The sequence below is a fragment of the Ranitomeya imitator genome, chromosome 9 (assembly GCF_032444005.1).
Source record: "Ranitomeya imitator isolate aRanImi1 chromosome 9, aRanImi1.pri, whole genome shotgun sequence".
Lineage (NCBI taxonomy): Eukaryota > Metazoa > Chordata > Amphibia > Anura > Dendrobatidae > Ranitomeya > Ranitomeya imitator.
In genome coordinates this window covers 40,333,915-40,478,093 of record NC_091290.1, presented here as the reverse complement: position 1 = coordinate 40,478,093, position 144,179 = coordinate 40,333,915, and the positions used below count along the sequence as shown (strand labels likewise).

The 144,179-nt window shown below is 43.4% G+C and overlaps 1 protein-coding gene across 1 annotated transcript; it reads left to right on the top strand.

The window, feature by feature from the left end:
- Positions 1 to 62,764: 62,764 nt before the first annotated feature.
- LOC138648741 (solute carrier family 22 member 6-A-like) lies at positions 62,765 to 121,643 on the top strand. The gene is made up of 11 exons (XM_069738591.1): positions 62,765 to 63,033; positions 69,897 to 70,712; positions 76,548 to 76,651; positions 78,597 to 78,751; positions 86,725 to 86,893; positions 91,606 to 91,729; positions 106,445 to 106,560; positions 107,705 to 107,919; positions 108,004 to 108,112; positions 120,535 to 120,738; positions 121,230 to 121,643. Exons 2-11 carry the CDS (start codon positions 70,335 to 70,337, stop codon positions 121,306 to 121,308), a joined length of 1,653 nt encoding a protein of 550 aa, XP_069594692.1. The 5' UTR covers positions 62,765 to 63,033; positions 69,897 to 70,334; the 3' UTR covers positions 121,309 to 121,643.
- Positions 121,644 to 144,179: the final 22,536 nt, after the last annotated feature.

The window sequence follows — 144,179 nt, the reverse complement described above, 5'->3', positions numbered from 1 at the left end:
GTTGGGTAAAGCCATTTATTGTCAAACGACTGTGTTTTCTCTTTCTAAATGATAATGACAACCCAAAACATCCAAATGACCCTGATCAAAAGTTTACATACCCTGGTGACTTTGGCCTGATAACATGCACAGAAGTTGACACAAATGGGTTTGAATGGCTACTAAAGGTAACTTCGTCACCTGTGTCCAATCTGTTGGATCTGTTGAAGTGCTCACCTAGTATGAAACAGCTGTCATCCTCTTTGTATTCACATACCCTCCCTGCACCGCATGATCTCATGTGAATAAACCGCTCTGATTGTTCAAATACCGGTGAGTGCGCTTTCAGTCTCTTCTTATTTATCTTATTTATATATATAAATGTATATATGTATATACACACATACAGGTCCTTCTCAAAAAATTAGCATATAGTGTTAAATTTCATTATTTACCATAATGTAATGATTACAATTAAACTTTCATATATTATAGATTCATTATCCACCAACTGAAATTTGTCAGGTCTTTTATTGTTTTAATACTGATGATTTTGGCATACAACTCCTGATAACCCAAAAAACCTGTCTCAATAAATTAGCATATTTCACCCATCCAATCAAATAAAAGTGTTTTTTAATAACAAACAAAAAAACCAACAAATAATAATGTTCAGTTATGCACTCAATACTTGGTCGGGAATCCTTTTGCAGAAATGACTGCTTCAATGCGGCGTGGCATGGAGGCAATCAGCCTGTGACACTGCTGAGATGTTATGGAGGCCCAGGATGCTTCAATAGCGGCCTTAAGCTCATCCAGAGTGTTGGGTCTTGCGTCTCTCAACTTTCTCTTCACAATATCCCACAGATTCTCTATGGGGTTCAGGTCAGGAGAGTTGGCAGGCCAATTGAGCACAGTAATACCATGGTCAGTAAACCATTTACCAGTGGTTTTGGCACTGTGAGCAGGTGCCAGGTCGTGCTGAAAAATGAAATCTTCATCTCCATAAAGCATTTCAGCCGATGGAAGCATGAAGTGCTCCAAAATCTCCTGATAGCTAGCTGCATTGACCCTGCCCTTGATGAAACACAGTGGACCAACACCAGCAGCTGACATGGCACCCCACACCATCACTGACTGTGGGTACTTGACACTGGACTTCAGGCATTTTGGCATTTCCTTCTCCCCAGTCTTCCTCCAGACTCTGGCACCTTGATTTCCGAATGACATGCAAAATTTGCTTTCATCAGATAAAAGTACTTGGGACCACTTAGCAACAGTCCAGTGCTGCTTCTCTGTAGCCCAGGTCAGGCGCCTCTGCCGCTGTTTATGGTTCAAAAGTGGCTTTACCTGGGGAATGCGGCACCTGTAGCCCATTTCCTGCACACGCCTGTGCACGGTGGCTCTGGATGTTTCCACACCAGACTCAGTCCACTGCTTCCTCAGGTTCCCCAAGGTCTGGAATCGGTCCTTCTCCACAATCTTCCTCAGGGTCCGGTCTCCTCTTCTCGTTGTACAGCGTTTTCTGCCACATTGTTTCCTTCCAACAGACTTACCATTGAGGTGCCTTGATACAGCACTCTGGGAACAGCCTATTTGTTGAGAAATTTCTTTCTGGGTCTTACCCTCTTGCTTGAGGGTGTCAATGATGGCCTTCTTGACATCTGTCAGGTCGCTAGTCTTACCCATGATGGGGGTTTTGAGTAATGAACCAGGCAGGGAGTTTATAAAAGCCTCAGGTATCTTTTGCATGTGTTTAGAGTTAATTAGTTGATTCAGAAGATTAGGGTAATAGGTCGTTTAGAGAACCTTTTCTTGATATGCTAATTTATTGAGACAGGTTTTTTGGGTTATCAGGAGTTGTATGCCAAAATCATCAGTATTAAAACAATAAAAGACCTGACAAATTTCAGTTGGTGGATAATGAATCTATAATATATGAAAGTTTAATTGTAATCATTACATTATGGTAAATAATGAAATTTAACACTATATGCTAATTTTTTGAGAAGGACCTGTATAAAACAACCAAAATGCAAGCAGGGAAGCGGAGGAGTAGCGAGGCAAGAGATGAGCTAGTCAGGCAGCAGAGTTGAGGACGGACTAATGAGATTTGAGAGTGTTAACAGGTTGGCCACAGAAGAGGATGTTACAGTAAGAGAGATGATGAGGGCATGCGCAAGCATTTTAGTAGAGTAAGGGTGGAGGAAAGGACAGATTCTGTAAATATTTTTGAGCTGGAGGCGACAGGCAGTGGCGACAGCTTAGATGTGCGGTTTGAAGAACAGGGGGGGCGGAGTCAAGGGTTACTCCGAGGCAACGTATTTCCAGTACAGGGGAAAGCACAATGTCATTTCTTGTGATAGATAATTTGGGTAAGGAAGATACGTGAGATGCAGTAAAGATAATGAGTTCAGATTTGTCCACATTGAGCTTGAGCAAGCGAGAAGAGAAGAAGAAGAATATGGCTGATAGACACCAGAGAGGTGAAGTCTGGGCCAGAGAGGTAGATCTGAGTGTTATTAGCGTATAGGTGGTGATAGAAGCCATGGGACTTTATGAGTTGTCTCAGGTTAAGTGTATAGATTGAGAAGAGTAGGGGTCTTAGCACAGAGCCTTGAGGGACTCAAACAGAGAGAGGGCAAAATGAGGAGGTAGTGTGGGAGTGGGAGAAGCTAAATGTGCGGTTGGTAAGGTATGAGGAGATCCAGGATAGGGCGAGGTCTTTGACACTAATGGAAGAGAGGATCTGTAGTAGGAGGCAGTGGTCAACTGTGTCAAAAGCAGAGGACAGGTTTCGAAGGAAGATTATAGAGAATTGTCTGTTGGCTTTGGCTGTAAGTAAGTCATAGTCATTTTGGTCAGGACAGTTTCAGTGGAATGGTGGGGGAGAAAGCCAGAATGCACATTGTTAAAGAGCGAATTAGATGAGAAGTGGGAGGGAAGTTCAGCGTGAACATGCTGCTCAAGGAGTTTGGAAGCAGCGATATGGGGCGATAGCTGGACATAGGGGTTGAGTTAAGAGATGGCTTTTTGGGGATACGCGGGATTGTGGCATATTTGAAAGCAGAAGGGAAGTTACCAGAAGTTAGTGATCGGTTGAAGAGATGGGTTAGGGATGGGATAAGTGTGGTTGTGAGGTTGGAGAGAAGATGGGATGGGATGGGGCCAAGTGCACAAGTGATGAGGTAAGATTTGGAGAGGACTCGTAAGCTCTCCTAAAGTAATGTTGGAGAGGGAAGTTATGGGGTTAGGGCATTGGTCTGGTATACAGAGGGATTGTGGGTAATAGCAACTTGGGAAATAAAAATTAACTTTTAATAGCATCTTTTAAAATGTAACATATAACATATATAACCAAGTGTAAAGTGCTCATGTGGCAATGGAATCTACTATATAATTGTCTAGGTCACTTCCGTCTGTCTGTCTGTCCCGGATATTCATTGGTTGCGGCCTCTGTCTGTCACGGAAATCCAACTCGCTGACTAGTCGCGGCAAAACAGCCACGACCAATCAGCGACGGGCACAAAATGGCCGCTCCTTCATCCCCGCTGTCAGTGCCCGCTCCATTATCCCCTCCAGTCAGCCCTCACACAGGGATCGTGGCAGCGCTAACGGACCGCGTTATGCCGCAGTGTAACGCACTCCATTAACGCTGCTATTAACCCTGTGTGACCAAATTTTTACTATTGATGCTGCCTATGCAGCATCAATAGTAAAAAGATCTAATGTTAAAAATAATAAAAAAATAAAAAATCATTATATGCTCACATTCCGCCGCCTTTCCCGCTCCTCGCGACGCCCCGGTGACCGCTCCATGCAAGCGGCAGGTTCCGGTGGCAAGGATGGTATGCGAAAAGGACCTGCCATGATGTCACGGTCATGTGACCGCGACGTCATCACAGGTCCTGCGCCCATACCAACCCTGGGACTGGAAGCTGCCACGTGCACCGCACACAGGGCCAGGACTTCAACGGGCTTTTGGAGGGTAAGTATATGGTTAGTTTTTATTTTAAGTCTGTATACTACGTGGCTCTGTGCTGTATACTCCGTCGCTGTGCAATATACTACGTGGCTGGGCAATATACTACGTGGCTGGGCAATATACTACATGACTGGGCAATATACTATGTGGCTGGGCAATATACTATGTGGCTGGGCAATATACTATGTGGCTGGGCAATATACTACGTGGCTGGACAATATACTACGTGACTGGGCAATATACTACGTGGCTGGGCAATATACTACGTGACTGGGCAATATACTACGTGACTGGGCAATATACTACGTGGCTAGACAATATACTACGTGACTGGGCAATATACTACGTGGCTGGACAATATACTACGTGACTGGGCAATATACTCCATGACTGGGCAATATACTACATGGCTGGGCAATATACTACGTGGCTGGGCAATATACTATGTGGCTGGGCAATATACTACGTGGCTGGGCAATATACTACGTGACTGGGCAATATTCTACGTTACTGGCCAATGTACTACGTGGGCTGTGCAATATACTACGTGACTGGGCAATATGCTACGTGGACATGCATATTTTAGAATACCCGATGCATTAGTTTCGGGCCACCATCTAGTTATCAATAGTTAAGAAGCAGATTGACAGTGTCATTCACTATAATGACCAAAGTAGTAGTCTCCTGCAATAAGAAGCCTTTATGGATAAGGCACAGTCATACCAAACAGACCAGCCAATTTACCCTTTAGGTCGGTGAAAAGTCAACTGGACAGCGGATCCAGAGACGAGAGGCATCAGATTGGCAGACTTGAAGACCAGAAGTTATATATACAGATATACCATACCACACCAGAGATACGTATGTGGACGATATATAACAGGCTCTGGATTAATCCTACTTCACAATATTAAAGTGTGGGTAGACCACCATAGATCAAACATGTCATACCTGTTATACATGTATGGAGCATAAGAGCTATATCGTATGCAGGATATATAACGAGTTCTGAAATAATCCCACATCCCAATATACAAGTGTGACTAAACCACAATAGCCCTCTATGCCTAGGGATTATTTTATTCAACCGTGTTCATCCCTGCATATATGACACTACCAGATAAAGTGAATGCACGGCAGCATAAAACTGGCTACTTATCATGATATGATAGCAGCAATAGCATAGGAAAATGGTATAATATCAACTTTTAAATATCAAGAACCCCTATGAGAAATCAGGCATTGGCATATTGAATTACAGGTGCCTCATTGTCTTAACCCACAAGGGAATAATCACACTCACCATTCACTATCAGGTCGCATTACCAAGCATACTGGACCCATAAGGCGTGTGATTAGCAAATGTCCCAAAGCGGTTTTACTTTCAATAAATGATTTTGCACATATGAGAAACAAGAACAATCTCACAGCTCGTAGCAGGTTGAGTCTTCAACTGTAAAATTCCTGTCTGGTGTAATGATCCACATGTCCCACAATGGTCTCTCCTATGTTAGTATCTCCCGACACGTTTCCTCAATTAAGATTCATCAGGGGAGTGAAAGGGCATATGTCCGATGCCTGAATGAGCTGCTGCTGCTATGCAGAGATGTTGTGGTGGTCGAACAATGAAGACTTGCCTTGTTTGGCCGATCTTATTTTTGAAGTGTATAGCAAAGTCCTCAGCAGAGATGAGGAAGGTCGGAGGGAGCAGTGGAGGGAGGAGGAGATAGTTAAAAGTTTTGAATAACTGTTTGAGGCTGTAGGATAAATAAGATACAAGGGTTGTGAAGCAAACCTGCTTAACAGAGGTGAGTGCTGATTTGAAAGCGAGTGTTACTTGTTTGAATGCAGGGAAATCATCTTTTGAATGCGTTTTCTTCCAATGCCTTTCCGCAACCCTGGACACTTGCCGAAGCTTTTTAGTGACGTTATTGTGCCAGGGTTGTCTATTGATTTGTCACACTATGCCATGCCTGAGAGGGGCGGCCGCGTAAATAGCTGATACAATAGTGACATTGTAGAAGAGTGGTAATATCTGTGTCATGGAGTGAACATATGGATGCTAGTGGTAGAATAGAGCCAGAGAGTGTGTGAGTGTCTAGATGTGCAAAGTTTATGCCAGGTTGCCCTAGTTACTGAACATGGGTGACAGCAGGACAAGGATGAGGATGTGAGTAGATGATAGTCAGATAGGGGGAGAGTCGAGGTTGTGAGGTTAGATAGGGAGCAGAATCAGGTGAAGACAAAGTCTAATTTATGTCCGTCTGTGTGGGTGGCTAAGGAGGACCACTGGGTAAGTCCAAAAGATGAAGTAAGGGCCAGGAATTTGGAGGCTGCTGACTGGCAGGTGTCAGTGGGGTTGTTAAAGTCACCCATGAAGCTAGTGAGGATATCAGCAGAGAGAAAGTGAAGAAGCCAGGTCGGGAATTGGTCAATAAAGGCAGTGGCTGGGCCTGGAGCTCGGTATATGATGGCCACTTGGAGGATGGAGGGAGAGTAGATGCGAAAAGAATGGACTTCAAAAGAAGGGAGGATAAGGAAATTGAGGTGGCATTGGGTTGAAGTTGGTAGAAAGGAGATATATGTTGCCAGTAGAGAGGAGAAGCAGAGAGAGGGAGAGCAGGCGGGAGAAGGAGAGTGGAAAGCTTGTTTTATGTTTTAGTAGGAGAGATCTGAGGTAGAGGTGCAGGTCTGCAGATGAGCTCAGATGGGGAGATAAGAGGGAAGGAGAGATGATTATTTTGTTAGAGGATGCTGGGGTTCTTACTCTATTATTATACAATTTTAATTGCACAATAAAAATACCAGGTGAGAAAAGAAGGGAGGAGCCGCAGGTAAGACAATTAGCAAAAAAGAATAAATTAACAAACAGGAGTGAAGACAGAGCTTTGCTAATTACATAGCAGGGAAGCAGCAGTCATATCACAGAAAGGAGACATGTGTGGATATATATCAATAGTTGAGGGGAATATTCATCAATACAGGAAATAGCATACCAGTGAGTGAGAAATGGATGGTCAGTTCAGAAATGGTGGTGTCGTGTCATTGAAGAATGTATACCATTGTCATACTCTGGTAAATTTCTGCTGTGATGTATCTCCTTTATGCTCAATATCACCCAAATGTTCACCGACACGACGTATAAATTCTCGCTTACTTTTCCAATATATTAAAGGCCACAGATACATGTGGGTTTGTATATGATCCCCTTCGTTCAGCAATTAATTAAATCTCTAATCTCAAATTCCTTGTGTAACATTACTGCAGAAGGTCTTTCCTGTTGTTACAAATGGACAAGCAACGCACTTACCGCACCTATGGCAGCTCTTGAGGTTTGAGCATAGCTATGTCTTAGAGTGTGGTGCGGAAAAAGAGATTCGAACCAGCCTGTCCTTCAAAGATCTATACTTTCTGTAAGTAAAACGAGGGATCAAGTTCAAATGTTCCCTGTTGTAATCGTCCATTTGTAGAACAGGCCAGTTCTTAACCAATATGGACCCAATCTCATGTGCCCCATTGTATATGTTGTGATATTTCGGAAAAGATTTCCAATCTCAGTTTTTAGAATAGGTGAAAGAACTTCAGCCCTACTTCTAGATTTTGCCTTTTTATAGGCTTCCTTTAACATCTTATCAAAATAGCCTCCTTGGAGGAACCTTTCCCTTAGTTCACTTGCCTGTTCCAGGGTGGATGAACAGTGAAATAAATCACTTGTTAAAAAGGAAAAAAGAAATGTATATCAAATGGAAAGTGGGGCATAGCTAAAGAATAATGTAATGCTGTTTACAGGGAATGCATGGCAAGCGCTAGAAGAGCTAAAGCCTGTAATGAAGTAAGGCTTGCAAGGGAGACCGAAAGCAGTAAAAAAGGCTGTTGGGGGTATGTCAAAAGCAAAAAAAAGTCAAAGATGCTATAGGATTTTTACAGGGTGAAAAGGGTGACTTGGTAAAAAATGATTCTGAGAAGGCCGAACTTTTAAATTCCTTTTAAATTCCTATTTTGCATCTATGAAAGCAATTGTAACATCAACTGAACTTCATGGTGCCATCAAAGGAATAAAAGAATACACACTATCCATAAACAGAGAGATGGTGAGTGAACACTTAGCTAATTTAAATGAATTTAAATCTCCTGGTCCAGATTAATTACATCCTAGGATACTGAAAGAGCTAGCAGAGGAAATTGCAGAGCCACTAGCCAGAATATTTGAAAAACCTAAAAAAAGGATAATTCCTGGAAGATTGGAGGAGGGCAAAAACAGCATGTATATATGTACTTGGATAAAAGTACAGTAATTAACTAGAGCCAGCATGGGTTTATAGCAAACAAATCATGCCAGACTAATCTAATTTCCTTGTATGAAGGAATCAGTGACTGGGTGGATCAGGGAAATGCGGTAGATATAGTATACTAGATGGTGGCCCGATTCTAACGCATCGGGTATTCTAGAATATGCATGTCCACGTAGTATATTGCCCAGCCATGTAGTATATTGCCCAGCCACCTAGTATATTGCCCAGTCACGTAGTATATTGCCCAGTCACGTAGTATATTGCCCAGCCACGTAGTATATTGCCCAGCCACATAGTATATTACCTAGTCACGTAGTATATTGCCCAGTCATGTAGTATATTCCCCAGCCACGTAGTATATTGCCAAGTCACGTATATTGCCCAGTCAAGTAGTATATTGCCCAGCCACGTAGTATATTGCCCAGCCACGTAGTATATTGCCCAGCCACATAGTATATTGTCCAGCCACATAGTATATTGCCCAACCACATAGTATATTGCCCAGCCACGTAGTATATTGCACAGCAACGGAGTATACAGCACAGAGCCATGTAGTGTATTGCCCAGCCACATAGTTTATTGCACAGCGACGGAGTATACAGCACAGAGCCATGTAGTATATTTCCCAGTCACGTGGTATATTGCCCAGTCACGTAGTATATTGCCCAGTCACGTAGTATATTGCCCAGCCATGTAGTATATTGCCCAGCCACGTAGTATATTGCACAGTGACAGAGTATACAGCACAGAGCCAAGTAGTATACAGACGTAAAATAAAAGATAAACATATACTCACCTTCCATTGAAGTCATTTCGCCTGCGTGCGGTGCACGCGGCAGCTTCTGGTCCCAGGGTTGGTATGGGCGCAGGACCTGTGATGACGTTGCGGTCACATGACCGTGACGTCATGGCAGGTCCTTGTTTCATATCATCCTTGCCACCGGAACCTGCCGCTTGCATGGAGCAGTTACCGGAGCGTCGCGAGGAGCGGGAAAGGTGCCGGAATGTGCGTATATGATGATTTTTAATTTTTTAAATTATTTTTAACATTAGATCTTTTTACTATTGAGGCTGCATAGGCAGCATCAATAGTAAAAAAGTTGGTCAACCAGGGTTAATAGCTGCGTTAATGGAGTGCGTTACACCGTGGCATAACGCGGTCCATTAGCGCTGCCATTAACCCTGTGTGAGCGCTGACTGGAGGGGAGCACGGAGCGGGCACTGACTGCAGGAAGGAAGGAGCGGCCATGTTGCCTCCGGACTGCACCCGTCGCTGATTGGTCGTGGCAATGGTCGTGGGCATTTTGCCACGACGAATCAGCGACTTGGATTCCTTGACAGACAGAGGCCGTGACCAATGAATATCTGGGACAGACAGAAAGACGGAAGTGACCCTTAGACAATTATATAGTAGATATCGACTTCAGCAAAGCACTTGATAAAGTATCTCATACTATTATTATTGATGAAATGAATGGGATTGCCAAGATGGTTTCATAACTGCCTCAGAAGTCATACTCAAACAGTGGTAATAAATGGTTGCACATCCAATTGGAAAAGTGTTTCAAGTGGGGTACCACATGGCTCTGTCCTGGCCCCAGTGTTGTTCAACATTTTTATAAATGATCTAGATAAGGGAACGGAATGTAAACTAATAAAATTTGCAAAAGATGCAAAGCTAGGAGGCGTAGCTAGAGAAGACAGAGAAAGGATTCAGAAGGATCTAGATAAGCTTGAACAATGGACAACGACTAATAGAATGGTATTCATCAGGAAGAAATTCAAGATTCTACATCTGGGCAAGAAAAACGAAAATTAAAACTATAGAATGGGAGTTACAGAACTAAGCAACAGCACATCTTAAAAAGACTTGAGCATACTTATAGATCACAGACTGCACATGCGTCAACAGTGTGATGCAGCAGCAAAAAAGTCAAACAGTTGTAGGATGTATTAAAAGAAGGGTAGAGTCTAGATCATGTGAAGTAATTATCCCCCTCTACTCCTCCTTGGTCAGGCCTCATCTGAAATACTGTGTCCAGTTCTGGACGCAATATTTTAAAAAAGACATTGAAGAACTGGAGCAAGTTCAGAGAAAAGCTACCAGTATGATAAGTGGACTGTAAAGTATGTCCTACGAGGAACAGTTAAAGGATTTTGAAATATTTAGCTTGAATAAAAGATGGCTAAGAGGAGACTTAATAGCTGTCTACAAATATCTGAAGGGATGTCACAGTGTAGAGGGATCATCATTATTCTCATTTGCACAAGGCAACACGAGAAACAATGGAATGAAGCTGAAAGGAAGAAGATACAGATTAAATATTAGAAAAAAAACTTTTTTACAGTGAGGGTGATCAATGAGTGGAACAGGCTGCCACGAGAGGTGGCGAGTTCTCCTTCAATGGAAGGCTTTAAACAGAGGCTGGACAGATATCTGTCTGAGATGGTTTAGTGAATCCTGCATTGAGCAGGGGGTTGGTACACGATGACGCTGGAGGTCCCTTCCAACTCTAAAGGTACCTTCACACATAACGATATTGTTAACGATATCGTTGCTATTTGTGACGTAGCAACGATATCGTTAACGATATCGTTATGTGTGACAGCGACCAACGATCAGGCCCCTGCTGGGAGATCGTTGGTCGCTGAATAAAGTCCAGAACTTTATTTCGTCGCTGGACTCCCTGGAGACATCGCTGGATCGGCGTGTGTGACACCGATCCAGCGATGTCTTCACTGGTAACCAGGGTAAACATCGGGTAACTAAGCGCAGGGCCGCGCTTAGTAACCCGATGTTTACCCTGGTTACCATGCTAAAAGTAAAAAAAAACAAACACTAGATACTTACCTACCGCTGTCTGTCCTCCAGCGCTGTGCTCTGCTTCTCTGCTCTCCTCCTGTACTGTCTGTGAGCCGGAAAGCAGAGCGGTGACGTCACCGCTCTGCTTTCCGGCTCACAGCCAGTACAGGAGGAGAGCAGAGAAGCAGAGCACAGCGCTGGAGGACAGACAGCGGTAGGTAAGTATCTAGTGTTTGTTTTTTTTTACTTTTAGCATGGTAACCAGGGTAAACATCGGGTTACTAAGCGCGGCCCTGCGCTTAGTTACCCGATGTTTACCCTGGTTACCGGCATCGTTGGTCGCTGGAGAGCGGTCTGTGTGACAGCTCTCCAGCGACCAAACAGCGACGCTGCAGCGATCCGGATCGTTGTCGGTATCGCTGCAGCGTCGCTTAGTGTGAAGGGGCCTTAACATTCTAGGATTCTATGATCAAGCAAAATCAAAGGCTAATTATCTATTGCAAAACATCAACCCTGCATTCTGTCAGAATGGTGTGGCAGAGAACAAGCTTAAATCCTTCATTTAAATACTGGGTCAGGAATACCACATAACCTAATCTCACCTGCTCATAATTCATAATTCAGTCCTTCATGTAAACCTGACATATTGTACTGTGCCAATTAGGTATGTCATAAAAATATTCCTCGGATAAAGTAAATTTGAAGATAAAAGACACACATTAGAACAAATGTTTTATGATGTTTGTGTTAGTCAGTCCCTAATATAGTAAATTTAAAGACACAGGTCAAACATTAAACTATTTAATCTGAATAGTTCAAAAATGGACTAAATGAAATAGTACATGATGCAAGACTCTTTACTAGATGAAATTCCTGAAATGGGTGTTGTCATTCCCGATACATATACCATCAAAAGAATATTTACACTCTCATAAACAAATGAATCATATGCCTTATTTAAAGGTATTTTTGATCCTAAATAGAGAAAGTGAAGTAAAGTAACTGGAATGGGCACCCATTACATGTACCCATCTAGTTAAGCAGCAACCACAGATCCACCAATCACTATATGCCAATAAATAATAAAATTGACCCCTGACGTAGGATAGTGATCCGAAACGCGCGTCGGGGTGCGCCTTATCGGGACCTGACTGACCCCACTTTCACAGGTATATCTAAATATTCCGTACATCCCTGTTATGAATAGGTAATTCAGAACCACAATGGACCTTGAAGTTCAGAGCACACAAAGTGAACTGACAATAACCAAAAAACATAAGACGAGCTCTGAGACGTGGGAACTCTGCTGACCGCAATCCCTAATCCTATCACACCACACTAGAGGTAGCCGTGGATTGCGCGTAACGCTCCCTATGCAACTCGGCACAGCCTGAGAAACTAACTAGCCCTGAATATAGAAAAATAAGCCTACCTTGCCTCAGAGAAATTCCCCAAAGGAAAAGGCAGCCCCCCACATATAATGACTGTGAGTTAAGATGAAAATACAAACACAGAGATGAAATAGATTTAGCAAAGTGAGGCCCGACTTACTGAATAGACCGAGGATAGGAAAGATATCTTTGCGGTCAACACAAAAACCTACAAACAACCACGCAGAGGGGCAAAAAGACCCTCCGCACCGACTAACGGTACGGAGGTGCACCCTCTGCGTCTCAGAGCTTCCAGCAAGCAAGAAAAACCAAAATAGCAAGCTGTACAGAAAACATAGCAAAACAAAAGTAACACAAGCAGAACTTAGCTTATGCTGGGCAGAACGGCCACAGGAACGATCCAGGAGGAAGCAAGACCAATACTAGAACAGTGACTGGAGGCCAGGATCAAAGCACTAGGTGGAGTTAAATAGAGCAGCACCTAACGACTTAACCTCATCACCTGAGGAAGGAAACTCAGAAGCCACAGTACCACTAACATCCACCAACGGAAGCCCATAGACAGAATCAGCCGAAGTACCACTTGTGACCACAGGAGGGAGCTCGACCACAGAATTCACAACACATCCCCCCTGCATTGTGCCATATTGGCTAGACTGGTATCTGGTCCCCACTTTGGTGATTTTCTTATAGGCGGTTTTTGCACACTGTGGTCCAGTTTAACACTATTCATAACAGCTGTACCCGCTGGTTATTATAGTTCCCACGGTTTTTATACATTTCTGCACATTGCACTTTTTTTAGGCTTGATACACTTGAGGTATATTATATTGGCCATATTTTCTTTTTATATAAAGTTTCCCTTTTTGCACTTTTTATTGTAGTTTTGCACACATAGTTGCCATCTATGCTATATTTTGCACATATCATACCAAGGTGTATATTTTTGGGCATATGCAATTTTTGTGCTATATAATTCCAGTTATTCATATATATTTTTTGGGGGGGTTGTATGAGCCTGCCATTTATATATAATTTTTTAGGGTCAGCCTGGACCATTGTTCATATTGGTTTTATTTATTAAATATATTGTCCTGTTGTGCGCACATTTGTTAATATTTTATTATTTCTATTTAATATTTGCCAACTATGTACAATATAGGCATTTTAATATCTTATCCCTGCTTGGTAGATTTTCTTGGACTATCCTATATTGGCTGTGGTTGCTTTTTCCATGTGCCCATCTAGGTAGAAGAGACAATTTACGGAATTGGCCAGATATTATGCAGGTCCTAAACAGAAGATATGTGACATGATGCAGAATAGGGTTGAGTGACCTTGACCTTTTTAGAGTCGAGCCGTGTTTCGCGAAACCCGACTATCTTAGAAGTCGAGTCGAGTGGAATCGGCCGATTATCGCGAAAAGTCGGGTATCGCCCGAAACACGAAACCCAATGCAAGTCAATGGGGGAGCATAGTCGGCAGTGAGTGGAGGCCAGGAAAACACCTACACTGCCCATTTTAATGGCAAAAACATCCATTCTTGTTAAAGAAGCTTGTCAATCGTAATTTACCTTATAATAATTGGAAGGCATTTGAAATTGGGGGTCATTTGGCTAAAGTTGTGGGGGGTAGGGCTGGTTCAAGTAATTAGTGGGCCCAGTAAATCTGGACCACGTCACGGCAGTGGAGCAGGGAGAGGTAAGTATTTCAACTTTGCAAGTGCTGTGATCCTGAGCAAGCAGGGGGGGCCCACTCGTTGGCATTGGCACTGGCACAGGGCCCCTCAAAGTACAGCGGTGTGTTTGCAAGGCGGGGGCGCCTCCCACCGGCAGCAACACTTTTGCGTACTATGAGAGGCCCTGTGCCAGTGACGTCACCAACTAGTATTCCTCCCCCCACCTGATGAAGGAACCTGCACTTTCATCTGCACCTTCCTCTTTGTCCCCGTGTAAGGTGGTATGGTATGCGTGAAGAGGAACCTGACTTTCAGCAGGGTCACAATCTTGCTGTGTAGCGTGCACGGGGAATTTTGCGTTATGGGTCAATGTACCAGCAGACTCATCTATCACTGGCTGGGCAATGGGCAGGATGAGGAGGAAACACAGATATAAGCCCAAAGAATAAAGTGGGCTAAATGCAGTTCAAAATTGGTAACACAGGACTAACCAGGGGGCATTGCAGTGGAGGACAACTGGAATGAGAGGCTGACACAGAGAGTAGGCCCAAATCAGTAAGTAGTCGACATGCAGTTCAAAATTGGCAACCGTAGTAAACAGGCGGCCCAGCTTTGTTCAGTTGAGGAGAACAGCAAGGAGTGGCAGACACCGATAGTAGGCCCCAACCCAACTAGTAGGCCAAATGCAGTCTAACATTAACAACTACTTAACAAGAGCCTGAAAATGGAATTTCAGGACAGGAAACCAGGAGAACAGCAAGGAGTGGCAGACACCGATAGTAGGCCCCAAACCAACTAGTACGCCAAATGCAGTTGTTCCATTTAACTACAATTTAATGAGAGCCTGAAGATAGAAGTTCAGGAAAGGCAACCTGGAGAACACCTTGGAGTGTAACACACCATCTCTCTACACCCCATACCCAATTTGTAGGCCTAATGCAGTGTAGTTTTCTACAACTACTAAACGAGAGTCGGAAGACCGAAGCAATGTGGACGAAACCTGGGGAACACCTTGGAGTGGAACACACCATCTCTCTACACCCCATACCCAATTTGTAGGCCTAATGCAGTGTAGTTTTCTACAACTACTAAACGAGAGCATGAAGATCGAAGCAATGGCGATGAAACCTGGGGAACACCTTGGAGTGGAACACACCATCTCTCTACACCCCATACCCAATTTGTAGGCCTAATGCAGCGTAGTTTCCAACAACTACTAAACGAGAGCATGAAGATTGAAGCTCAGGAAAGGCAACCTGGAGAACACCTTGGAGTGGAACACACCATCTCTCTACACCCCATACCCAATTTGTAGGCCTAATGCAGCGTAGTTTCCAACAACTACTAAACGAGAGCATGAAGATTGAAGCTCAGGAAAGGCAACCTGGAGAACACCTTGGAGTGGAACACACCATCTCTCTACACCCCATACCCAATTTGTAGGCCTAATGCAGCGTAGTTTCCAACAACTACTAAACGAGAGCATGAAGATTGAAGCAATGGAGAGGAAACCTGGGGAACACCTTGGAGTGTAACACACCATCTCTCTACACCCCATACCCAATTTGTAGGCCTAATGCAGCGTAGTTTCCAACAACTACTAAACGAGAGCATGAAGATTGAAGCAATGGAGAGGAAACCTGGGGAACACCTTGGAGTGTAACACACCATCTCTCTACACCCCATACCCAATTTGTAGGCCTAATGCAGCGTAGTTTCCAACAACTACTAAACGAGAGCATCAAGATTGAAACAATGGAGAGGAAACCTGGGGAACACCTTGGAGTGTAACACACCATCTCTCTACACCCCATACCCAATTTGTAGGCCTAATGCAGCGTAGTTTCCAACAACTACTAAACGAGAGCATGAAGATTGAAGCAATGGAGAGGAAACCTGGGGAACACCTTGGGGAGGCAGACACCGTTAGTAGGCCCTACCAAAGTTGTACACCCAATGCAGTTTTAAAATTCCTAGAGGCTGAAAACAAGACTATTGACGCTCAGCTTTTTTCAAAGGAACACAGCTGAATTGAGTGGCGCAGACAGACACAGGTAGTAGGACTCAAACCAAAAATGTGGCTCACTGCAGCAGAAAAAAGTTACAGGGGTACACAAGCTGCAGTGCTCTGGGTAGTGGAGGACAATTTCAATAGTGAACCGCAGACAGACTTTGTACGCCTACTATTAAAAAAAGGATGCTCTATGCAATTATAAATAGGTTCCAGGGGTACACGGGCAGCAGTGGTGTGGTCAGTGGAGGCCTAGTGGAAGGAGTGACCGCAGACAGGCATCGAAGGCCTAAAATAATAACACATGGCTGTAGGCAATTTTAAATTGGTTCCAGGGGAACACGGGCAGCAGTGGCCTGGTCAGTGTAGTAGTAGTAGAAAGAACGGACCGCAGACAGGCATCGAAGGCCTAAAATAAAAAAATTGGGCTGGCTGTAGGCAATTTTAAATTGGTTCCAGGGGTACACGGGCAGCAGTGGTGTGGTCAGTGGAGGCCTAGTGGAAGGAGTGACCGCAGACAGGCATCGAAGGCCTAAAATAATAACACATGGCTGTAGGCAATTTTAAATTGGTTCCAGGGGAACACGGGCAGCAGTGGCCTGGTCAGTGTAGTAGTAGTAGAAAGAACGGACCGCAGACAGGCATCGAAGGCCTAAAATAAAAAAATTGGGCTGGCTGTAGGCAATTTTAAATTGGTTCCAGGGGTACACGGGCAGCAGTGGTGTGGTCAGTGGAGGCCTAGTGGAAGGAGTGACCGCAGACAGGCATCGAAGGCCTAAAATAATAACACATGGCTGTAGGCTATTTTAAATTGGTTCCAGGGGAACACGGGCAGCAGTGGCCTGGTCAGTGTAGTAGTAGTAGAAAGAACGGACCGCAGACAGGCATCGAAGGCCTAAAATAAAAAAATTGGGCTGGCTGTAGGCAATTTTAAATTGGTTCCAGGGGTACACGGGCAGCAGTGGTGTGGTCAGTGGAGGCATATTGTAAGGAGTGACCGCAGACAGGCATCGAAGGCCTAAAATAATAACACATGGCTGTAGGCAATTTTAAATTGGTTCCAGGGGTACACGGGCAGCAGTGGTGTGGTCAGTGGAGGCATAGTGGAAGGAGTGACCGCAGACAGGCTTCGAAGGCCTAAAATAACAAAAATGTCAATACAATGGTATTGTCAGTGGCAGGCATTGAAGGATGTCAGCGCATAGACTAAACATTGGTGGAGCTGTGAGATAATTTTGCAAGTGGTAGAGCACTGTTTGAGCTGGGGGGGGGGAACTGTCTTGTGGCCGGCGGTACAGGCCCAGGGCCCCTCATATTACAACGGTGTGTCTGACGTTGGGTGCGCACCACCACCGCCAGAGACACTTTATTGTACTAGGAGGGACCCAGTGGCAGTGCCGTCGACCAAAAGCGGGCACACCCACCTCTTCAGACAAACAGCACTCTCACGGGTGCTGGCGCCAAGTGTCGATACCACGGCCCCGTGTGGGGAGTTTGGCCATTTAGTGAGGTGTAAACATGTCGTATGCTGGACAATCAGGTGCAGAAAATTACGAGATTGGAAAAGGCATTCAGAATAGTCCACAGGCAAGACCTTTTCATAGGAAAGCTAGGTGTCAGCCGGGCAAGGTGGGGCAAAAGATTTCGAAATCCAGTTGTGGTTCATATTAATGAAGGTTAGATCATCTACATTTTGGGTAGCCAGACAAGTCCTTTTTTCTGTTAGTATTGAACCTGCAGCACTGAATACTCTTTCTGATAGGACACTAGCTGCCGGGCAAGCAAGCTCCTGCAATGCATATTCTGCCAATTCTGGCCAGGTGTCTAATTTTGATGCCCAGTAATCAAATGGGAATGACGGTTGAGGGAGAACATCGATAAGGGATGAAAAATAGTTTGTAACCATACTGGACAAATGTTGTCTCCTGTCACTTTGAATTGATGCTGCAGTACCTGTCCTGTCTGCGGTCATAGCAAAATCACTCCACAACCTGGTCAGAAAACCCCTCTGGCCAACGCCACTTCTGATTTCTGCCCCTCTAACTCCTCTGGTCTGCTGGCCCCTGCAGCTCGTGTGAGAACGATCACGGGCGCTGTGTGCAGGGAATGCCAGAAGCAAACGGTCAACAAGAGTTGATTGTTTGGTTGCTAATATTAGTTCCAAGTTCTCATGTGGCATTATATTTTGCAATTTGCCTTTATAGCGAGGATCAAGGAGGCAGGCCAACCAGTAATCGTCATCGTTCATCATTTTAGTTATGCGTGTGTCCCTTTTGAGGATACGTAAGGCATAATCCGCCATGTGGGCCAAAGTTCCAGTTCTCAAATCTGCGGTTGTGCTTGGTTGAGGGGCAGTTTCAGGCAAATCCACGTCACTTGTGTCCCTCCAAAAACCAGAACCCGGCCTTGCCGCGCCACCAATTTCCAGTGGCCCTGGAAAAGCTTCCTCATTAAAAATATAATCATCCCCATCATCCTCCTCGTCCTCCTCCTCCTCTTCGCCCGCTAACTCGTCCTGTACACTGCCCTGGCCAGACAATGGCTGACTGTCATCAAGGCTTTCCTCTTCCTCAGCTGCAGACGCCTGATCCTGTATGTGCGTCAAACTTTGCATCAGCAGACGCATTAGGGGGATGCTCATGCTTATTATGGCGTTGTCTGCACTAACCAGCCGTGTGCATTCCTCAAAACACTGAAGGACTTGACACATGTCTTGAATCTTCGACCACTGCACACCTGACAGCTCCATGTCTGCCATCCTACTGCCTGCCCGTGTATGTGTATCCTCCCACAAAAACATAACAGCCCGCCTCTGTTCGCACAGTCTCTGAAGCATGTGCAGTGTTGAGTTCCACCTTGTTGCAACGTCTATGATTAGGCGATGCTGGGGAAGGTTCAAAGAACGCTGATAGGTCTGCATACGGCTGGAGTGTACGGGCGAACGGCGGATATGTGAGCAAAGTCCACGCACTTTGAGGAGCAGGTCGGATAACCCCGGATAACTTTTCAGGAAGCACTGCACCACCAGGTTTAAGGTGTGAGCCAGGCAAGGAATGTGTTTCAGTTGGGAAAGGGAGATGGCAGCCATGAAATTCCTTCCGTTATCACTCACTACCTTGCCTGCCTCAAGATCTACAGTGCCCAGCCACGACTGCGTTTCTTTCTGCAAGAACTCGGACAGAACGTCCGCGGTGTGTCTGTTGTCGCCCAAACACTTCATAGCCAATACAGCCTGCTGACGTTTGCCAGTAGCTGCCCCATAATGGGAGACCTGGTGTGCAACAGTGGCAGCTGCGGATGGAGTGGTTGTGCGACTGCGGTCTGTGGACGAGCTCTCGCTTCTGCAGGAGGACGAAGAGGAGGAGGAGGGGGTGCGAACGGCTACAGCCAACTGTTTCCTAGACCGTGGGCTAGGTAGAACTGTCCCAAACTTGCTGTCCCCTGTGGACCCTGCATCCACAACATTCACCCAGTGTGCCGTGATGGACACGTAACGTCCCTGGCCATGCCTACTGGTCCATGCATCTGTTGTCAGGTGCACCTTTGTGCTCACAGATTGCCTGAGTGCATGGATGATGCGCTCTTTAACATGCTGGTGGAGGGCTGGGATGGCTTTTCTGGAAAAAAGTGTCGACTGGGTAGCTCGTAGCGTGGTACAGCGTAGTCCATCAGGGCTTTGAAAGCTTCGCTTTCAACTAACCGGTAGGGCATCATCTCTAACGAGATTAGTCTAGCTATGTGGGCGTTCAAACCCTGTGTACGCGGATGCGAGGCTAAGTACTTCCTTTTTCTAACCATAGTCTCATGTAGGGTGAGCTGGACTGGAGAGCTGGAGATCGTGGAACTAGCGGGGGTGCCAGTGGACATGGCAGACTGAGAGACGGTGGGAGATGGTATTGTTGCCGCCGGTGCCCTAGATGCAGTGTTTCCTACTACGAAACTGGTGATTCCCTGACCCTGACTGCTTTGGCCTGGCAAAGAAACCTGCACAGATACTGCAGGTGGTGCGGAAAATGGTGGCCCTACACTGCCGGAAGGGATGTTGCGTTGCTGACTAGCTTCATTGGCCGAGGGTGCTACAACCTTAAGGGACGTTTGGTAGTTAGTCCAGGCTTGCAAATGCATGGTGGTTAAATGTCTATGCATGCAACTTGTATTGAGACTTTTCAGATTCTGTCCTCTGCTTAAGGTAGTTGAACATTTTTGACAGATGACTTTGCGCTGATCAATTGGATGTTGTTTAAAAAAATGCCAGACTGCACTCTTTCTAGCATCGGATACCTTTTCAGGCATTGCAGACTGCGCTTTAACCGGATGGCCACGCTGTCCTCCAACAGGTTTTGGCTTTGCCACGCGTTTTGGGCAAGATACGGGCCCGGCAGATGGAACCTGTTGCGATGTTGATGCCTGCTGCGGTCGCTCCTCCTCCGCTTCAGAACTGCTGCCGCCTGCACCCTGTTCCCCCAATGGCTGCCAATCGGGGTCAAGAACTGGGTCATCTATTACCTCTTCTTGTAGCTCGTGTGCAACTTCGTCTGTGTCACCGTGTCGGTCGGTGGTATAGCGTTCGTGATGGGGCAACATAGTCTCATCAGGGTCTGATTCTTGATCATTACCCTGCGAGGGCAATGTTGTGGTCTGAGTCAAAGGACCAGCATAGTAGTCTGGCTGTGGCTGTGCATCAGTGCACTCCATGTCAGATTCAACTTGTAATGGGCATGGACTGTTAACTGCTTCACTTTCTAAGCCAGGGACGGTATGTGTAAAGAGCTCCATGGAGTAACCCGTTGTGTCGCCTGCTGCATTCTTCTCTGTTGTTGTTTTTGCTGAAGAGGACAAGGAAGTGACTTGTCCCTGATCGTGAACATCCACTAACGACGCGCTGCTTTGACATTTACCAGTTTCACGAGAGGAGGCAAAAGAGCTAGAGGCTGAGTCAGCAAGAGAAGCCAAAACTTGCTCTTGCTGCTCCGGCTTTAAAGCGGTTTTCCTACTCCCAGAAAAGGGAGCGTTCGAGGCCTTGTGTAGCCAGACGACGAACCTGGCTCCACAGCTCCAGACTTAGGTGCAATATTTTTTTTCCCACAACCAGCTGATGCTCCACCACTACCACTACCCTCATTACCAGCTGACAATGAACGCCCCCGGCCACGACCTCTTCCACCAGACTTCCTCATTGTTTTAAAAACGTAACCAAACTAACGGTATTTGTTGCTGTCACACAACTTACACGGTGAGCTATAACTTCAGTATGATTTAGCTACCCCTTTACAGGTGAGTGAGACCACAACGAAAATCAGGCACAATGTTACACACTCTGTTGTTGGTGGCAACAAATGAGAGAGATGCCACACACGCAGGACTGTCACTGAAGCACAAATGTAAATATTAATCTCCCACTGATTTGATTTTTTTTTTTTTTCAGGGAGACTTTAGGAAAAAAAAAATAGAATAAAATGATTTTTTCAGGAAGAATTTAGAAACCAAATAAAATAAAATGATTTTTTCAGGGAGAATTTAGAAAACAAATAAAACAAAAAAAGGCTTTCTATGGCCCACTGAGTGAGAGATGACGCACACAGGAGTCAGGAGTGGCACACAAGCCCAGAGGCCAATATTTATCTCCCACTGATTGATGTAGTGATTTTTTCAGGTAGATTTTGGAACCCAAATCAAGCTAAAAAAATAATAGGCTTTCTATGGCCCACAATTGGAGAGAGAGAGAGAGATGGCACACCCAGGAGTCAAGACTGGCACACAAGCAGAAAGGGCAATATTAATCTCCCACTGATTTGATTTTTTTTTTTTTCCAGGGAGACTTTAGAAAAAAAAAATAATAAAAAAAAATGATTTTTTCAGGAAGAATTTAGAAACCAAATAAAATAAAATGATTTTTTCAGGGAGAATTTAGAAAACAAATAAAAGAAAAAATAGGCTTTCTATGGCCCACTGAGTGAGAGATGACGCACACAGGAGTCAGGAGTGGCACACAAGCCCAGAGGCCAATATTGTTCTCCCAATGATTGATGTAGTGATTTTTTCAGGTAGATTTTGGAACCCAAATCAAGCTAAAAAAAAAAATAGGCTTTCTATGGCCCACAATTGGAGAGAGAGAGAGAGAGAGAGAGAGAGAGAGAGATGGCACACCCAGGAGTCAAGACTGGCACACAAGCAGAAAGGGCAATATTAATCTCCCACTGATTTGATTTTTTTTTTTTTCCAGGGAGACTTTAGAAAAAAAAAATTATAAAAAAAAATGATTTTTTCAGGAAGAATTTAGAAACCAAATAAAATAAAATGATTTTTTCAGGGAGAATTTATAAAACAAATAAAACAAAAAATAGGCTTTCTATGGCCCACTGAGTGAGAGATGACGCACACAGGAGTCAGGAGTGGCACACAAGCCCAGAGGCCAATATTTATCTCCCACTGATTGATTTATTGATTTTTTCAGGTAGAATTTAGAACCCAAATCAACCAAAAAAATAAATAGGCTTTCTATGGCCCACTATTTGTGAGAGAGATGGCACGCTCAGGACTGGCACACAAGCCCAGAGGCCAATATTAATCTCCCACTTTTTTTTTTTCAGGGAAAATTTATAAACCCAATAAAAAAAATAATAAATAGGCTTTCTATGGCCCACTATCTGAGAGAGAGAGATGGCACGCTTAGGACTGGCACACAAGCCCAAAGGCCAATATTAATCTCCCTTTTTTTTTCAGGGAGAATTTATAAAACAAATAAAACAAAAAATAGGCTTTCTATGGCCCACTGAGTGAGAGATGACGCACACAGGAGTCAGGAGTGGCACACAAGCCCAGAGGCCAATATTTATCTCCCACTGATTGATTTATTGATTTTTTCAGGTAGAATTTAGAACCCAAATCAACCAAAAAAATAAATAGGCTTTCTATGGCCCACTATTTGTGAGAGAGATGGCACGCTCAGGACTGGCACACAAGCCCAGAGGCCAATATTAATCTCCCACTTTTTTTTTTTTTTCAGGGAAAATTTATAAACCCAATAAAAAAAATAATAAATAGGCTTTCTATGGCCCACTATCTGAGAGAGAGAGATGGCACGCTTAGGACTGGCACACAAGCCCAAAGGCCAATATTAATCTCCCTTTTTTTTTTCAGGGAGAATTTATAAAACAAATAAAACAAAAAATAGGCTTTCTATGGCCCACTGAGTGAGAGATGACGCACACAGGAGTCAGGAGTGGCACACAAGCCCAGAGGCCAATATTTATCTCCCACTGATTGATTTATTGATTTTTTCAGGTAGAATTTAGAACCCAAATCAACCAAAAAAATAAATAGGCTTTCTATGGCCCACTATTTGTGAGAGAGATGGCACGCTCAGGACTGGCACACAAGCCCAGAGGCCAATATTAATCTCCCACTTTTTTTTTTTTGTTCCAGGGAAAATTTATGAACCCAATAAAAAAAATAATAAATAGGCTTTCTATCGCCCACTATCTGAGAGAGAGAGATGGCACGCTTAGGACTGGCACACAAGCCCAAAGGCCAATATTAATCTCCCACTGATTGATTTATTGATTTTTTCAGGTAGAATTTAGAACCCAAATAAAGCAACAAAAAAAAAATAGGCTTTCTATGGCCCACTGAGTGAGTGATGATGCACACAGGAGTCAGGAGTGGCACACAAGCCCTGAGGCCAATATTTTTCTCCCACTGATTGATGTAGTGATTTTTTCAGGTAGATTTTAGAACCCAAATCAAGCAAAAAAAAAAAAGGCTTTCTATGGCCCACTGACTGAGAGATGGCACACACAGGAGTCAAGAGTGGCACACAAGCCCTGAGGCCAATATTTTTCTCCCACTGATTGACGTAGTGATTTTTTCAGGTAGATTTTATAACCCAAATCAAGCAAAAAAATAAATAGGCTTTCTATGGCCCACTGAGTGAGAGATGGCACACACAGGGATGGCACTCTAGCAGAAATGTCAATCTTAATCTCCCACAAAAAAAAAAAAAAAAAAACAGGGAGTGTCCAACAATTACTATCTCCCTGCAGTAATCTCAGCCAGGTATGGCAGGCAGCAATAAGGAGTGGACTGATGCACAAATTAAATAAAAAGTGTGGACAAACAAAAAAGATAGCTGTGCAGAAAGGAAGGAACAAGAGGATTTGTGCTTTGAAAAAAGCAGTTGGTTTGCACAGCGGCGTACACACAGCAATGCAGCTATCAGGGAGCCTTCTAGGGCAGCCCAATGAGCTACAGCGCTGAGGGAAAAAAAAAAAGTAGCTTCCACTGTCCCTGCACACCGAAGGTGGTGTTGGGCAGTGGAAATCGCTACAGCACAAGCGGTTTGGTGGTTAATGGACCCTGCCTAACGCTATCCCTGCTTCTGACGAAGCGGCAGCAACCTCTCCCTAAGCTCAGATCAGCAGCAGTAACATGGCGGTCGGCGGGAACGCCCCTTTATAGCCCCTGTGACGCCGCAGACAGCAAGCCAATCACTGCAATGCCCTTCTCTAAGATGGTGGGGACCAGGACCTATGTCATCACGCTGCCCACACTCTGCGTTTACCTTCATTGGCTGAGAAATGGCGCTTTTCGCGTCATTGAAACGCGACTTTGGCGCGAAAGTCGCGTACAGCATGGCCGACCCCGCACAGGGGTCGGATCGGGTTTCATGAAACCCGACTTTGCCAAAAGTCGGCGACTTTTGAAAATGAACGACCCGTTTCGCTCAACCCTAATGCAGAATGATATATATATATATATATATATATATATACTAGATGATGGCCCGATTCTAACGCATCGGGTATTCTAGAATATGCATGTCCACGTAGTATATTGCCCAGCCACGTAGTATATTGCCCAGTCACTTAGTATATTGCCCAGTCAGGTAGTGTATTGCCCAGTCACGTAGTATATTGCCCAGCCACGTAGTATATTGCCCAGCCACATAGTATATTGCCCAGTCACTTAGTATATTGCCCAGTCAGGTAGTGTATTGCCCAGTCACGTAGTATAATGCCCAGCCACGTAGTATATTGCCCAGCCACATAGTATATTGCACAGCCCACGTAGTATATTGCCCAGCTACGTAGTATATTGCCCAACCACATAGTATATTGCCCAGTCACGTAGTATATTGCCTAGTCACGTAGTATATTGCCCAGCCACGTAGTATATTGCCCAGCCACGTAGTATATTGCCCAGCCACATAGTATATTGCCCAGTCACATAGTATATTGGCCAGCTACGTAGTATATTGCACAGTGACGTAGTATATTGCCCAGTGATGAAGTATATTGCCCAGTCACGTAGTATATTGCCCAGTCACGTAGTATATTGCCCAGTGACGTTAATAAATTGCCCAGTGATGTAGTATATTGCCCAGCCACGTAGTGAATTGCACAGAGCCACGTAGTATATTGCACAGCGACGTAGTATATTGCCCAGTAACGTAGTATATTGCCCAATCACGTCGTATGTTGCACAGAGCCACGTAGTATATTGCACAGCGACGTAGTATATTGCCCAGTCACGTAGTATATTGCCCAGTCACGTAGTATATTGCCCAACCACGTAGTATATTGCCCAGTCACATAGTATATTGCCCAGTGACGTTAATATATTGCTTAGTGACGTAGTATACTGCCCAGTGACGTAGTATACAGCACAGAGCCTTGTAGTATATTGCCCAGCCACGTAGTATATTGGCCAGTCACTGTACACTTAAAAACTAGCACTTTAAGAAGCATCACCAGAGACCAAAGGTCAGACTTCTTACTCTATTATTATACAATTTTAATTGCACAATAAAAATACCAGGTGAGAGAAGAAGGGAGGAGCCGCAGGTAAGACAATTAGCAAAAAAGAATAAATTAGCAAACAGGAGTGAAAACAGAGCTTTGCTAATTACATAGCAGGGAAGCAGCAGTCATGTCACAGAAAGGAGACATGTGTGGATATATATCAATAGTTGAGGGGAATATTCGTCAATACAGGAAATAGCATACCAGTGAGTGAGAAATGGATGGTCAGTTCAGAAATGGTGGTGTCGTGTCATTGAAGAATGTATACCATTGTCATACTCTGGTAAATTTCTGCTGTGATGTATCTCCTTTATGCTCAATATCACCCAAATGTTCACCGACACGACGTATAAATTCTCGCTTACTTTTCCAATATATTCAAGGCCACAGATTCATGTGGGCTTGTATACGATCCCCTTCGTTCAGCAATTAATTAAATCTCTAATCGCAAATTCCTTGTGTAACATTACTGCAGAAGGTCTTTCCTGTTGTTACAAATGGACAAGCAACGCACTTACCGCACCTATGGCAGCTCTTGAGGTTTGAGCATAGCTATGTCTTAGAGCGTGGTGCGGAAAAAGAGATTCGAACCAGCCTGTCCTTCAAAGATCTATACTTTCTGTAAGTAAAACGAGGGATCAAGTTCAAATGTTCCCTGTTGTAATCATCCATTTTTAGAACAGGCCAGTTCTTAACTAATATGGACCCAATCTCATGTACCCCATTGTATATGTTGTGATATTTCAGAAAAGATTTCCAATCTCAGTTTTTAGAATAGGTGACAAAACTTCTGCCCTACTTCTAGATTTTGCCTTTTTATAGGCTTCCTTTAACATCTTATCAAAATAGCCTCCTTGGAGGAACCCTTCCCTTAGTTCACTTGCCTGTTCCTCAAAGACCTGATCATCAGTACAGTTACGTCAAACACGTAGGTACTGGCCTTTTGGAATACCTCTCCTCAGAGGATTGGGATGATTACATCTCCATCTCAGGAGGGAATTATTGGCCTTTGGTTTCCTATAGATTGATGTCGCTAGTTATCCTACCATGGTATATGAATTCCTTACATATTTGAATCAAAGACCTATATCATTCTTATTCAGATCTGTTCACAAATTGATCCAACTCATCAAATGTACACTTCCAAAAGATATCATCTGTTGTGAGTTCTGTTTTTGGGCTCCCTCTGGTGGTTACTGATGGTACTGGGTGACTTGTCTTTCCTGGGTCTCTGGGTTCCACCTGTTCCATCAGGATATGGGAGTTTCCTATTTAACCTGGCTTTGCTGGCATTTCCTCGCCGGTTATCAATGTATCCAGTGTGTCTTGTTAACTCTGCTCCCTGCTCCTAGAACCTTCTGGTCAAGCTAAGTTTGGATTTTCCTGTTTTGGTGTTTTGCTTTATTTGGTTTTTAGTCCAGCCTGCAGATATGTGATTCTTGCTGCTGGTTGCTCTAGTGGGCTGAAATTGCTCCTCATGTACCATGAGTTGGCACATGAGTTCAAGTAATTTCAGGATGGTTTTTTGAAGGGTTTTTCGCTGACCGTGCAGTTCATTTTTTGTATCCTCTGCTATCTAGCTTTAGCGGGCCTCATTTTGCTGAAACTGTTTTCATACTGCGTATGTGCTTTCCTCTCATTTCACCGTCATTATATGTGGGGGGCTGCTATTTCTGTGGGGGATTTCTCTGGAGGCAAGAGAGGTCTGTGTTTCTTCTAATAGGGGAAGTTAGATCTTCGGCTGCAGCGAGACGTCTAGGATCATCGTAGGCACGTTCCCCGGCTACTTTTATTTGTGTGTTAGGTTCAGGGTCGCGGTCAGCTCAGGTTCCATCGCCCTAGAGCTTGTTTGTATCTGTGCTTGTCCTTTAGTGATCCCCTGCCATTGGGATCATGACAGTATAACCGGCCCACAAAGTGTTAATTGTATTGGCTGAAGTAGGAGGATAAGTAGTCTGAGGAAGTTTTTTTTTTTTTTTTCTTTCTCTTTCCCTCAGAGTTTGCTGCTTAGCCTTATTGCAGCCTGGCTACTTCCTCCTCCTCTTAATCTTTGAATGGCTCTGATCCCAGCTGTTTATCATGGACGTCCAGAGTTTGGCTTCCAGCCTGAATAATCTTGCCACTAAGGTTCAAAATATACAGGATTTTGTTGTACATGCTCCTATGTCTGAACCTAGAATTCCTGTCCCAGAGTTTTTTTCTGGAGATAGATCTCGTTTTCTGAATTTTAGGAACAATTGCAAGTTGTTTCTTTCTTTGAAATCTCGCTCCTCTGGAGACCCTGCTCAGCAAGTCAAGATAATTATATCTTTCCTGCGGGGTGACCCTCAGGATTGGGCATTTGCATTGGCACCAGGGGACCCTGCGTTGCTTAATGCGGATGCGTTTTTTCTGGCATTGGGTTTGCTCTATGAGGAACCTAACCAAGAGATTCAGGCTGAAAAAGCTTTGTTGGCCCTCTCTCAGGGGCAAGATGAAGCAGAAATTTATTGTCAAAAATTTCGGAAGTGGTCGGTGTTTACTCAGTGGAATGAGTGCGCTCTGGCTGCAAAGTTCAGAGATGGCCTTTCTGAGGCCATTAAAGATGTTATGGTGGGGTTCCCTGCGCCTGCTGGTCTGAATGAGTCTATGACTATGGCTGTTCAGATTGATCGGCGTTTACGGGAGCGTAAACCTGTGCATCATTTGGCGGTGTCGTCTGAACCGTCACCTGAGATAATGCAATGTGATAGAATTCAGTCCAGAAGTGAACGGCAAGAGTATAGGCGGAAAAAAGGGTTGTGCTTTTATTGTGGTGATTCAGCTCATGTTATATCAGCATGCTCTAAACGCACAAAAAAGGTTGATAAGTCTGTTGCCATTAGTACTTTACAGTCTAAGTTCATTCTGTCTGTGACTCTGATTTGTTCATTATCATCCATTTCCGTCAATGCCTATGTGGATTCAGGCGCTGCCCTGAGTCTTATGGATTGGTCATTTGCCAATCGCTGTGGGTTTAGTCTGGAGCCTCTGGAAGTCCCTATTCCTTTGAAGGGAATTGACTCTACACCTTTGGCTATGAATAAACCTCAGTACTGGACACAAGTGACCATGTGTATGACTCCCGTTCATCAGGAGGTGATTCGCTTCCTGGTACTGTATAATTTGCATGATGTCTTAGTGCTTGGTCTGCCATGGTTACAAACTCATAATCCAGTCCTTGACTGGAAATCAATGTCTGTGTTAAGCTGGGGTTGTCAGGGGGTTCATGATGATGCACCTCCGATTTCTATCGCTTCATCTACTCCTTCTGAGATTCCTGTGTTTTTGTCTGACTATCGGGATGTTTTTGAGGAGCCTAAGCTCAGTTCGCTTCCTCCTCACAGGGATTGCGATTGTGCTATAAATTTAATTCCAGGCAGTAAATTTCCTAAAGGTCGTTTGTTCAATCTGTCAGTGCCAGAGCATACTGCTATGCGGGATTATGTTAAGGAGTCCTTGGAAAAGGGACATATCCGTCCATCTTTGTCCCCTTTGAGAGCAGGTTTTTTTTTCGTGGCCAAAAAAGATGGTTCCTTGAGGCCTTGTATAGATTATCGTCTTTTGAATAAGATTACCGTAAAATATCAGTATCCTTTGCCATTGTTGACTGATTTGTTTGCTCGCATTAAGGGGGCTAAATGGTTCACTAAGATTGATCTTCGGGGTGCGTATAATCTTATACGAATAAAGCAAGGTGATGAGTGGAAAACCGCATTTAATACGCCTGAGGGCCATTTTGAGTATTTGGTAATGCCTTTCGGACTTTCTAATGCTCCTTCAGTCTTCCAGTCCTTTATGCACGATATTTTCCGTGAATATCTGGATAAATTTATGATTGTGTATTTGGATGATATTTTGGTTTTTTCTGATGACTGGGAGTCTCATGTTCAGCAGGTCAGGAAGGTGTTTCAGGTCCTGCGGGCCAATTCCTTGTTTGTAAAAGGCTCAAAGTGTCTCTTTGGAGTCCAGAAGATTTCTTTCTTGGGGTATATTTTTTCCCCTTCTACTATTGAGATGGATCCCGTCAAGGTTCAGGCTATTTGTGACTGGACGCAGCCTACATCTCTTAAGAGCCTACAGAAGTTCTTGGGCTTTGCTAATTTCTATCGTCGTTTTATAACTAATTTTTCTAGTGTTGTTAAGCCTTTGACGGATTTGACTAAGAAGGGTGCTGATGTTGCTAATTGGTCTCCTGCGGCTGTGGAGGCCTTTCAGGAACTTAAGCGCCGGTTTTCTTCTGCTCCTGTGTTGCGTCAGCCAGATGTTTCGCTCCCTTTTCAGGTTGAGGTTGATGCTTCCGAGATTGGAGCGGGGGCGGTTTTGTCACAGAGAAGCTCCGATGGCTCAGTGATGAAGCCATGCGCGTTTTTTTCTAGAAAGTTTTCGCCGGCTGAGCGGAATTATGATGTTGGTAATCGGGAACTTTTGGCCATGAAGTGGGCATTTGAGGAGTGGCGTCATTGGCTAGAGGGTGCTAGACATCGTGTGGTGGTCTTGACTGATCACAAAAATTTGATTTACCTTGAGTCTGCCAGGCGTCTGAATCCTAGACAGGCTCGTTGGTCACTGTTTTTCTCTCGTTTCAATTTTGTGGTTTCATACCTGCCAGGTTCAAAGAATGTGAAGGCGGATGCTCTTTCTAGGAGTTTTGTGCCTGACTCCCTTGGATATTCTGAGCCCTCTGGTATCCTTAGGGATGGGGTGATTTTGTCTGCTGTCTCCCCAGACTTGCGACGTGCTTTGCAGGAGTTTCAGACGGGTAAACCTGATCGTTGTCCGCCTGAGAGACTGTTTGTTCCGGATAATTGGACCAGTAGAGTCATCTCCGAGGTCCATTCTTCTGCGTTGGCAGGTCATCCTGGAATATTTGGTACTAGAGACTTGGTGGCCAGGTCTTTTTGGTGGCCTTCCTTGTCGAGGGATGTGCGTTCTTTTGTGCAGTCTTGTGAGGTTTGTGCTCGGGCTAAGCCTTGCTGTTCTCGGGCCAGTGGATTGTTGTCACCTTTGCCTATCCCGAAGAGGCCTTGGACGCACATTTCCATGGACTTTATTTCGGATCTCCCTGTCTCTCAAAAAATGTCCGTCATCTGGGTTGTGTGTGATCGCTTTTCTAAAATGGTTCATCTGGTACCCTTGCCTAAGTTGCCTTCCTCCTCTGAGTTGGTCCCTCTGTTTTTTCAGAATGTGGTTCGTTTGCATGGGATTCCTGAGAACATCGTTTCTGACAGGGGATCCCAGTTTGTGTCTAGATTTTGGCGGACGTTCTGTGCTAAGATGGGCATTGATTTGTCCTTTTCGTCTGCATTCCATCCTCAGACGAATGGCCAGACTGAACGAACTAATCAGACCTTGGAAACTTATTTAAGGTGTTTTGTTTCTGCTGATCAGGATGACTGGGTTACCTTTTTGCCGCTGGCCGAGTTTGCCCTTAATAATCGGGCTAGTTCTGCTACCTTGGTTTCTCCTTTCTTTTGTAATTCGGGGTTTCATCCTCGTTTTTCCTCTGGTCAGGTGGAACCTTCTGATTGTCCTGGAGTGGACATGGTGGTGGATAGGTTGCATCGGATTTGGAGTCATGTGGTGGACAATTTGAAGTTGTCCCAGGAGAAGGCTCAGCAGTTTGCTAATCGCCGTCGCCGCGTGGGTCCTCGACTTCTTGTTGGTGACTTGGTGTGGTTGTCTTCTCATTTTGTTCCTATGAAGGTCTCTTCTCCTAAGTTCAAGCCTCGGTTCATCGGTCCCTATAGGATCTTGGAAATTCTTAACCCTGTGTCGTTTCGTTTGGATCTCCCGGCATCGTTTGCTATTCATAATGTGTTCCATCGGTCGTTGTTGTGGAAGTATGAGGTACCTGTTGTTCCTTCGCTTGAGCCTCCTGCTCCAGTGCTGGTGGAGGGAGAATTGGAGTATGTTGTGGAGAAGATCTTGGATTCTCGTGTTTCCAGACGGAAACTCCAGTATTTGGTCAAGTGGAAGGGTTATGGTCAGGAGGATAATTTTTGGGTGGTTGCCTCGGATGTTCATGCTGATGATTTGGTTCGCGCTTTTCATAGGGCTCATCCTGGTCGCCCTGGTGGTTCTCGTGAGGGTTCGGTGACCCCTCCTCAAGGGGGGGGTACTGTTGTGAGTTCTGTTTTTGGGCTCCCTCTGGTGGTTACTGATGGTACTGGGTGACTTGTCTTTCCTGGGTCTCTGGGTTCCACCTGTTCCATCAGGATATGGGAGTTTCCTATTTAACCTGGCTTTGCTGGCATTTCCTCGCCGGTTATCAATGTATCCAGTGTGTCTTGTTACCTCTGCTCCCTGCTCCTAGAACCTTCTGGTCAAGCTAAGTTTGGATTTTCCTGTTTTGGTGTTTTGCTTTATTTGGTTTTTAGTCCAGCCTGCAGATATGTGATTCTTGCTGCTGGTTGCTCTAGTGGGCTGAAATTGCTCCTCATGTACCATGAGTTGGCACATGAGTTCAAGTAATTTCAGGATGGTTTTTTGAAGGGTTTTTCGCTGACCGTGCAGTTCATTTTTTGTATCCTCTGCTATCTAGCTTTAGCGGGCCTCATTTTGCTGAAACTGTTTTCATACTGCGTATGTGCTTTCCTCTCATTTCACCGTCATTATATGTGGGGGGCTGCTATTTCTGTGGGGGATTTCTCTGGAGGCAAGAGAGGTCTGTGTTTCTTCTAATAGGGGAAGTTAGATCTTCGGCTGGAGCGAGACGTCTAGGATCATCGTAGGCACGTTCCCCGGCTACTTTTATTTGTGTGTTAGGTTCAGGGTCGCGGTCAGCTCAGGTTCCATCGCCCTAGAGCTTGTTTGTATCTGTGCTTGTCCTTTAGTGATCCCCTGCCATTGGGATCATGACAATCATCTATGTAACGACGCCACATATCGATCTTATCCGCATACAGTTTGTTGCTTTCTGTAAGCACAACTGTTTCCTCTCACCAGCCCAGGAGCAAATTAGCATAGTTGGGCCCAAATGATCTTGAAGAAGGAGAGTAGGTGGATAGTTTCTTTAAACACAGTCTTCTCGTTTGGTCTTAACGAACAATTGCATTTTGGTTGTTATATATATATATATATATATATATATATATATATATATATATATATATATACAGTATATATATCACTCTGCATCATATCACATGTTTTCTGTTTAGGACCTTTGTGAGATCTGACCAATTCCGTAAATTGTCTCTCACACCTGGATGGGCACATGTAATGGGTGACCATTGCAGTTACTTTACTTCACTCTCTCTCTGTTTATGATCAAAAATACCTTTAAATAAGATGTATGATTAATTTGCGTATAATAGTTTAAATATTTTTTTGATGGTATATTTATCCTGGATGACAATATTTATTTCAGGCTTTTCATCTGTTAAAGAGTCTTGCATCAGGTACTACGGTATTTTACTAGCCCATTTTTACACTATTCCAATGGCATAGTTTAATGTTTGACCTGTGTCTTTAAATTTGCCATATTAGTGACTGACTAACACAAATATCATAAAATAGTATTTTTAATGTGTAACTTTTATCTTCAAATTTGCTTTACCCGACAAATATTTTTAGGACATACCTAACTGGCACAGTACAATAGGTCAGGTTTACATGGAGGAATGTCTTCATACTGGCTGCTTCTCCTCGAATGGGAGTGCAGTGGTTGTACAAACATTCCGGTAAGATGGGATGAACTATGTGACTGCTGTCATGTGACACGTCACTTGGCCGATCACACGGCCCTTAGGAAAGGTCCTAGAAGGGAGAATGTTTTACTTTGCGTCTTACACCATGAATGAAATTCGCGTGTAAGGTTTTGCGAGGTGGAAGTCATGGGCGAGGGGCTGCTGTGTTCTCACACCCTGGCACCCTACAAATTAACAGTGTCCGAATTTGCCTGTGCTGCGCGTATGGTGCGTAACACTCACGTTTTTTGTCCCAGGTCTTTGCTTTCTCCGGTTCTTCATCTTTAGGAACTGCCACACACACATTAAGGGACATTAAATTCATTTTATAATAAAGAAGCTTACTTAACAGCCCATTTTCATCATATTCAAATGCACAGTATTGGGCACAAACTTTTCCATTTTCAAAGTCCACAGTACGTTCTGATGTCCGCTATCCCCTTCCTGTCTGGCATCTCTGACTCCTGGGATACTCCTTCGGGCTCTGCACTTCCACGATTCCCATCCCAACTCTCTTATGTGATTCCCCGTATGACTTCCTCTCCTAAGAAGATATTGAGGCACACTTCTCAGTGCCACAGTTGGACCGTAGGCCCTAGATGTTCCAGGAATATCCACTCTTAGTTTATGGCTGACGTTCTTTTGCTGCTGAACAGCTTATGCTCCTCCTGTCCTCAGACCTCCCAACTACTGCTCTCTCTCCATCTAATTTCTTACTCTATCTGCACTAACCAGGAAGTGTTCCCCTTCTTAACGGACCCTGCCCCTCCCACATTAGGGCTGTTCCTTAACACATTAACTGTTTCTATCCTAAACCTGTTTACTTTCAGAACTTTTTGTGCCCCCCACTGCACTATACCCAGACCTATCTTATAGCTAAATCTTAACCTATATCCTATGTACTAATCTTATCCTTTCCCTATATCTAATACATTTATCAGAGAACATTGAGTCATCCATATACTAAAGCAATACATTATCACTGCACCTTGGTGCCTATGAGGTTCTATGCAATATAAAACACTTTTTCTTATACACAGGTTATAACCGTTTTTCTAATCAAATCTAATCTAGTCAGCCTCTTAAACGCGGTCGCATGGCAACACTATGCTGCTAATTACGTGATTATGTGATGACAGGCCAGGGGGCGTGTATTATTGTGAACGAGGTATGTGTGCCAACAGGATCTGCAGGATTATGAACAGTTGAGATCAGGTCATATGGTATTACTGACCCGGTATTTAAATGAAGGATTTGAGTTTGTTCCCTGCCACACCATTCTGACAGAATGCAGAGTTGATACTGGGGGTAGATGGTAGAGTTGATACTGGGCAGTGGACAGTTAGCCTTTGGTTTTGTATGATGCGTGAAAATGACCTCCCCTGAAGAAGTATTACAGGAGAAACACGTTGGCAGGGCTGCTTAAGGGTAAGGCCAGCTGAGGGCAAGCTCTGGACTGTCCTTGAAAGGACGGGAGTCATGGGGCACATAGGGTAACCGGTATTACCTATAGGGCATACTACGGCTAATGCTCCTGATTCTGATTATTCCAGTTCTGAGGAGAATTCGCTCCATGGTTTATCAGATGAAGTATTTTCCACTTATCCTGTGGAGAACTAACATCAGGTGAGAGCTTTCCATATTTTCTGTCATCCGATTTCAGGAGACATCGATGATTTCTCAATGTCTTATATGCTCCATTTTGACCACATATATCATACATTCTCATATATAGGCACATGTATATTTTTTCAAGTCTGGATCTCTCTCGGACAGATTGTCCACCACTTTGGCTGTCTGATCATTTATATATATACATAGGAAAACAAAGGAGTTTTCAATTTAAGGTTATACTACCCTAGTTGGTTTTTAAACATGTTTTATTAACCCCTTCACGCCGCAGCCCATTTTCATTTTTGCGCCTCTGTTTTTTGCTTCCCTCCTTCCCAGAGCCATAACTTTTTTATTTTTCCGTCAATATGGCCATGTGAGGGCTTGTTTTTGAAGGACGAGTTGTACTTTTGAACGACACTTTTGAACAACACCATATAGGGTAAAGGAAAACGGGAAACAAATTCCAAGTGCAGTGAAATTGCAAAAAAAAAGTGCTATTCCACAATTGTTTTTTTTTTTTGCCATGTTCACTAAATGCTAAAGCTGACCTGCCATTATGATTCTCTGGGTCATTGCGAATTTGTAGATACCATACATGTTAAGATTCTTTTTTATTTAAGTGGTGAAAAAAATCCAAAGTTTGTTAAAAAAAAATAAAATAAATTGCGTCATCTTCTGAGACCCGTAGCGCCTCCATGTTTCGCGATTTGGGACTGGGTGAGGGCTTATTTTTTGCATGCTGATCTGATGTTTTTATTGATACTATACTGGTGTAGATACGACAGATTTACCAATTGGATTAATTCTTTTGATATATTGATGTATTGGGTGATTCTGAACGTGGAGATACAAAATATGTGTATTTTAAATTTATTTTCAATTGTTTGTTTCAGAGAATGACAGCGGCTTTTAACATGTTAACAGCCGCAGGTGGATCGCGATTACACCTACGGCTGTTAGGGGCACATGTCAGCTGTTCAAATCAGCTGACATGCTGGAAAAGATATGGGCTCAACGCTGGAGCCCACATAGAAGGTGGAGACCCGACATGCGCCATACATGTACGGTGCATGTCAAGAAGGGGTTAAAAGTTACATTTTATTATGCTCGTCTTTCTGCATTATATCCATGTAATCATAACAATCCATACAATAAATTAAACACATTATTTATGGTGCTTCATAAATGGTATGAGTATTGTGTAAATACTTGAGGGTAAGGGTGAAGTTAGAGGTGCATCAATTGCATGTTCTTTGTGTCTGTTGAGCAATGAGACAACAAATATCAACTGAGAGATTGGGCACAAGTCCAGATCTTGACAACTGCAGAGACACGTGCCAGTGGGCTGTGGAAGACTGCATCCTGAAGAAAGGTGGAGTCCCTCTTGGTGCCAAGTGACACAGATAATAAGTCCTTAGGCTGGGTTCACATTGCGTTAACAGCAGCCCGTTCAACACATACGTTAACGGGCTGCTGTTAACACAAGTGCCGGTATGGCAGCGCGCTAGCATAGATAGAGCATCTGCTAGCTCTATCTGCACTAGCGGTGACGGACCCGGAAACGCTGCAGCCCGCGTCTTGGGGTCCGTCACTCAATGACGGCACATCGCTAGCGCACGCCCTTTGTGGGTGTGCGCTAGCGATGCGTCCGACATTGGATTTAATGGCGGCGTTAATGGACTGCGTTACACCGCGTTATGCTGCGGTGTACCGTAGTCCGTCTAACGGACGGGTTCAACGCAATGTGAACTCAGTCTTATTCACATCGCAAAATGTCCCATCCAGTTTCGATCCTAATATGCATCATCGGTAAAATGGACTGCATACCTCTGGCCCTATTATATTTAAAGACTGTGTTCAGATGAATGATTTGGGGCAATAGAGAAGAGCATTAAAAGATATGGAAAAACATTTCCAACATGCACACAATACTGATGAAAAAACTGATCTAATAAGGACATACAATCATGGCCAAAAGTATTGACACCCCTGCAATTCTGTCAGATAATACTCCGTTTCTTCCTGAAAATGATTGCAAACACAAATTATTTGGTATTATTATCTTCATTTAATTTGTCTTAAATGAAAAAACACAAAAGAGAATGAAGCAAAAAGCAAAACATTGATCATTTCACACAAAACTCAAAAAGGGGCTAGACAAAAGTATTAGCACCCTCAGCCTAATACTTGGTTGCACAACCTTTAGCCAAAATAACTGCGACCAACCGCTTCCGGTAACCATTAATGAGTTTCTTACAATGCTCTGCTGGAATTTTAGACCATTCTTCTTTGGCAAACTGCTCCAGGTACCTGATATTTGAAGGGTGCCTTCTCCAAACTGCCATTTTTAGATCTCTCCACAGGTGATCTATGGGATTCAGGTCTGGACTCATTGCTGGCCACCTTAGAAGTCTCCAGTGCTTTCTCTCAAACCATTTTCTAGTGCTTTTTGAAGTGTGTTTTGGGTCATTGTCCTGATGGAAGACCCATGACCTCTGAGGGAGACCCAGCTTTCTCACACTGGGCCCTACATTATGCTGCAAAATGTGTTGGTAGTCTTCAGACTTCATAATGCCATGCACACGGTCAAGCAGTCCAGTGCCAGAGGCAGCAAAGCAACCCCAAAATATCAGGGAACATCCTCCATGTTTGACTGTAGGGGCCGTGTTCTTTTCTTTGAATGCCTCTTTTTTTCCTCCTGTAAACTCTATGTTGATGCCTTTGCCCAAAAAGCTCTACTTTTGTCTCATCTGACCAGAGAACATTCTTCCAAAACGTTTTAGGCTTTTTCAGGTAAGTTTTGGCAAACTCCAGCCTGGCTTTTTTATGTCTCGGGGTAAGAAGTGGGGTCTTCCTGGGTCTCCTACCATACAGTCCCTTTTCATTCAGACGCCAACGGATAGTACGGGTTGACACTGTTGTACCCTCGGACTGCAGGGCAGCTTGAACTTGTTTGGATGTTAGTCGAGGTTCTTTATCCAACATTCGCACAATCTTGCGTTGAAATCTCTTGTCAATTTTTCTTTTCCGTCCACCTATAGGGAGGTTAGCCACAGTGCCATGGGCTTTAAACTTCTTGATGACACTGCGCACGGTAGACACAGGAACATTCAGGTCTTTGGAGATGGACATGTAGCCTTGAGATTGCTCATGCTTACTCACAATTTGGTTTCTCAAGTCCTCAGACAGTTCTTTGGTCTTCTTTCTTTTCTCCATGCTCAATGTGGTACACACAAGACAGAGGACAGAGGTTGAGTCAACTTTAATCCATGTTAACTGGCTGCAAGTGTGATTTAGTTATTGCCAACACCTGTTAGGTGCCACAGGTAAGTTACAGGTGCTGTTAATTACACAAATTAGAGAAGCATCACATGATTTTTCGAATAGTGCCAATACTTTTGTCCACCCCCTTTTTTATGTTTGGTGTGGAATTATATCCAATTTGGCTTTAGGACAATTCTGTTTGTGTTTTTTAATTTAAGACAAATTAAATGAAGATAATAATACCAAATAATTTGTGTTTGCCATCATTTTCAGGAAGAAAATGAGTATTATCTCTCCGAATTGCAAGGGTGTCAATACTTTTGGCCATGATTGTATATACAAGACATAGAGGGTACACATTCTTATAAACTTTCCTTTACAACTTGAAGCATTTTCCACACAGTATCCTTCCTCGGTAGTATACTCCAGGCCTCTTTATGTCTCCCTAGTTTGCCACAACCCAGCTTTAAAGCTACAGTCCTAATCATCTAGTGTCTCCCACTTGTTCTACGGTTCTGAATCCTCTTTCCACATCTGGCACTCTGGAACTCCCACTCGGGACCCTTAACTAGTCTGACATGCTCATTCCTGTTTAGACCCATTAACTTCCAGTGTTATCACCTCTGGGTCTCATGGCTAGTCGGCCTCTTTTAGGATCAGTCTCGAATGCTGCACTGTACACTTTGGACCTTTACGCCCATTCACTTTGCCCTTCAGACCCTATCTTTCTTTCTCGCAAGATACAGTAATTTTCACTAACAATAGCCCCTCCCACTGTGGACTAGCCCCAACTAATAACTCTAACTGTTCCTAGAGTCAAACTATGCGTTTTTACACAATTCCTATTACATTACTGAGTTTATTGGAGACACATCTGTGGATGTATTTTAATGTCCTCCTGAAACACACTGCTTCTTTGTGTAGCATCATGGGAAAGTCTCAAGAAATCAGCCAAGATATCAGGAAGAGAATTGTGGACTTGCATAAGTCTGGCTCATCCTTGGGTACAATTTCAAGATACCTGAAGGTGCCTTGTTCATCTGAACAAGCAATTATATGCAAGTACAAACAAGATGGGAATGTCCAGCCATCCTACCGCTCAGGAAGGAGACGGGTTCTGTGTCCCAGAGATGAACGTGCTTTGGCCCGACATGTGCATATCAACCCAAGGACAAAAGCAAAAGACCTTGTGAAGATGATGGCGGAAGCTGGTAAGATTGTGTCAATATCCACAGTGAAATGAGTACTGTATCAACATGGGCTGTAAGGCCACTCTGCGAGGAAGAAGCCATTACTCCAAAAGAAACATAAAAAAGCCAGATTAATGTTTGCAAATGCACACAGGAACAAATATCTTAATTTTTGGAGACGTCCTGTGGTCTGATGAAACTAAAATTGAAATTTTGGGGCATAATGACTAGAGATGAGCGAACATTGTCTACTCCCTCCTTATTTGTCAAGCTATAGCGCTTACCAAAGAAGCTGCTTCAGGAACCCAGGTACCTGGAGAGCTCCCAATAATCAGCTGTTCCGAGCCGCAGCTGCATGTGTCGCGGCTGTGTGACAGTCACAACACACAGGTACTCCATGCATGTGTTGTAACTGTCACACAGCCGTGACACATGCAGCTGTGGCTCGGAACAGCTGATTATCGGGAGCGCTCCAGGTATCTGGGTTCCCGATGCAGCTTCTTCGGTAAGCGCTATAGCTTGCCGAATAAGGAGGGAGCCAAGGATGTTCGCTCATCTCTAATAATGATCATCATTACATTTAGAGGAAAAAGGGAGAAGCTTGGCTGAATAAGAACACCATCCCAACTGTGAAACACGGGGGTGGCAGCATCATGTTGTGGGGTTGTTTTGCTGCAGGAGGGACTGGTGCACTTCACAAAACAGATGGCATCATGAGAAAAGAAGATTATGTGGCAATTCTGAAGCAACATCTCAAGACATCAGCCAGGAAGTTAAAGCTTGGGTGGAAATGGGTCTTCCAAATGGACAATGATCCAAAGCATACTGCCAAAATGGTAACAAACTGGCTTAAGGATAACAAAGTCAATGTTTTGGAGTGGCTATCACAAAGCCCTGATCTCAATCCTATTGAAAATGTATGGGCAAAGTTGAAAAGTCAGGTGCAAGCAAGGTGCCCTACAAACCTAAATCAGTTACACCAGTTTTGTTCAGTAGGAATGGGCCCAAATTCTTACCAACTATTGCGAGAAGCTTGTGGAAGGATATCCCAAATGTTTGACCCAAGTCATTCAGTTTAAGGGCAATGGTACCAAACACTAATGAAATGTATGTAAACTTTTGCAGTAAGTAATAAAAATGCCTTGGAACATTCTCTCCCTCTCATTTTTCTGGCATTTGCCAAATAATAATTATGATAATCCTTATTGACCTAAAGCGGGAAAGTTTTATTCTGATTTCTTGTCAGATATTGAGAAAAATATACTAATGTGTCTTTTTATATAGCATTCCCTTTCCGACTCTGTGTCCCCCTTTCGTGTATTGACTCACTGGTTTTGACTTGGCTTGGACCCTGACCTGTTGTTTGGTCTATTGTCTTTGGCATAACTGCTCCTGACTGGTACTGACCCATTTGACTTGTTATTGACTCTGTGTTTACTTATTCCTTTTGAACTGCGCTACAGTTTTATATCGACCCGGCTTGTTTTTACTATTCTGCTGCCATCTTGTGGTGGTCTCACCGCTGCATTGCAGGCCTGGTTTTTCTGCAGTCTTCCCTCCACTCTATTGTGACCTAGTGGAGCTGCAATTACCTGCATTGCAGAGGCGCAATCCATTTTTGTATCTTTCAAATACTTTGCATAGTAAGCTAGTCATCAAAAAGATGTTTAACAAGTAGAATTGTTATGAAAGGCAATTCAGTATCACAATGGACATGGAGGTCAGAGCACATACAGTGATCTGACAATAACCCAAAATAATAGAATGAGCTCTGAGACGTGGGAACTCTGCAGACCGCAATCCCTAATCCTCTCCAAACAACACTAGAGGCAGCCGTGGATTGCGCCTAATTCTGCCTATGCAACTCGGCACAGCCTGAGAAACTAACTAGCCTGAAGATAGAAAATAAGCTTACCTTGCCTCAGAGAAATACCCCAAAGGAAAAGGCAGCCCCCCACATATAATGACTGTGAGTTAAGATGAAAAGACAAACGTAGGGATGAAATAGATTCAGCAAAGTGAGGCCCGACTTTCTTAACAGAGCGAGGATAGGAAAGATAACTTTGCGGTCTACACAAAACCCTAAAGAAAACCACGCAAAGGGGGCAAAAAGACCCTCCGTACCGAACTAACGGCACGGAGGTACACCCTTTGCGTCCCAGAGCTTCCAGCAAAACAATAAGACAAGCTGGACAGAAAAAATAGCAAACAAATAGCAAAGAAGAACTTAGCTATGCAGAGCAGCAGGCCACAGGAATGATCCAGGGAAAAACAAGTCCAACACTGGAACATTGACAGGAAGCCAGGATCAAAGCATTAGGTGGAGTTAAGTAGAGAAGCACCTAACGACCTCACCAGATCACCTGAGGGAGGAAACTCAGAAGCCGCAGTACCACTTTCCTCCACAAACGGAAGCTCCCAGAGAGAATCAGCCGAAGTACCACTAGTGACCACAGGAGGGAGCTCTGCCACAGAATTCACAACATAGAATCCTGTGTTCTATTGTATCTTTCACAACTACATTGTTCTTCTGCTCAGATATAACTACAATGGTTGAAGTCCATGAGTGGTCCTTGATGGACTGCAGCGGTCAAGTGACATTATTTATGTCATGATACGGGTAGAGGAGACAACAAAGGTCAGAGCAGAGGAGCGGGCTGCACTGGTCTGGGAGGTAATACATTTCATTTGATTTATGCTGCATACCAGGGCTATTAATAAGGAATTCTCAAGTAGTGAACTTCTCCTTATCTTTCTCCACAGAGAAGCTACTAGCTTGATTACAGAGTCTTACATGAATGATGATTATTGGTTCTGACATGAGGCAAAGAACTTGATAGTTTGAGCATTCCCACAAGAGAATGTAAACTAAGGTAGTAGAATAATGGGAGATACAATGGTGAGCTGACATTTACGACACTTTGCTGATAGTTGCAGTTGGAAATCTGTTGGACAGTCTCTATCCCACACACTCACAATGTTTGTCCAAGCTCACTGCAAGTAGATAAGTACCATTCCTCCAAAAATAATAGCAGTTTTCACTGACTAATCCAATGGGAATTAGGAGTATAAAACATAACTTGTAGTAGTGATATTAAGATAAACAATTACCATAATAAGATATAATTAAGTCTAAATTGAAACACTCAAATGTGCCAGACCAATCACTATAATTAAAGTGGCGTGCCTGTTGGGATATTGTTTATCTTAATATCATTATTAAAAGTTATGTCTTATACTCATTACTCCAATTGGATTAGTCAGTGAAAACCCTCCTTTCAGTCACCTCTTCTAGAAGCACTCTCCTGCAGCTATTAGGCAAGTTCTTCACTTTTGCGGGCAGTCCACTCACTCAGTTACCATGTAACAGTTTGCAGAGTGGAAGTTCTTACGGTGCTGCTGGCCCCAAATGCTGCCCTTTGACCCAGACATGTCACCAGTGGAAGTTCTTATGGTGCTGCTGACCCAAAATGCTGCCCTTTGACCCAGGCATGTCACCAGTGGAAGTTTTTACGGTGCTGCTGACCCCAAATGCTGCCCTTTGACCCAGGCATGTCACCAGTGGAAGTTCTTATGGTGCTGCAGTGCTGACCAAATGCTGCCCTTTGACCCAGGCATGTCACCAGTGGAAGTTCTTATGGTGCTGCTGACCCAAAATGCTGCCCTTTGACCCAGGCATGTCACCAGTGGAAGTTCTTACGGTGCTGCAGTGCTAACCAAATGCTGCCCTTTGACCAAGGCATGTCATCAGCTTCTCAACGCACACTAAAGTACACAGTATCAAACCTTTATTCCTATTGATCAGCACCTTAGACTTCATCACCATTACCCAGTAACACCCTTCATTAGAAATGTCTTGACTCTGTGGTATCTACATTAAATCACTAGCTATGATATCACTACTCACATGAATCATGCCTCATCTCACGGGGTATGGATTCAAAAGACAGCATAGACTTCATAGCCTACGCTTCTATTGAAGCCTTCTTCTCAGCTGTGTGTGTGATCAGGCAAGAGCTGTGCCTCCTGAGCTGCTGTGCTCCTGTAAGGAGCCTTCTCAATTGCCTTCTCCCCCTTAGTAACGAGCACATGTGTTACGTGTGGCTTCCTAATGTTTTACGAATGTAATGTGTTGTATATGTTCTTTTAATGTTTTACACTGTAATGTGAATGCCTTTGTACATGTTTAGCTTAGAGATAGCGAGCTAAGGGTTAAACAGTTGAGAGGAGTTAAAAAGGGGTCGATGCAAAGCCTCTAAACTTAGGAAGAGGACTTCCTGCTCCGAGAGCAGAGCCCGGACAGGTTTACCCAGGGCAGGACATGCACCATAGCAAGGTGAGAGGATTCATCGGTCGGGGGAATAGAAGCTGCCCTAGTTTGACGGGCAGTGCGGATGGTTACCATTGTAAAAGTTAAAAAAAAAACCCAGTACATACTCACATTCCGATGTCTGTCACGTCCCCCGCCGTCAGCTTCCCTGCACTGACTGTCACCGTCGGCCGTAAAGCAGAGCACAGCGTTGAAGTCACCGCTGTGCTCTGCTTTACGGCCTGCTCTGACACAGTCAGTGCGGGAAGCTGACGGCGGGGGACGTGACAGACATCGGAATGTGAGTATGTACTGTTTTTTTTTTTTTTTACTTTTACAATTGTAACCAGGGTAAATATCGGGTTACTAAGCGCATCCCTGTGATTAGTAACCCGATGTTTACCCTGGTTACCCGGGGACTTCGGCATCGTTGAAGACAGTTTCAACGATGCCGAAGTCTTTCCCCTGATCGTTGGTCGCTGGAGAGAGCTGTCTGTGTGACAACTCCCCAGCGACCACACAACGACTTACCAACGATCACGGCCAGGTCGTATCGCTGGTCGTGATCGTTGGTAAGTCGTTTAGTGTTACGGTACCTTTATGCTCTCATCTAAGAAAAGTTCATTATGATGGAATGAGGAGGAAATAAGTTGCAACATCACCCATTGTAAACCTAAACCACCTCATGACAACTTCCAGATTGTATCACAGGGTCTGCAGCAATACTGTCTGATAAAGTGGTCCTGGGCCTGATCGTTGGTCGCTGTCACACATAACGATTTCGTTAACGATATCGTTGCTACGTCACAAAAAGCAACGATATTGTTAAAGAAATCGTTATGAGTGACGGTACCTTTACTGAAGGAAAGTGAATAGGTGAATGGGTGGAGTACAATAATAGCTACAGTTAGGTCCATATATATTTGGACAGAGACAACATTTTTCTAATTTTGGTTATAAACATTACCACAATGAATTTTAAACAAAACAATTCAGATGCAGTTGAAGTTCAGACTTTCAGCTTTCATTTGAGGGTATCCACATTAAAATTGGATGAAGGGTTTAGGAGTTTCAGCTCCTTAACATATGCCACCCTGTTTTTAAAGGGACCAAAAGTAATTGGACTGATTCAATCATTTTAAATAAAACGTTCATTTTTAGTACTTGGTTGAAAACCCTTTGTTGGCAATGACTGCCTGAAGTCTTGGACTCATGGACATCACCAGACGCTGTGTTTCTTCCTTTTTGATGCTCGGCCAGGCCTTCACTGCGGTGGTTTTCAGTTGCTTTTTGCTTGTGGGCCTTTCTGTCTGAAGTTTAGTCTTTAACAAATGAGATGCATGTTCAATTGGGTTGAGATCAGGTAAATGACTTGGCCATTCAAGAATATTCCACTTCTTTGCTTTAACAAACTCCTGGGTTGCTTTGGCTTTATGTTTTGGGTCATTGTCCATCTGTAGTATGAAACGACGACCAATCAGTTTGGCTGCATTTGGCTGGATCTGAGCACACAGTATGGCGGCTCTGAATACCTCAGAATTCATTTGGCTGCTTCTGTCCTGTGTCACATCATCAATAAACACTAGTGACCCAGTGCCACTGGCAGCCATGCATGCCCAAGCCATCACACTGCCTCCGCCGTGTTTTACAGATGATGTGGTATGCTTTGGATCATGAGCTGTACCACGCCTTCGCCATACTTTTCTCTTTCCATCATTCTGGTAAAGGTTGATCTTGGTTTAATCTGTCCAAAGAATGTTCTTCCAGAATTGTGCTGGCTTTTTTAGATGTCTTTTAGCAAAGTCCAGTCTAGCCTTTTTCTTCTTGATGCTTATGAGTGGCTGCACCGTGCAGTGAACCCTCTGTATTTACTTTCATGCAGTCTTCTCTTTATGGTAGATTTGGATATTGATACGCCGACCTCCTGGAGAGTGTTGGTCACTTGGTTGGCTGTTGTGAAGGGGTTTCTCTTCACCATGGAGATTATTCTGTGATCATCCACCACTGTTGTCTTCCGTGGGCGCCCAGGTCTTTTTGCATTGACGAGTTCACCAGTGCTTTCTTTCTTTCTCCGGATGTACCAAACTGTAGATTTTGCCACTCCTAATATTGTAGCAATTTCTCGGATGGATTTTTTCTGTTTTCGCAGCTTAAGGATAGCTTGTTTCACCTGCATGGAGTGCTCCTTTGACCGCATGTTTACTTCACAGCAAAACCTTCCAAATGCAAGCACCACACTTCAAATTAACTCCAGGCCTTTTATCTGCTTAATTGAGAATGACATAATGAAGGGATTGCCCACACCTGTCTATGACATTGCCTTGGAGTCAATTGTCCAATTACTTTTGGTCCCTTTAAAAACAGGGTGGCACATGTTAAGGAGCTGAAACTCCTAAACCCTTCATCCAATTTTAATGTGGATACCCTCAATTGAAAGCTGAAAGTCTGAACTTCAACTGCATCTGAATTGTTTTGTCTAGAATTCATTGTGGTAATGTCTATAACCAAAATTAGAAAAATGTTGTCTCTGTCCAAATATATATGGACCTAACTGTAAGTCAGGAAAAAATGCGGATGTGTGGTGGGTCAGAGGAAGCATTGAAATGACAGCAGCAAAGACTCTCACCAATCAAAAATATGCATTTCTCCCCACAAAACAAAAACCTTTAGCATAACATTTGCAAGTTGGTTTTTGGAGTGGTATTTAGTTACATTATTTTTAATCTCTTTGTAACACTGAAAATGTGTCCCTGACATGAACTGTCCATCCATCCTCCTAATTGCTCCTACGTTTCCGTCTGTCAGTATCGCAGTAGTAATTGTCTTTATTTTCTGCATTTTTTTGTACTTTCAGTAGTTTATTTCCCCGTTGTTCTTCAAAGGGTTATTCCTATCTATATAAGTTATCCCCTATTCATTGGATAGGTGATAACTTGCTTCTCATTGTGAGTCTGATCACCTGGATTCCCAACAATCCTAAGAACGGGGCTCTGAAATGCCTCATCTGAATGGAGTGGTGGGCAGACATGAACAAAAACGCTCCATTTATTGTCTATGGTACTGCTTTAGATAGCTGAGTAGCACTTTTTCTGGCCATCTCATAAAGAATAAGTGGAGATGTAGGGCATAAATATGGCCATTGCTACATTCCGATGGGGTATTTCCAAGCCTTGTTTTTGAAATTGTTGGGTGTCATAGACCTAAAGGTAAAATGGGACAAATCTATAAAGACATCTCTTGAGAGGGGACATGTGTTGTGAATTCTGCTTTTGGGTTCCCTCCGGTGGCTTTAGGTGGTAATGCAATTGTCCCTGGCCTGCAGTTCTGGACAGGTGTATCTGCTGATTGCAAATCTGACTGGGGTATTTAGGTTTGCAGGACTCATTAGTCCTTGCCAGTTGTCAATGTTTCTTGTGAAGTGTTGGATCACTTTCTGGCTCTCCTGCTTAGCTGCCAATTCAGCAAAAGATAAGTGTCTGGTTTTTGTTTCTGTGGCACACATGCGGTGTGCTTGTATTCTGTGCTATTCATTTGTTTTTCTCTTGTCCAGCTTAGACTGTGTCAGTGTTTTCTCAGTCTTGTTGGATTCTCTGGAGTTGCAGATATACACTCCACATCTTTAGTTAGATGGTGGAGTTTTTGTATTTTCTGCTGTGGATTTTTTGAAAGGATTTTTAATACTGACCGCTTAGTATCCTGTCCTATTCTTTCCTATTTAGCTAGTGTTGCCTCATTTGCTAAATCCTGTTTCCTGCCTGCGTGTGTCTTTTCCTCTACTACTCACAGTCATTATTTGCGGGGGGCTGCCTATTCTTTGGGGTTCTGCTCTGAGGCAAGATAGTATTCCTATTTCCATCTATAGGGGTATTTAGTCCTCCGGCTGTGTCGAGGTGTCTAGGTTTTGTTAGGCACACCCCACGGCTACTTCTAGTTGCGATGTTAAGATCAGGGTTTGCGGTCTGTATAGTTACCACCTACTCCAGGGAAAGTTTTCATGCTGCTCCAAGGTCACCTGATCATAACAGACATGTTACTATCATATTGAGGATTGAAGCATGGCTTTATCATAATTGTAAAGGTAAAAAGAGCTAGCACTCTATAAACTCCACACGATCCTTGTTCAGCTATGACTCCCTGCTGAGAACAGGTAATTGAAGTGGGTTATCTGATGGAGAGCAAACACAAAGTCTATACCAAAGGCTGGAAGGCTACACTTGTATTGCCTCTGAAGATAACTATTCATGGGTACAAAGGAATTACAGTCAGCACTCTGGTAGTGAAACAGAGTTATGAATATTGGTTTTTTTTGTGACTGGCGTTGCTCTAATAATAATAATAATAATAATATTAATTGTTATTTCTATAGCACCAATATATTCAGCAGCACTTTAAAATTTAGAGGGGACTTTTACAGACAGCAAAGACATTAAAGAATAAAAAAAAAAAAAGAAACACCTATAAAATTAATATCAGGGGATATTGACACCAAAAAGACCTTGGGTATCAAGGTTAGAAAAATAGACAAACTTTATTCAAATGAGCACAGATAAAATCAAGGAATATTAAAAACAGTAAAACACCGCAGATGAACAAAGGTGGGTGTACCTGGAAACCAACATCAGTATGCATATATCTCACGGTATAATAGGTGAAGATATCACCAGATTTTGCCAATCACACATGGTTCTAAGGCAATGTTGGTGCATATATAAATATATAAAATGTTGCATAAATCTAAAAGGGTTATATGAAAGAAACCAACTGGTTATAATGACAAAATAATCTCAGTGGAATATTGCAGCATATGTCTTCAAGGCGATATATGGATAATCTACGTAAAGTAACAGAATAATCTGAGTACATGTTGTCTTGTATGTGTATAATTATCTAATGGACCCATATTAGCATAACTATTGTATAGACCACGTGGTCACTAATAAACATATGCAAACAAAGGAGTGCAATGAATATACACAACAATGGATATAAGATACAGAGACTCAGGTAGTCTCATTGCCTTAGAACCATGAGTGATTGTCAGAATCTGGTGATATCTTCACCTATTATACCTTGAGATATAAGCAGACTGATGTCAGGTTCCAGGTACACCCACCTTTGTTCATCTTGTCTATTTTTCTAACCTTGATTTCTAAGGTCTTTTTGGTGTCAACATTTCAGAATAACACATAACTCAGTTACCAAAAGGAGCGAGGGCCCTGCTTGCAAGCTTACAATCTATGAGATGATTATCTATAGTTATGAGAGACATATTTTTCACATCATGACGAAGTGATGAACCTAATGTATTTACTTACATCAGTCTCAAATTAATATCAGCCAGATGGACAAAGTTGAATATGCCATGTCTCCTATCAATAGAAAGCTAAAATCATGATGGGAAATATAGCATTAATATCTCCCACCTGGGACCTCCAGGGGGGCAGGCATCCTTAAAATTGGGGAATCCCAGAATTTTTTGGATCCTGTGTTGCATCCCATTCACCAGCCCCATCTGAGGTCACCAATGGGAGGTGCGTGGGAGTGGCTCTTATCTGATAAAAGCAGATTTTGAATCATTGTCATTGTTCAGTGCTGGAAGACACAGCTTGTTGAAGGATTGTCCTATTTTCCTAATCGGAGAACTTCCATCCATTAAAGATTTCTACCATTCTTTTGACCACAGGTTTAGTACTTTTCTTTGTTATCCCATGTTATTTAAAGGGAACCTGTCACCCCGAAATTCGCGGGTGAGGTAAGCCCACCGGCATCAGGGGCTTATCTACAGCATTCTGTAATGCTGTAGATAAGCCCCCGATGTTACCTGAAAGAGGAGAAAAAGACGTTATATTATACTTACCCAGGGGCGGTCCCGCTGCTGGTCAGGTCAAACGGGCGTCTCCGGTCCGCTGCGGCGCCTCCCATCTTCATTACAAGACGTCCTCTTCTGATCTTCAGCCACGGCTCCGGTGCAGGCGTACTTTGCTCTGCCCTGTTGAGGGCAGAGGATAGTACTGCAGTGCGCAGGAAAGGTCAGAGGCCCGTCGCCTGCGCACTGCAGTACTTTGTCTGCCCTCAACAGGGCAGAGCAAAGTACGCCTGCGCCGGAGCCGTGGCTGAAGATCAGAAGAGGACATGTTGTAATGAAGATAGGAGGCGCCGCAGCGGACCAGAGACGCCCATCTGACCTGACCAGCAGCGGGACCGTCCCTGGGTGAGTATAATCTAAAGTCTTTTTCTCCTCTTTCAGGTAACATCGGGGGCTTATCTACAGCATTACAGAATGCTGCAGATAAGCCCCTGATGCCGGTGGGCTTACCTCACCCGCGAATTTCGGGGTGACAGGTTCCCTTTAATGTAATTGTATATACTATATTGTTTTGTCCCCTTTTGTAACATCTTTTGTATATTTTCATAAACATTGCCTACTTTTCGGATTAAATATATAAAATGAAATACCTTCGTTCCTCTTCGTCTATAAACTGCATTCCTGAAGCCTCATAAGGCCATACGTTACTCGTAATGGGTGTCCAATTGGCCTGTAGAAATGATTGTTGGTGGCAGCTATTTTTTCATGGGTTATTGCGGAGCTTGTTGGTGACCATACTGGAGCATATATACAGTATATGTATTCCATGCATTGAAATTAGATTTGTATATACTATACGTTCACTTTGAAGTGCCCCATAACTTGCCTAATAGCAAGAGGAGCAGTGGCTTCATCCATCAATCCTCAGTCAATTGCTTAATTGTCCTGACGACTGGAGTCAGCGGAGTGCTGGTTCATGACAAAATTGGTGGCAGCGTACAGATCTCTACGAAATCCCCTGATATTGGGTATCCCAGCGATCGGACACGTAACCGCTGCCGGACAGAGACAGAAGCAGATCCCTGTGCAAGAACAGTATATGGGCCCTTTGCAGTGCAATAGATTATCAAAAGCCCAAGTCTACCTGGTCTGGAGGTAGAGTTGGGCCTCCGTCATCTCATGGGACCCTGTGTGGTCGGACAGGCTGCATCAATATTGTGACCGCCCCTGCCCGTGACAATCAGCAAATTATCACCTGTCCAACAGATTGGTGATATCTACAGTGTATACAGTATATACAGTATTTAGCAGCCAACGCTCTCTGACTGGAGTCTCTGTTTTTTCCGCTTTTCTCAGTCAAGAATTTTAATTAGTTTTCATGCTGTTTAAGACCTGCTGGTAAATCCACCTGAGCGAATGTAGCAGAAAAATTAATGTGGCTGTAGCTTTTGGCTGTGTTTCATATGAATGTATAATATTTTGGGTTATGATAGATATTGTATATCTGTTTACAATTCAACATCAAACATAACACCATGAATATCCCAATATATGTTAATATCCAAATAAACTTTACACAAAGCAGTCCAAATCAGTTTAACTCTAGCATTGCAATCTACCTCCTACTGCAATTTACTAAGCGACTAGTTGGTTATTCTTAATTAAAGGAATTGTCCACTGCTTGAACAAACCCTTCTTAAACAGGGCTCCACTGAAAATAAAAATAGTTTAATCACCTCCTAGACTGGTGCTGGTCCAGCAATATTGGTATTTGTGTGATATTGTTAAGTCACATGAGCACTGCAGCCAATCGATCGGGCTAATGACATCAGACACTGTGGCAAGGGCTAACGCTTAATGCCTTGAAGCTATCACATTACATGGTCTAGCGCCTCCATTCTGGGTAGATGTTCACAGTGACTTTAGAAGATGAGGGCAGGACAGACAGCACCAATTTAGGATTTTATAGCCTAAGGATAGGAGTTCAGAGCGCACAAATGGATAGAAAAAAGGCTTAAATCTGCAGTACTGAAGTACATTGAAAATGGGAGAGTAAATGACATGAAGTGTTTGGGACTGTGGGCGTTAGCCAAGTCCCTAGATTTAGGGGCGCTCTTGTCTGTCTCTGTCCCCCAGATTACTCCTGAAGGTGGAGATGCAGGGTTCACGTGCCTTGCTATGCTCCTATATCAACGCTTATCTGTCCTCTCCCCTAACCAGGGAGGTGGGAAGCCAAAGTGTATAGGATAACACTGACTAGACAAACAAGGGAAGACAGAAAGGGATAAATGAAAATAACAATCATACAAAACTCAGACAACAGATTGGGACACAGGGGAATTAAAGGAAGGAAAAACCAAATAGGAGAGTAATGATGAGGATGTGAACACAAACAAAACTCCAAACAACAATCTCCTGAAGAAATCTCCAAATACTAACTCCAATAATGATGTTATTATTCAACTCCAACTCCAAACCAGGCAAGAAAAACTAACACTTGCAATTCCTAATTGCCACATAACAACAAAAAAAACAGATGGGAGTGTCCAAAACTGAACAGCTGAGATAACCCAGGTAGGAAAGCTCCAGGAGCTTCAAATGAACAGATTAGCCTTGCACTGCCAGCAAGGAATAAACATGTAGCGTTTAATAATATGAAGAAAAAAAGAGGAGAAAAAAACAACAACCAAGAAAGTCCCAGTGCAAATGAAGGTGATTACAAATAATACTTTATTAAAACCAAGTAATGACGGGTGACAGAACAATGATGGAAAAATATTTAGAATTGAGAGTCCTCAGTGGTTGATACCTTTTAATGGCTAACTGAAAAGATGGTAACAAATTGTTAATCAATTGGTAATCAATTTGTTACCATCTTTTCAGTTAGCCATTAAAAGGTATCAACCACTGAGGACTCTCAATTCTAAATATTTTTCTATCCACTGGCTAACACGGTACCAAGATATATTTCTTTCCTAGAACAATGATGAAAATTATTTGTAAAAATGCATATAATAATAATAATCTTTATTTTTATATAGCGCTAACATATTCCGCAGCGCTTTACATTTTGCACACATTATCATCACTGTCCCCGATGGAGCTCACAATCTAGAATCCCTATCAGTATGTCTTTGGAATGTGGGAGGAAACCGGAGTGCCCGGAGGAAACCCACGCAAACACAGAGAGAACATACAAACTCTTTGCAGATGTTGTCCCAGGTGGGATTCGAACCCAGGACCTGGGTTCGCTGCAAGGCTGCAGTGCTAACCACTACGCCACCGTGCTGCCCTATACCACAGCAGGCACCCACACTCAGGATAGTGAAGTTGTCCTGGAGTCCTGGAAGGAGAGCCAATATAGCTAGCATAGTAAAAACTCGATCATCATAGAAATAAGCGCAATCAAGTGCATAGCCAGAAAATAACAATTCTATAGCAAAAAAGATATCAAGTGCAAATGTGATAAGTGATGGTATAGATCAAATATATAATAGACAATTTAAGGAAGGTCCATATGCTGTAAGTACAGGGGTAGCAGAAGAAGTATATGTGAGACAGTATTCATATTGTGCTGTGGACCTATTTAGGTGAATCACCTAGCGGTGTAAGCCATGAGATAGTCAAATGGTAAAGATAATGGACTTACACTAACATACGAGTGGCGTCCACCCCGACGCACGTTTCGGCTTACGCCTTTGTCAGATGTGTTCATCTCTTTGCACAATGATAACAATTATCAACAATCTAAATATAGACAATATTTTTTGAGGTGTGATATTTATATGATGTTGAGATCTATACTGTCCTGCAGTCCAGAAAATTATCTACTATAACAATACGTAGTATATAATCACAGCTCACATTCAAAACCTGCACTGGAGAATAAAGATATGAGACCGGCCGGACACGGTGGTGAACTGTCCACTGAGGCAGTGTGAGGATCCATTTTTGGATACGTGGCAGCTCTGGTTCCACTTTGATTTAAATGGAGCTTTTTTCCTTTCAGGACCAGAAGGGGGTTAATGTCAGTTTCCCTTGCTGGTGTAGGGATGAGAGCCAAGCTAACAGTCTCTCCTACGTATCTGGGCCAGAAACGGTCGGGGCTGTCACCATTGTTTCAGGGAGAAGAGATTGTGGACCGGAGCAGTTCAGGGCACCTGACTGATGGGGGCAGGTTCGACATAAATAGCAGTTTGAGCGGGAAGACGGGACACTTGGCCGGGAACGAGCTTGTGAGTAGTGAGATGGTTAACTCCCTCTCCACGAACCTATGCCCGCCAGCTGCGCCTATAGCCCCAGCTAGTCAGACTGCCGACACATCCTACCCTCAGCCCAGAGAGACTTCTGCACCGGGTAGTGACCAGGATAGAGTACGGACCTTGGCTCTGCTCACCACCACGGAGACACAACTTAGTCCCATCCTTACGGTGTCTGCTGAGGACCGGCCCGTGTCTGTGGCTGTGTCCGCTGGACTGTGTGCTTCTACTGCGGCCTTGCTTACTGAACTTTCTGCTTCTTCTTCTGTGCCGCCGACCATCACCTCTACTCCACCATGTGCACGGATCAGGGATCATATGCTGAAGAACCCAGAGGATTCATCTTCGCAAGGATGCATCGCTCATCATCGGGACCGGATCGGAGACATCTCGCGCCACCTGCGTCGCCGCCACCGAGGGATCTTCCAGCCACCTTCCTTCAGCGCACAGAAACTGATAAGTTAATCCGTTATATTCTATTGCATTTGACTTTTCCATCCTTCAATCACCTCCTTACCCCCCTGCTTGTACCATTACTGTTCCTCTATATAAAGAACCTGTAAACCCTTGCTCTGCCCCCTGTGTGTCACTGCATCCTAAGCACCTGCTAGCATCCTTTACTGGAACCCTACTGCAACTGCAGAGTGGCTAGGTCAGCTGATGTAGGTGGTGACTGCTCCCACGATCCTTTAAAGGGACACTGTCACCTGAATTTGGAGGGAACAATCTTCAGCCATGGAGGCAGGGATTTGGGGTTTTTGATTCACCTTTTCCTTACCCGCTGGCTGCATGCTGGCTGCAATATTGGATTAAAGTTCATACTCTGTCCTCCATAGTACACGCCTGCGTAAGGCAATCTTACCTTGTGCAGGCATGTACTATGGAGGACAGAGAATGAACTTCAATCCAATATTGCAGCCAGCATGCAGCCAGCGGGTAAGGAAAGGGTGAATCAAACACCCAAAAACCCCGCCTCCATGGCTGAAGATTGTTCCCTCCAAATTCAGGTGACAGTGTCCCTTTAAATAGTCACCTGATGCATCAGCTGACTGTCTGTGATAGAGCATTCTATATTGAACAAGCTCGGAGGAAGGAGCTCTTTGGCTGCTGTGGTGTTTGAGCTGGTTTCGTGGTCTGGGTGCCTTTCTTCTGCTGTGCAGTGCTTTGTAGCAGAGAAGACTATTAAGCTAAGTTTGGTAATTTTGTCGTCTGTTTCGTGTTTGTCACTGTCCCCTGTGTCGTTCCATCTGCAGTGATGAGGCTAGTGCCCTTGCTGGCCAGTGCACTAGCCAGGGCAGTGGTAGGTGACAGCGAGGGATGAGGTTCCTGACGGCGATGGGGGAAAGGACCCACTTAGGGAGTGCAGGGTCAGTCTCAGGTTTGAGCAGGAGGTGTCCACCCCTCATTTCCCTATCAGTAGGGCCTTCTTCTCCCTATTTCCATCCCATTGTGTGTGCGTCATGCCGTCCGCTGAGCTACCCCCTGTGGGGTCGCTATATATCGTGACAGGTGGCCGCAGGGCACAGCGCATTGTATTTGACATCATGCATACTGTATTCATTTGCAGGACTGGATTGCTTGACATAAATATGACAAAAATAGTAAACTGGGAAGGAATACCCATTTAATCATTGGATGCTGCACAGGTAACACCATCATTAGCCACAGCGCTTCCATCACTAGCTCTTACCTGTCTTTGGAGCATGGGTGAAGGCCCAGTCAAGCACAGGGAAAACATACAAACTCCTTACCAATGTCATCCATGGTGGGATTTAAACCATGGACTACCTTGCTGCAAAACACCAGTGCTTTTCACTGAGCCACCATGCTGGTCAGAAGACCGTCTTTGGCAAAATCATTGATATGACGTGCAGCACCAATGGAAAGATCAGGAAAAACTAGAGCAGGTCCATTTGCAATTTCTGTACAACTGAGGGGTAGAATTACTCAGACCCCAGTCAGAATTGAACTAAGGACCAAAGCATCAAAGGTAATCAAGCTAAACACTGAGCCACCGTGCTGCATGAGAATTACCTGATGGCTAGGTCATCAATATGTCTATCAGTGCCCACCGACAGGTCATGAAAAACTAGAGTGTGTCCATTTGCAATTTCTAAAGCACAACTGAGAAGTAGAATGACTCCAAAATTAGTCAGAATTGAACTAAGGTCCCAAGCGTTGAAAGGTAATTGAGCTATCCACTGAGCCACCATAATATTACCTGATGGCTAGATCATCAATATGCCTATCAGTATCTACCAACAGGTCATGAAAAGGAAGATTAGGTTTCTTTTGAGGTCTCTGATTTCATTTTCTAAGATGTGTCTGAGAGGAGAAATCTCATTGACCTCAGTCAGAGTCAAACTAAGGACCCAAGTGCAGGAAGGCAATAGAGGTAACCACTGAGCCACTGTGCTGCCCGAGAGTTTATTGCTGGCCAGATCATCAATAGGACTCTCAACGTTTATGGGAAGGTGAGAAAAACTAGAGAAGGTACCATTCCAATCATTAACTACAATTTCTAAAATACACCTGAGAAGAGAATCTCATTGTCCTTAGTCACAGTTGAACCCAGGGCACCAACATTGGACAGCAGCAGTTCCAGCCACTGCGCCAATCTGTTCATTGATTTCAATTTCTAAAGTGAGGTGGAAATTTGCGTCCCTGTTTTTATATGCGTTTTTACAAATAACTTTTATCATTGTTCTGTCACCCCTGTCATTACCTGGTTTCAACAAAGCATTATTTAAAATCATCATCATTTGCACTTGGGCTTTCTTGGTCATTTTCTTTCTCCGCTTTTTTTCTTCATAAATTTCCACCAACTGTCCCCTTTAGCCTAAATGCTGTCTGGTCTGTTGAATTATATTATTTACAATATAAGATACCTATATTACCACTTATTTACACTCATCAATAGAGCCTTTGCTTTCCCTTGTTTTACGCTGTTGTTTTATAATATGGTGAAGTAATTCTAATCAGTGCAGGAGTTTGTGAAACCAGATGCCATGATCTTCTGGCCCTTCTCTGTTGCGGTATCCCTGTGACAGGTAGTCTGAGTCTGTGTATGGCTACGTTCACATTTGTGTTGTTGTGTGTTGCGTCGGCGACGCAACGCACTACGCTTGAAAACCGCATGCAAAAACGCATTGTTTTTTGACGCATGCGTCCATTTTTGGCCGATTTTGGACGCAAAAAAAATGCAACTTGCTGCGTCCTCTGCGCCCTGACGCTTGCGCCAAAAAAGATGCATGCGTCACAAAATGCAAGACAACGCATGTCCATGCGCCCCCATGTTAAATATAGGGGCGCATGACGCATGCGTCGCCGCGGTTGCGCCCGACGCACCGCAAATGTGAACGCAGCCTATGCTAATCCAAATGTTCACATGATAGGGAGGTGTTGGACCTGCACAGTCAGTGTGACTGCGAGTTGATTGATCTGTGATGTACTGTAGTAATAGCACCTTACTATCAGAATTGTTTTAATCTTCACAAATAGCACATCCTATTGCAGGGCTGATTCTTCCATGATGTGAGTTGAGAATCCCGGCTATTTCTCCAACTTTACTGTCACACAGAGTTTTATAGCTTTACCTTACCGCTGGTGGGAAGCGTATATTTCTTGAGGGTGCACAAATATGAAACTGCCCCCAAAATAGGGCTAATTTTTTGCATGGCTTGCTGATAACAAGCACACAAGTCTTCACTTTGAAAACAAGCTTGTTTCTCCTCCCTAAGGGAAGGGATAATTTTTTGGCCACGTGATAAAAAGCTTTTGTAATTGCCGAATCATTTTGAGAATAGCAAACCTGCTGCCAATCCTTAAAAAAAAAGAATAATTTTTTTCACTCCTAGCTGAGAAACTATTAATTCTTCACTTTTAAAAGAGCACATCTCTTTTTGTCTCCTAAATAAAGGGACAATTTTTTAATGGTTTCACTTAGCACAGAAAAAAACTTTTGATACTTCCAAAACGGGGATCATTTTGGCACGGTACCTGCTGACCCCATGTAAAAAAGCCACAAATTGCTCAGTGTTCACTGCCTGTGTATAAGAACCAGTAAGACAGGCATCTGCCCCAATAAGGGATTATTTTTGGATAATTTTTACAACGCAAGTCACCTAAAACCTCTGATACTGCAGCATGTTATTAAACAGGCTGTTGGTTACTGCCAGCTTCCATCTTTATTCCCCTAGCCAGATAGGTTAAGGACATTTGGACATTAATAAGGCTGAGTTTGTATTACAGAGCTCAAAAAGGGTTCACTACAGTCCTAGGAAACTTTAGACTGTTATATGCCTATTTTGCAGTATTGAGATTCCCAGTGAATTTATTCGCCGCAAGTCTAATTTTTGGTGAAAATTCTGCGCAGCTGACGAATTTTAATTTAAAAAAAATCTGCTCATTTCTAGTCATTAGGTACGAATGTATCTGTAAAGGATGTAGCACTGTAGGACAGGCTCTGTTGACAATAATGTTTCTGTCAGTCGATTTGTCTTTCAAAATTTTTTGATGACACAAATAGGGTACGGTAATATTTATTTCTATTCTTACCTTTAAAAATATCAGAAACCCCAACAAAAACCTGACAAATACATCCACATTCACTACTTTGAAAATACCAAATAAAAGTGCTTAATCATGATTAGTTAACTGTGTTGATGGCTTGGATACAAGAATCACACTTTACTGGAGGTGAATGAGTTATTGACACTAATTGCACTTGCCCATATGTTAAACTTTAATAACTTTATGTCGTCTTAAGCTTGACCTCAAAAGGGCGGTGTGCACAGGGCATGAAAAGTATATCCACACACATAGTTAATGAAATATTGAAAATGCCAGTCATGCCAACAAGCTATATCAGGAAGCCATGACCCTTAGCCGAGTATTCGCCATAGATCTCTTTATCAAGTCTAGACACTTTTGATACATCTGTATATGATGCTTTATCATCTGTAAAATGACATTTCTTGCTGGATGCCATTATACCAACATAGCAACTGTTTCTAGTACTCACAGCAGGGCACAACTTTTTCTTAAGGTCCCCCTCTTCCAGTGGAACATATGATTTCCGGACTTCTAAGCTTTTCTCTCCTTCCTGTAGGGGTCCCCAATTGTTTGTTATACCCTGCCACCTTTGTAACTAGCTTATTTCTGTGCTGAGCCTAGTAGTTCTGCAACCGAAGAGCCTGTTTTTCTTCTGTCACCTCCTCTCCAGCATACAACCTACTCCACACTGGTTCCTCCTATAGGGCTGCCCACCCCACTCCTAGGGACAGCCTTGAGGTTACCCTTCCATTGGTTCCCCTATAGAGCCACCCACCACCACGCCTGGGGACGGCCTTGAGGTTACACTCCACTGGTTGGCTCTTTTGGGCCACCCACCCCCACTCAGGGGAGGGCCTTGAGGTTACCCCTCCACTGACTCCCCCTATAGAGCCACCCACCGCCACTCCTGGGAATGGTCTTGAGGTTACCCCTCCACTGGCTCCTGCTATAGAGCCACCCACCCCCTCTCCTGGGGACGGCCTTGAGGTTACCCCTCCAGGAACCAGACACACCCACCGGCCATAAGGATAAAATACACTCTTTATATAACATATGCAAACACTGTAATCACGCAACATTAACTCTTGGTAACTTGCCTCGACGTCTTATTGAGGCGGACAAGGCTCTTGTCCACCCTCTCAGAATTACACAGCGGATCTGTTACAATCTCATGCTTTACATGTGTATTTTGGCACAAAAGTGCTGCTTTCCTTTGCAGAGGCTGAAATTAACTGTGTAATCCACAGAGAAAAATGACTTGTTGTGGATTTTGAATTGTTAACATTTTGTGTCAATTTCCACCCCAAAAATGTCAACATGGCTGTTAATGCAATATGGGTTGTAATGCAAGAATCTGCACAGAAAATCTGCATTTACCTTAAACTTTTGTTAACAAGTTATGCCTGAGGATGGAGTAGAATCTACTCCGAAATGCGTTAAACTGATTAAACTGGGGATTCTTTATGGTTCCTGTCTGGAATCTCCTTTGTCAGAAGCAGCTCCCCAGATTCGCCGTACTCTATTCTCTGTCACTTGCTATGTCCTCCATCGTTTCGGTGTGAGCACGGCTACCAGAGCAGCAGCCATATTGGAATCCATCTCACTTTTCCATAGAGTTGTGCCTCACACAACCTGCCCAGATGAGCGACCAACCCTTGGACTTATTTCCACCTGCATGTAGCGATGTTACACAGGGAACGCCTTTTCAAATCCCCAGATCATCATCGTTTGGGACAATTTAAAAGAGTTTTCCACAAAGTTTGTTTTTTTAGTCTCTAGACTTACTGAGGTCAATAATAGTAAACTCAGCTTTACTCACCAACCAAAAAGTGAGGCTTCTTGACTGCTGCTCCCGGTCCTTGTCAGCAGTCAATCGCTAGTCCCAGAGGTTATACCAAGGTAAAGTAAATCGGCCTATTGTGTCCAGTTATATAAATGGACTCTACTGTAAAGGTGACCAAAATGTTGCAGACTTCGGACTTTGTTTCAGTGTTATACTTCATCACTTTGTCTGGGGTTCTGTCTGAATCATATTTGTCGGGGAACGAAGCCTAATTTTCTGCTAATAACCTAAGAATAATATCCTCTATAATCCAATCCCCTACTCTCATCTCTAAGACTTCTTCTGTGCTGCAGCTGATTTCTGGAATGCGCTATCCCAAACAATCCAGTTAATTTCCAGTATCCACAGTTTCAAGCGTGCCCTAAAAACACATTTCTTTAGACTGGCCTATCACCTCTCTAATCTAACTACTGTATATACTCATGTATAAGCCTAGTTGATGGGGAGCCATGCAGACAAGGACAGAGATGGGGAGCCATGCAAACAAGGACAAGGATGGAGAGCCATGCAGACAAGGACAGAGATGGGGAGCCATGCAGACAAGGACAGAGATGGGGAGCCATGCAAACAAGGACAAGGATGGAGAGCCATGCAGACAAGGACAGAGATGGGGAGCGATGCAGACAAGGATGGACAGGGATGGAGAGCGATGCATACAAGAACAGAGATGGGGAGCCATGCAGACAAGGACGAGGATGAGGAACCATGCATACCAGGACAGAGATGGGGAGCCATGCAGACAAGGACAGAGATGGGGAGCCATGCAGACAAGGACAAGGATGGAGAGCCATGCAGACAAGGACAGAGATGGGGAGCCATGCAGACAAGGACAAGAATGGAGAGCCATGCAGACAAGGACAGAGATGGGGAGCCATGCATACAAGGACAGGGATGGAGAGCCATGCAGACAAGAACAGGGTTGGGGAGCCATGCATACCAGGATAGGGATGAGGGGACAATGCATACCCGGCTTATACTCAAGTCAATAAGTTTTCCCAATTCTCAGTGGCAAAATTAGGTGCCTCGGCTTATACTCGGGTTGACTTATACACAAGTATATACATAAACTATCCCTTGTTATTTCTCGTATGCACTAAATCACACTTTGTATCTGTACCACTGGCAGACACAGGCGGAATAGGTCAACTGTGCAAGAACACTATATGAGCCCTTTGCAGTCCAATAGCTCATCATAATGCACAAGTTAACTTACTTTGGAGGTAGAAATGGGCCTTCTTTCCTCTTGGGCCCCCTATGGCTGCACACGTTGCATCAATTATATGTCGCCTCTGATCTGTACTTGTACAGACACTGGCTGCTGCATTATTTGAACACCCCTATTTATTATTTTGATGACTGGACCCGACCCTTACTTTTACCTTTTGTGTCACCCCCACTTCCTCATAGACTGTAAGCTTGTGAGCAGGGCCCTCACTACTCTTGTTGAACTATATATTACTCTATAATATCTTATCTTATTTGTACAAGTCTCCCAGGAATTGTACAGTGCTGCAGAATATGTTGGTGCTATAGAAATAAAAAATTATTATTATCCACAGTTCTCCTGTGTTCTCTTTAAGAGCCGCTGCCATACTCCTCTGGCAGCTGCTTATCACGCCGAGAACAAAAGGATTGTCAGCCCAAAATCTGACATGTCACTTCCTTATCTTCCCCACATCACCTATCGGCAAGAGTCGGAAGGCCATCATTCCTAAATTTTCAAATTAAATGTTTGCCCATTTTAAACCTTTTCAAGGCTTAGGCGTGAAAGGGACATGGCTCAAGATGTGTCCATGTACCAATATTTGGCCTAGAACGTAAGCCATCCAAGAAATTATACAAAAATGTCTAAAGAATCACCAAACATATCACCGCACTACATTGTGATAAATTATTATTACATTATTCTAAATGTACTCGATATATTAGATAGGATTGGTAACTCTGCCCCAATGTCTGATCTTTGGGGCAGATACAGTACAGGCAGAAGAGGGCTCCTGTGCAGGGACAATATTTGGGACCTTTACGCCAATAGCTCACCATAATGCACAATTCCACCTGCTTTGGTGGCGGTAGTGACCCTTGTGTGGATGCGCCAATGATAGGTCTACCCCTGTCTGAGCTCTCACAATAATGGCTACCTAATACAGAACTTTCAGAAATATTGACCTCTGAGCATAGAGAACAGCGGATGGTTCTGGCAGCTGTGACACTCTGTACCCCATGCACTTTGCCCAGTTGGCAGTACATTCCCCACATTTTAAGCTTCCTCTCATTAATCCCCCACTGATCGCTGTGATACTTTAACTCTGCTGGACTCTGACTCTATATAATCAGGACCTTGAGACAGAAATACCTGCGTCGCCTGCGACTTGCAAGAGAAGCTTTGCGAGTTCTCAGCAGAGCAGATTGGGCTGTAGAATAAATGTTCACAAATTCTTCAATTGATCTGGATTCAGTACGTCTCGGAGTAACCCATAGGGACCTGTTACCTTCCGTGGACCCTCGTAGATGATTTTCGAAGGACAACTGATCGAACATTACAAGTAAGATTTTTACTTATCAACTTCAAATAAAGTTATTTTGTTTTGTTTTACTATCATTTAACTTTCGAGTAATTTATTATGTTAGTATGTATTATCATTCAGTTACTGTTGCTATGTTATACATTTCTTTGTCATTTTTTATTTCTGCTCTCACCTTTTTAGTCTGCTGGATACAGGATATGAGAAATGTCTACCGCAGCTCAGTTTATTGACACAGCTAAATATAATGATTAACTTATGAACACGTCAATCAAATGTTCATACGAATAATTATGCCGATAATCTACAATGTTGATCTCCACCATTAAACACCATGTAGCTGTTCGATCCGGCATTTTATGCTCATTAACCCATTATCTACCAATGTCCTTTTCTTGGGACGCCTAATCTTTAGCTTCTAGCAACTAAGATTTTATAATTTTTATAATTGGGTCCAATTTTTTGTGTTGTGTTTGTAAAATGAATGTTTTCAAAATAGGAAATCATGTCATTGCCATTTTTAAATGAATATTGGGACGCCCTTTTCTGAAACATCCGTACTTGTAAAAATTTTAGTTTGGCAAGTAATGGGTTAAGACCGTAAAAATTGGACGAGCGCTGTCAATCTCTTTGACGGATAGTCCTTGTCCCCATGTTACCCACATGGTTCCTCGAATTGAGTTGGTCCGAGGAAAAAAAATCACAGCATGACCAAGTTGCATCCAATTATCGAATAGCTCTCAGCCATTCATGTCTATCTGTCCATAGAGAGAATCGGACTGCACTTGGATGACATCCAGGTTCTGTCCGATTTCCATAGACTGACAGAATGGGGAAGATGAAGATTTTTTTTTCTTCCCTACTTTTGAGAAAATCGGATCACACTCTGATCTGAGATTTGCATAAAGGACCGATGTTCTTAGAAAAACAGTTATGTGACCCTAGCCTTAGTAGTATCTCCTCACAGTGGTCACTGCTATATTTTTCTGATACACAGCTCCAAATTTTCTATTAAATAATAATATTTTTGATGCCTGCAGCGAATCAGCCGATTGTATAGTTGCACGCGATATCTTTTACAAGCAGCTGAAAATGTCATCTTTGCCTCTTTTTGGTCGTTTCCTAACCTCTTCGTTAGCAGAGTTTTTCTTGACATTTTTCCATCCTTTTTGGGTTGTCTTTTGTACTAGTGTTTTGCAGTCATTTTTTTCTCCATTCCAAAATAAAAAAAAACACTGGGAAAATGCTGAAAATAAATATCCGGGAGTCTTTTGAGCCTTCTCGTTGACTTATATGGTAAGTATAGTGTCTTCAGAACGGAAAATGCCGAAAGAACGGTCGGGTCGATTTATTTGACCCCTTGGTGTCTTTGGAAACCTGAAGACAATCAAGAGACTGAACATATGAATAGCAAGTCGTTTTCATATAGAAATGCAAATGCTCATTAATTTGAGTGGTTCTTGAGGTGGGTTTTGAGCGGAACCCTCCTGAAAAAGATGTCGTGTCCACATACCCTAAGGCAGTGTTCCCCAACTCCGGTCCTCAAGAGCCACCAACAAGTCATGTTTTCAGGATTTCCTTAGTATTGCACAGGTGATTGAATGCTTGCCTGTCCAGGTGATGCAATTATCACCTTTGCAATACTAAGGAAACCCTGAAAACATGACCTGTTGGTGGCTCTTGAGGACCAGAGTTGGCGAACACTGCCCTAAGGGATTAATCCCTTCTCATCCATTCATGGGTATACTGGTGGTGGGATTACAGAAAAAGCCAAGTGACCTGTGCAAAGCTGATTTAGTAGCTCCAATCTACTGCTCTAGATATCGGTAAAGAACAGTCCACCGGACCACCTATGGCCAGTATAGGCAGAAAGCTCCTACACTTCCAGCAATAATTGTATCATTCCCTGAATGTCTATGAAGGGGATCTCTAAATCTTTATCAGAAAAATAGGAAAGTAATTAATTAGCTGTGGATTTTGTTTCTACTTGATAAAAAAATGATATTAGTCCACATTAATCAGATCTGATCATTATAACAGTCTAATAACTCCTGTTATAAATTATATTATTATTATAGTTGGTAAATAAGCCTACATTGCTATAATTGGAGCTTTTAGGCTACATTCACACTTCCGCGTGACTCGTACGTGTGCTGTCGGTTTTTCTCTCGGACAGCGCACTGACCCATAGGGTGTCATTGATGGACACATTGATTCAAAAGGGCAAGTTTGATCAGCAACTATGATCAAAAATGGACGTGTTTGTTTTTTTGGGGAGTTTTTTTATGGCGCTAGGTCCTCAAAAAACATGGAGATATGAACTATTACATGTAAGTGTTCTATTCGTGAAAACACGTAAAAGGTGTCTGAATGATGCCTTACTCGAAAGAAATGGAGATCGGATCTTAGTGGCAACACTTATTTTGGAAAGCAAATGGCATTTTTTCAATAATAATTTTTGTACTGATTTTCATCACTGATAGAATTTTTTGCTACTTTGGAGCCATATGTATGTAAATGAGTTAATCGCATCATGTCAGATTTGTTAATATTCTATACTAAATGTGTCCTCAGAGAATAGTTTTGCAATCCCCAAATTGAAAATAAGTAATAGGAACCTACAATGAAGATAGGAGAGTCATGATGATAAGTTATTAATCCAATAAAATACTATGCGTATAATATAAGAAGAGAGAGAGAAAAAGACCCATTTAATGGTTTAAGGACCTGACCAAACCGCTGGTGGCAGTGAAACGCGCGTCGAGGCTTTGAGATTACAGTCTCTTTGATGTCATCATGGCTAACGGTATCTCTTTCCCACTGATTGTCCAACTAGGGATACTTACCTAAATATTGTTATACTTGTTTTCGGGAAATATATCACCTTGTGTATTTACTGATACTTGTTTGACATTTTGTTTGCTTTTACATTTATAGTATTTTATTGGATGCGCATTACATTAATAAATTCTAGCATTTATATATGATACTTTGAATCATCATGACTCCCCTATAATAATAATAATTTTATTTATATAGCGCCAACATATTCCGCAGCGCTTTACAAATATCTTCATTGTAGGTTCTTGTTAATCATCTGATTTAAGGTGTCAGATTAAATTACTCTGTTTGGAGATTATATCACCGAGTTTGGGATTTACTAGTAGGAAAGAAATAGCTGGGATTTAAACAATCGAAGCACTTTTTGCATGGATCAATATTGTCCCAAACAGTTGTTTGTATGAACTTTCAATTCCTGATAATTTTGCCGAGATCAAATGACAAACATTATTTGTTGTTGGTAGTATCTTCTATGCAAACATCCAAATATTGTCTGTCGCTAATACCTGCCCTTTTGTAAAGAGGATATGTGCCACCTACAATAATAGATAAAATACGGTGCGAATGAAAGCAAATACACAGGGAAGAAAAGAACGCAATGCACATGGGACGAGCTAAAATGAGGAGTTAAAATGATAGCAGCAAACAAAATTATAATATCAAAAAATGAGCAATAATGAAAATATACAGTGGGGCAAAAAAGTATTTAGTCAGTCAGCAATAGTGCAAGTTCCACCACTTAAAACGATGAGAGGCGTCTGTAATTTACATCATAGGTAGACCTCAACTATGGGAGACAAACTGAGAAAAAAAAATCCAGAAAATCACATTGTCTGTTTTTTTAACATTTTTTTTGCATATTATGGTGGAAAATAAGTATTTGGTCAGAAACAAACAATCAAGATTTCTGGCTCTCACAGACCAGTAACTTCTTCTTTAAGAGTCTCCTCTTTCCTCCACTCATTACCTGTAGTAATGGCACCTGTTTAAACTTGTTATCAGTATAAAAAGACACCTGTGCACACCCTCAAACAGTCTGACTCCAAACTCCACTATGGTGAAGACCAAAGAGCTGTCAAAGGACACCAGAAACAAAATTGTAGCCTTGCACCAGGCTGGGAAGACTGAATCTGCAATAGCCAACCAGCTTGGAGTGAAGAAATCAACAGTGGGAGCAATAATTAGAAAATGGAAGACATACAAGACCACTGATAATCTCCCTCGATCTGGGGCTCCACGCAAAATCCCACCCCGTGGGGTCAGAATGATCACAAGAACGGTGAGCAAAAATCCCAGAACCATGCGGGGGGACCTAGTGAATGAACTGCAGAGAGCTGGGACCAATGTAACAAGGCCTACCATAAGTAACACACTACGCCACCATGGACTCAGATCCTGCAGTGCCAGACGTGTCCCACTGCTTAAGCCAGTACATGTCCGGGCCCGTCTGAAGTTTGCTAGAGAGCATTTGGATGATCCAGAGGAGTTTTGGGAGAATGTCCTATGGTCTGATGAAACCAAACTGGAACTGTTTGGTAGAAACACAATTTGTCGTGTTTGGAGGAAAAAGAATACTGAGTTGCATCCATCAAACACCATTCCTACTGTAAAGCATGGTGGTGGAAACATCATGCTTTGGGGCTGTTTCTCTGCAAAGGGGCCAGGACGACTGATCCGGGTACATGAAAGAATGAATGGGGCCATGTATCATGCGATTTTGAGTGCAAACCTCCTTCCATCAGCAAGGGCATTGAAGATGAAACGTGGCTGGGTCTTTCAACAAGACAATGATCCAAAGCACACCGCCAGGGCAACGAAGGAGTGGCTTCGTAAGAAGCATTTCAAGGTCCTGGAGTGGCCTAGCCAGTCTCCAGATCTCAACCCTATAGAAAACCTTTGGAGGGAGTTGAAAGTCCGTGTTGCCAAGCGAAAAGCCAAAAACATCACTGCTCTAGAGGAGATCTGCATGGAGGAATGGGCCAACATACCAACAACAGTGTGTGGCAACCTTGTGAAGACTTACAGAAAACGTTTGACCTCTGTCATTGCCAACAAAGGATATATTACAAAGTATTGAGATGAAATTTTGTTTCTGACCAAATACTTATTTTCCACCATAATATGCAAATAAAATGTTAAAAAAACAGACAATGTGATTTTCTGGATTTTTTTTTCTCAGTTTGTCTCCCATAGTTGAGGTCTACCTATGATGTAAATTACAGACGCCTCTCATCTTTTTAAGTGGTGGAACTTGCACTATTGCTGACTGACTAAATACTTTTTTGCCCCACTGTATATGTGCTGTGCTGCAACTATATAAAAAAAAAATCAATGATTGGTGAAAATTCATATAGACCCCCCATAGAACAGGTACAGTAAGTAACAAAAAGATTCAGTGAAAAGATATTTATAAAGTGCCTGTGCATATACTAACACTGTAATCCAATACAGGAAAGATATAACTTGGTACCGTGTTAGCCAGTAGATAGAAAATGATTTAGACAGGAGAGTCCTCAGTGGTTGATACCTTTTAATGGCTAACTGAAAAGATGGTAACAAATTGCAAGCTTTCCAGACTACACAGGTCCCTTCATCAGGCAAAGACTAAAGCAAATTCCGAAGAATCACATATTTATATACAACACAGCATATGCTGTGCTGTGTGTTGTATATAAGTATGTGATTCTTCAGAATTTGTATTAGTCTTTGCCTGATGAAGGGACCTGTGTAGTCTCGAAAGCTTGCAATTTGTTACCATCTTTTCAGATAGCTATTAAAAGGTATCAACCACTGAGGACTCTCCCGTCTAGATAATTTTGTAATCCAATAGTGACCACATGGTATATGTCAAACAATATATAACACTTAACTAGTATGAAGTATTAACATGCTGTCACAATATCACATTGTATAATACCAGATGGAAGATGACCAAAAAAGGGGGGGTCAAGGACTGTCCCGAGGATGCGTCCACCCCGATGCGCATTTCGGCGTTTTCCTTCATCCCCTTAATTATGCCAGATACACTGTTCATTTGTTCAGTAATTCAAGGAACATGAGCCATTGTTTCATGCGAGACTGCCCATTGACCCTTGTTGTAGGTTATTTTGTGGAAAGCCTGCTGCACAACATGGAGTACAAATACGCAGTCTAATTGAACAATCGAACAATGAGGAATTACCTACCTCCAACTCCCCCAATAATGTGGGACAATGTCCTGAAATGAGAGCTGTGGGACTTCCCCTGTCACTGATTTGATTCTACAGGATGTCACCCCAGGAACCACGATGCCAGCTGGTGGAATACAGATCTGCTCCACTGCCCATCACTGAGCCCATGAAATTGTTTGGAGAACCCAGGTTGGGACAATCAAGTCACCTGGCCACATACCTTGTTGTGCTAGGTCACCTTCCTAAGCTTGCTGCTACCTCTTCTCTGTAGGTGCCCTCCAAAAACAGTGTGCTACTATTTGAGGTAGTTGGATCTGAATGCCCCAAAGTCACGGAGGTTCTAATTCCCAGCAAACCATCTTGTATTCTTGCTGGGAATGTACTATATGTTGCTGACGGTTGGTGACCCAATAAAGTCTTACTGGAGTGTGGTACCCTCACCCTGTGTTGTCTGAGTAGTGTTCTACCCACGGGGAAGGAGTATAGGCGTTCAATGGGTTGAGCCCTGGCCCGTGTGGTCTTCCTAAAGACAGCCAGGTCATTGGTGAGAGCACGTACTGACCATCTTGTCTCCACAATGATAGCTTAACATTGCTGAAGTCGTTAACTGATATCACATTGCATTACACTTTTTGTGCCATGATATCCTAGTGCTGTGTTTTCTGAGTCAAGGTAACTTTTTCTAGAACTGTACATATTTCATGCTGTTAATAAACCTGTTTTCCTATTTATATAAAAAAAAAGTAAAATATGAAAAAGTAGAATCACAAAATCTCATTATAATAAGAAAAATAGAGAATTATTTTAATTTGAAGAAGAATATTGTTGCATCCCTAAAAGCTTTGAAGTTAACAAAGACGTTTGCTTTTCTAGGAATCATAAAAGGTGAATCCGAAGTGATCTCTAAAAAGTGGTGTAAAAACAAAACTGTGGCTATTTCCATTATAACACCTTCATCAAGAAAAATCTAAGAGAAACACAAGGATTATTAATGAGCCAGCAGTAATTATCTAAGGTTTTCTCAAGAGTTTTCAATACTGAAAGACTAAAGAACATAATTCCGAGCGAGAACAGAGGATTGTATTCTAATCCTGTTTAAGAATGGCTTTGGAAATGTTGGCATGAGTTGTTCGCAAAACCAAATGCAGAACACAGAGATTTCTGGTGGAATTGTTTTATGTTACGTTGTGGAAAAGTTATTATTATATTTGAATTTCTAAAGCAAAACGACTTATCTACTTTAAGAAAACAATCTGCTTCCATATTTGGCTCGTGAACCTGCGTTAGAAAGGTCAACTTGAGTTATCCATCATGGGGTTTGCTGATCTGTTGGAGAAAATTGGAGGAATGGGACGTTTCCAGTTCACACAAATGACTTTGCTCTGTATTCCCATATTATTGATGGCAAGTCATAACCTTCTACAGAATTTCACTGCTGCAATCCCAGACCACTGGTGCAAAATAAATGATACAGGGATACTTAACAGTAGCAAAGATGGCTGGGAGAGCTTGTTCAGCCCGGTGGATGAAGTAGGAAGGCCAGCGCCATGTCTGGAATTTGTTGAAATACAGTGGAGACCGGTGGGATCAAATATAACATTCCATAATACAACAGATGCAGAAACAAAATCTTGTACAAAGGGATGGGAATATGATAGAGAAGAATTCACGTCAACCATTATTACCGAGGTAAGGCTGAGCTCCGAATACAACAGTGTCCAACTATTGGAAATAGTAATGTAGCGTGGACAATGTTCACAGAGCTACATACATTGCCATCGTGGACAAGGCTTCACCTTTAACTACAGTCACAGGCTAAACTTGGATAACCTAGAAGAATGGTTTCAGTGTACACTTGTAGGCACAGACTCTTGATGGTTGCAGTATTCGCCAAGATGGCAATATGCTTAATAGTTAGTCTTTCCACTTTGGCTTAATAAGATGCTTGCTAGTATCAGTGTTATTTTTTTCATCCTGCCTTTCAAAAACAAAGTCATATGTACCCTAAGGATAAGTGGTGGTTTATGGTTTGGGGTCGGTGGGGATTTGACTGCTGTGACCCCAACTGATCCCAAGAATGGGGCTTTGAAATGCCTCACTGGAATGGAGCGCCATAACTGATCCCAAGAGTGGGGCTTTGAAATGCCTCACTGGAATGGAGCCCCATAACTGATCCCAAGAATGGGGCTTTGAAATGCCTCACTGGAATGGAGCCCCATAACTGATCCCAAGAGTGGGGCTTTGAAATGCCTCACTGGAATGGAGCCCCATAACTGATCCCAAGAGAGGGGCTTTGAAATTCCTCATTGGAATTGAGCCCCATTTTGGGGATTGGTGAGGTTCCCAACAGTCAACCCCCCACTGATCCACTAGTATCCAGTGTATAGGTGATAATAGAAAGGCCACGTTCACACTGTCAGTGTTTGATCAGCACTGAGAGCCTTACTGCTGGGAGGAAATTAGCTTTATCCCCCTCCTCTAACAAGGTTCTGCTTTAAGTCATAGGGTTGGCATCGGTACTGATTCAGTCTAGAGTCTGGTTCACTATAGAGAGTGGTGGCTGTAACCATATCCTCTTGGCAGTGTGGCTCTCGGTGCTGGCGCACATGAATAGACGCAGGGATAGTCAATCTTCCACAACCTTCATGCGTTAAGGGGTGCTATGCACATAAATCCCTTTTCTGGCTGTTAAAGGGTCAAGAAGGGGAACAAGATAGTTTATACAGGATTTCACTTCATGGTTGAGCCTTAGTTTCCGTATCTTATCTACAAGAAGTCTGAAACAGTCATGAGAATATTGAAATAACTTAACTTTGTAACATAAGATCATATTTATGGAATGCACCCGATGCACTTGTAAGTACCTTCCTGCCTTTCTGATAATATAAATCATATAAAGGAAAGCACCAACAAAAACCAAAGTACTAAAAAGTCAAAAACTTTATTGAGGTACCAATAAAACATGGTATAAAAATGTAAAAAATTACAGGGAAATGACAGTGGTAAACCAATTGATGGAACCACGGTAAACAGACAGGTAAAGAGAACCACAGACCAAATAAGTAATTGTAACCATAAAAGACTGCTCAAAAGTGCAAGTGCATTGTGCTAAAAGGTATGCCAGTGTATGTAGTATATATGAAAAATATATCCAAAGGTAAATCTACACCGGAAGCACAGAAAAGATCCCTAGAGGCTGACCGCCACAATAGGAGAAAAAGGTAAAGAGCAAATACTGTGAAAGGTAAAATACATATATGCCTGTGGGATTACCTGAAAGACCATGGTGCCACCCACCTCAACGTGTGTTTCTTCCGGATGGAGGCACTACACCGAAACGCGCGTTGGGGTGGGTGGCACCATGGTCTTTCAGGTAATCCCACAGGCATATATGTATTTTATACATATTTTTCATGTCTTTATACCATGTTTTATTGTTATCTCAATAAAGTTTTTCACTTTTTAGTACTTTGGTTTTAGTTGGTGCCTTTCTTTATATGATTTTCATTATCTTTGCACTTAACCTTTCTTATACGTCAATGCATCCCTATATGCTAATCTTTTGATTTACGGTGCATTTTGTGGGTGTCGGCTTGATATATAGGTTATCTTACTGATAATATAGTAGTTTTGCAAAGTATGGAAAAATTGCCTTAAGGGAAGCTACCATCAGAAACTGACCTATTGTTTAAAACAGATTTGGGTTACATCTACGGTATGTTTTAAAAAATGTTGGCAATGGGTTTTTTATATCAAGAATCAAGATCTTTATTAGGAAAAAACAAGAATTAGTAATCTTGCAATTTTCAAACTGGCCTCTTGAGACTTTTTTAGATGCATATTTCGCGTCCTTTCAGGAAGAGTTTTCAGCAGGCTCCTTATCATCAGAGGCAGGATTATAATCACAGGTTACTCCTCTGTACACAGCTGATAACACAGGATCCACAAATCACAATAGGTGTGACAAAGATGTAAGTAGAGAAAATGGGGCGCTCACCACCAGATGTTAAAGTAAGCTTTATTTATTTGCGGTTTCAAACAGAGGTTAATGAGCCACACTGTCTCCAAAATCTTATTTTAAGGCACGGTGGTGAGTGCCTCATTATCTCCTTTCATCACTTTTAGATTATTTCCTGGTGAACACCATCAAGACGGATAATCAGCTTGGTTTCATCATTGCTGTTTTGTTGCACATAGTGTGAATGGAAGCAGTGCCGATCCCTGTTTTTCTATAACACCTGACAAGGACCTTAGCACATGCTTATTAGATGCATCAATACAAAAGTTAGGGTCAGAGCCTGTTCATGTACATATGGATCTCCTTAAAAAAACCAGGAAGATAGTCTAAAATAGTCCCAGTGGTGAGTGTGGAAAAAAAATGCAAGATTTCTATTTTTAGCCTCCCTTCCAAGATAATCTGTCAGTAGGTTTTTGCTTTGTGATCTGAAGACAGAATGAGGTAGGGATTAAAACATAGATGTCAGAGATGCCTCTCTTATCAAGCTCCATCCTGTTGTTTAAAATGCAATGATTGTTTTAGCATCAGGTGCTTATCATTGATTGGACGCAGAAGCGCATGCTTCCTGGTCTGACTCCACCCCTTCCTGTGATAAGTAGCTCACTGTCTATTGCTATGTACAGTGAGGGCCTGATGTGGGCGGGGTTAGCTTCCTCAGCTCTGCTGCATTGTTAAATCTGAAAACTCTGATTGTGTCAGAATGGCTGCACCCAGTAAACTAAGTGATACATGGTTGGATTTAGGATCTATGTCTACATCATGCGGCTCTCAGACAAGGTAGCAAAAACATAGTGACAGATTCCCTTTAAAATGATTTGTCCAGCAGGTAAAATAAAAAAAGGCTTAAAATGGGTCATAAAAATACCCATCTCAGCAATATTCTACTATTCCTTTTTTATGCTGTCTGTCTCTAATTTTTATTGTAGCTATGTAGTTCTGACTCAAATCCATGTGACCACTGTGGTCAATCACTAGAACATATGACCTCTGCACAGTGATTGGCTGCAGAGGTCACATTTTTTAAATTTAGACATCACTGTTGCAGTGGGTGTTATAGATCAGCAGGAACCAGGCAGCTCTGGATCAGGAGCAATGGCGTGACGGTGAAATGAGTATGGCTTTAAAAAAAAAAAAAGCATTTCTGAGCCTTTTATAAACATTTTTATTATCTGGACAACCTAAGTAATCCCACAGGGTAATAGTTGCTTATGGCATCTTGTAGGTTGGAAGTCTCTTTTTCTGTTAGCACTCTCTCAGTGTTAAATGGTTAAAGGTAATCTGTCAGCCAGTATTCCCTATGGAATCCCGAGAGCAGCGTGATGTAGGGGAAGAGACCCTGATTCTGTGGATGTATAACTTAATGAGCTGCTTGGTGTAATTTTTATAAAATCTCTGTTTTCTCTGCTGTAGCTGTAGCAGTGCTCAAATGCTGAACCCTGCATAACCCCGCCCACAGCCCTAATTGGCAACTACCTGTTTACAGTATACATTGACAGCAAGCTGCCAATAAGTGGTGAGGGGCGGGGTTACACAGCTTAGCTCAACTACTTGGTTTGTGAAACCTAATCTTCTAGTGATAATCTCCTGCTGATAAAACACTGATTGTATTGAAACTGCAGCAAGCTGCTGATCAAGTGACATATCCCTGGAATCAGGGTCTTTGGCCGAACATTATACTGCTCTAAGATTAAATAATAAAATCCAACTGACAGATTCCCTTTAAGTTCACTGGTGTTTCCATACGGTGACACACTGCATCTTACTATATCTTTATTTGTTCAACTTTTACATCATACTAGATGGTGGCCCGATTCTAACGCATCGGGTATTCTAGAATACGTAGTATATTGCACAGCCACGTAGTATATTGCCCAGCGACGTGGTATACAGCACAGAGCCACGTAGTATATTGCCCAGTCACGTAGTATATTGCACAGCCGATGTAGTATATTGCCCAGTCACGAAGTATATTGCCCAGTCATGTAGTATATTGCCCAGCCACGTAGTATATTGCCCAGTCACATAGTATATTGCCCAGCCACGTAGTATATTGCCCAGCCACGTAGTATATTGCCCAGTCACGTAGTATATTGCCCAGTCACGTAGTATATTGCCCAGCCACGTAGTATATTGGCCAGCCACATGGTATATCGCCCAGTCACGTAGTATATTGCCCAGTCATGTAGTATATTGCCCAGTCACGTAGTATATTGCCCAGTGACGTAGTATATTGCCCAGTCACATAGTATATTGTCCAGTCACATAGTATATTGCCCAGTCATGTAGTATATTGCCCAGTCACATAGTATATTGCCCAGTCATGTAGTATATTGCCCAGTCACGTAGTATATTGCCCAGTCACATATTATATTGCCCAGTCATGTAGTATATTGCCCAGTCACGTAGTATATTGCCCAGTCACATAGTATATTGCCCAGTCACGTAGTATATTGCCCAGCCACGTAGTATATTGCCCAGCCACGTAGTATATTGCCCAGTTACATAGTATATTGCCCAACTACGTAGTATATTGCCCAGCCACGTAGGATATTGCCCAGCCACGTAGTATATTGCCCAGCCACGTAGTATATTGCCTAGTGACGTAGTATATTGCCCAGCCACGTAGTATATTGCTCAGTTACATAGTATATTGCCCAACTACGTAGTATATTGCCCAGCCACGTAGGATATTGCCCAGCCACGTAGTATATTGCCCAGTTACGTAGTATCTTGCCCAGTTACGTAGCATATTGCCCAGTGACGTACAGCACAAAGCCACGTTGTATATTGCCCAGTGATGTAGTATACAGCACAGAGCCACATAGCATATTACCCAGCTATGTAGTATATTGCCCAGCACGTATGTCACAGGTTAAAAAATAAAAAATAAACATATTCTCACCTTCCGATCCGAGGACCCCTTGTAGTTCTGTTGCCTGTTCGCCAGTTTCCGGTCCCAGGGTGTGATGACATTGCGGTCACATGACCGTGACATCATGGAAGGTCCTTGTCGCATACCATCTTTAGCACCGGAGGAGTGAGGAGCGGGAAAGGCGGCGGCAGGTGTGAGTTAACCGCGGCATAACGCGGTCCGTTACCGCTAGCATTAACCCTGTGTGAGCGGTGACTGCGGGGAGTATGGAGCGGGCGCTGAGTGCAGGGGAGTAGGGAGGGACTAATCAGACTGTGGCCGTCGCTGATTGGTCGCGGCAACCATGACAGGCAGCTGGCGAGACCAATCAGCGACTTGGATTCCATGACAGACAGAGGCCGCAACCAATGAATATCCGTGACAGACAGAAGGACAGACAGAAAGACGGAAGTGACCCTTAGACAATTATATAGTAGATTCTGGTGACAGATTCAATTTACACTAATTTCATGTGAATATTGTCTGGTAGAAGCAGACCATACTGAAACTATGTTGATTTTTTTAACAAATATATTGTACAAAATTTCTATTGAAAAATGATATGCCATTAATAAATAGGTAATTATTATTTTAGTGGGACTTAGTATGTGAATATAAAAAAAGAAGACAGCTGGCCCAGTCCCTGTACATGGCTGGTGTTCTGGTGGGAGCCATCATCTTTGGAGGACTTTCAGACAGGTGAGAAATGCTACTGTCTAGCTGAACACATTGTACGGGACCCTTCATGTAGAGGTTTGCCTCTTGTCCCTAAGCACCCTGTTATGGTACCCTGAGTGTGTGTGTGTGTGCGATCTGGGGGGGTTGCTGCTTACCCTTACTCAGGCCCCAAGTGGTTTGATGGTATGGGGGACCTTGAAAATACAAAATGAATCAGTGAGACCAGGATCCATTTTAAAAAGATGAAAACTTGTTTTCTGAAATTCTTCAAACAGAATTTCAGCAATTGAAAGCAGGCATGATACTTCATGTATGTTTCTTCTGCATCATGCAGAGGCTCCTTCTTTGTGAGAATTAAATATGGCATTTCTATACTATGGCTACGATACGAGAGTAACAGAATACTTCTCAAGCTTCCTAGCTATGCTCTTTCTGACTTAATCCTCCACTTAAGCCCCCCTCGTGTTCCTTCATAGTCGGAGTAGGACTTCTCTAAAGCTCCAGAAGCCTTTCTGTAGCCCTCTTCTTCTAGAAGCCTAAGGGAGTTCTGAATACCTCAGCTCTGTTTACCAGCCACGGCTGGTACTCATTGATGGTGAAAGGAACCTTCTTGATACTTCTCCAATCTCTGAACTCAGTTGCTGTAGAATACTTCGGCCTGGAACTTGCTATCTCTTCTAAACTTCTGTCGTTGAGCACACTCCCACACTTGTGGCCTTCTCCTACTAATCAATAACGCTTCTTATCTCTTCAATAGCTATTCATCAACGCCTAAGGCTGCTTTCACACATCAGGTTTTTTGTTTCAGGCACAATCCATCAGTTTTTGAAAAAAACGGATCCGTTTTTTTGCCATAGACTTGTATTAGCGTCAGATTGTGCCTGAAGGACATGCGTTTCATCCGTTTTGTGCCGGATCCGTCCCTTCAGGCTTTTTTGCCGGACACAAAAAAACGTTCACTGCAACGTTTTTTCTGTGCGGCGAAAAAGCCTGAAGGGACGTTTCCGGCAATAAACACACAGAAATGATGTGTGAATGAACGTTTCCGGCGACCGAATCCGTTTTTTTACACATTGAGCATGCCCAGAAGCTTTGTTTTTGATTCTGGCATAGGAAAATCTCTCTCTCTCGCTCTCTCTCTCATCCATGCACAGTAAAGAGAGCCGGATCCAGCTAAAAAAACGGATCCGATGCATCAGTTTTTCACAATTTACGCCGGATCCGTTTTTTTGCAAATTTGCCGGATTTAGCGTGAAACAAAAAACCTGATGTGTGAAAGCAGCCTTACATACAGGAACTAAGTTCCGACATGCCCACTCAACTCCTCCCAACCTGGGCTGGCGCTACAGTTACAGTCCAGACGATAGCCGACAATTACATTTTCTTAAACTAAATGCTTTAGTGATCCAGTAATATGAGGGCACCAAAAATAGTTGAACGCAACAGCACAAAACTTAAAAAGGCAGAAAAGAGATATCCACTGCGCTCCCAGGCAACATGTTTCAGACCTACATGGTCCTTTGTCAAGCTTGCAGGTCTGAAACATGTTACCTGGGAGCGCAGTGGATATTTCTTTTCTGCCTTTTTAACATTTGTGCTGTTGTGTTAAACTATTTTTTTGTGCCTTTTATACTGCTGGATCAATAAAGTAATTATTTTAAGAAGATGACTATCATTAGGACTTTTGCTAATATTGGAGTATTTTGGACTTGTGAGCTGATTGCTCTTTTTTTCGCATTGGCACTATAGTTAACCCTGTCAATGCTAAATAAACTGTTGCAGACCACAGTATATAGAAAATCATACAGGTCAATGCATTGCAATGAATATACATGTTTTTCAAAAAATTTTCAGGAGGGGTGCCGACACTTATTTCCCCTTCTTTACATTTTTACCATTTATAGGTTATTATATTGTCCTGTTCCACAACTACCATATAATCATACAAAATCCTAATTGTTCCTAGGTATGGACGAAGAGCATTGTTGATCTGGTCTTACTTTCAAATGGCCGTCAGTGGACTCTGCACTGCATTTTCTCCAAATTACCTCTCTTACTGTGTGTTCCGGTTCCTCGGAGGAATGGCTCTTTCTGGAATAGGACTGAACACTACGGCGTTAAGTATGTAAAAAATGGCTAATAGTTTAAGTTGTGGAATAAAATAATTGTGATACTGCATACTTACTAAATAGAAATCTAAGAATGAGAACCGGGTTGTATAAGAAATGTAAAAAGAAATGTACTAATTATGATTGAGACAAGCTTTCGCAAAGGCTTAAAATGCACCACCATCATAGTTTTCTTTAGAGGGAATATATCACTTATATTATTTTTTTCATACCTACAAAGACAATAGGAATATAACGGCTAGATAAAAAAAATAGCAAATCTTTATTGATAGAAAAATATGATAAAAACAAATAAAATTAGGCTGTCAGGCAGAAGCTAAATCACAAGGTGAGCCCCAAAGTGTCAAATTGTCATCAAGCTCAAAAATAGCAAATATTAAGGATAAATCCGCAAAAGAAAACTAGAAATAATGCTTGCAAATGAATAGCAAACACTATAGTAGGAAAATGCCAAGAGGTTGACTACAAGAACAATAGCACACAGTTTCAGCAAATGGGCAAAGTGCCCAAATTAAATGTACTTATATCCAAGTGTATCAGGGTGAAGTTCCAAGTGGATACCAGAAAATGTGCCTATGGTATAAGAGAGGAATACCTATAAGAAGAGAAAGTTGTGAAAAATGCAACAATCCAAGAAAAGGACAAAGTATAGCAAAAAGGGCAACACCTGTGTGGAAAATTGCCAGAAAGACACCCCGACGCGCGTTTCGTGTACAGCCACTTCCAGGGGGTCCACAGTACCCAGGAAGGTGCCAATCCAGGGTTTGGGTGGGGTTATACAGAGCTCAGCATTCTGGTCGCAGCTACATCTATGGGATTTTATCAAAACTGCACCAAGCTGCCCAGCAAGTGATACATCACTGGAATAAGGTTATCTTGCTCTAAATTATGCTGCTCTCATATTACATAGCAAAAAAACTGCTGACAGATTCCCTCCGTGATCAATAGAAACTGCTTTAGTAACAGGTAACAGACCCCATCAGTATCACCATGCCTCTGGAAAAAAAATAAAAAATGTAATGCAAGTCCCATGCAGTCAGATTTCGTCATTTCCCTGAAGCAGTGTCTTGTAGACTAGCGCTGAAAATCTACAGTGTCAAGTAACCATTTCCGAGAATTCAGACTCTTGATGCACACAGATATCTAAAATAATAGAAAATGATCCATTTAATCACTTTACTGCATCTGGCACCATCTGGCACCAAACAGAAATCAAATAAAGGCCTTTACTGATTGAGGAGACTGCAAAGGCTTAGTGTTAAATATATGTCTATTTTCTCTTTCCTACATAATAGCTTTAACTATAACTTTGTCAAATAACAGGAAAAAAAACACAACAGATAAAAATATTTGGCTGTTATCTTACTGTTCTTCAATAGATCCACCAGAATTAGTTTTTAAATGGCACTTTCTATGATCTCTGAATCATTGCAACAGAATACACAGATAGTTAGCAAGTCACATTTCTGTCACTTGCTAATTACCATGAGTTATCAGAGTGTTCAGCTTCATGTCAGCCAATGCTTTGGCTCTTTCTGCCTTGTTTTTTTTCTGTTAACGACACCCATGCATTTTATAGTACGCAGCTATTCTTCACGTTTGGTCTTCATTGAACCAATGGCTCAATGATAATAGTGCAGTGATGACTATATAATTAATAAAAAAATGTGCAAGTGAAAAATTCGCCCCTTTTTATTCTGCAATCAAGCATACTGAATTAAAAATAGTTCTTACTATCAGGCAATTTATAGGTAGGTTTTTTTTAAATAATATTGTTGAATTTGAAGTGGCAAGAGGCAAAAGAGCCTATAATATTATATAATCAGGGCTGCCACTAGAAATTTTGGGGCCCCATACTGGCAAAATTTTCGGGGCCCCCTTGAAACTCCGCCCAGGCTCCACCCCAGCCCCAACTCCAGGCTCCACCCCACAAACTGTCCACAGTCCCACCGCTCTGTCTTGGAAAATCTCCACTTCTCACCTATCACACATTAACAGTTCCCATCACCAGATCACACATATAGCCGGCAGCTTTTGTTTTGGCCAAAAGATTTTTTAAGCCGCCACCATAACATGGTAGACACTTTTGGCCGGGCCCTACTCTACTGTAACCTACTAAATATTTGTTAAAATATGCAATACAATTTAGGTATATTTTTATTTATTTTTCAATTTTTAAAATGACCTATAATACTACATACAAGGAACAAATACCACAGCACTATGACCAGATGACATATTACCACCACAGTGATCGAATAATATAAAATACAAGGAACAAATACCGCTACACCATGACCAGACCGCATATTACCACCAATGACTGAATACTACAATACTGATCAGTAATAAAAAAAAAAAAAAACACAATACTATCACCATCAGTGCCATTATGCACAGGAGATCTGTAATTAGTAAGCAGTGTCTGTGTGCAGGTAATACAGTGATCACCGGTGACATTACACACAGGAGTTCTGTATATAATGTATAGGTAATACAGTGATCACTGGTGACATTGTACACAGGACCTCTGTATATAGTATACAGTGTATAGTGTCAGTGTATAGGTAACACTGACTCACCAGTGATGTCTCTAGGTGAAGTCCTTCATCTTTCATCCAGCACAGACCGCCATCACTTCATCCAGCCAGGACTCGTCTCTGCAGGAAATAAAACAGTTATCTCGAGTTCCGCTTGTAGAACACATTACTTAATTTTCCCAACTTCTAGATTACACCACATGAAGAAGGCAACATAGTATCACTCTACACAGTAACAGGACCGCCCCCCCATTTAAAACAGTATACTCAAAAAATAAAATAAATACATCACTGCAATAATAATATCCCTTAATTAGCCCCTATGGTAATATTCGCCATCCTAGCCCCCGTGTGTCTCATTCCAGGCTCCAGCCATATGTTCTCCCATCCTGCCCTCATGAGTATCCATTCTGCCCCATATGATCTCCCCATCCTGCCCCATCTGTCTCCAATCTTGCCCCATCTGTCTCCATTCTGCCCCATCTGTTTCCAATCCTGCCCCATCTGTGTCCAGCACTCTGCCCCATCTGTGTCCAGCACTCTGCCCCATCTCTGTCCAGCACTCTGCCCCATCTGTGTCCAATCCTGCCCCATCTGTGTCCAGCACTCTGCCCCATCTGTGTCCAATCTTGCCCCATCTGTGTCCAGCACTCTGCCCCATCTGTGTCCAATCCTGCCCCATCTGTGTCCAGCACTCTGCCCCATCTGTGTCCAGCACTCTGCCCCATCTGTGTCCAGCACTCTGCCCCATTTGTGTCCAATCCTGCCCCATCTGTGTCCAGCACTCTGCCCCATCTGTGTCCAATCCTGCCCCATCTGTGTCCAGCACTCTGCCCCATCTGTTTCCAATCCTGCCTCATCTCTGTCCAGCACTCTGCCCCATCTCTGTCCAGCACTCTGCCCCATCTCTGTCCAGCACTCTGCCCCATCTCTGTCCAGCACTCTGCCCCATCTCTGTCCAGCACTCTGCCCCATCTCTGTCCAGCACTCTGCCCCATCTGTGTCCAATCCTGCCCCATCTGTGTCCAGCATCTCTGCCCCATCTGTGTCCAGCACTCTGCCCCATCAGTGCCCAGCACTCTGCCCCATCAGTGTCCAGCACTCTGCCCCATCAGTGTCCAGCACTCTGCCCCATCAGTGTCCAGCACTCTGCCCCATCAGTGTCCAGCACTCTGCCCCATCTGTGTCCAGCACTCTGCCCCATCTGTGTCCAGCACTCTGCCCCATCTGTGTCCAGCACTCTGCCCCATCTCTGTCCAATCCTGCCCCATCTCTGTCCAGCACTCTGCCCCATCTCTGTCCAGCACTCTGCCCCATCTGTGTCCAATCCTCCCCATATCTGTCCAGCACTCTGCCCCATCTGTGTCCAGCACTCTGCCCCATCTGTGTCCAGCACTCTGCCCCATCTGTGTCCAATCCTGCCCCATCTCTGTCCAGCACTCTGCCCCATCTCTGTCCAGCACTCTGCCCCATCTCTGTCCAGCACTCTGCCCCATCTCTGTCCAGCACTCTGCCCCATCAGTGTCCAGCACTCTGCCCCATCAGTGTCCAGCACTCTGCCCCATCAGTGTCCAGCACTCTGCCCCATCAGTGTCCAGCACTCTGCCCCATCTGTGTCCAGCACTCTGCCCCATCTGTGTCCAGCACTCTGCCCCATCTGTGTCCAGCACTCTGCCCCATCTGTGTCCAATCCTGCCCCATCTCTGTCCAGCACTCTGCCCCATCTCTGTCCAGCACTCTGCCCCATCTGTGTCCAATCCTGCCCCATATCTGTCCAGCACTCTGCCCCATCTGTGTCCAGCACTCTGCCCCATCTGTGTCCAGCACTCTGCCCCATCTGTGTCCAATCCTGCCCCATCTCTGTCCAGCACTCTGCCCCATCTCTGTCCAGCACTCTGCCCCATCTCTGTCCAGCACTCTGCCCCATCTTTGTCCAGCACTCTGCCCCATCTCTGTCCAGCACTCTGCCCCATCTCTGTCCAGCACTCTGCCCCATCTCTGTCCAGCACTCTGCCCCATCTCTGTCCAGCACTCTGCCCCCATCTCTGTCCATCACTCTGCCCCATCTCTGTCCAGCACTCTGCCCCATCTCTGTCCAGCACTCTGCCCCATCTCTGTCCAGCACTCTGCCCCATCTCTGTCCAGCACTCTGCCCCATCTCTGTCCAGCACTCTTCCCCATCTCTGTCCAGCACTCTGCCCCCATCTCTGTCCAGCACTCTGCCCCATCTCTGTCCAGCACTCTGCCCCATCTCTGTCCAGCACTCTGCCCCATCTCTGTCCAACACTCTGCCCCATCTCTGTCCAGCACTCTGCCCCATCTCTGTCCAGCACTCTGCCCCCTCTGTGTCCAGCTTTACTGCCCAATCTCTGTCCAGCACTCTGCCCCCTCTCTGTCCAGCACTCTGCCCCCTCTCTGTCCAGCACTCTGCCCCATCTCTGTCCAGCACTCTGCCCCCTCTCTGTCCAGCACTCTGCCCCATCTCTGTCCAGCACTCTGCCCCCTCTGTGTCCAGCTTTACTGCCCCATCTCTGTCCAGCACTCTGCCCCATCTCTGTCCAACACTCTGCCCCATCTCTGTCCAGCACTCTGCCCCATCTCTGTCCAGCACTCTGCCCCCTCTGTGTCCAGCTTTACTGCCCAATCTCTGTCCAGCACTCTGCCCCCTCTCTGTCCAGCACTCTGCCCCCTCTCTGTCCAGCACTCTGCCCCATCTCTGTCCAGCACTCTGCCCCCTCTCTGTCCAGCACTCTGCCCCATCTCTGTCCAGCACTCTGCCCCCTATGTGTCCAGCTTTACTGCCCCATCTCTGTCCAGCACTCTGCCCCATCTCTGTCCAGCACTCTGCCCTCTCTCTGTCCAGCACTCTGCCCCATCTCTGTCCAGCACTCTGCCCCCTCTCTGTCCAGCACTCTGCGCCATCTCTGTCCAGCACTCTGCCCCCTCTGTGTCCAGCTTTACTGCCCCATCTCTGTCCAGCACTCTGCCCCATCTCTGTCCAGCACTCTGCCCTCTCTCTGTCCAGCACTCTGCCCCATCTCTGTCCAGCACTCTGCCCCCTCTCTGTCCAGCACTCTGCGCCATCTCTGTCCAGCACTCTGCCCCCTCTGTGTCCAGCTTTACTGCTCCATCTCTGTCCAGCACTCTGCCCCATCTCTGTCCAGCACTCTGCCCCTCTCTGTCCAGCACTCTGCCCCATCTCTGTCCAGCACTCTGCCCCCTCTGTGTCCAGCTTTACTGCCCCATCTCTGTCCAGCACTCTGCCCCATCTCTGTCCGGCACTCTGCCCCCTCTCTTTCCAGCACTCTGCCCCATCTCTGTCCAGCACTCTGCCCCCTCTGTGTCCAGCTTTACTGCCCTGGGACCCCCGTTCTCAATAAAAAAAAAAAAGAAAGAAGTTCTGCTTACCTGCCGGCGCGCTCCTGCTCTCTCCACGCAGCTGCAGCTTGCACTCGCCGGCGACTGACAATGACGTCAAATGCCGGCGACCTGCACGCTGCAGCTGGCGGCTGTTAACTATTGACGTGCAGGCGCGGGCCCGCACGTCAATAGCGTTAAACAGCTGTAGTGCCGGCCGCCGCTAAGGGCCAGGTTCAGCCTGCGGCTGCCGGTAGGGGCCCGTTGAGCAGGTAAGAGGGGGCCCGATGCGGGCCCCCTCTGCTCACCGGGCCCCATACGCCAGTCACGGCTGTAATGCCCTAATGGCGGCCCTGTATACAATAGGATATCAAAGTTACTTCATAATAAAAACTATATTTGTAAGTATGGACCACTAGGAGAAATGCATTGAAACTGTAGATTCTCCTCTAAAAAAAACTGGACCCTGGGGGCTTTGGCATCTGATACTGCAGATGCTTTTGTATCTTAATTAACTTTTAGCTTTTTGCAATAACTTGTCTTTGCAACGATTCAAGTTTAAAACTGTGATATTGAAGGCAGAAAATCTATCAGTGAGCCACAACCTGCACTTCGGGGAATGAGAGAATTTATTCTGTTGTATGTATTGTACATGCATGTCCATATTTTATTTTATGTGGTTAATGTGAGTACACATGTCTAAGTGTTTGTACGTGTGTTGTATGAAAGCTGGAGGTAAGGTCCTAGATGGCAGATATGTGTCACCGAGGTGGTTGGCCTCAGTGATGTAAGTCTTGGGAGAAAGTGCACAAGTAACAATAGGTTACTGAGATGGTTTTATTTTTTGTTGGATTTTGGGTCCTGGATTTAGAAGCGACCAAAGGAGTCTGGGTGGGAAAGGTTGTTCCCATACTCAAGTCAGGGTCTCATAGGTCTAATAACTATCAGCTGTGTTATCTCAGAAGAATGTTGTTGTGTTGGACCTGGAGAAAGACAGTTCATGTCAGTCTGTGTTTATCACCTGCCTTTGGCCACATACTTTAAAAGCTACCTTGGGCAGACTTGGCACAAGCCACTCCAACTTGCAGATTCCAGAAAAACCCTGATACCTTTTAATCCTTGTACAGGGATCTTTTTTTACAACAGGACCCAGTGGAATGCTACCATGGATGGGCTATCATCCAGAGGCAGAAATGGTCACCAAGCAGGGTCAGAGCCGAGAGGTCACATCAAGAACAAAATCAGGATCTGTAAGAATAGTCAGAAACATAAGCCAAGGTCAAAACAGGAAAATACTAAAAACAAACAGGAGCAGAAGACACCCACCTAACCAGGAAAACACAAAGCTATATCTTGCAGCTTCCAGCAGCAAGCTGGATGCTTTAGTAGGGTGTGGTGCTCTCCAATTGCCTGGAGCAGGGAGCTGATAACTTCAGCTGTACAGCACACACACACTCACACTGTCAGACTGGACAGCACTGTAGATCCCAGCCCCTCTATTCTTAGTGGTTGGACAAAGCCTTCTGTCTAGAGCTTCCGGTTCTTCTGACATCTCCTCTATCAAGACCGCCCCGCAGAGTGAATATGGTGGCACCCGGTGATGGAAGCAGAAATCGCAGCAGCAGGTTCTGGTGGAGATGTTACACTGTGCTAGAGCCTGAGAAGTGCTTGTAATACCAAACTGGTTAAATCGTTTTGATTTACTTTGCCTTATCCAGAGAAAGGACTGTTTTGTTATTCATTTGTGCTGAAGAAAGGACTGTTTTCTTTTTGGAGCTGTAAAGTTTATGAATGATAATAAACTTTATTTTGTTTTGATATAAAATTCCTGTTCATGAGCGTATCCAAGCACCTACCAGAGAGCTGAAGCCCCTACAGTTTATGTATGTGTATGCATAATGGGGGAGCATCCCAGACACGCGTTCTGTACAGGGGCCCTTCATTGTCAGTGTCCGCTCCTGGATGAGTCAACATTTATAATGCAGATGTACATATATGGATTTATGTGCTCATTTCATTCATTAATGTTATTTATGGGGTTTTTTTTTGCAATATTTTATCTCAACAGTTGTAGAATGGGTTCCAACCAAAGTACGCACCATTGCCGGCACCTTGGCAGGATATTCGTACACAGTCGGGCAGCTCATCTTGGCAGGTCTAGCTTATGGTATACGAGACTGGCGATGGCTACAACTCAGTGTCTCTCTTCCGTTTTTTGTTTTCTTTCTCTATTCCTGGTGAGTGGTATGAAATTATAAGGATATTTACATACTGTCTGGCAAAATATATTTTGAAAATGAAAGTCTTCATTCATAAATAGCCCAAATTTAGATGCATGATTGGGAATGACAAGTTCTTTTTTTTTTCTATCACGCCACTAGATATTAGGTGTCATATTATGAAAGTGTTTTTCCTAAAAGCGACACACATTGGGCCCTATTCATCATTTGCATTTTTTTCTCACTTTTTATTTGTGACTTGTGTTTTTTGCTCATTTTTTGTTGCCAAATTCACCAAAAAAGGCGCAGGTGATTCATGAATTTTACACAAAGCCCAAAATTGTGTTTCTGTCTTTATCTTGTTTTGCAATTCACTAGCAGGACAATGTACAGATTTCGTAAAATGTCAAGAAAAAATGCACCAAAACAACTGGCGTACATAAAATCACTCTGGGGGTGAGTGGGTGGGGGGCCTTTTGTAGACTTGCCCCAACTTTTGTGAATTTTTTTAAAAAAAAGTTGCATTTCATGAATCTATCTAAATTATATGGAAAAGCCATATTGATGTAAAAATCGGAGAAATAACTAAACCGCAAAAGGAAACTTGAAAAAAGGCGCAGATTGTTTAATTAATTTATCGCAATCAAAAAGTCACTTATTGAGAAGAATTCACCCCATTGGGGATTGGTGGGTCTCCTGTGGTCAGTCCCCCGCAGATCACAAATTTGTGACTTATCCTGTGAATAGGTAAAGAGTTCTAAAGTAAGGAATAACCGTTTATTATTAAAAGTTTAAATATCCAAATTACAAATTGTAAATGATTTCAGTATAAGAAATCTTGATCAAAGAGTTGCACTGAAATTACAACCTAGGGTCACACCACTACCTGTAGTGAAAATGTAAGAGCAAATCCATGGTTAACCACTTTAAAGAATATTTTCATTGGGGTTTTCCCATCTCAGACATTAATGTCTGATATTGGAATATCTGTCCCTAGGCACAGGCCACCTGTGGTCAGGACTACCAACACAGCCGAGTGGGCTACTCAACACTGATTCACTTTTATGGGGTCAGGGAAATATTATAGCCAGGGGCTATATAGTCCCACTTGGCTATTTACATAATCCTAACTTCTGGGGGTTACTGAATAGAGACATTTGTTCCCATGTCAGGGAGTAAATGTCTAATTTAGGGTCACACTACATTAAGCTTTTTGGCCTCCATTAGTCTTGCAGGAAGTCCTGGACACATATCCAAAGTAAAATTACGGTAGTTTATTTTTGACAACAGTCAGCCAATACAATAAGTCATGTGTCAGGTAATGAAATTCAACAGCCTCTTATATTAAGATCCAACTTCGGGTTCTGCTCTAGAACACTAATTAGGAAGGGTCGGAAGAATTGTTAATAGTGAATGGTTTAGTGTCAGTCAATGTGTTATGTTGGACTCCGTGAGCAGCCACACATTATAAGCATTGAAACTGCAGAGTGGAGTCCCTGAGAAGTTATCATGAGACTGTGGGTGATGAATGAGAAATAGAAAGGAGCTGGAGAGATGTAATACAGTAAGCCGTATGAGCTGTCAGCAGGGAAAGACATACTGTCACAGTTTGTGAGTCATGCATGGGTCAGTGTTGGTCTACAATGGGTCACTATTAGCAATTGATGGGTCAATAGCCATGTCCACTGCTGGGTGAGTGTTGGCCATCAATGGGTCAGTGTTGGCCATTGCATAGTCAGTGTTGACAATTGATGGGTTTTTATATTCCATTGATGGGTTTTTATTTGATATTGATTAGTCAATGTTAGCCATCGATGGGTCATAATTAGGGTTGAGCGACCTTGACTTTTTCAGGGTCGAGCCGGGTTTCGCGAAACCCGACTATCGCAAAAGTCGAGTCGAGTGAAATCGGCCGATTATGGCGAAAAGTCGAGGATCGACCGAAACACGAAACCCAATGCAAAGGCAATGGGATTTTTTTTTTTTTTTTTTTTTTCTTTTTTTTTTTTTTTTTTTTTCTCTCTCTCTCTCTCTCTCTCTCTCTCTCTCTCTCTCTCTCTCTCTCTCTCTCTCTCTCTCTCTCTCTCTCTCTCTCTCTCTCTCTCTCTCTCTCTCTCTCTCTCTCTCTCTCTCTCCCCCTCTCTCTCTCTCTCTCTCTCTCTCTCCCCCTCTCCCCCTCTCCCCTCCGTCCGTCCCTGAACTGAAAAGCTGGTGTTACACAGTGCAAATCGCTACATCGCACAAGCGACAACATGGCGATAGGCGTCCACGCCCCTAAGTCCTATGTCATCACTCTGCCCACGCCCCTTCATTGGCTGAAAAAAATGGCGCCAAGCGCGTCATACGAAACGCGACTTTGGTGCGAAAGTCGCGTACCGCATGGCCGACCCCACACAGGGATCGGGTCGGGTTTCATGAAACCCGACTGTGCCAAAAGTCGGCGACTTTTGAAAATGAACGATCCGTTTCGCTCAACCCTACTGGCCACTAATGAGTCATTATTAGCCATTAATGCATCAGTGTTGGTCATTGATGGGTCATAATTAGTCAATGATGGGTAAGTGATGGCCATTGATTGTTTTTTATTATATACGTAAGAATTGGCCATTGATGGATCATTGTTAGCCTTTGATGAGCCAGTGCTGGGTCAAGGTTGGCCTTTGTTGGCTCAAGGTTGGCCATTGCTGAAGAAGTGTTGGCCATTGATGGGTCATTATTAGCCATTGATTGGTCAGTACTAGCCATTAAAAGGTCAGTGTTAGCCATTGATGGGCAATTATTAGCCATTGATGGGTCAGTGTTGGCCATTGATGGGTCAGTATTGGCCATTGATTGGTTAATGGGTCACTAGTCATTGATAGGTCACTGTTGGTCACAGGTGGGTCATATTAGCCATTGATTTGGTCAGTGTCGACCATTAATGTGCCGGTGTTGGCCATTAATGGGTCAGTGTTGTCTATTAGTGGGTAAGAATTGGCCATTGTTGGGTCAGTGTTGGCCATTGGTTGGTAACAGTTGGTTGCGTAGATACCTGCCCATAGACAGAGAAAAAATAGTAGTGTGAGTATACTGTTGAAGTTGCTACACTCTTAGCCAAAAAAAAAAACTACAGTCATACCTAAATACATTTTTAAACATGCTAGGGATAAACAAATTAATGAGTAAATTGTTTTTCTAGAGAGGTTTACCTTTAATATTATGAAAGCGTTGGTTTAGATGAATACAGCACCATGACCTACTGACGTTCTTACACAAAACAATTCTAGCAGAAATGTAAAAAACAAAAAGCAAATCATTTTAAGTAAAAAAAAAGATATATCCGGCAATAGGCTGTTATCCCAGATTTACGCAAACACATCACTTTATAGAAGCTTTATGCCGCCTAAGAGAAAGAACACACGCAAATGAGGCCTTCTCTACAAAGAGCCCGGCTGTATTCTGCTCCGCTTGCTCTTTGCACATCAAAGACAAGAGTTTTAAATAATTGTACGTTGTTTCTCTTCGGGCAAAATGACTACCTTGATGTGAAATGTTATCACCTCAAACGTTAAATGTGTTTTATCACCATAATACAGATAGCACAAAAAGAAATACCGGATGCAAAAAGACATAAATGTCACTGTCTATTTGATGATTAGACAGCAAATATAGTCCAGTGCAATCTCACATAATAAGAGCATTTAATGGCTTATCCATGTTTTGCTGGATGCGGGCTAAGTTCATTATTACTAATTCTGAATTCTAACATTAACCTTTGTGGTACTCCAGCAGTTCTGCGTGCATCGTTAGCACAGGGGTATTATGAAGCCCCCCTCCCCCGGCACTGATGCAAAATCTCACAACTTCTTTTACTATTTATATTACTTCTGTTCTCTTAGGTTCTGGAATGGGGTGAAAAACGCTATCAGTGGGCACTTGGTTAAAATAATAGAAAAAAACTGCTACTTCCTCTCCCCATATCCATTGCTGCTGCTTAGCCACTGCTCCAGTGATTGTATACAGGCTGCAGTAGTGACATCATGACTACCGAGCCCGTCAACGCTGCAGCCAATCACTGAGCACAGAGGCTCTGATGATCTAGACAGCATCACCGTTGAGCTCATGATTGGCTGCAGTGGTCACATGCTCTGTAGTTGTGAAATGATTGCTGCAGTCTGTAAATATTCCCAGGACCAGCCGTGGAAAGCCAGCGATGAACCCAGATAAGGAAAGAAACAGCTCTGGCCGAAGGGTTGAAAAGATTATCCCTGGAAAACCACTTTAGAGAGAGCCTTTCACTGGACTTTTTTAATTTCAACTGATTACCTTTTTCAGATTTTTATTTTGTCTTCTGTGCCCTTCTGTTCCAACGTTATGCCCCCAGATAATGATGGTGCAATCCGCTATACGGTTCCGCAGATACAAGCTTTTTAATTTAGTAACAGTTTTACAGATCTTTACTAGGGGGTGTGGCTCACAGGATCCTCAGGGGCGTGTCTTCAGACTTCTCTGCTTAATTACCCTGTTAACAATACCCACTTGGTAAAAACTATAAAAATTCCCATAGTGTTTGTGCAACCTTATATAGTTGTAATTCCACCATTTAAGGGCTTTTTCGTTTCTTTAATCCAATGTGGACCATTATCAAATCCGAGGCCAAAGCAAAAGCCTGACAGTTATCACTAGAAAACAATTTAGAGACAATCACCAGCTTTAATAATGGACACCATGATTCATCTTCTCGTTTATAGGTGGTTCCCAGAATCAGCCCGATGGCTTCTTCTCTCCGGTAGATCATCTAGGGCTGTAAAAGAGATAAAAAGAGTAGCCAAGTACAATGGAAAGCCGGAAGAGGCTGAGAAGATAACACTGGAGGTATGTTCTACAATATTGTACATAAGTCCATAAAGTGTAATTGCTGATGCAAACCTATTAATCAAATTAGTTGCATGGCTCTCTGGTAATTAAACACTAATAAAAATGATCCCTCTGTTATAGGAAACCATTGTGCCAGTGTTGAGAAATCAAGCAACATGTAAATTAGCCTGAGAGACCATTGGGTCTTCTTTATTACTCCATGCAAGGTACCACCTTCCTCTCCTTGATTGACAGCTCCATTCTCTACTACTTCAAGCATTTTAATAACAATCAAGGAAAGAAAAGTGACGGTGGGTAGGGAGTAATGAAGAGGACTGATGATCTTGAAGTGCATTGTGACACCCCATTGCACTTCCAGACTGATTTTTTTTTTAAATGTTCAATTCTCACCATTGAAAAACTGGTTTAATACTATACAGCTATCACTTGTATTGTTGTCCAGTGACCCATACAGCTATACAACAGGTTTTATTAAATACATTTGATGCAGATAAAATTTGTGCTGAAGTTGTAGGAATCCGCCGAACCCGGAAAATTCAAACAACTCACTTTGTGTGAATCATCTAAAAATGCCACCACAATTTTACAGATTGCAGAAGATTGTATAAGCCAGAGAAGGCATGTTTGACATCAGCAGTGGCCAGCAGAGCTTCTCCATAAAGCTTTGAAGCTATAACATCACATGGCATAGCACAGCCAATCAGTAGCGACTATAGTAGTCTGTAAAAAAGCTGAGGCAGGAAATGCATGGGGGTAATCTTAATAGTGAGAGGCTCACAGCTTGGACATAGAGTTAGGAAGAGAAAGCCTAACAACACTGAACAAATTCTATAGAAGTGAAAAACAGTTACCATCCATGTACCCATAGTTATTAATTGGGCACCCCTGGCCAAAAATACTGCTATTGTGAACAGTTAAGCAAGTTGAAGATGAAATGATCTCTAAAAGGTCTAAAATTAAAGATGACATATTTCCTTTGTATTTTACGCAATAAATAAAATACAAACGAAATGTGTCATCTTTAATTTTAGACCTTTTAGAGATCATTTCATCTTCAACTTCCTTAACTGTTCACAATAGCAGTAAACTTTTGCATTTTCCCATTTTCCTTTTTTGTAATTTTTAAAATGTAAAAGATGAATATAATATATATATTTCAAAAATTACAAAAAAGGAAAATGGGAAGATGCAAAAGTTTGGGCACCTTTAGAGAGTTGTGTGCTCGAATAACTTTAACCAAGGTTTCAGACCTTAATTAGCATGTTAGGGTTATGGCTTGTTCGCTATCATCGTTAGGAAAGGCCATGTGATGCAAATTTCCCAGCTTTATAAAAAACAGCCTCCTCTAACCTTGTGCCAAAAAAACAGCAGCCATGGGTTCCTCTAAGCAGCTGCCTAGCACTCTGAAAATGAAAATGATGGAGGCCCACAAAGGCTATAAGAAGATAGCAAAGCATTTTCAAGTTATACTTTCCTAAAGGTACCTTCACACATAACGATATTGTTAACGATATCGTTGCTATTTGTGACGTAGCAACGATATCGTTAATGAAATCGTTATGTGTGACAGCGACCAACGATCAGGCCCCTGCTGTGCCATCGTTGGTCGCTGAATAAAGTCCAGAACTTTATTTCGTCGCTGGACTCCCTGGAGACATCGCTGGATCGGCGTGTGTGACACCGATCCAGCGATGTCTTCACTGGTAACCAGGGTAAACATCGGGTAACTAAGCGCAGGGCCGCGCTTAGTAACCCGATGTTTACCCTGGTTACCATGCTAAAAGTAAAAAAAAACAAACACTAGATACTTACCTAACGCTGTCTGTCCTCCAGCGCTGCGCTCTGCTTCTCTGCACTCCTCCTGTACTGGCTGTGAGCCGGAAAGCAGAGCGGTGACATCACCGCTCTGCTTTCCGGCTCCCAGCCAGTACAGGAGGAGAGCAGAGAAGCAGAGCGCAGCGCTGGAGGACAGACAGCGTTAGGTAAGTATCTAGTGTTTGTTTTTTTTTACTTTTAGCATGGTAACCAGGGTAAACATCGGGTTACTAAGCGCGGCCCTGCGCTTAGTTACCCGATGTTTACCCTGGTTACCGGCATCGTTGGTCGCTGGAGAGCTGTCTGTGTGACAGCTCTCCAGCGACCAAACAGCGACGCTGCAGCGATCCGAATCGTTGTCGGTATCGCTGCAGTGTCGCTTAATGTGAAGGGGCCATTAGTTTGAAATGTAATTAAGAAATGGCAGATAACAGGAACAGTGGAGGTCAAGATAAGGTCTGGAAGAAAAGCAAAATGTATGTGAGTGCTGCTCAAAGGATTGCTAGAGAAGCAAATCAGAACCCCCGCTTGACTTCAAAAGACGTACAGAAAAAATATAGTAGATTCTGGAGTTGTGGTACATTGTTCTTCTGTTCAGATGCACAAATATGGCCTTCATGGAACAGTCATCAGAAGAAAACCTCTCCTGCGTTCTCACCATTAAAATTCATCGTCAGAAGTATGCAAAAGAACATCTAAACAAACCTGATGCATTTTGGAAACAATCCTGTGGACTGATGTGGTTAAAATAGAACTCTTTGGATCAAAGGTATGTGTGGAGAAAATAGGGGACAGAATTTCAGGAAAAGAACATCTTGCCAACCATTAAGCATGGGGGTGGATCAATCCTGTTGTGTTGCAGCCAATGGCATAGGGAACATTTCACTGGTAGAGTGAAAAATGGATTTGATGAAATGTCAACAAATAGAATGAATAATAATAATCTTTATTTATATAGTGTCATCATATTTCACAGAGCTTTACAGTTTAACAGTTCATACACAAGTCATAAGTAACAACGGTAACAATAATACAATAATTAAAGCAAAATAAGACTACCCTGCCAGTGAGAGTTTACAATCTACAATGAGGTGGTGATGTGAGACAAAGTACAGGGACTTATTTACAACCAGATGGTGGCCCGATTCTAACGCATCAGGTATTCTAGAATATGCATGTCCACGTAGTATATTGCCCAGCCACGTAGTATATTGCCCAGCCACGTAGTATATTGCGCAGCCACGTAGTATATTGCCCAGTGACGTAGTATATTGGCCAGCCACGTAGTATATTGCCCAGTTTCGTAGTATATTGCCCAGCCATGTAGTATATTGCCCAGCCACATAGTATGTTGCGCAGCCATGTAGTATATCGCCCAGCTACGAAGTATATTGCCCAGCCACGTAGTATATTGCCCAGCTACGTAGTATATTGCCCAGCCACGTAGTATATTGCGCAGCCATGTAGTATATTGCCCAGTGATGTAGTATATTGGCCAGCCACGTAGTATACTTCCCAGCCACGTAGTATATTGCTCAGTGACGTAGCATATTGCACAGTGATGTAGTATACAGCACAGAACCACGTACTATATTGCCCAGCCACATAGTATATTGCCCAGCTACGTAGTATATTGCCCAGCAACGTAGTATATTGCCCAACTGCGTAGTATATTGCCCAGCTACGTAGTATATTGCCAAGCTACGTAGTATATTGCCCAGCCACGTAGTATATTGCGCAGCCACGTAGTATATTGCCCAGTGACGTAGTATATTGGCCAGCCACGTAGTATACTGCTCAGCCACATAGTATATTGCTCAGTGACGTAGTATATTGCACAGCGATGTAGTATACAGTACAGAGCCACATAGTATAATGCCCAGCCACGTAGAATATTGCCCAGTGACGTAGTATATTGCCCAGCCACGTAGTATATTGCCCAGCTACGTAGTAAATTGCCCAGCCACGTAGTATATTGTGCAGCCACGTAGTATATTGCCCAGTGACGTAGTATATTGGCCAGCCACGTAGTATACTGCCCAGCCACTTAGTATATTGCCCAGTGACGTAGTATATTGCCCAGCCACGTAGTATATTGCCCAGCCACGTAGTATATTGCCCAGTGACGTAGTATATTGCCCAGCCACGTAGTATATTGCCCAGTGACGTAGTATATTGCCCAGCCGGCGCGACCAATCAGCGACATTGGCGCAGGATTTAAATCACGAAGCACGATTGGTCGTGCCGGCTGGGCGTGACCAATCAGGGAAGTGGGATTTAAATCCCCAACCGGCGCGACCAATCAGCGACTTTGGCGCGGGATTTAAATCCCGCTTCCCTGATTGGCCACGCCCAGCCGGCGCGACCAATCAGCGACATTGGCGCGGGATTTAAATCACGAAGCGCGATTGGTCGCGCCGGCTGGGCGCGACCAATCAGGGAAGCGGGATTTAAATCCCGCGCCAATGTCGCTGATTATTTGCGCCGGCTGGGAGTGACCAATCAGGGACGCGGGATTTAAATCCCACGGCAATGTCGCTGATTGGTCGCGCCGGCTCGGCGTGACCAATCAGGGAAGCAGATTTAAATCCCACGGCAATGTCGCTGATTGGTCGCGCCGGCTCGGCGTGACCAATCAGGGAAGCAGATTTAAATCCCGCGCCAATGTCGCTGATTGGTTGCGCCGGCTGGGAGTGACCAATCAGGGACGTGGGATTTAAATCCCACGGCAATGTCGCTGATTGGTCGCGCCGGCTGGGCATGACCAATCAGGGAAGCGGGATTTAAATCCCGCGGCAATGTCGCTGATTGGTCGCGCCGGCTGGGCGCGACCAATCAGGGTAGCGGAATTTAAATCCCCAACCGGCGCGACCAATCAGCGACATTGGCGCGGGATTTAAATCCCGCTTCCCTGATTGGCCGCGCCCAGCCGGCGCGACCAATCAGCGACATTGGCGCGGGATTTAAATCACGAAGCGCGATTGGTCGCGCCGGCTGGGCGCGACCAATCAGGAAAGCGGGATTTAAATCCCGCGCCAATGTCGCTGATTGGTTGCGCCGGCTGGGAGTGACCAATCAGGGACGCGGGATTTAAATCCCACGGCAATGTCGCTGATTGGTCGCGCCGGCTGGGCGTGACCAATCAGGGTAGCGGAATTTAAATCCCCAACTGGCGCGACCAATCAGCGACATTGGCGCGGGATTTAAATCCCGCTTCCCTGATTGGCCGCGCCCAGCCGGCGCGACCAATCAGCGACATTGGCGCGGGATTTAAATCACAAAGCGCGATTGGTCGCGCCAGCTGGGCGCGACCAATCAGGGAAGCGGGATTTAAATCCCGCGCCAATGTCGCTGATTGGTTGCGCCGGTTTGGCGCGACCAATCAGGGAAGCGGAATTTAAATCCCCAACCGGCGCGACCAATCAGCGACTTTGGCGCGGGATTTAAATCCCGCTTCCCTGATTGGCCGCGCCCAGCCGGCGCGACCAATCAGCGACATTGGCGCGGGATTTAAATCATGAAGCGCGATTGGTCGCGCCGGCTGGGCGCGACCAATCAGGGAAGCGGGATTTAAATCCCGCGCCAATGTCGCTGATTGGTTGCGCCGGCTGGGAGTGACCAATCAGGGACGCAGGATTTAAATCCCGCGGCAATGTCGCTGATTGGTCGCGCCGGCTGGGCGCGACCAATCAGGGAAGCGGGATTTAAATCCCGTGGCAATGTCGCTGATTGGTCCTGCCGGCTGGGCGTGACCAATCAGGGAAGTGGGATTTAAATCCCGCGGCAATGTCGCTGATTAGTCGCGCCGGCTGGGTGTGACCAATCAGGGAAGCAGGATTTAAATCTCGCGGCAATGTCGCTGATTGGTTGCGTCGGCTGGGCGCGACCAATCAGCGAAGTGGTGGGACCGGAGCATTGCGAGCAGGGCCGGTCACTCCCTGATTGCAGGGGAGTAGGGAGCGGCCGGACTGTGCCGGTCACTCACAAGAGTGCATTGCGGTCTCACGAGATGATGACGTAGTGGTCTCGCGAGACCGCAAGTCATCATCTCTCGAGACCGCAATGCATGGACCCGAGCATCACGAAGAGCGGGAAAGGCCTGGGCTGCATCCGGGGGCCGACGGACGGTCAGTATATGATGATTTTTTATTTTTTTTATTTTTTTAACATTGGATCTTTTTACTACTGATGCTGCATAGGCAGCATCAATAGTAAAAAAGTTGGTCACACAGGGTTAATAGCAGCGTTAATGGAGTGCATTATACCGCGGTCCATTAGCACTGCCATTAGCGCTGCCATTAACCCTGGGTGAGGGCTGACTGGAGGGGAGTACGGAGTGGGCACTGACTGTGGGGAGGAGTGTGCCGGTCGCTGATTGGTTGTGGCTGTTTTGCCACGACCAATCAGCGACTTGGGATTTCCGTGACAGACAGAAGGACAGACGGAAGTGACCCTTAGACAATTATATAGTAGATGTAGATGAATGTAAAAAAGCTGAAGTAGAAAAGAGGATGGCTTCTACAAATGGATAATGGTCCTAAACACACGTCAAAATCCACAATAAACTACATCAAAAGGAGCAAGTTGAAGGTCTTACACTGGCCATCACAGTCCCGTGATCTGAGCATCATTGAGACTCTGTGGCAAGACCTCAAAATATCAGTGCATGCAAGATAACCCAGGAATCTCACAGAACTGGAAGAATGTTCCAAGGAAGAATGGATGAAAATCCCTCAAACAAGAATTGTAAGACTCTTGATTGACTACAAAAAGCGTTTACAAGCTGTGATACTTGCAAAAGGGGGTGCTACTAGGTACTAACCATGCAGGGAGCCCAAACTTTTGCATGGGCCCATTTCCCTTTTTGCAATTTTTAAAATTGAAAAGATGAATATGTACAATATATATACATCTTAGCCTAAAATACAAAGGAAATGTGTCACCTTTAACTTTAGACCTTTTAGAGATAATTTCATCTTCAACTTGCTCAACTGTTCACAATAACGGTAATTTTGACCAGCGGTGCCCAAACTTTTACATTCCACTGTAACTGTTTTAGTAAATACCTGTAACATTTCCGGGACACTTTTTTTTTTTAGATATGTTCCACTCCTCTTTTGTGCCTCTTGAAGATGTATTATCATTGTGGAGGATGTCCTATACAGACACTAACCAGTCAGTGGTGACAGTGTTGGTCTGTTTGGTACACACCTCATTAATAATGCTAATACCCAGTTATTAATTAATTCATGCATTTCCAAAAACGGATGAGTTCCATGAAAAGTTGACCCAAGATTGCTCTAGACTACCAGTGTTTACCATCAATATCATCCAAACTGAAAACATATAGCGATACAAAAGTATCTCATAACTATATCAATAACTGACCAAAATGAACAAATGCTGGACACTGCACCAGAATATGTACCCTTAAAGAGACTTGGAGTGCAGAATCCAGAGTATGATGTAAAAAACTAGATTTTTTTTATTGATTACATGACATAACAATACTTAGGCTGGTTTCACATTTGCGTTTTTTTGGGTGCATTTTTGCGGTAAAAAACGCCAAAAAAACGCATGGTGAAAAAACGCATGTAAATGCGTGCAAACGCTGCGTTTTTTTGATGCATGCGTTTTTGCATGTGGTGAAAAAAACGCGGCGTTTTGACATGCTGAGAAATGTCTGACAGCTGCCAATCATCAAAATAAAGTAAAAAACCCAGTAGAAACAGAAATAGTTAGGGTTATGGTTAGGGGTAGGGGTAGGGTTAGGGGTAGGGATCATAACCCTAACCCTAAAGGGATCCTAACCCTAACCATAAAGGGATTAGGGTTAGGGTTAGGGTTAGGGGTAGGGTTAGGGTTAGGGTTACGATCCCTTAGGGGTAGGGTTAGGGGTAGGGGTAGGGTTAGGGGTAGGGTTAGGGTTAGGTTTAGGATCCCTTAGGGGTAGGGTTAGGGGTAGGGTTAGGGGTAGGGTTAGGGTTAGGATCCCTTAGGGTTAGGGTTAGGGGTAGGGTTAGGGGTAGGGTTAGGATCCCTTTATCACCTTTATGTTGGGGGGTGGCATATTAGTGTTTTCTGTTTTTTTAATAAAAAAAGCATGCGTTTTTTAACGCAAAAAACGCATGCACCAAAAAACGCATGCGTCCCCATTGACTCCAATGTATTTTTTGACCCAAAAAAAACGCATGAAAACGCATGCGTTTTTTTTGGTCCAAAAAACGCTTGTAAAAATACTACAAGTAGCATTTTAGAAAATGAACGCATGCAGTAAAAAAACGCATGCGTTGCAAAACGCGACCAAACGCGTACACAAAAAAACGCATGCGTTTTCAATGTTAAATATAGGGAAAAAAACGCATGCGTTTTTTTGAAAAAAAACGCTGCAGACAAAAACGCAAGTGTGAAACCACCCTTAGTACAATAAATACATAAAAAAACAGCAGTTTAAGACGATGGCACACGGTGTCACAGAGCTACTACAAATCCACACAATTAGTAGCAGGTATGGGAATAAAGATAAGTAGATAATAATAGTTGGAGCCAACAATGGTGGTGGTAGGAACTGCTAAGTAAAAATCAAAAGTAGACCATCAAAGTACATGGGTCCTAAGGTCACATATGGAGAAATGCAGCATGGTGGCTCAGTGGTTAGCACTGCAGCACTGGAGTCCTGGCTTCAAATCCCACCAAGGACAACATCTGCAAGGAGTTTGTATGTTCTCCCCATGTTTGTGTGGGTTTCCTCCTGGTTCTCTGGTTTGATCCCACATTCCAAAGACATACTGATAGAGAGTGCAGATTGTGAGCCCCATCCGGGACAGCGATGATAATGTGTGCAAACGGTAAAGCGCTGTGGAATATGTTAGCGCTATATAAAAATAAGGATTATTAAAAGTGCCAAATGTTTATAATAAAGGCTCCCCAGTATTTAATTATATTGGTATAGCATGATGATTGCAAAAACATAACAACAATAAGGCTGTGTGTCCACGTTCCGGATTTTTCGCGTTTTTTTCCGCTATAAAAACGCGATAAAACCGCAAAAAAAACACTCACATTAAGCATCCTATTAAAAGAATGCAATCCGCATTTTGTATGCACATGCTGCGTTTTTTTCCTGAGCGGAAACTCATTCCGGAAAAAAAGCAGCATGTTCATTAATTTGCGGAATCGCTGGGATTTTGCACACATAGGAATGCATTGATCCGCTTACTTCCCGCATGTGGCTATGCCCACCATGCGGGAAGTAAGCGGATCATGTGCGGATGGTACCCTGGGTGGAGGAGAGGAGACTCTCCTCCACGGACTGGGCACCATATAATTGTTAAAAAAAAAAGAATTAAAATAAAAAATCATGATATTCTCACCTTCTGATGGCCCCTGGAGTCCTCCCGCCTCTCAGCGGTGCACGCGGCGCCTTCCGTTCCCAGGGATGCTGTGTGCGAAGGACCTGCGATGACGTCGCGGTGACTTTTTATCTTGATTCCCATACCTGCTACTAATTGTGTGGATTTGTAGTAGCTCTCTGACACCGTGTGCCATCGCCTTTAACTGCTTGTTTTTTATGTATTTATTGTAATACTAGATGGTGGCCCGATTCTAACGCATCGGGTATTCTAGAGTATGTACAGTTAGGGCCAGAAATATTTGGACAGTGACACAAGTTTTGTTATTTTAGCTGTTTACAAAAACATGTTCAGAAATAAAATTATATATGTAATATGGGCTGAAAGTGCACACTCCCAGCTGCAATATGATAGTTTCCACATCCAAATCGGAGAAAGGGTTTAGGAATCATAGCTCTGTAATGCATAGCGTCCTCTTTTTCAAGGGACCAAAAGTAATTGGACAATGGACTCTAAGGGCTGCAATTAACTCTGAAGGCGTCTCCCTCGTTAACCTGTAATCAATGAAGTAGTTAAAAGGTCAGGGGTGGATTCCAGGTGTGTGGTTTTGCATTTGGAAGCTGTTGCTGTGAGCAGACAACATGCGGTCAAAGGAACTCTCAATTGAGGTGAAGCAGAACATCCTGAGGCTGAAAAAAAAGAAAAAATCCATCAGAGAGATAGCAGACATGCTTGGAGTAGCAAAATCAACAGTTGGGTACATTCTGAGAAAAAAGGAATTGACTGGTGAGCTTGGGAACTCAAAAAGGCCTGGGCGTCCACGGATGTGTTGTGAATTCTGTGCCTGAATTCACTCCTGTGGTCACAAGTGGTACTGCAGCTTCTGAGCTTCCTCCCTCAGGTGTTCTGGTGAGCTCGTTAACTGCTTCATTACTTAACTCCGCCTGATGCTGCTATCCTTGCTCCTTGTCAATGTTTCAGTGTTGGATCTGAGCTTCTCCTGATTGTTCCTGTGACCTGCTGCTCCGTATAGCTAAGTGCTTTTTGCTTTTTTGTTGCTTTTTTTCTGTCCAGCTTGTCTTTTGTTTTGCTGGAAGCTCTGAGACGCAAAGGGTGTACCGCCGTGCCGTTAGTTCGGCACGGTGGGTTTTTTTTTGCCCCCTTTGCGTGGTTTTGCTTTAGGGTTTTTTGTAGACTGCAAAGTTCGCTTTACTGTCCTCGCTCTGTCCTAGAATATCGGGCCCCACTTTGCTGAATCTATTTCATCCCTACGTTTTGTCTTTTCATCTTACTCACAGTCATTATATGTGGGGGGCTGCCTTTTCCTTTGGGGAATTTCTCTGGGGCAAGTCAGGCCTATTTTTCTATCTTCAGGCTAGCTAGTTTCTTAGGCTGTGCCGAGTTGCCTAGGTAGTTGTTAGGCGCAATCCACAGCCGCTTTTAGTTGTGTTTAGGATAGGATCAGGTGTGCAGTCTACAGAGTTTCCACGTCTCAGAGCTCGTTCTTGTATTTTTGGGTATTTGTCAGATCACTGTGTGCGCTCTGATCGCTAAGCACACTGTGTTTCTGGATTGCCTTCATAACACCTGTCATTAGCAAACAGAACACGGATGACAACAGTGGTGGATGATCGCCGCATACTTAATTTGGTGAAGAAGAACCCGTTCACAACATCAACTGAAGTCCAGAACACTCTCAGTGAAGTAGGTGTATCTGTCTCTAAGTCAACAGTAAAGAGAAAACTCCATGACAGTAAATACAAAGGGTTCACATCTAGATGCAAACCATTCATCAATACCAAAAATAGACAGGCCAGAGTTAAATTTGCAGAAAAACACCTCAAGAAGCCAGCTCAGTTCTGGAAAAGTATTCTATGGACAGATGAGACAAAGATCAACCTGTACCAGAATGATGGGAAGAAAAAAGTTTGGAGAAGAAAGGGAACGGCACATGATCCAAGGCACACCACATCCTCTGTAAAACATGGTGGAGGCAACGTGATGGCATGGGCATGCATGGCTTTCAATGGCACTGGGTCACTTGTGTTTATTGATGACATAAGAGCAGACAAGAGTAGCCGGATGAATTCTGAAGTGTACCGGGATATACTTTCAGCCCAGATTCAGCCAAATGCTGCAAAGTTGATTGGACGGCGCTTCATAGTACAGATGGACAATGACCCCAAACATACAGCCAAAGCTACCCAGGAGTTCATGAGTGCCAAAAAGTGGAACATTCTGCAATGGCCAAGTCAATCTCCAGATCTAAACCCAATTGAGCATGCATTTCACTTGCTCAAAGCCAGACTTAAGACGGAAAGACCCACAAACAAGCAAGACCTGAAGGCTGCGGCTGTAAAGGCCTGGCAAAGCATTAAGAAGGAGGAAACCCAGCGTTTGGTGATGTCCATGGGTTCCAGACTTAAGGCAGTGATTGCCTCCAAAGGATTTGCAACAAAATATTGAAAATAAAAATATTTTGTTTGGGTTATGTTTATTTGTCCAATTACTTTTGACCTCCTAAAATGTGGAGTGTTTGTAAAAAAATGTGTACAATTCCTACATTTTCTAAATGTGTACAATTCCTACATTTTCTATCAGATATTTTTGTTCAACCCTTCAAATTAAACGTTACAATCTGCACTTGAATTCTGTTGTAGAGGTTTCATTTCAAATCCAATGTGGTGGCATGCAGAGCCCAACTCGCGAAAATTGTGTCACTGTCCAAATATTTCTGGCCCTAACTGTATGTAGTTTATTTATGAAGATTTTAGAATAATACAATGAATTCACAGAATTCAGCTGGCCGGGCGCGACCAATTAGCAAAGCGTGGTTCAAATCCCACGCCAATTTGCGGCCGGACTGCACCTGTCACTGATTGTTTGCGGCCGGCCATGTAGTCTATAGCACAGCCACATAGTATATTGCACAGCCACGTAGTATATAACACAGCCACGTATTATATTACACAGCCCATGTAGTATATAGCACAGCCACGTAGTATAATGCACAGCCAAGTAGTATATTGCACAGCCACGAAGTATATTGCACAGCCACATAGTATATTGCTCAGCCACATAGTATATTGCACAGCCACGTAGTATATTGCACAGTCCACGTAGTATATAGCACAGTCCATGTAGTATATAGCACAGCCACGTAGTATATTGCACAGCCGATGCAGTATATTGCAGAGCCGATGCAGTATATAACACAGCCCACGCAGTATATAGCACAACCCATGCAGTATATTACACAGCCACGTGCTATATTACACAGCCCACGTAGTATATAACACAGCCCACGCAGTATATAGCAATGTGGGCACCATATCCCTGTTAAAAAAAAGAATTAAAATAAAAAATAGTTATATACTCACCCTCTGACGGCCCCCGGATCCAGCCCAGGTCTTTCCCACTCCTCCCACGTCGCTCCGGTCCCAAGCGGCAATAACACGTGATGATGTAGCGGTCTCACGAGACCGTGACTTCATCTCCTGTCATTGCCGCAATGCATTCTGGGGACCGGAGCGGCACGCGAGAAGTGGGATAGGCCTGGGCTGGATCCGGTTGCCGTTAGAGGGTGAGTATATAATGATTTTTTTTTTTAGCATTATATGTTTTTACTATTGATGCTGCATAAGCAGCATCAATAGTAAAACGTTGGTCACACAGAGGGTTAATGGCGCGTTAACGGACTCCCTTACACCGCATTAGGCCACAGTGTAAGGCAGTCCGGTTAACGCTATGTGGGCGCTGACTGGGGCGGAGTAGGGAGGGGGCACTGACTGCAGGGGAGTAGTGAGGGGCCAATTCCCGGCTGGACTGTGCCGGTCGCTGATTGGTCGCGGCCTTGGGTCGCGACCAATCAGTGACAAGGGATTTCCGTGACAGACAGACAGACGGAAGTGACCCTTAGTGTTGTGAATTCTGTGGCAGAGCTCCCTCCTGTGGTCACAAGTGGTACTTCGGCTGGTTCTCTCTGTGAGCTTCCGTTGGTGGAGGAAAGTGGTACTGCGGCTTCTGAGTTTCCTTCCTCAGGTGATGTGGTGAAGTCGTTAGGTGCTGCTCTATTTAACTCCACCTAGTGCTTTGATCCTGGCCTCCAGTCAATGTTCTAGTTTTGGACCTGTTTCCTCCTGGATCGTTCCTGTGGCCTGCTGCTCTGCATAGCTAAGTTCCTCTTTGCTATTTGTTTGCTGTTTTTTTCTGTCCAGCTTGTCAATTTGTTTTTTACTGCTTGCTGGAAGCTCTGGGACGCAGAGGGTGTACCTCCGTGCCGTTAGTTCGGTACGGAGGGTCTTTTTGCCCCCTTTGCGTGGTTTTTGTAGGGTTTTGTGTTGACTGCAAAGTTACCTTTCCTATCCTCGCTCTGTTCAGAAAGTTGGGCCTCACTTTGCTAAATCTATTTCATCTCTACGTTTGTCTTTTCATCTTAACTCACAGTCATTATATGTGGGGGCTGCCTTTTCCTTTGGGGTATTTCTCTGAGGCAAGGTAGGCTTATTTTCTATCTTCAGGCTAGCTAGTTTCTCAGGCCGTGCCGAGTTGCATAGGGAGCGTTAGGCGCAATCCACGGCTGCCTTTAGTGTGGTTGGAGAGGATTAGGGATTGCGGTCAACAGAGTTCCCACGTCTCAGAGCTCGTTCTTGTTTTTTGGGTTATTGCCAGGTCACTGTATGCTGACCTCTATGTCCATTGTGGTACTGAATTACCTTTCATAACACCTTAGACAATTATATAGTAGAAGTATTGTTATGTCATGTAATAAATAAAAAATCTTGTTTTTTTACATCATACTGTGGATTCTGTACTCCAAGTCATTTTTAGCATACATTCAGGTATTTACTAAACTAGACATGTCAAAAAATCTGACAGCAAGGGCTCGTGTACTTGACCGTAAAAATCAGACGAGTGCTGTCTGTTGTTTTGGCAGATAGTATTCGTCTCCATGTTATTCAATGACACCGTGCACATATTAGCTTTTTGGCCTCCGTTAATTGGATGACACTAGCCCACTCATGTCTATGGGCCGCGGAAAACATCAGACTGCATTTGGATGACGTCTGAGGGCATTACAATTTTCAAGGACAGACTGAATGGACATGATGGAGGAACTTTATTTTTCTCCAAATCCGAGAAAATTGGATCACACTGTGATGAAACTCTAATCAGAGTTGGCTAAGCATAATCGGGCCGATTTTCTCGAATGAGAGAAAATCGGTGATATGACCCTACCGTAACCTCATCCACCAGCAGTATCTGTGCCAGTATGGCATCCTCTGTTCTGAGCTGTTGAATTCTGATCTGTCTGATGGTTCTGTACAGACTTATATATGAGGCATTATCAGATATTCTCTTCCCATGGAAAAAGTGTCCAGAACAGCCGATATAATCAAAGTCAAAACGAGCAAAAAACTGCAACCAATCTGATCCTTTTGTGTTGTTGCATTGTACGATTGTGAAGTACTAGCCGGCATTACAGATCTTTCTCCAGAATGTGATCTCTTGGGTCTTCTAATCATCTTATTCATTCTCACAATAGTCGCTGAAGGCTGACATGACGAAGGAGATGGCTTGTAGCAATTCATCCTACACAGTTATGGATTTGGTTCGGACTAGCACAGTGCGGAGAATTTCATTCGCCTTGAGCTCTGTATGGTAAGAAGACATTACCCGGTGTCAGGAATTGAGAAAAATGCGCATTTCTTACTGTGGAAGTTCCACTCAGTTTAAGGTCAATGATAATGTCTCTTTATATACAGGGCTATTCTGTAGCAATAGTAATAGAAAATACCACTTAGCCAGATCAGCAACAAGGGGTAGTAAAGGTCATCTTCTAGCATGCAGTTACTGAGTTAACACAGGCGTAATTTTAGGAAATGCAAAAATGCATTTTTAACCCCTTGCAGTCATCCGCCGTCCATATGCAGTCAGTAGCAGGTGTGTGTCATAGCCGGGACCTGCCTCGAACAACCGCTGGAAGCGCGAAGCTTCAAAAGAGACCATCATTTTTACTATATACAGCCATGCTGTGACAACAGCTGACTATAGTACAAGAGATCAGATGATCGCATGTTCGTGTCCCCTAAGGGGTCTAACAAGTACAGTAAAAAAAAAAAGAAAAGTTTTTAAAAATATAAAAAAAAACGTTTATATCGCCCACCTTTTTCCTCCATAAAGAGAATAATAAAAATAAACACACATACTGTATGTTGTATTGCCACAGTCCTATCTATCAAAATATAAAAGTAATTAACATGATATCGCAAATGGAAAAAATTAAAGAATGGCAAAATTACAATTTTTGGTCCCTGCAATACCACAAAAAAATGCTCTAGCAAACGATAAAACTGTCATAGCCATCTGAAAATTGTACCAATAAAAGTCATCTTGCCCTGCAAAAAAAAAAAAAAAGCCATCAATCAAACAGCTCCATCGGCTGAAGAATGAAAACATGTTTATGTGGACAGAAAAAAAAAAAGTTATGGCTTTGGGAAAAAGGGGAGCAAAAAACGAAAGTGCAAAAATTATAAATTGGCTGTTTCGGGAAGGGGTTAAGGGAAACGGTCACTATAAATAAGTATCGTTTTTTACCAGATGGTATTGCCCTATTATGCGTTCCTCACGTACATCTCCAGAGCTTCTCACATCTTTTTTAAGTTTCAATGACAATAACAGGTTTGGTGCCTTCAATGAAGAAACTAAAACATTACAACAGCATCCACAAACGCGAGGAGGATCTCCTAACTGAAGGTTACTTAGTACAAAATTTCTTTACTCACCACCGTCTTCTATTGTCCAGGTTCTCCACAAGTTTTGCCTACTACGGCTTGGCAATGGACCTTCAGAAATTTGGAGTCAGCATATATCTCATTCAGGTCATTTTTGGAGCTGTGGATTTTCCAGCCAAGCTAATTTCCACCACAAGCATGATCTATATTGGACGAAGGGTCACGCAGTTTTTCTCCCTCGCCCTTGGGGGAATGGCAATATTGGCAAACATTTTTGTGCCGGATGGTAAGAAAACATTCATCCATCTCCTCAAAACTCATCTCTCATGGAAAGTCCTATTAATGTTGGGGGTTTATTTTTTATTTTCAGACCTTCAAATATTGAGGACTAGCTTGGCAGTATTTGGAAAAGGATGCTTGGCCGCTTCATTTAGTTGTGTTTTTCTTTACACCACAGAATTGTACCCTACAGTCATCAGGTAGGTTTTTATAGCAGAAGGGACGCCTAAGTTATACATTCACGCATTCGTAACTTTAAAGGGAACCTGTCAGTTAATTAATGCTGCCCAAATTATGGGCAGAATAAAGAAGAGACTGGCTGCATTCATAGCAATGCTTCAGAATTTCACAGAAAATATAGTTTAGAGATCCAGCTGAGGACCAGGTACGGACTGGGGCTGAAATTCAGTCCTGGCATTTGAAATCACAGAGGCCCATGTTGTCCCCGACCCTATGAACCAGATGGGATATATTACTAATATTACCCTGGATGGAGGAAAGGAGGATTTTCTACAAGACCAATATTTCTAATGATACCCGTGGCTGCTGGGGTAAGTGACGGAGTCAGCGACTTTGTGCTCCATCACAACAGTTAACAGTGTGGGTGTCTTGAGAGCACCGATTCTGTTAACAGCATAGCAGACAAGGCAGCCCATGACCAGACAGGCCCTTCTGGAATTTGCCAGAATTGCCAAATGGCCAGTCCGGCCCTGCTGGGGATTATAGGGAGAGACTTGAGTAGACAGGAGCCTCCCTCAGCCAACTTTTCCCTGCTCCGCCCTGGTTGATTGACAGGTCTCACCCATGTGTATACAGAGGGAGAGACCCATCAATCACCTCGAGCAGTGTCGGGAGAAGCTAGCCAGGGCGGCACCAGACTACTTTGATCTCTCACTATAGTCCCCAGCTGGATCTTCAAACTATGTTATGTTTTCTCTAAAAGTCCAGAACATTTCTTAGAAAACTATGCCTGGCTGAAATTGCGGAGAGCATACCATGGGCTGCCAGGCTCTGATTCACACTGCCCATGGTATGGGCAGCATGAGTAGACTGACAAATAAATAGATCTACAGATTAAAAGGAAGGGGATTAAGAGGAAGCTTCCTGTAGATTGCATAAAATTGAGCTACCCCACTAGAAGATTCTACGGTTACATCTGCGACCATAACATGGTTACATCTGCGACCAGGGCCCGGACTGTCCATCTGGCCATCTGGCAAATGCCAGAAGGGCCTGTCTGGTCATGGGCGGCCTTGTCTGCTACATTGTTAACAGAATAGGTGTTCTCAAGATTCCCATACTGTTAAGAGTTGTGATGGAGCACAAAGTCGCTGACTCAGTCACTTACCCCAGCAGACCACGGGTATCATTAGAAATATTGGTCTTGTAGTAAATCTTCATTTCCTCCATCCAGGGTAATATTAGTGATATATCCCAACTGGTTCATGGGGACGAGGACAACATGGACCTGTGTGATTTCAGATGCTAGGTCTGAATTTCAGCCCCAGTGCGTACCTGTCTGCAGCCATAACATGTAGCAGTTAGATAACTGAGCCTTTGGTTTGTTTCGAAGACTTTCTCTACACGATTGTGAAGCTCCTCGTGTGCATGCAATGGTTTATTGCGAATTTTCATTACACAGTGCAAAGTATAGATTTTTTAAAAAGTTGCTTTAGATATTACCAAACTCTAGAGACTCGGATGTAACGTTCTAGAATAAAAAAATGATATAGTTATATAAGCAATCAAAGCCACTTCATCAAAATCATCTGACGCCGCGTGATTGAAAATCTTAATGATTATAGCTAAGGTGCGCTCTTTGCAGATTGTGATGCTCATGATAACATTTTCATGTGCTAACTACTAAGAAAATGAACAGAAATATACACTAGATGTCTCTAGAAGATACATTATTTGATTTTATTTACCGATATATATTACACTGGGCAGTAAACAGATTGTATATAACTTTGTGTGTATGAGTATTTAAAATACACATGAGAATATTTGAAGAAAAATCTGGAAAAAGAAGTGGAAGTGCATAGCATAAGCTTTGTGCAGACAATCATATTTTCAGTCTGAAAATTGTAACTTTCCTCAGTTAGGTTCGATATTCAGATCACACTCGGCCATGCAAGTCAATGAGTCAGTGGAAAACATTGGACTGCACTCGGATGACATCTGGAGAAACTTTTTGCCTATCTTCTCCTCATCCGAGAGAATAAGATCACACCGTGATCACACTCAGATCAGAGTGAGAGTTGCATAATCGACCTGATTCTCTCAGATGAGAGAATACAAGCCGGTGCGACCCTAGCCTGAGGGCACCCTCATACTGACAGATATTCTTTCATGTGATTATGTTAACGACACTTGGATCAAACTCTGTCAGAGTTTAGACTGTCAGACTGTACCAGTCTGTCATTGTAAATTTGTTTGCTGTAAACGATACCTATGACTCTGTACGTAGCCCCTTTTCTCATGTACAGCACCATGGAATTAATGGCGCTATATAAATAAATAATAATAATATTGCCGTGCATGGCCCCAAGGTTCTGTGCACCACAATACACTTCAACTGAAAGTGCATCTGAGGACGCACATCCATCTGAAGTATTTGCAAGCTGGGTCCAGTCTCGATAGCGACCTATGTGATTGCGGTAGTAACACCCCTGGCTCTAATACTGCACTGGAAATGCAGTAAAAAGCTAGACAGATGTATGTACTTGAAAATGGTACCAATAATAACTACAAGTGCCGCACAAGAAAGCAAGGACTCATACACTGCCATCAATGGAAAAATTAAAAAAAAAAAATAATATGGGTACACAAACTATTTTTTTATGATGTTCTAATGTGAAAAATGTATGAACAAAATATTTTAAAAAACTATATACGGTGCTGTTGCTTTACCTGTTCCCAGGTCAATTTTACAGCACAATTAATGCCGTAAAAATGAAGCCCTATAAACAATTTGATGTTTATTTTTTTCCACCTTTTCACTCCACTTTGATATTTTTCCTGTTATGTAGTACATTATGCGGTAAAGTGACTAGCGATAATCAAAGTTACAACTGACCATGTCAAAAAAAAAATATGGCTATGTTGACAGAAAACTGCATCTAGATCAATAAACTAACCTACATCTATGACCCACATCACTGTATGCGATCTATATAGGTGCACAATAGTTTACATGGGTGCTATAGACACAAAACTCTAGGACATTTCTAATCAAGACTAAAATGGTTTGTTTTCTTTTACATGTATGTGATTAATAAAAAAAAAATAGTTGCATGCAATATCAATTAATACTTTTTAATTTTTGCTAGTACAACATAATACTATCAATCATAACAACAATTATATATATATATATATATATATATATATATATATATATATATATATATATATATATATATATTTCATGGAAAGAGGTAACAGGGGCAGCATTCCGCCATAGGAGAGGAAGATATAAGAATAGCGCCAGCTCATGGTAAAAGAGCCAAGGTTTAATGATATAATTTGCCTTTTATGACTTACTGGGTTGATAATGACCTAGAAATACATAGAAAAAATAGTTAGATCGACCTAGTACATTACAGAGCATTTACATACAGTTGTCCACATGTCCACACTCTGTTAGGACTGGCGGAACGCACCAAGTACAAGTTGAAATGGAACTAGGTGCGTTCGCAGTCCGAGGTTCACCGTGCAGGTAAAAACCCTGCTGCTAGTAAGACGGACTATATGGCGGTACTACAAGTATACACGCACGGGTTAACTACACCCTGCGTGAAGGAAGCTATCCTGTTGTGTCACAGGACCGCGGTACCGCACATAGAGCGCGAGCAAGTAGTTAGCGAACTCAACCCCAACTAGGATTGAAGTCCGATTAGACACTTGCTGGCACAACACCGCAACTGGGTGTGTAAGTAAACTAAATAAGAATATAAAGGCACAAGAGTGCGTGCGGTGCCGCACAGACGGACGCCACTAACCACCCAGGCTTGGGTCAGGAAAGCGCAGAGCAAGCGCACGGCGCCGTACAGGCGGACACAGCAACTGGTAGCTGTAATGTGTGTTACGTGCTGTTGGATAAGTCGGGCGCTAGATAGCAAACATACACCTTCCGCGAACAGACATTCAATAGGGAGGGTTATTTAAAGAGTGACTTTCACTCACAACACACACACATATATACAAGACAATACTAGCGCATGGCCGTGCGGTCATGCGCAGTTTATATAGCTGCAGCACAGGAAACAGCTACAGAAGTTTTGACCTTTCAGGACCTGCCAAAAGGACCAATGGGATGTGCTGCAGTACCTGAGCATGTGACCCTCGATCTCCAACAGGAGATCTTGCCCTGGGCATGCTCAGTGTGTGCAAATAAGGACTTAGATCCAGAAACGTCCACTCGCCGCTGCCCAGCACTGGCTTCAATGGCAGAAGCAGGAAAAGCAGCAGTAACTCTTCGCACAGAGTCAGACTGAGCGAGACGCTGGGATCGACGTCCCTGCTGAGCAGACTCCACTGCGGCTGGAGGAGAATGGGAGACCGCAGCGGAGACGGATCGAGATTCCCCCTGTGCAGCAGAGAAAACTCGACTCCTAACACACTCCCTAAATGTATTCCACGGTCCATTCTCCAACTCTACCATTGAGCACTTGCGAACCATGTGCTCATAACACAGCAGACCTCCAGCAACTACATCCCAAGTGATGGTAATCTCTGCCCTGGAGACTAAAGGTACCGTCACACTTAGCGACGCTGCAGCGATACCGACAACGATCCGGATCGCTGCAGCGTCGCTGTTTGGTCGCTGGAGAGCTGTCACACAGACCGCTCTCCAGCGACCAACGATGCCGGTAACCAGGGTAAACATCGGGTAACTAAGCGCAGGGCCGTGCTTAGTAACCCGATGTTTACCCTGGTTACCATCCTAAAAGTGAAAAAAAACAAACAGTACATACTTACCTACAGCCGTCTGTCCTCCAGCGCTGTGCTCTGCACTCCTCCTGTACTGGCTGTGTGAGCACAGCGGCCGGAAAGCAGAGCGGTGACGTCACCGCTCTGCTTTCCGGCTGACCGACGCTCACAGCCAGTACAGGAGGAGTGCAGAGCACAGCGCTGGAGGACAGACGGCTGTAGGTAAGTATGTACTGTTTGTTTTTTTTCACTTTTAGGATGGTAACCAGGGTAAACATCGGGTTACTAAGCGCGGCCCTGCGCTTAGTTACCCGATGTTTACCCTGGTTACCAGTGAAGACATCGCTGAATCGGTGTCACACACGCCGATTCAGCGATGTCTACGGGGAGTCCAGCGACCAAATAAAGTTCTGGACTTTCTTCCCCGACCAGCGACAGCACAGCAGGGGCCTGATCGCTGCTGCCTGTCACACTGGACGATATCGCTAGCGAGGACGCTGCAACGTCACGGATCGCTAGCGATATCGTCTAGTGTGACGGTATCTTTACTCAGACATCTGTGCAGGGACAGACAGGCATATAACAGTCCCAGAGCCCATGAATATTCTTCCATTTTCTAATGCTATCTTTATTATGGCTGAACATTTCTATTCAGTGCCCTGCATTTTGCAGCGTATAGTGATTAAAGAAAAAAAAATGCTCTACAATTATGCTATACTAGCTAGGTTTAACAGTTTCCTCTGTAGTAGCTGCATATGGGCAAAAAGAGAGGTACATTCCAAGGCTAAGGTTAGGCTTATGCATACTAAGTTTAGGCTAGATTCAATGTACATTTGCATTGGCTCTAGTAGGACACTCAGTTGCAGATTCTGTCAAAAAGCACAAGGCACTCATTCAGCGTAATAAGTAACTACACTTTTTTCTTTATTTAGTTGTTGTTCAGCCTTTAAACAGTTATGAATCTTTTTAATATATCCCCTATATGGCTTCCTTTCCTCTCAAACACCATGGTTAAAGTCCTGTTTTAAATTTCTTCTCTATGCCCTTTTGGAAGCTGCTCTGAACTGCTGCCGTAGCTAAAATCCACTTTCAGATACTACTTAGAAAAACTATCCCAGTCTAAGCATGGGGGAGGGGAGAAGAAGATTATACAGGGAAAATGTTTGTAAATAGTGTTTCAGTTCTTTCTAGAACAGCAGTTCAAACCATCTTCTAAAAGAGCATGAACTAGGCAGCTAAAACAATACATGATGCATGTTGGGAGCTGTGTATGAAATATAGGTAGAAATTGGATTTTAACCGGGAGTGTAAAGCTGTAACTGTCTACTTTGTTTCTTGATTATTTCTGCATGTATTACACTTATCTTTCCCTGTTCCATCATGAGCTGCTCACTTGGACACCATAATCACAATACAGTTATGTGCATTGTACAAGACCCTAAAGAAGGTCCTCTCTTCACTTGAGAAAGTAATTCACAGCTTCTAGCAGTTCTTTATGATCTTTGCATGTAATGACTTGCTCGATCTATATTATTTATTTGCTTATTAGTCTTTGTTCATCATTATTTTTGAATTTTTATTTGACATTATGGTGAATTCCGAACCTGATCCCAAGTTTTCATATTTCTGACTTCATATTACAATTGTGTAAAATGATCAAATATCATCCCAGGACCTGTTAATTTGTTACTTCTGAGACCACTTTATATATAGTGCTCAAATAATATTATTGTCTAAGTTTCTCAGTTCTTCTCAGTACCTGTACACCCAGGTTCGGACTAGCCCACTGGGAATGGGTGAATTTCGTGGTAGGCCCCTTTGCATGCCTGGCCCCCCTCTCTGCTACTGTATATGAGCAGCAGTTTGCACAGTTCACCTTGATTCACTATGTCCAGGCAGAGGCAACATCTCATGACTCAACAAGCTACCCTTGAAAATCTTCTCAAAAGTCGGGTATCGTCTTATACGCCAGGTGTCGTCTTATAGGGCAGGTGCGGAGTAATCTGCGGTCGCCGCATATTGTGGGGGGAGCGACCCCAATGACAAGGAGAGGGGGCACCTCACCGGGAAGGTGTAAGTGAAGCAGAGGCAGAGAAGGAGATAATAGGATACAAGGGCGAGCCAGATGAGTGAACGAGGAGTGTTTTTCTAGGCACAGCACCGCTCTCTCTCTTTTTTGCATACCCCTGGCATCCCAGACGCTGACAGTTTGCTTCACTTACACCTTCCTGGTGAGGCGCTCCCTCACCTCGTCATCGGGACCACTCCCCCCCACTATATACTTCGACCGCAGATTGCTCCGCACCCACCCTATAAGACGACACCCGGCATATAAGACAACCCCCGACTTTTGAGAAGATTTTATATTTTAACTGGAAAAGTTGGGGGTCGTCTTATACGCCGGAAAACACGGTATATAGAAGCATAGATACAGTTGTGAATGAAGGTAATATTTGCATTTAGCAAAAAGTAGGCCCCCAGAGTCAGTGTATTGGTGGGCCCTTTGACAACCTGTCCAACGGTGCGTAAACCCATAGTTAGATGTGCATTGAGAGTATAGTGTTTAATCCTAATAATTTCTAGAAGTTATTACAAGATTATTCACATTTTTGTCTTTCATACAGATGATGTTAAATGATGATTGAGCACTGAAATGCTCGAGAGCTCAATACTTGAATTGAGCACGTCGGACACTCGGACGCGCTTCGACTTGAGTAGTGATCATAATGGAAGAGAAAGGGAAACTTGAGCATTTTTCCGGAGAGAGAAAATGAATGGGAAACTCGAGAATTTTTTGGGAGAGAATGAATGGGAAACTCGAGCATTTTTCCAGAGTGAGAGTGAATGGGAAACTCAAGCATTTTTCTGGAGAGAGAGAGAGTGAATGAGAAACGCAAGCATTTTTCTGGAGAGAGAGAGAGTGAATGGGAAACTCAAGCATTTTTCTGGAGAGAGAGAGAGTGAATGGGAAACTCAAGCATTTTTCAAAAGAGAGAGAGAGAATGAATGAGAAACCTAAGCATTTTTCCTAATAGAGAGCGTGTATGGGAAACTTGAGCATTTTTCCAGAGAGAGAGAGTGAATGAGAAACTCGAGAATTTTTTTTGAGAGAGAGAGAGAATGGGAAACTTGCAAATTTTTCTGGAGAGAAAGAGTGAATGGGAAACTCAAGCATTTTTCAAGAGAGAGAGATCCCTGGAGTTCTTCAGCTCACAAATTGTCCGGCTGACAGAGGAGTCCCTTCACTCCCAGAAGGGGAATATCCGATTTAAGTGCACCACGTGGCTCAGATGATTCAAATGAGCTTGGACCCGAGCACTCAAACATAACGCGATACTTGGCACTCCTCGATAGTGAACGATACTCGATCAAGCACCCCGATGTGCGATCAAGTATTGAGAAGTGCCAAGCATGCTCGCCCATCACTAATGCTGTTCATTAAAACTTCCCCGTTGCTGTTCTTATAACTCCCTTTGATTTGTTTGAGAGTTACAGAGACGGCATAGCTCAGCCACTCTTATCTGTTTCTGTATCTCCATTTCCGGTGGGCACCACATATTCCTGGTTATTCCTTCTCATCCATGAAAGGCGAAGCGGGGAATAGCCCTCTAAGGCTATTCGCTTAACAGTTCACTGTTAGGCAGGCAGCTTCATATTCATGTATTAAAAAAATATAGTAAAAAAAGTCTTCCGTTTCCTCCGACGAAGGAATCGGTGATCTAAGAAGCTGGCCATATGTTCGTAACTTGGGTTATTTCAAAGATAGTAAAATAGTTATGGCGGCTCAATCACTTTCTTTTTAATATCACCTCTAAATTAATAATGCCTGTCCATTTCTTTATGGCTAATCTACTATATAATTGTCTAAGGGTCACTTCCGTCTGTCTGTCTGTCTTTCTGTCTGTCTGTCTTTCTGTCTGTCTGTCACAGATATTCATTGGTCGCGGCCTCTGTCTGTCATGGAAATCCAAGTCGCTGATTGGTCGCGGCAAAACAGCCATGACCAATCAGCGACCGGCACAGTCCGGCGGAAAAATGGCCGCTCCTTACTCCCCACAGTCAGTGCCCGCTCCATACTACCCTCCAGTCAGCCCCCACACAGGGTTAATGCCAGCGTTAATGGACCGCGGTGTAACGCACTCCATTAATGCAGCTATTAACCCTGTGTGACCAACTTTTTACTATTGATGTTGCGTATGCAGCATCAATAGTAAAAAGATCTAATGTTACAAATAATAATAATAATAATAAAAAAGGTTATTCTCACCCTCCACCGTCGCGTCCTCTCCTCGGCAGTGCAAGCGGCAGGTTCCGGTGGCAAGGATGCTATGCAAGAAGGACCTTCCATGATGTCACGGTCATGTGACTGCGACGTCATCACAGGTCCTGCGCTCATACTAACCCTGGGACCGGAAGCTGCCGCGTGCACCGCACACAAGCGCCAGGACTACAAGGGGGACCCTCGGAGGGTGAGTATATGTTTATTTTTATTTTAAGTCTTTTTTTAACCTGTTACATATGTGGCTGGGCAATATACTACGTGGCTGGGAAATATACTATGTGGCTGGGCAATACACTATGTGACTGAGCAATATACTACGTGGCTGTGCAATATACGTGGCTGGGCAATATACTACGTGGCTGGGCAATATATTATGTGGCTGGGCAATATACTATGTCGCTGGGCAATATACTATGTGACTGGGCAATATACTACGTGACTGGGCAATATACTACGTGACTGGCAATATACTACGTGGCTGGGCAATATACGTGGCTGGGCAATATACTACGTGGCTGGGCAATATACTATGTGGCTGGGCAATATACTACGTCGCTGGGCAATATATCACGTAGCTGGGCAATATAGTACGTGACTGGGCAATATACTACGTGGTTGGGCAATATACTATGTCGCTGGGCAATATACTACATAGCTGGGCAATATAGTACGTGACTGGGCAATATACTACGTGACTGGGCAATATACTACATGGCTGGGCAATATACTACATAGCTGGGCAATATATTACGTGGCTGGGCAACATACTACGTGGCTGGGCAATATACTATGTGGCTGGGCAATATACTACGTGGCTGGGCAATATACTATGTGGCTGGGCAATATACTACGTGACTGGGCAATATACTACGTGGCTGGGCAATATACTACGTGGCTGGGCAATATACTACATGGGCTGTGCAATATACTACGTGGACATGCATATTCTAGAATTCCCGACGTGTTAGAATGAATCGAATGAATACGTAATCATTTATTAACAGTATACAATAACTTATTCAGGAGCTTTGGGTGTAGTTATTTCTTGATATATACACGTTATACATATAGAATACATGAAATAAACATTACTTTTCTAGCAGACCATATCTTCAATAACCAAGAGAATGCAGCCATTTACAGAGGAATACGCGGGGTTACCATCATACAACATTGATGAGTTTCGAGTTTGGGTTCAAGTTCCGTAGAATTCTAGTTCCTGAACCGAACTGTGAACTAATGTTCGCTCGAATCCGATGAATCCGAACAACGAGGGGTCCGCTCATCATTCCCTAGTCTTTACCCTATAGAAGAACAATATTTGGCTTAATTTCTAGATCTACTGTTTAGAATCGTTCATTTAATGCACTCCCACCCACTAATATAATAGTATGTCTCAGGTAGTTAGAAGAGGTGTCTAACATTTTAAAAAAGCTCCCTTAAAAAAATTGATTAACTCAGTTTTTAAATCCCCCAACAATCCAGTGGTCTCTACCGGTCATTTCTCATCCTTCCCATGTATAAAAGTCACAAGCTGCCAACAATATGAAAACTGTATGAGGGCCGAACTACAGTGTTCATGATCGTTCTCCCCATACAGCTTATCTGTATGTTTCAAGGGTTGTGAAAACTTATTAAATGGGTAAAATTACAAATTGCTTGTCAAAACTTGCAACTTTTTAGTTTACCTCTAATCAAAAATCCAATCCATTCCCAACGATGGAGGGATTTTTAATTATTACAAACAAAGAGAAAGGAGTTTTTAGCTAAAATAAATGTCTTTTATTAGAATTACATATACAAAAGTATATCCTTTTTAATTGCTTAAATACATTTTTACATGTGTAATTCTAATAAAAGGCATTATGTTTCCTAAAAACTCCTTTCTCTTGTTTTTTGTATTAAATTCTTTTGGAGTGGCTAATAGTTATCATTGAAACGGCTATTTGCTTTTCATACTGATTTAATGACCAAACTTAAAAGCTAAGCACAGTCATGGCACTGCAACCCATGGTAGTGTAGTAAATCTCACCAGACGTGGACGGCAGAGAAAAATTGATGAAAGATTGCAACAAAGGATGGTGGATAAGCTGCCCCAATCAAGTTCCCAAGAGATTCAAGCTATCATGCAGGTTCAGGGTCCATCAGTGTCAGCGCGAACTATCTGTCAACATTTGAATGAAATGAAATGCTATGGCAGGAGACCCAGGAGGACCCCACTGCTGATATAGAGACATAAAAAAGCTAGAGTGCAGCTTGCCAAATTGTACTTAAGTAAGTCAAAATCCTTCTGGGAAAGCGTCTTGTTGATAGATGAGACCAAGATAGAACACTTTGGTAAAGCACATCATTCTACTGTTTACCAAAAATAGAATGAGGCCTACAAAAAATAACACAGTACCTACAGTAAAATATGGTGGAAGTTACAAGATGTTTTGGGGTTGTTTTTCTGCCTCTGTCTCTGAGTTCCTTGACTGTGTGCAAGGTATCATGAAATCTGAAAATTACCAAAGGAAATTGGGGATATATTGTGCCCTGTGTCAGAAAGCCGGGTTTATGTCCTAGGTCATGGGTCATCCATCAGGACAATGACCACAAGCATACTTCAAGAAGCACCCAAAAATGTATGGAAACAAAGTGCTGGAGAGTTCTAACGTCGCCAGCAATGAATCTGGATCTAAATCCCATTGAACACCTGTGGAGAGATCTTAAAATTGTTGCTAGGAGAAGGTGCTTTCAAATAAGAGAGACCTAGAGCAATTTCCAAAGAAGAAAGATCCAAAATCCAGTTGAGAGATGTAAGAATCTTGCTGATGGTTATAGGAAGCGATTGATTGTAGTTATTAATTCCAAAGGGTGTTCCCAAATATTAATTTGAGCGTGTCAAAATTTTGGGGGGTTTTGTGTTAAACGATGTCAAATTTGCCTTTTTCCTTTTTTATGTGTTGCTCCATTACACATAAAGGAAATAAACTTGTGTATGACAAAACGTGTAATTGCTCGAATTTTTGGGGAGAAATACTTAATTTTCTGGAACAATGTCAAGGGTGCCATCACTTTTGGCCATGACTAAATGTACCTGTTGGATTCATTGTTTTAATGATGTAGTTTATTACTAGGACCAAGGTTATCAGACACCATAGAGGTTACCCGTCTCCTAGGCAAGGAGTGCCTGCTTGCAAGCTGTATAGCAAACGTTGCTCTGAAGCTGATCTTTTAAAACAATTGTCGACCGATTTTTATTTTCTCGCCATTGAGTCCTGTTATGAATTTAGATTAATTTAGTTAGTACTCATCTACAGTAGATTGTATTTTAAGATAAACAATATTAATTGAAGATATTCCAGAGCATATTAAGCTTGCTACAATGTCTTAACCAACCCCAATGTCCTCTTTGATTTTCAGACAGAGTGGTCTTGGATTGGGGAGCACCATGGCACGTGTGGGTGGCATTGTGGCTCCTCTGGTGAAGATGTTAGGTGAATTTTATCCTTTCTTGCCTCTGCTCATCTATGGAGTTTCACCAATAATATCGGGACTTCTTGTCTACTTTTTACCTGAGACTGTAAATAAGCCCCTGCCTGATACCATAGAAGAAGTCGAAACTGGGTAAGTAAAAATGATGCAATTATGAGGATAAGTTTTATCCTTCCATAGCAGACAGAAAGACAACAGATAGCCAAGATAGTATTTTCTGGGATAGTGGGCTACGAAATGAAGTCTGTTGCTGTCTGGCCATAGTAGCTAAGTATACATCAAGAAATGCTCAAGACAGAGGTGCCTTAAGTACAGGGTTATTTATTCCAATCTATAGGCCGCACTTTTAGTGAGGATGCGATAGTAGTTGGGTTTGTAAGATCTTAAAGATCAGAATATATTTGGAGGAACATAGAGGTGACCTAAGTACAGGGTTATTTATTCCAACCTGTAGAACACACTTTTAGTAGAAGCCAGGATGCAAGAGTAGTTGGGTTTGTAAGATCCTAAAATACATGCATTCATGACTATATGCTGTCTGAGGTCAACAATTATGCATTATATCTGAAGTAAAGTCTGTACAACCAAGATATAATATTTTCTTATTTAATGTTCTTCTAAAGGTTAAAAAGGAAACCAGAGAAGAAAGAAATCGTACCTCTACATACAGTAACCACTAATCCTGTGCGTGTGGCCCTGTGATTATAGTGGCACCAATGAAGCCATCAGTCCATTGATACCCACACACTATGAATTCACTGGATGCTTTTGAGAAATATTCATTAAGGAGAAGTGATCAAAATACTATCTGAGAAGGGACAGGGTCTCTTACCGAACCCCAAAATGAATCAAAGCTTCCATACGCACATCGCCAAAGTACCATTGACTGATTGACCTGTACAAGTGAATGAAGACTTCTGAAAGGAAGATTTTTAACATACTTGTTTCTTCTTATGTATAATACCAAAACTTATTATTTAAAGCAAAGAGACTTTAGCTACTTTACTAAAGTTGAAAAATGTGTTGTTCTTTAATGTAAAAAAAAAAAAAAGGAAAAATAAATCCAATTTTCACAAATCTGCTTCTCATAACCGACACAGATCAGGCAAACAGTAGTAACAGACATGGAGCCAGGGAGTAGATTAATTGTTTGATTCTTCTTTCTTTGATATCAAATGTCTTTGCTATCTCAATATTAACAAGAAAGTATTACAAAACAGAAGGAAGTCATCTTTCACACAGCAAAGAAGATGAATGATTTATGCCATCTATTTTATGTTGATATACCATACACAGAGAAAAGCCTACAATAAGAAAGATTTGGGCCTCATACCAACAAAAAATGGTAGGGCCCCGTAACAAAAAAATATGGTTGGGCCTCATACCAACAAAAAGTGGTTGGTCTTCATGCCAACAAAAAATGGTTGGGCCTCATACCAACAAAACATGGTTGGGCCTCATACCAACAAAAGGTGGTTGGGCCTCATACCAACAAAAAAATGGTTGGGCCTCATACCAACAAAAAATGGTTGGGCCTCATATCAACAAAAAAATAGTTGGGCTTCATACCAGCAAAAAATGGTTGGGCCCCATAGCAACAAAAAATGATTGGGCCTCATACCAACAAAAAATGGTTGGGCCTCATACCAACAAAAAAATGGTTGGGCCTCATACCAACAAAAAATGGTTGGGCCTCATACCAATAAAAAATGGTTGGGCCTCATACCAACAAAAAATGGTTGGGCCTCATACCAACAAAACATGGTTGGGCCTCATACCAACAAAAGGTGGTTGGGCCTCATACCAACAAAAAAATGGTTGGGCCTCATATCAACAAAAAAATAGTTGGGCTTCATACCAGCAAAAAATGGTTGGGCCCCATAGCAACAAAAAATGATTGGGCCTCATACCAACGAAAAATGGTTGGGCCTCATACCAACAAAAAAATGGTTGGGCCTCATACCAACAAACAATGGTTGGGCCTCATACCAATAAAAAATGGTTGGGCCTCATACCAACAAAAAATGGTTGAGCCTCATACCAACAAAAAATGGCTGGGCCTCATACCAACAAAAAATGGTTGGGCCTCATACCAACAAAAAATGGTTGAGCCTCATACCAACAAAAGGTGGTTGGGCCCCATAGCAACAAAAAATGGTTGAGCCTCTTATCAACAAAACCTGGTTGGACCTCATACCAACAAAAAATGGTTGACCCTCATACCAACAAAAAAATGGTTGGGCCTCATATCAACAAAAAAATAGTTGTGCTTCATACCAGCAAAAAATGGCTGGGCCTCATAGCAACAAAAAATGGTTGGGCCTCATACCAACGAAAAATGGTTGGGCCTCATACCAACAAAAGGTGGTTGGGCCTCATACCAACAAAAAATGGTTGAGCCTCTTATCAACAAAACCTGGTTGGACCTCATACCAACAAAAAATGGTTGACCCTCATACCAACAAAAAAATGGTTGGGCCTCATATCAACAAAAAAATAGTTGTGCTTCATACCAGCAAAAAATGGCTGGGCCTCATAGCAACAAAAAATGGTTGGGCCTCATACCAACGAAAAATGGTTGGGCCTCATACCAACAAAAAATGGTTGGGCCTCATACCAACAAAAAATGGTTGGGCCTCATACCAACAAAAGGTGGTTGGGCCTCATACCAACAAAAAATGGTTGGGCCTCATACCAACAAAAAATGGTTGGGCCTCATACCAACAAAAAATGGTTGAGCCTCATACCAACAAAAAATGGTTGGGCCTCATACCAATAAAAAATGGTTGGGCCTCATACCAACAAAAAATGGTTGGGCCTCATACCAACAAAAAATGGTTGGGCCTCATACCAACAAAAAATGGTTGGGCCTCATACCAACAAAAAATGGTTGGGCCTCATACCAATAAAAAATGGTTGGGCCTCATACCAACAAAAAATGGTTGGGCCTCATACCAACAAAACATGGTTGGGCCTCATACCAACAAAAAATGGTTGGGCCTCATACCAACAAAAAATGGTTGGGCCTCATACCAACAAAAAATGGTTGAGCCTCATACCAACAAAAAATGGTTGGGCCTCATACCAACAAAAAATGGTTGGGCCTCATACCAACAAAACATGGTTGGGCCTCATACCAACAAAAGGTGGTTGGGCCTCATACCAACAAAAAAATGGTTGGGCCTCATACCAACAAAAAATGGTTGCGCCTCATATCAACAAAAAAATAGTTGGGCTTCATACCAGCAAAAAATGGTTGGGCCCCATAGCAACAAAAAATGATTGGGCCTCATACCAACAAAAAATGGTTGGGCCTCATACCAACAAAAAAATGGTTGGGCCTCATACCAACAAAAAATGGTTGGGCCTCATACCAATAAAAAATGGTTGGGCCTCATACCAACAAAAAATGGCTGGGCCTCATACCAACAAAAAATGGTTGGGCCTCATACCAACAAAAAATGGTTGAGCCTCATACCAACAAAAGGTGGTTGGGCCCCATAGCAACAAAAAATGGTTGAGCCTCTTATCAACAAAACCTGGTTGGACCTCATACCAACAAAAAATGGTTGACCCTCATACCAACAAAAAAATGGTTGGGCCTCATATCAACAAAAAAATAGTTGTGCTTCATACCAGCAAAAAATGGCTGGGCCTCATAGCAACAAAAAATGGTTGGGCCTCATACCAACGAAAAATGGTTGGGCCTCATACCAACAAAGGTGGTTGGGCCTCATACCAACAAAAAATGGTTGAGCCTCTTATCAACAAAACCTGGTTGGACCTCATACCAACAAAAAATGGTTGACCCTCATACCAACAAAAAAATGGTTGGGCCTCATATCAACAAAAAAATAGTTGTGCTTCATACCAGCAAAAAATGGCTGGGCCTCATAGCAACAAAAAATGGTTGGGCCTCATACCAACGAAAAATGGTTGGGCCTCATACCAACAAAAAATGGTTGGGCCTCATACCAACAAAAAATGGTTGGGCCTCATACCAACAAAAGGTGGTTGGGCCTCATACCAGCAAAAAATGGTTGGGCCTCATACCAACAAAAAATGGTTGAGCCTCTTATCAACAAAACCTGGTTGGGCCTCATACCAACAAAAAAATGGTTGGGCCTCATATCAACAAAAAAATAGTTGGGCTTCATACCAGCAAAAAATGGTTGGGCCTCACAGCAACAAAAAATGGTTGAGCCTCATACCAACGAAAAATGGTTGAGCCTCATATCAACAAAAAAATGGCCCGTGCCTATGGACTCCATAATATGTCCATTTAGTGGAGGCTAACAATTCTTCTAAAGCCGAGTGACCCTCTGATTTATAAATAAAAAATAATCATAAATTCTTACCACATACATACTGTATGTTCTAACATTTCAATGTCCAAAATTAAGACAATTAATCCACACTTTTGGGACCACCAAGGACTGACCCCAAATAACCAGTACTGCTTACTTTTGGATGAGGTTTGCATAAACCGAATAACTAAAGCAATTGTTACCATCCACCTCTCGTGTCTCCCCTTTTCCCCATAGTTTGTAAGCTTGCGAGCAGGGCCCTCACTCCTCCTGGTATCTGTTTTGAACTGTATTTCTGTTATGCTGTAATGTCTATTGTCTGTACAAGTCCCCTCTATAATTTGTAAAGCGCTGCGGAATATGTTGGCGCTATATAAATAAAATTATTATTATTATTATTATTAACCTTGCATCTTTTGTCATTCAGCTCAAGATTGCCCAAGTAAAATTATGACTGTTGGAAAGTGTGCACATGTTTAGTGGGTCCAATGAGGAAAAATAATCCAGTTCTATTTGGGGTCTATGCAAAAATAGTGCAGCTGGTGGTCCCAATGAAAATCCATCCAGGGCCATGAACTATTAAGTATCATTTAGCATACTGCTGTCATCATCTCTAGGTGAATGAAAAGAGAAGAGAGAGCACTTTTTGTGGATCAATGAGATAAAACAATATTGCAGTGGTGGGCGATTTCACTCCCATTAACTTGTTGTGCAGCGTCTGCCACAACGCTGATGATTGCAGGAGAAAGCTCTCTAATGGCCTCTGCTACCCCCTCTTGTATTGTTGCCCCTATTTTCTCAAAGCCCTGGGCAACTGACTATATTGCCTAGTCGGTGAATTATAGACAGGGGCCATATTGTTACCCTGTTCATGCCGAATTTATGTTTGATGATCGGTTCCGAACATATTCGGTCATTTCTACTCCCGTTGGGTCAAATGACATTCGTGAGTGTTCGGCGAATATTACAAATACAATATTCACATCCGATCATAATCGCAACCGAATTTTGAAAAAAATCACTCAACTCTACTGGTTACCACAAACTTAATTAACTACCGTAATTTCCAAATATGAGGCTGTTGAGTTCAGGTTAGGAGGTCCATGGCTAGAGATGAGCGAGTATGTTCGGGTTCCCTCTTACTCGACAAGCTATAGCGCATGCCGAATAACCTGCAGAGGGAACCCGGCCTCCTGGATCGCTCCGGCCGATCAGCTAAACCCGAACATATTCGGTCAACTCTACCCATGGCAAGTTTTAACATGGCAATCTGTATCTGGCCATCAAACAAAAATGTGTAAACCCAGCTTAATGCGATGCCAAAGACCCATTTAAACAGATTAATAATTGGCTAAAATAGAGCGGGGTTTATTTTACTAAAAAACAGAAAGAATTATTATTTTTTTAATCTTGGAGTGAATTTAAAGGGAAGCCATCATCAGAAATATACCTATTATTGAAATCAAGATTTTTGTCTCACATGAAATTTTGTTTTCACATAATACCATCTTTATAAAAATTAAATAGTAATCTTGCAATTTTCACACTGGTCACTAGGGGCATTTTTTGACTCAAACTCCCTGTCTTTTCAGAAAGAATTTTCAGCAGGCTCCTTATCAGCAGAGGCAGAATTACAATGACAGGTAACTTCACTATACACTGCTGAAAACACAGGATCTACCCATCACAACATGCAAAGTCAAGAGTCCCAATTCCAAGACACACTTGTGTGTCAAAATTAACCTTTAAAATGATTAGGGAGATTACATCAACGAACCACAGCGGGCAAGCTGCAAAACCCGACGTGGAGCACAACAGAGGGCAGCAGAGTAAAGTGAAGGAAGTAGAGCTCCGGATACCTGGGACTGGTGTGTAACTGATAGGACTAAGGTCTGACTATATACATACAGTTGTGGCCAAAAGTATTGACACCCCTGCAATTCTGTCAGATAATACTCAGTTTCTTCCTGAAAAGGATTGCAATCACAAATTCTTTGGTATTATTATCTTCATTTAATTTGTCTTAAATGAAAAAAACACAAAAGAGAATGAAGCAAAAAGCAAAACATTGATCATTTCACACAAAACTCCAAAAATGGGCCAGATAAAAGTATTGGCACCCTCAGCCTAATACTTTGTTGCACAACCTTTAGCCAAAATAACTGCGACCAACCGCTTCCGGTAACCATCAATGAGTTTCTTACAATTCTCTGCTGGAATTTTAGACCATTCTTCTTTGGCAAACTGCTCCAGGTCCCTGATACTTGAAGGCTGCCTTCTCCAAACTGCCATTTTTAGATCTCTCCACAGGTGTTCTTTGGGATTCAGGTCTGGACTCATTGCTGGCCACCTTAGAAGTCTCCAGTGCTTTCTCTCAAACCATTTTGTAGTGCTTTTTGAAGTGAATTTTGGGTCATTGTCCTGCTGGAAGACCCATGACCTCTGAGGAAGACCCAGCTTTCTCACACTGGGCCCTACATTATGCTGCAAAATTTGTTGGTAGTCTTCAGACTTCATAATGCCATGCACACGGTCAAGCAGTCCAGTGCCAGAGGCAGCAAAGCAACCCCAAAACATCAGGGAACCTCCGCCATGTTTGACTGTAGGGACCGTGTTCTTTTCTTTGAATGCCTCTTTTTTTCTCCTGTAAACTCTATGTTGATGCCTTTGCCCAAAAAAGCTCTACTTTTGTCTCATCTGACCAGAAAACATTCTTCCAAAACGTTTTAGGCTTTTCAGGTAAGTTTTGGCAAACTCCAGCCTGGCTTTTTTATGTCTCGGGGTAAGAAGTGGGGTCTCCCTGGGTCTGCTACCATACAGTCCCTTTTCATTCAGATGCCGACGGATAGTACGGGTTGACACTGTTGTACCCTCGGACTGCAGGGCAGCTTGAACTTGTTTGGATGTTAGCCGAGGTTCTCTATCCAACATCCGCACAATCTTGCGTTGAAATCTCTTGTCAATTTTTCTTTTCTGTCCACATCTAGGGAGGTTAGCCACAGTGCCATGGGCTTTAAACTTCTTGATGACACTGTGCACGGTAGACACAGGAACATTCAGGTCTTTGGAGATGGACTTGTAGCCTTGAGATTGCTCATGCTTCCTCACAATTTGGTTTCTCAAGTCCTCAGACAGTTCTTTGGTCTTCTTTCTTTTCTCCATGCTCAATGTGGTACACACAAGACAGAGGACAGAGGTTGAGTCAACTTTAATCCATGTTAACTGGCTGCAAGTGTGATTTAGTTATTGCCAACACCTGTTAGGTGCCACAGGTAAGTTACAGGTGCTGTTAATTACACAAATTGGAGAAGCATCACATGATTTTTCGAACAGTGCCAATACTTTTGTCCACCCCCTTTTCTATGTTTGGTGTGGAATTATATCCAATTTGGCTTTAGGACAATTTTTTTGTGTTTTTTCATTTAAAACAAATTAAATGAAGATAATAATTACAAAGAATTTGTGTTTGCAATCATTTTCAGGAAGAAACCGAGTATTATCTGACAGAATTGCAGGGGTGTCAATACTTTTGGCCACAACTGTATGTTGTTTCTTGAAACAACAGGAGTCTGAAAAGCCTCAGTGGGCAGTGAGAAATTTGCAATATTTCTATTTTTTATTTGTAATAAACACTGTGATAAGGAATAAAAATGATGGATATAGAACAACAAATGGCGGTTTGTGGAAGGAGCGCTAGCGGCCGTCCCAATGAGGAGGAAATAAGTGCGCAGGTCCCCGCAGCTCCAGCCGGATACCCCACAACGGGGGAGAAAGACTTGCAACAGGAACAGAATAGCCGGTCTCAGGAGCGCAGAAGGACAACACAGACACCAGTTAGGGTAAAACCACAACGCGTTTCAACGGCGAGCGCCGTCTTCTTCAGATAATATCCTGAAGAAGACGGCGCTCGCCGTTGAAACGCGTTGTGGTTTTACCCTAACTGGTGTCTGTGTTCTCCTTCTGCGCTCCTGAGACCGGCTATTCTGTTCCTGTTGCAAGGAATAAAAATGAGTCATTGTTTTCTTAATGCAAAAACCTGATTTGAACAATAATACTGTCCTCCTATGGATTAGGGCAGCAAATGCTGAGCATTGCAATATTTTAAACATACATTTTTTTCAGTGTTCATATGATTCAGGTATAGGATAATAGGAAACTATTTACTCAGAGAAATAAAATATTATTGTATAAAATGCAGTTCAATATTTATTTTCTAAATGACCTAAAAAAAAAATTAAAACATAAAATCATTCATAATATGGGATCACAGTGTTAGTTAAAGGCATATTATTAAATGACAAATCAAAGCAAATTGGGACAAGAACCATTGATTACCCAGTTCCCCCCATGTGACTGACAGGCAGAAGGACAGGGGGCAGCGCTCAGGTATAAGGACCCTATCACTCAGCTCTTATCTCAACTTTCGGGTCCATGTCAATATCATCTGAAAAGGATATGAAGTGAATAAAAAGATAAGGCTGTCGGTGACATATTATGGGGACAAGCAGAAAAATACTAGAATGGATAAGAAGTATTGTATCCTATTAAAATTCTAAACTCTACTAGTCATCTCCTCATTAGTCCCTATGGAGGAAGAAATTCAGACTGGTACATAAAATGCACCAGTTCTACTATTTTGCTCTATTCCAATAGCATGCCCAATTCTAGCAGGAATGTGAATGAGGCCTTAGGGGAATTTTCATTTTCCCTTCTCTATAGAGCATAGGCTCGTGTAATATTGTAAGTCCAGCAAATCTTTTATATATTGGAGCCCTAGTGTGGCTTACTTGTTTACTCATTTAACGTTAAAATCGAGCAGATGGCACATTACAGGCCAATATTACAATCATTGTCATAATCATCACCAGGCTGGTTACTAAATAACCTGGCTGTACAAAAAATTGGCCACAAATATAGACATTATTCTTTGACAGATAAAGACAGATGCCTGGGAGTTCTGATACCATAATACTGGCAAACAGTCGAGTTGCCCATGGCCGGCAGCATATGGCAGTGACGTCATGCGCTACCCGAGCTGATACCAAAGTCAGCTGTCTTCTTCTGCGTCAGCTATAGAGGAGGAGGATGCATGTCACGGGAGCGGAGGAAGGTAAGAATAATAGTTTATTTTTAAAATGTGCTGGATAAGAACAGAAGTGGCCCAGGATGGGGGCATTATACCAGGAATGGACCCAGGATGGGGGACATTGTACCAGGAAGGGAATAGGATGGGGGACATTTTACCAGGAAGGGACCTAGGATGGGGGCATTATACCAGGAAGGGGAATAGGATGGGGGACATTATACCAGGAAGGGACCTAGGATGGGGGCATTATACCAGGAAGGGGCCCAGCAAGGGGCATTATACCAGGAAGGGGCCCAGGATGGAGGACATTATACCAGGAAGGGACCTAGGATAGGGGCATTATACCAGGAAGGGGCCCAGCATGGGTGGCATTATACCAGGAAGGGGACAAGGATGGGGGACATTATATCAGAAAGGGGCCCAGCATGGAGGGCATTATACCAGGAAGGGGCCCAGAATGGGGGACATTATACCAGGAAGGGGCCTAGGATGGGGGCTTTATACCAGGAAGGGGACAAGGATGGGAGACATTACACCAAAAATGGGCCCATGATGGGTGGCATTATTACTGAAGGGGACAAGGAGGGGGGGCATTATTACTGGAAGGGGCCAGGATAGGGGGATATCATTACAGCAAGGGGCCAGGATGGGGGACATTATTAAATAAAGGGCATAGGATGGTGGACATTGTTATATGATAGGAACACTATACCAGGAAGGGGCCCAGGATGGGGGGCTTTATACCAGGACGGGGGGCATTGGATGGGGGGAATTATACCAGGAAGGGGACCAGGATGGGAGTCATTATGCTCAGAATGGGCTCAGGATGGGTGGCATTATTACTGAAAGGGACCAGGAGGGGGACATTATTACTGGAAGGGTGCGGGATTGGGGATATTATTACAGGGGTCAGGATGCGGGATATTACTATATGATGGGAACACTATACCAGGAGGGAGCCCAGGGTGGGGCATTATTATTGGAAGAGGCCAGGATGGCAGATATTGTCACTGGGAAGGGTGTTGTGAATTCTGCTCTTGGGCTCCCTCCGTCGGTTATGAGTGGTAGCGCTGCTGTCTGTGGATCGCAGCATCTATCAGGTGTGTTCACTTTTTGCAATTTGAACTCAGCTATTTAGTCCTGCTTGATCCTTTAGTCAGTGCCAGTTGTCCATTGTTTTTGGAGGATTCACATCCCTTTCTGGTCTCTCCTGTTTGCTGTGCTTTTCTTCAAAGATAAGTCCTGGCTTTGTTTTTGCTGTCCACATGCTGTGGGCCTTATAGTTCTGTGCATTTTCATGTATAGTCTTGTCCAGTTTGTCTGTGAAAGGATTTTTTGCAGCCAAGCGGTATCTCTGGAGATGCAGATATACCGTCCATGTCTTTAGTCAGATGTGGAGATTTGTATTTTCTGTGGTGGATATTTTCTAGTGTTTTAATACTGAACGCATAGTTCTCTGTACTATACTTTCTATTTAGCTACAATGGCCTCCTCTGCTAAATTCTGATTTCAGTCTGCGTTTGTCTTTTCCCTCTCCTCTCACAGTCAATATTTGTGGGGGGCTGTCTTTCCTTTGGGGATTTTCTCTGAGGCAAGATAGTTTTACGTTTCTATCTTTAGGGGTATTTAGTCCTCAGGCTGTGTCGAGGTGTCTAGGGAGCGTTAGGTACATCCCACGGCTACATCTAGTTGTGTTGTTAAGTTCAGGGTCTGCGTTCAGTACAGGTACCACCTTCTCCAGAGTACATCTCCTGCTGCTCCTAGGCCACCAGATCATAACAGAGGGGCCAGGATAGTGGAGATTATTACAGGAAGGAGCCATGATGGGGCACATTATTACATTGGGACAAACAAACATGTTCTTATAGGATCTAGATCGCTACAAGGGTCCATAAATTTGACCAACAAGCAGGTGAGAGCCCAGGTTAATATTTTGCACCACAGCCCATCAGACTCTAGTTTTCTCACTGAGTAATAGGCTCATAAAGCAGTCACAAAATATTATCATTTAATGCCCATACATGCCGTCATACACTGCTGCATAATACTGTATGGCTTAAAGGTTATGGATCGCCCCCGTAGGGGAAGAGGTACTCGGCATCGGGTCCTCCGGTTCTCAAGGGGGATGTCACGGTGGCTGACCCGGTCTGTGCCCCTTGGGAGGTCCGTTGTAAAAGGGGAAAGTCTTTAAAGGGGAAATGTTCGTGACGCCACCTGTGGTATTCCGTCAGGGTGGCCAACGCTGCTTAGGGGTCCGCTGGGGTGATGTTATGGCAGCTAGATGGTATACCTTCCCACAGGTGAAGTACAGTTATATGAAAAAGTTTGGGCACCCCTATTAATCTTAAGCTTAATGTTTTATAAAAATTGTTTTTTTGCAACAGCTATTTCAGTTTCATATATCTAATAACTGTTGGACACAGTAATGTTTCTGCCTTGAAATGAGGTTTATTGTACTAACAGAAAATGTGCAATCTGCATTCAAACAAAATTTGACAGGTGCATAAGTATGGGCACCTCACCAGAAAAGTGACATTAATATTTAGTAGATCCTCCTTTTGCAAAAATAACAGCCTCTAGTCGCTTCCTGTAGCTTTTAATGAGTTCCTGGATCCTGGATGAAGGTATTTTTGACCATTCTTCTTTACAAAACACTTCCAGTTCAGTTAAGTTTGATGGTCGCCGAGCATGGACAGCCCTCTTCTAATGATCCCACAGATGTTCAATGATATTCAGGTCTGGGGACTGGGATGGCCATTCCAGAACAGTGTAATTGTTCCTCTGCATGAATGCCTGAGTAGATTTGGAGCGGTGTTTTGGATCATTGTCTTGCTGAAAGATCCATCCCTTACGTAACTTCAACTTTGTCACTGATTCATGAACATTATTGTCAAGAATCTGCTGATACTGAGAGAAATCCATGCATCCCTCAACTTTAACAAGATTCCCGGTCCTGGCATTGGCCACACAGCCCCAAAGCATGATGGAACCTCCACCAAATTCTACTGTGGGTAGCAAGTGTTTTTCTTGGAATGCTGTGTTTTTGGCCACATGCATAATGCTTTTTTGTATGACCAAACAACTTAATCTTGATTTCATCAGCCAACAGGACCTTCTTCCAAAAAGAAATTGGCTTCTCCAAATGTGCTTTTGCATACCTCAGCCAACTCTATTTGTGGCGTGCTTGCAGAAATGGCTTCTTTCGCATCACTCTCCCATACAGCTTCTCCTTGTGCAAAAGTGCGTTGTATAGTTGACTGATGCACAGTGACACCATCTGCAGCAAGTTGATGCTGCAGCTCTCTGGAGGTGGTCTGAGGATTGTCCTTGACTGATCTCACCATTCTTCTTCTCTGCCTTTCTGATGTTTTTCTTGGCCTGCCACTTCTGGCCTTAACAAGAACTGTACCTGTGTTCTTCCATTTCCTTACTATGTTCCTCACAGTGGAAATTGACAGGTTAAATCTCTGAGACAGCTTTTTGTATCCTTCCCCTGAACAACTATGTTGAATAATCTTTGTTTTCAGATCATTAGACAGTTGTTTTGAGGAGCCCATGATTCCACTCTTCAGAGGAGATTCAAACAGGAGAACAACTTGCAAGTGGCCACTTTAAGTAGCTTTTCTCATGATTGCATACACCTGGCTATGAAGTTCAAAACTCAATGAGGTTAGAAAACCAAAAAAAGTGCTTTAGTAAGTCAGTAATAAGTAGGTAGGAGTATTTAAAACAAGAAAATGATAAGGGTGCCCATACTTATGCACCTGTCAAATTTTGTTTGAATGCAGATTGCACATTTTCTGTTAGTACAATAAACCTAATTTCAAGGCAGAAACATTACTGTGTCCAACAGTTATTAGATATATGAAACTGAAATAGCTGTTGCAAAAAAAACAATTTTTATAAAACATTAAGCTTAAGATTAATAGGGGTGCCCAAACTTTTTCATATAACTGTATGTCCCCAGGGCTTCCCAGTGTATATATGGTGAATGATGTAAGGCACAGTGAAGAATGAGGACACAAGGTTGCAGTCTCTTTACCTTTACTGAAGGCTTCAGCATCCACAGTCCAGAGCACCAGATCACAGGGAAGGCAGAGTCCGGCCGGTTTGAAGGTAGATCCAGAGTCCCCTTATCCAGGTGGAAATCAGTAGCCTTCCTCTAGCGCCTGGGTGTTGTGGTACCTTACTGTTAAGCGTCTCATAAGGTCCTCACAACTATTGTAGATGTTCTAGATGTTATGTCTCTCTCTGTCCCCCAGATGGATAGGACAAACCCGTATGACTGGTGGCCTGAGGCTTTTTTCAGGGACTCTAGCACGCCCCAGCCCCCACAAGTTGCCACCATGCCTCCTGGGTATAGGGCGGATCAGTAACTTGAAATTAGCTGTCCTGCCGGTCTCTGGAGCAAGGCATAGAGAACTGTTGCTCCCTCGGTGTTCCGGCTACCGGATCCTGCGCCTCAGAAGGAGGCAGCCTGTGCAGACCAGAACTCCTTCTGGTTTCCTCTCCTTTTGCTATGACTTCTTGTCACTCTACAATACAGTTCGCTGTTCGTGTCTCTTTCTTGGGAGCTGCCACACGTGGGTCAGGCGCAGCTCCGTGGCCTTCTGTCTAGGCCTCTGACAGGATCCCACCCCTGTCAGGGACCAACTACCTGAGCGGAGCTCAGATAGCAGCTCACTGGGTAAAGCCCAGCCAGCTTCTGCCTAACTTCCTATCCAGACCACCAGTTTTACCTAATTGTGAAGAGTGCCCTAATAAATAGGAGCATAGCTCCCCCTGGTGGACTGCAGTATGAAATGTGTTGCATGTTTGTGATACCTGGCAAAGAGATCTCCTTTATTGCCTTCAAACGTAACATCACTCCCCCCTAGAGGAAAATTATATTACTGCAACGACCAGGACCCTGGGGCGCTGCAGTTACATTTCTAGGTGAATGTGATAATTGATAAATTAATATGTTGATGAACACATTTCTCTTTATTTATTGCAATGCAGATAAAAGGGTTGTCCTCCTTTGCGGACAGTTTTGATCTTTTAACTGTAATGCATCTATTTTCAGTTAAAAATCATTTTGCCAATTGAGTGTGATTAAAAATTTAGCACCGTTCACCTTTTATAGCCTCTTCATTGCACTGCTTATTGCTATTTCAATAATTAATCTGCCAGTTAGCTCATTCTAATGGTCTAGTTTGTAACTCTTACTGTATCTTTGTTTTTCCGAGCTCTAATCAGCTGATTTACAATCCACAGTCACATTAGACTGAAACTGCCTGTTCTGTTTAGTAGATAATTTAGTAGGGTCTGAGTGTAGAATTATAGACCTAGTGGCCAGTGTGAAAATTGTACTTTTTCACATCAAATTACCAAAAAAGCCACACTTAACTTAAAAGAAGCACTGACTTTAACAATAAGGGTATGTTCACACGTTCAGGATTTCCATCCTTTTTTTTTCCTGACTGTTTTTTAAAAAACTGCAGCTCTTGGCAGAAAACGCAGGTCCTTTTTTTGGTCCTTTTTTGGTCCGTTTTTGATGCGTTTTTTGATGCGTTTTTTTGATGCAGTTTTCTAGCCAGAGTCTGTGTGTTTTCTAGGAATTTTTTTAGGGTTAAAATGGCTGAAAATACCCTAACCCTACCCCTAACCCTAACCCTACCCCTAACCCTACCCCTAACCCTACCCCTAACCCTACCCCTAACCCTAACCCTAACCCTACCCCTAACCCTAACCCTACCCCTAACCCTACCCCTAACCCTACCCCTAACCCTACCCCTAACCCTAACCCTACCCCTAACCCTACCCCTAACCCTACCCCTAACCCTACCCCTACCCCTATTCTAACCTTAGTGAAAAAAAAAAAAAAAAAATTCTTTATTTTTTTTATTGTCCCTACCTATGGGGGTGACAAAGGGGGGGGGGTGTCATTTACTATTTTTTTATTTTGATCACTGAGATAGGTTATATCTCAGTGATCAAAATGCACTTTGGAACGAATCTGCCGGCCGGCAGATTCGGCGGGCGCACTGCGCATGCGCCCGCCATTTTGCAAGATGGCGGCGCCCAGGGAGAAGACGGCCGGACGGACACCGGGACGCCGGGTGAGTATAAGGGGGGGAGATTAGGGCACGGGGGGGGCATCAGAGCACTGGGGGGGGGCATCGGAGCACTGGGGGGGGGCATCGGAGCACGGGAGGGCGGGATCGGAACACGGGGGGGGCAGCCACACTCCGCCCACGCACTTCCGCCCGCTCCCCGCACTTCCTGCTGCAGCGGTTCTGCACATCAAACCGCAGTAAAACCCGCAGATATATTTTTGATCTGCGGGTTTTACTGCGGTTTGGACCTCACAATGGAGGTCTATGGGTGCAGAACCGCTGCGGCTCCGGAAAAAGAATTGACATGCTCCTTCTTTTTTCCGGGAGCTATTCAGCGCGTCTTTTTTTTTACAATTTCCGGACCATGTGCACAGTGTGTCCTGTTTTCCATAGGGTACAGTGTACTGTACCCTGCATGGAAAACAGCTGCGGAACCGCAGCGGCAAAACCGCCGCGGTTCCGCGGTAAAAAACGCACTGTGTGAACATGGCCTAAGTCATTTTTTGATGACACATTCCATTTAACATTAAGTTTATGATCATATAAATGACTCTCAGGCTAAGACTATACAGAACAGCATAGATGTAAGACTTGGTGCACAGCCAAAGGACAAGAGGTGCTCAGGTAGGTTCCAACACCATACCATACGTAACAAAACCTGGCACTCAACTTTTTATGTCTGAGAAGATATTTATTGTTCAGCAACAAACGTTTCGGTCCTTTACAAACTGGACCTTCATCAGTTACTGCAAATATAAACAATATACAAGAAAACAAAAAAACGGATACAGAATCAAAAATGGAAAAATAATAATAATAATAATAAAATAATAATAATAATAATAATGAAAAACAAAGTATATACATAGGAAGACATATAGATTGATGGCGAGTAACTAGGAGTGTAGTAACCAAACAACAAATTGGAACCATCCGCTAGTGGCACAATACTACTAAGATTCATAAGAAGATAGCAGGATAAGAAGGTGATCACATACCGTGCTATTAAGCGTGTAATTGTGGGCAATGTGCTCCTATGAGTACGCACTCAATCTGCAATAAGAGGTAAACCATAAGGGAGGTAGATGAGGAAAGGAATAGTATTAGGTGTAATGATACCTACAGAGGTGGCTGTCAGGAAACTGACTACGTCAGTGCAAGGGCAATTTCCTATGAGGACAGAATGTATATAAGCAATATGCTCATATGAGTACGCACTCAATCTGCAATAAGAGGTTAATCATAAGGGAGGTAGATGAGGAAAGGAAAAGTATTAGGTGTAATGATACCTACAGAGGTGGCTGTCAGGAAACTGACTACGTAAGTGCAAGGGCAATATCCTATGAGGACAGAATGTATATAAGGGTTACCAAACAGCGCTAACCAAGCCCCATGATAAGGAACGTCAGGAGACCTAGCCTCTTACCAGATGCCGTGAGTAGAGATGACGCGGTGTCCACCGCTAGTCCTAGCGTTAGTGCTGGGAAGACGCCTAAGCTGTACTCCGGTCTGAGCGGTAAATACACCGCCGACCGGAAGTGGGCGTGTCGGGCGCGTCCACACACGCGGCCTGCTATGTCACCGCTAGTATGGCGGTGCGTTTCAAGCTGTGGGGTGTGTCCTGGCAAAGGGGGAGTGTATCTAACACCGTAGCGAAAGAGCACTGCTGCGGTGTGGAACAAAAAGGGAACCTAGTTAGTGTAGCTAAGATGAAAACGGGGAGAAGGTATCTCCAAGGGCCCAGATGGATACCTATATCAATGCTCCTGAAGGGGAAACTATATGGAACACTAGTAGCCTATGTGCGTAATAAGCACATATAGAAAAAATATAAGAATATATAAGAATAAAACCGGGGCGGACTTATGGTAAAAAAGACCCATGCAGATAAAGAAGTGACAGAGACATTGGGATACAAAGACATGAAAGCAAAGGCAAGATTAGGTACACATATATAGGAGGATAGTGCAACTCCGTAAATGGAAAACCGTGCCTGGAGGCGCTGTAACATTAGATTAAAGTAGTGCCAGTGAGTAATGGGTGAGTCGTCAGGCTATGGTGAGTGCCACGTAGCAGGGTTCTCGATCCCAGAGTCAGTACAGGCGGTTCTAGAATAAACAAAGGGAACAATTAGCATAATGATGAAACAAGTCAAAGCTAACAAAAATGACTAATGCATTGGTTTAGATAAATGCCAGCAGATCATAGTCTCTATTCAGCCCTTTCGGTGTGAGGGTATCCAACGTATGTATCCAGAATGCCTCACGTTTTTTCAAGAGTGCAATACGGTCCCCCCTTCGTCGCTGTGGTGGAATGGAATCAATAACTTGGTATTTTAATTGGGAGATGGTATGACCCTGTGATGAGAAATGATGGGGAACTGGTAATAGCAAATTGTTGCAACGTATTGTCGATTTGTGTTTCGATATCCTATCACGTACTGGTTGGGTTGTTTCTCCAATGTACAATAAGCCACATGGGCATTTAATGAGATACACTACAAACGAAGATTGACATGTGTAATAGTTTTTAATCTCAAAGCTTTTCCCTGTGCGTGGATGCTGAAAGGTGTGGCCTTTTTGAACATTCCCACACTGTGCACAGTGTAAGCACGGAAAAGTACCCATCTTGGGATGTGATAGGAATCTAGGCTTCGTCGTTTGTGTGGATCCAAAATCAGCTCTAACTAGTGTGTCCCTAATGTTATGGGGTCTCTTGTAGCACGGCAAAAAAGGTAATTTAAATTCTGGTACGGTAGGATACGCTGCTGACAGTAAAGACCAGTGTTTCCGAATCTGTTTATGGAGAATTGAGGTGACAGGGTGGTAGGTGTGCACGAAAGGGACCCTCTTACACTGATCGTTTGTCCGTGTCCGAGGAGGTGGGTTTTTTTGTTCCTCAAGTATGTGTTTCGGATATCCACGCTGGTAAAATCTGGTAGTCATGTCCTGTAGACGTTGTTCGCATTTGTCATGGTCAGAGACAATGCGGCGTACACGTTGGAATTGTGATCTTGGAATACAACGTTTGACTGATGGAGGGTGGAAACTATCAAAGTGAAGAACGCTATTACGATCGGTGGGTTTAGTGTGTAAATCGGTGGTCAAATGGCCCTCATGATCCTTAAGGACAGTCGTGTCCAAAAAGCTTACGGATTTGGAATCATGGGTAATGGTGAACCTTATGCCTGGCCAAGCTTCGTTTAAGAACGTAAAGAAAGTTTCCAGGGATTCCAACGTGCCCCCCCATAGGCAAAAAATGTCGTCTATATAACGCGTCCAATAAAGGATGTTAGAAATAAAAAGCTGATGTCGATAGATGATGGACTCCTCGAAGTGTGCCATATATGCATTAGCGTATGGGGGCGCTACGTTGGAACCCATGGCAGTACCATGTACCTGGAGAAAGAACTGATCCTGGAAGAGAAAGTGGTTATTGAATAATATCAGGGTAAGGAGATCCACACACAAGTTTATCTGCTCTGAATCTAAGCCAGCCGACGTCAATAGATGGTGAACTGAGTTAATACCTTCTACGTGAGGAATTGAGGTATATAGCTCCTTCACGTCTAAAGTAACCAAAATCGTCTGTGGGGGTATGGTACCTATACTACGTATCTTATTGAGAAAAGCACCGGTATCCAAGAGAAAAGATGGGGTGTTGCGAATCAAGAGCGTGAAGATTTTCTCCAGAAAAAAGTATGCAAAACCCTCCGGGTAGGCCGATAGTGGCATCGACAGAATCAGTGTTGTCCCCTTTATCAATTTTCCTGGAGAAAATCTTCACGCCCTTGATTCGCAACACCCCATCTTTTCTCTTGGATACCGGTGCTTTTCTCAATAAAATACGTAGTATAGGTACCATAGGTACAACAGTACCCCCCCTTGAGGAGGGGTCACCGAACCCTCACCAGAGCCCCCAGGCCGACCAGGATGAGCCACATGAAAGGCACGAACAAGATCGGGAGCATGGACATCAGAGGCAAAAACCCAGGAATTATCTTCCTGAGCATAGCCCTTCCATTTAACCAGATACTGGAGTTTCCGTCTTGAAACACGAGAATCCAAAATCTTCTCCACAATATACTCCAATTCCCCCTCCACCAAAACCGGGGCAGGAGGGTCAACAGATGGAACCATAGGTGCCACGTATCTCCGCAACAATGACCTTGGAATACGTTATGTATGGAAAAAGAATCTGGGAGGGTCAGACGAAAAGACACAGGATTAAGAACCTCAGAAATCCTATACGGACCAATGAAACGAGGTTTAAACTTAGGAGAGGAAACCTTCATAGGAATATGACGAGAAGATAACCAAACCAGATCCCCAAAACGAAATCGGGGACCCACACGGCGTCTGCGATTAGCGAAACGTTGAGCCTTCTCCTGGGACAAGGTCAAATTGTCCACTACATGAGTCCAAATCTGCTGCAACCTGTCCACCACAGTATCCACACCAGGACAGTCCGAAGACTCAACCTGTCCTGAAGAGAAACGAAGATGGAACCCAGAATTGCAGAAAAATGGCGAAACCAAGGTAGCCGAGCTGGCCCGATTATTAAGGGCGAACTCAGCCAAAGGCAAAAAGGACACCCAGTCATCCTGATCGGCAGAAACAAAGCATCTCAGATATGTTTCCAAGATCTGATTGGTTCGTTCGGTCTGGCCATTAGTCTGAGGATGGAAAGCCGAGGAAAAAGACAAGTCAATGCCCATCCTACCACAAAAGGCTCGCCAAAACCTCGAAACAAACTGGGAACCTCTGTCAGAAACGATATTCTCTGGAATGCCATGTAAACGAACCACATGCTGGAAGAACAATGGCACCAAATCAGAGGAAGAAGGCAATTTAGACAAGGGTACCAGATGGACCATCTTAGAAAAGCGATCACAGACCACCCAAATGACTGACATCTTTTGAGAAACGGGAAGATCTGAAATAAAATCCATAGAGATATGTGTCCAAGGCCTCTTCGGGACCGGCAAGGGCAAAAGCAACCCACTGGCACGAGAACAGCAGGGCTTAGCCCGAGCACAAATCCCACAGGACTGCACAAAAGCACGCACATCCCGCGACAGAGACGGCCACCAAAAGGATCTAGCCACTAACTCTCTGGTACCAAAGATTCCAGGATGACCAGCCAACACCGAACAATGAACCTCAGAGATAACTTCATTGGTCCACCTATCAGGGACAAACAGTCTCTCCGCTAGACAACGATCAGGTTTATTAGCCTGAAATTTTTGCAGCACCCGCCGCAAATCAGGGGAGATGGCAGACACAATTACTCGTTCCTTGAGGATACCCGCCGGCTCAGACAAACCCGGAGAGTCGGGCACAAAACTCCTAGACAGAGCACCCGCCTTCACATTTTTAGAGCCCGGAAGGTACGAAACCACAAAGTCAAAACGGGCAAAAAACAGCGACCAACGAGCCTGTCTAGGATTCAACCACTTAGCAGACTCGAGATAAGTCAAGTTCTTATGATCAGTCAATACCACCACGCGATGCTTAGCTCCTTCAAGCCAATGACGCCACTCCTCGAATGCCCACTTCATGGCCAGCAACTCTCGGTTGCCCACATCATAATTTCGCTCAGCAGGCGAAAACTTCCTGGGAAAAAAAGCGCATGGTTTCATCACTGAGCAATCAGAACCTCTCTGCGACAAAACAGCCCCTGCTCCAATCTCAGAAGCATCAACCTCGACCTGGAATGGAAGAGAAACATCTGGCTGACACAACACAGGGGCAGAAGAAAAACGACGCTTCAACTCTTGAAAAGCTTCCACAGCAGCAGAAGACCAATTGACCAAATCTGCACCCTTCTTGGTCAAATCGGTCAATGGTTTGGCAATACTAGAAAAATTGCAGATGAAGCGACGATAAAAATTAACAAAGCCCAGGAACTTTTGCAGACTTTTCAGAGATGTCGGCTGAGTCCAATCATGGATGGCTTGGACCTTAACAGGATCCATCTCGATAGTAGAAGGGGAAAAGATGAACCCCAAAAATGAAACCTTCTGCACACCAAAGAGACACTTTGATCCCTTCACAAACAAAGAATTAGCACGCAGGACCTGAAAAACCGTTCTGACCTGCTTCACGTGAGACTCCCAATCATCCGAGAAGATCAAAATGTCATCCAAGTACACAATCAGGAATTTATCCAGGTACTCTCGGAAGATGTCATGCATAAAGGACTGAAACACTGATGGAGCATTGGCAAGTCCGAATGGCATCACAAGATACTCAAAATGACCCTCGGGCATATTAAATGCGGTTTTCCATTCATCGCCTCGCCTGATTCGCACCAGATTATACGCACCACGAAGATCTATCTTGGTGAACCAATTAGCCCCCTTAATCCGAGCAAACAAATCAGATAACAATGGCAAGGGGTACTGAAATTTAACCGTGATCTTATTTAGAAGGCGGTAATCTATACAAGGTCTCAGCGAACCATCCTTCTTGGCTACAAAAAAGAACCCTGCTCCTAATGGTGACGATGACGGGCGAATATGCCCCTTCTCCAGGGATTCCTTCACATAACTGCGCATAGCGGCGTGCTCAGGCACGGATAAATTAAACAGTCGACCTTTTGGGAATTTACTACCAGGAATCAAATTGATAGCACAATCACAATCCCTATGCGGAGGTAGGGTATCGGACTTGGGCTCATCAAATACATCCCGGTAATCAGACAAGAACTCTGGAACCTCAGAAGGGGTGGATGACGAAATTGACAGAAATGGAACATCACCATGTACCCCCTGACAACCCCAGCTGGACACTGACATGGATTTCCAATCTAACACTGGATTATGGGCTTGTAGCCATGGCAACCCCAACACGACCACATCATGCAGATTATGCAACACCAGAAAGCGAATAACCTCCTGATGTGCAGGAGCCATGCACATGGTCAGCTGGGTCCAGTATTGAGGCTTATTCTTGGCCAAAGGCGTGGCATCAATTCCTCTCAATGGAATAGGACACTGCAAGGGCTCCAAGAGAAACCCACAACGCTTAGCATACTCCAAGTCCATCAAATTCAGGGCAGTGCCTGAATCCACAAATGCCATGACAGAATACGATGACAAAGAGCAGATCAAGGTAACGGACAGAAGAAATTTTGAATGTACCGTACCAATGGTGGCAGACCTAGCGAACCGCTTAGTGCGCTTAGGACAATCAGAGATAGCATGAGTGGAATCACTACAGTAGAAACACAGCCCATTCAGACGTCTGTGTTCTTGCCGTTTAACTCTGGTCAAAGTCCTATCGCACTGCATAGGCTCAGGTTTAAGCTCAGGTAATACTGCCAAATGGTGCACAGATTTACGCTCACGCAAGCGTCGACCGATCTGAATGGCCAAAGACATAGACTCATTCAAACCAGCAGGCATAGGAAATCCCACCATGACATCCTTAAGGGCTTCAGAGAGACCCTTTCTGAACATAGCTGCCAGCGCAGAATCATTCCATTGAGTGAGTACGGACCACTTTCTAAATTTCTGACAATATACCTCTATCTCATCCTGACCCTGACAAAGAGCCAGCAAATTCTTTTCTGCCTGATCCACTGAATTAGGCTCATCGTACAGCAATCCGAGCGCCCGGAAAAACGCATCGATATTACTTAATGCAGGATCTCCTGGCGCAAGAGAAAATGCCCAGTCCTGAGGGTCGCCGCGCAAAAAAGAAATAATAATCAAAACCTGTTGAACTGGATCACCAGAGGAGCGAGGTTTCAAGGCCAGAAATAGCTTACAATTATTTTTGAAACTCAGAAACTTAGTTCTATCTCCAAAAAACAAATCAGGAATAGGAATTCTTGGTTCTAACATAGATTTCTGATCAATAGTGTCTTGAATCTTTTGTACTCTTGCCGAGAGCTGATCCACAAATGAAGACTGACTTCTAATGTCCATCGCTACACCTGTGTACTGAACCACCCTAATGTCTAGGGGAAAAAAAAGGCAAAACACAGTGAAAAGAAAAAAAAATGGTCTCAGAACTTCTTTTTTCCCTCTATTGAGAATCATTAGTACTTTTGGCTTCCTGTACTGTTATGAGAGGC

Excerpts from the sequence above, each read along its gene's own strand:
- LOC138648741 (XM_069738591.1), top strand. The coding sequence starts at position 70,335 with ATGGGGTTTGCTGATCTGTTGGAGAAAATTGGAGGAATGGGACGTTTC. Across the intron at positions 91,730-106,444 it reads CTGAGAAGATAACACTGGAG|TCGCTGAAGGCTGACATGAC; the intron begins GTATGTTCTACA and ends TTCTCACAATAG. Across the intron at positions 106,561-107,704 it reads TTCGCCTTGAGCTCTGTATG|GTTCTCCACAAGTTTTGCCT; the intron begins GTAAGAAGACAT and ends TCTATTGTCCAG.